This window comes from Rutidosis leptorrhynchoides, chromosome 1 (genome assembly GCF_046630445.1).
Source record: "Rutidosis leptorrhynchoides isolate AG116_Rl617_1_P2 chromosome 1, CSIRO_AGI_Rlap_v1, whole genome shotgun sequence".
NCBI classification, from domain to species: Eukaryota; Viridiplantae; Streptophyta; class Magnoliopsida; order Asterales; family Asteraceae; genus Rutidosis; species Rutidosis leptorrhynchoides.
In genome coordinates, this window is record NC_092333.1 from 68,782,548 (window position 1) to 68,926,726 (window position 144,179).

Sequence of the window (144,179 nt, forward strand, 5' to 3'; positions counted from 1 at the left end):
AAAACATCAAAATATATTAAAAGTGTTGTAAATATATTTTGAACATACTTTAATATATATGTATATATTGTTATAGGTTCGTGAATCAACAGTGGCCAAGTCTTACTTCTCGACGAAGTAAAAATCTGTGAAAGTGAGTTATAGTCCCACTTTTAAAATCTAATATTTTTGGGATGAGAATACATGCAGGTTTTATAAATGATTTACAAAATAGACACAAGTACGTGAAACTACATTCTATGGTTGAATTATCGAAATCGAATATGCCCCTTTTTATTAAGTCTGGTAATCTAAGAATTAGGGAACAGACACCCTAATTGACGTGAATCCTAAAGATAGATCTATTGGGCCTAACAAACCCCATCCAAAGTACCGGATGCTTTAGTACTTCGAAATTTATATCATATCCGAAGGGTGTCCCGGAATGATGGGGATATTCTTATATATGCATCTTGTTAATGTCGATTACCAGGTGTTCACCATATGAATGATTTTTATCTCTATGTATGGGATGTGTATTGAAATATGAAATCTTGTGGTCTATTATTATGATTTGATATATATAGGTTAAACCTATAACTCACCAACATTTTTTGTTGACGTTTTAAGCATGTTTATTCTCAGGTGATTATTAAGAGCTTCCGCTGTCGCATACTTAAATAAGGTCGAGATTTGGAGTCCATGCTTGTATGATATTGTGTAAAAACTGCATTCAAGAAACTTATTTTATTGTAACATATTTGTATTGTAAACCATTATGTAATGGTCGTGTGTAAACAGGATATTTTAGATTATCATTATTTGATAATCTACGTAAAGCTTTTTAAACCTTTATTTATGAAATAAAGGTTATGGTTTGTTTTAAAAATGAATGCAGTCTTTGAAAAACGTCTCATATAGAGGTCAAAACCTCGCAACGAAATCAATTAATATGGAACGTTTTTAATCAATAAGAACGGGACATTTCAATTGGAGTGTATATACCAATAGTACATACATCTAAAAGCTGTGTATTGTATGAGTACAAATACGGGTGCATACGAGTAGAATTGTTGATGAAAATGAACGAGGATGTAATTGTAAGCATTTTTGTTAAGTAGAAGTACTTTGATATGTGTCTTGAAGTCTTTCAAAAGTGTAAGAATACATATCAAAACACAACATGTATATACATTCTAATGGAGTCGTTAAGTCTTCGTTAGTCGTTACATGTAAGTGTTGTTTTGAAACCTTTAAGTTAACGATCTCAATTAATGTTGTTAACCCAATGTTTATTATATCAAATGAGATGTTAAATTATTATATTATCGTGATATTATGATGTATGAATATCTCTTAATATGATACATACATTAAAATATCGTTACAACGATAATCGTTACATATAAGTCTCGTTTCGTAATTCTTGAGTTAGTAGTCTTGTTTTTACATATGTAGTTCATTGTTAACACACTTAATGATATATTTAAATATCATTTTATCATGTTAAATATAGTGTATCAATATCTTAATATGATACATATGTATTTAGTAGACATTATCATAACGATAATCGTTATATTTATCATTTCGAGTTTCTTAACTTAGTAATCTCATTTCTTATGTAAATCACACATTGTTAATATACTTAGTGAGACACTTACTCATCATAATCTCATGTCAACCATATATATATGTCTATATATACCACAACATGTAGTTTTCACAATTTTGTAACGTTCGTGAATCGCCGGTTAACTTGGGTGATCAATTGTCTATATGAAACTTATTTCATTTAATCAAGTCTTAACAAGTTTGATTGCTTAACACGTTGGAAACATTTAGTCATGTAAATATCAATCTCAATTAATATATATAAACATGGAAAAGTTCGGGTCACTACAGTACCTACCCGTTAAATAAATTTCGTCCCGAAATTTTAAGCTGTTGAAGGTGTTGACGAATCTTCTGGAAATAGATGCGGGTATTTCTTCTTCATCTGATCTTCATGCTCCCAGGTGAACTTGGGTCCTCTACGAGCATTCCATCGAACCTTAACAATCGGTATCTTGTTTTGCTTAAGTCTCTTAACCTCACAATCCATTATTTCGACGGGTTCTTCAATGAATTGAAGTTTTTCATTGATTTGGATTTCGTCCAACGGAATAGTGAGATCTTCTTTAGCAAAACATTTCTTCAAATTCAAGACGCGGAAAGTGTTATGTACAGCCGCGAGTTGTTGAGGTAGCTCTAGTTGGTAAGCTACTGGTCCGACACGATCTATAATCTTGAATGGTCCAATGTACCTTGGATTTAGTTTCCCCCGTTTACCAAATCGAACAACGCCTTTCCAAGGTGAAACCTTAAGCATGACCATTTCTCCAATTTCAAACTCTATATCTTTTCTTTTACTGTCCGCGTAGCTCTTTTGTCGACTTTGGGCAGTTTTCAATCGTTGTTGAATTTGGATGATTTTCTCGGTAGTTTCTTGTATTATCTCAAGACCCGTAATCTGTCTATCCTCCACTTCATTCCAACAAATCGGAGACCTGCACTTTCTACCATAAAGTGCCTCAAACGGTGCCATCTCAATACTAAAATGATAACTGTTGTTGTAGGAAAATTCTGCTAACGGTAGGTGTCGATCCCAACTCTTTCCGAAATCAATAACACATGCTCGTATCATGTCTTCAAGCATTTGTATCGTCCTTTTGCTCTGCCCATCAGTTTTTAGATGATAGGTAGTACTCATGTCTAGACGAGTCCCCAATGCTTGTTGCAATTTCTTCCAGAACCTTGAAACAAATCTACCATCCCTATCAGAGATAATAGAGACGGGTATTCCATGTCTGGAGACAACCTCCTTCAAATACAATCGCACCAACTTCTCCATTTTGTCATCTCCTCTCATTGGCAGGAAGTGTGCTGACTTGGTGAGACGATCAACTATTACCCAAATAGTATCATAACCACTTGCAGTCCTTGGCAATTTAGTAATGAAATCCATGGTAATGTTTTCCCATTTCCATTCCGGGATTTCAGGTTATTGTAGTAGACCTGATGGTTTCTGATGTTCAGCTTTGACCTTAGAACACGTCAAACATTCTCCTACATATTTAGCAATATCGGCTTTCATACCTGGCCACCAAAAGTGTTTCTTGATATCTTTATACATCTTTCCCGCTCCGGGATGTATTGAATATCTGGTTTTATGTGCTTCTTTAAGTATCATTTCTCTCACATCTCCAAACCTTGGTACCCAAATTCTATCAGCCCTATATCGGGTTCCGTCTTCCCGAATATTAAGATGTTTCTCTGATCCTTTGGGTATCTCATTCTTCAACTTTCCTTCTTTTACAACCCCCTGTTGCGCCTCCTTTATTTGAGTAGTAAGGTTAGTACGAATAATTATATTCATAGCTTTTACCCGTATAGGTTCTCTGTCCTTTCTACTCAAAGCGTCGGCTACCACATTTGCCTTCCCCGGGTGGTATCGAATCTCAAAATCATAATCATTCAACAGTTCAATCCACATGCGTTGTCTCATATTCAGTTGCTTCTGATTAAATATATGTTGGGGACTTTTGTGGTCGGTATATATAATACTTTTGACCTCATATAAATAATGCCTCCAAGTCTTTAATGCAAAAACAACATCACCCAATTCCAAATCGTGAGTTGTATAATTTTGCTCGTGAATCTTCAATTGTCTAGACGCATAAGCAATCACCTTCGTTCGTTGCATTAATACACAACTGAGCCCTTGCTTTGATGCATCACAATAAATCACAAAATCATCATTCCCTTCAGGCAATGACAATATAGGTGCCGTAGTTAGCTTTTTCTTCAATAACTGAAACTCCTTCTCTTGTTCATCCTTCCATTCAAATTTCTTCCCTTTATGCGTTAATGCAGTCAAGGGTTTTGCTATTTTGGAGAAATCTTGGATGAATCTTCTGTAGTAACCAGCCAATCCTAAAAATTGACGTATATGCTTCGGAGTTTTTGGGTTTTTCACTTTTCAACGGTTTCGATCTTTGCTGGGTCCACCTGGATACCTTCTTTGTTCACTATGTGACCGAGGAATTGAACTTCTTCCAACCAAAATGCAAACTTTGAAAACTTAGCGTACAGTTTTTCTTTACTCAATACTTCTAGCACTTTTCTCAAATGTTCTTCGTGCTCTTGATCATTCTTTGAGTAAATAAGTATGTCATCGATGAAAACAATGACAAACTTGTCAAGATATGGCCCACACACTCGGTTCATAAGGTCCATGAATACAGCTGGTGCATTAGTCAATCCAAACGGCATAACCATAAACTCGTAATGACCATAACGCGTCCTAAAAGCAGTTTTTGGAATATCATCCTCCTTTACTCGCATTTGATGATATCCAGAACGTAAATCGATTTTCGAATAAACCGACGAGCCTTGTAGTTGATCAAATAAGTCATCAATTCTCGGCAGTGGATAACGGTTTTTGATGGTAATTTTATTCAACTCTCTGTAGTCAATACACAAACTAAATGTACCATCCTTCTTCTTGACAAACAAAACAGGAGCTCCCCATAGTGATGTGCTTGGTCGAATGAAACCACGTTCTAATAGTTTTTGCAGTTGGCTTTGCAGTTCTTTCTTCTCGCTGGGTGCGAGTCTGTAAGGAGCACGAGCTATTGGTGCATCGGGAAATTCTTTTGCGACGAGCTATGTGGAGGTAGTCCCGGTAATTCTTTCGGAAATACATCGGGAAATTCTTTTGCGACGAGAACATCATTGATGCTCTTTTCTTCAGTTTGTACTTTCTCGACGTGTGCTAGAACAGCATAGCAACCTTTTCTTATTAGTTTTTGTGCCTTCAAATTACTAATAAGATGTAGCTTCGTGTTGCCCTTTTCTCCGTACACCATTAAGGGTTTTCCTTTTTCTCGTATAATGCGAATTGCATTTTTGTAACAAACGATCTCTGCTTTCACTTCTTTCAACCAGTCCATACCGATTATCACATCAAAACTCCCTAACTCTACTGGTATCAAATCAATCTTAAATGTTTCGCTAACCAGTTTAATTTCTCGATTCCGACATATATTATCTGCTGAAATTAATTTACCATTTGCTAATTCGAGTAAAAATTTACTATCCAAAGGCGTCAATGGACAACTTAATTTAGCACAAAAATCTCTACTCATATAGCTTCTATCCGCACCCGAATCAAATAAAACGTAAGCAAATTTATTGTCAATAAGAAACGTACCCGTAACAAGCTCCGGGTCTTCCTGTGCCTCTGTCGCATTAATATTGAAAACTCTTCCGCGGCCTTGTCCATTCGTGTTCTCCTGGTTCGGGCAATTTCTAATAATGTGGTCCGGCCAATTCCACATTTATAACAAACTACATTGGCATAACTTGCTCCGACACTACTTGCTCCACCATTACTCGTTCCGACACCATTTGTTCCTGTCGTTCTGTTAACCCCCGGTCCATAGACCTCACACGTCGCCGCGCTATGACCATTTCTTTTACACTTGTTGCAAAATTTGTTGCAGAAGCCCGAGTGATACTTTTCACACCTTTGGCATAGCTGCTTCTGATTGTTGTTGTTATTGCGGTTATTATTGTTGTTGGGATGATTGTTGTAGTAGTTGTTGTTGTTGTTGTCGTTGTGCCGTTTATTGTAGTTGCGATTGATGTTGCGATTGTTGGGATAGTTGTTGTTGTTTTCGTGACTCTTATCACCGTTTTCCTCCCACTTACTTTTGACTAGCTTCACGTTGGCCTCTTCGGCCGTCTGTTCTTTAATTCTTTCCTCAATCTGGTTTACTAGTTTGTGAGCCATTCTACATGCCTTTTGTATGGAGGCAGGCTCGTGTGAACTTATATCTTCTTGGATTCTCTCCGGTAACCCTTTCACAAACGCGTCGATCTTCTCTTCCTCATCTTCGAACGCTCTCGGACACAATAGGCACAATTCTGTGAATCCTCTTTCGTACGAAGTAATATCGAATCCCTGTATTTATAACCCTCTAAGTTCTGACTTGAGCTTATTGACCTCGGTTCTGGGACGGTACTTCTCGTTCATCAAGTGCTTGAATGCTGACCACGGTAGCGCGTAAGCAGCATCTTGTCCCACTTGCTCTAGATAGGTATTCCACCATATTAACGCAATACCTGTGAAGGTATGCGTAGCGTACTTCACTTTGTCTCCTTCAGCACACTTACTTATGGCAAACACCGATTCAACTTTCTCGGTCCACCGTTTCAATCCGATTGATCCTTCGGTCCCCTCAAATTCTGAAGGTTTGCAGGCAGTGAATTCCTTGTAGGAGCATCCTACACTATTTCTTACGCCGTTAGCTGTATTGCTAGATTCAGAGTTATTGTTGGTATGTAGCGCGGCCTGTACTGTGGCTATGTTTGAAGCAAGAAAGGCACGAAATTTCTCTTCGCTCATATTCAAGGTGTGTCGAGTAGTCGGTGCCATTTCCTTCAAAATAGTCAAATGAAACAAGTTAATCATACAGAATATTAAGAGTAGTCAATAGTATCTCGTAGCATAATATGAACTCATTTATAAAAGCTTTTTATTCATATTAGCATTTTATAAGTTTAAATTTGGGTACTACCTACCCGTTAAGTTCATACTTAGTAGCTAATATACAATTCAACTACTACAATTTCATATGAAAAACTGATTACAATAATATATCACATACAAATATTCTTCAAACTTACAACTTCGCTATATTACATATAACATGAAATATAGTACACTATGATACAGGACAGTTTTAAAGATAAATCTAGTTAATACGCAAGTTGTTCAGCAAAGGAAATAAAGACACGTAATTCATAAGTCCAGAAACAAGTCATGCATTCTGGTTTTACTAAGACGACTTCCCATCCTTGGTCTTGTGGAAAATAACTGTTATGACCATTGGCTAGGCAGCATGTTGTAATGTCGTCAAAAGGACGAGGATTTTGTAATGTCCAACAGCCCCGTAATAATCTAAAAACCTTGTTTCTCACCCCAACTACTGAATCCGTCACTTGTGGGAAAGTTTTATTTAAAAGCTGCAATCCGATGTTCTTTTTCTCACTTTGGTAAGAAGCGAACATCACCAACCCGTAAGCATAACATGCTTCTTTATGTTGCATGTTAGAAGCTCTTTCTAATTCACGAAATCCTATGTTGGGATATGTTGAGTCAAAATAGGTTCTTAACCCGTAGCGTAAAATTGCATTTAGGTTCCCTGCATTTAACGCTTTAAAGAAAACACGGCGTAACTTAAAGTCTCCCCAATGTGATATACCCCACCTATCAAAGGAAAGCCTTTTATAAACTAAGGCATTTCTGGAAAGTCTTTCAAATGTTTGACAAGTTAATTTCGCCATAACTAAATGTGCTGATGAATTCTGACCGACTCTAGACAAGATTTCCTCAATCATATCCTCTGGTAGGTCTTCTAAAATATTCGGTTGTCTACCCTTAACGTCCATTTTGTTTTTATACTGTAAAATAGACAAGGATTAGATTTGTAATAACAAACAATACAAGCAATTTTTACATAGAACATAAAAGTACAAGCATACTACAATACATTTATTACACAACATGCTCACACCCCTCTAATCTGAATCACTGGTTTCTTCTTCTTCGGACTTGGTTCTTTTTCCTAATCTTCTAGGGATATATGATGTTCCTCTAATACGAGTCGTTGTTTTCCACATTGGTTTAGAAAAACCTGGTGGTTTAGAGGTTCCCGAGTTATTGTCACGATATTGAAAATACGGGTGTTGACGGTACATATAAAGTTCATCGGGGTCGGAATCAGATTTCTCTATTTTGATGCCTTTTCCCTTATTATTTTATTTTGCCTCATTAAATTGGGTCATGGAAATTTCTATAACATCATCGGAATCCTCATCAGGATCCGATTCATCAGAAAATTGGTAATTTTCCCAATATTTTGCTTCCTTAGCGGAAACAACATTGACCATTATTAACTTTGGTCCATTGGTTGAGGATTTTCTTTTATTTGACCGGTTTTCTATGGTTCCTACTATTCCCCCCTCTAGAACCTCTTCTTCTTCCGGTTCCTCTTCTTCTGGTTCCTCTTCTTCCGATTCCTCTTCTTCCGGTTCTTCGGGAACTTGTGAATCTTGCCAATATATATTCGACTCTTCGTTATTATTAGGTGAGTCAATGGGATTTGTGCTAGAGGTAGACATCTATCACACAATATCAAACATGTTAAGAGATTAATATATCACATAACATTTACATGTTAATAATATATAGTTTCCAACAAAAATGTTAAGCAATCATTTTTAAAGAAAATACGGTCGAAGTTCAGACTCACTAATGCATCCTAACAAACTCTATAAGACACACTATTGCAAATTTTCTGGTTCTCTAAGACCAACGCTCGGATACCAACTGAAATGTCCCGTTCATATTGATTATAAACGTTCCATATTAATTGATTTCGTTGCGAGGTTTTGACCTCTATATGAGACGTTTTTCAAAGACTGCATTCATTTTTAAAACAACCATAACCTTTATTTTATCAATAAAGGTTTTAAAGCATTGCGTAGATTATCAAATAATGATAATCTAAAATATACTGTTTACACACGACCATTACATAATGGTTTACAATAGAAATATATTACATCGATATATGTTTCTTGAATGCAGTTTTTACACAATATCATACAAACATGGACTCCAAATCTTGTCCTTATTTTAGTATGCAACAGCGGAAGCTCTTAGTATTCACCTGAGAATAAACATGCTTTAAACGTCAACAAAAATGTTGGTGAGTTATAGGTTTAACCTATATATATCAAATCGTATCAATAGACCACAAGATTTCATATTTCAATACACATCCCATACATAGAGATAAAAATCATTCATATGGTGAACACCTGGTAACCGACATTAACAAGATGCATATATAAGAATATCCCCATCATTCCGGGACACCCTTCGGATATGATATAAATTTTGAAGTACTAAAGCATCCGGTACTTTGGATGGGGTTTGTTAGGCCCAATAGATCTATCTTTAGGATTCACGTCAATTAGGGTGTCTGTTCCCTAATTCTTAGATTACCAGACTTAATAAAAAGGGGCATATTTGATTGCGATAATTCAACCATAGAATGTAGTTTCACGTACTTGTGTCTATTTTGTAAATCATTTATAAAATCTGCATGTATTCTCATCCCAAAAATATTAGATTTTAAAAGTGGGACTATAACTTACTTTCACAGATATTTCCTTCCTCGAAAATAAGACTTGGCCACGGATCGATTCATGAACCTATACAAATAGGTACATATATATCAAAGTATGATCAAAATATAATTACAACCATTTTTATTATGTTTTAAGGATTTGAGTGTATTAAGTCAGCTGTCCTCGTTAGTAACCTACAACTAGTTGTCCACAGTTAGATGTACTGAAATAAATCGATATATATTATCTTGAATCAATCCACGACCCAGTGTATACACAGATCACAACTCAAAGTATATATATTTTTGGAATCAACCTCAACCTTGTATAGCTAACTCCAACATTACTGCATATAGAGTGTCTATGGTTGTTCCAAATAATATATATACATGGGTCGATGTGATATGTCAAAACATTTGCATACGTGTCTATGGTATCCCAAGATTACATAATATATTAGAATACATGTATAATACAATATAAGTTAGCTAGGATATGATTTGTATAGATTTGTTAAACATTTCCCGTAGCTAAAAAGATCAAAAATATCCAATCTTGTTTTACCCATAACTTCTTCATTTTAAATTTGTTTTGAGTGAATCAAATTGCTATGGTTTCATATTGAACTCTAATTTAAGAATCCAAATAGAAAAATTATAGGTTTATAGTTGGAAATTTAAGTTACATGTCAATTACTAAAGAGGTAGTCATTTCCGTCGAAAGAACGACATCTTGATGACCATTTTGAAAAACATACTTTCACTTTGAGTTTAACCAAGATTTTTGGATATAGTTTCATGTTCATATGAAAAATCATTTTCCCAGAAGAACCACTTTTAAATTGAAGTTTATCATAGTTTTTAATTATCCAAACCAAAACAGCCCCCGGTTTCACTACGACGGCGTATATCCGATTTTATGGTGTTCATCGTGTTTCCAGGTTTTAAATCATTAAGTTAGCATATCATATAGATATAGAACATGTGTTTAGTTTATTTTAAAAGTCAAGTTAGAAGGATTAACTTTTGTTTGCGAACAAGTTTAGAATTAACTAAACTATGTTCTAGTGATTACAAGTTTAAACCTTCGAATAAGATAGCTTTATATGTATGAATCGAATGATGTTATGAACATCATTACTACCTCAAGTTTTCTGGATAAAACTATTGGAAATGAGAAAAATGGATCTAGCTTTAAAGGATCCTTGGATGGCTTGAAAGTTCTTGAAGCAGAATCATGACAAGAAAACAGTTCAAGTAAGATTTTCACTCGAAATAAGATTGTTATAGTTGTAGAAATTGAATCAAAGTTTGAATATGAATATTACCCTGAATTAGAAAGATAACCTACTATAAATAACAAAGGTTCCTTGATCTTAGATGATTACTTGAAATGGATTAGAAAGCTTGGAAGTAGACTTGCAAACTTGGAAGTATTCTTGATTTTTATGAAACTATACTTATGGAATTTATGAAGAACACTTAGAACTTGAAGATAGAACTTGAGAGAGATCAATTAGATGAAGAAAATTGAAGAATTAAAGTGTTTGTAGGTGTTTTTGGTCGTTGGTATATGGATTAGATATAAAGGATATGTAATTTTGTTTTCATGTAGATAAGTCATGAATGATTACTAATATTTTTGTAATTTTATGAGATATTTCATGCTAGTTGCCAAATGATGGTTCCAACATGTGTTAGGTGACTCACATGGGCTGCTAAGAGCTGATCATTGGAGTGTATATACCAATATTACATACATCTAAAAGCTGTGTATTGTACGAGTACGAATGCGGGTGGATACGAGTAGAATTGTTGATGAAACTGAACGAGGATGTAATTGTAAGCATTTTTGTTAAGTAGAAGTACTTTGATATGTGTCTTGAAGTCTTTCAAAAGTGTAAGAATACATATCAAAACACAACATGTATATACATTCTAATGGAGTCGTTAAGTCTTCGTTAGTCGTTACATGTAAGTGTTATTTTGAAACCTTTAAGTTAACGATCTCAATTAATGTTGTTAACCCAATGTTTATTATATAAAATGAGATGTTAAATTATTATATTATCATGATATTATGATGTATGAATATCTCTTAATATGTTACATACATTAAAATATCATTACAACGATAATGGTTACATATAAGTCTCGTTTCGTAATTCTTGAGTTAGTAGTCATGTTTTTACATATGTAGTTCATTGTTAACACACTTAATGATATATTTAAATATCATTTTATCATGTTAAATATAGTGTATTAATATCTTAATATGATACATATGTATTTAGTAGACGTTATCATAACGATAATCATTATATATATCATTTCGAGTTTCTTAACTTAGTAATCTCATTTTTTATGTAAATCACACATTGTTAATATACTTAGTGAGATACTTACTCATCATAATCTCATGTCAATCATATATATATGTCTATATATACCACAACATGTAGTTTTCACAATTTTGTAACGTTCGTGAATCGCCAGTCAACTTGGGTGATCAATTGTCTATATGAAACTTATTTCATTTAATCAAGTCTTAACAAGTTTGATTGCTTAACACGTTGGAAACATTTAGTCATGTAAATATCAATCTCAATTAATATATATAAACATGGAAAAGTTCGGGTCACTACAGTTACAATGCTGACTTTCTAATGGAACGTGATGATTCACAGATCATAACGTCATCATGTGCCATGTTACATAACTCTTTCATTCTGCTTAACTTCTGAACATATCAAGAAAGTATATTCTTGATAGTTCTATTCTCAGTGATTCTGGTAATTTGACAAATCAAATCGTGCTATTACGTCCTTTCCTGTTTAGAACATTAAGATCATTCAAAACTCCATACTTACGAATTCTGGACCATTACTCGCTTTACTAGAGGTCGAGAGGAGAATAAAAAGGCAAAGAGCTCTAAAATATAAGAGAAAATATAAATCTCAATAACAACGAGGAGGTTACAAATCATGGATATTAATACAAATAGCAATATAAATACACGGTAGAATTAAGAATAGTATCACCCCAAGGTAATAGTAAAAGTAAACAGATTTTTCTGGTGGAAGATTGAGAAGAAAGATGACAAAAATGATAATTAGAAAAATATCAAGGATTAGAACTGGATTAAGCATTTTCACAATCTTTTGGATGTATGAATTAAGAAAGAAAGTATAGGAATGGGGAGAATAATGGAACGAAAGATTTTAATTTATAATGGAAATATCAGACAGAGTAATCAAGGCAGATCACCGTATTTAATTATAGAGATACTAATTTCCTTACTCACCGAAGAATCAAATCTTTTAGATTTCAAAGATTTTCTTTAAATCCCTTGAATTTTGGAATTCAACCAAGAAAATGTCAAAAGTTAAGATACACCTTATTTTCTAAATTCAATCCTGTCTACGTCAAACGATATGACGAATCTATATTTACTCATTTCCATCTTTTGTGGCAGCTTCACTCATACATTTCGAGTAATCGAATTATCTTATCCATATTACTCAACAGTAATAAAACTCTATTTATCATCTCATATTCGTCAGGAAAACATTCTTATTGTTAACCATGACAACCACACTCAAATTTCGAGACGAAATTTCTTTAACGGGTAGGTACTGTGACGACCCGGAAATTTCTGACTAAATTTAAACTTGATCTTTATAAGTTTCCGACACGATTAGCAAAGTCTGTAATGTTGAGTCTCGAAAATTTTAGAACAGATTACATGAATGCATTTACCCTTTTACTATTCCTTACGATTCACGAACAATTGTGTGTAAATATATGTATATATATATATATATATATATATATATATATATATATATATATATATATATATATATATATATATATATATATATATATATATATATATATATATATAATATAAATGTAAGTATATATGATAAATGGGGAATAATAAAATATAATTTAAACATAAGAATAAAATATATAAAAATAAGATACAAAATAATTGAGTTTTAATTTAATATGAGACTATATAAATATATATGATTCCTATAAATAATTATTACGAGATGTATATTGGAATATATATAAAAGATATAAACATCATATGTATTATATATATATATATATATATATATATATATATATATATATATATATATATATATATATATATATATATATATATATATATATATATATATATATATATATATATATATATGTCATACAATTATTAAACATTACATAATTAGTAATAGCTAATATTAAAGTAATAAATTACAAATTAACCTATAGCTGTTATATTAATGTTATTACTTTCATTGTTATTATTATTATTATTATTAATATCAGTATTATTAATATTATTATACATATAAAAATTTGATACATCTAAATTACTAATATTATTGTTATCATCATTAAGATCAGTATTATTATATATAGTAAAGTAATAAAATTTATGATCATAGTTATTATTAAGATGTTTATTATTTTTATTTTTATAATTACCATTATCATTAAAATCATTACTATTATTATGAATATTATTAAAAAATAATAAAATTTATTATTTGTATCCTTAATATTATTACTATTATTTTAAATTGTATTATTATTATTATCTTTATTATTAGTATTACTAGTTTTGTTATTAAAAATTAATATTAATGATTAATAGTAATATTTGTAATAGTAATAAAAATATGTTTACTTAATAGAAAAAATGCAGACATAAATATATCTATATATAAAATTCTGATATACAGATTATGATCAAATAGAAATATATATACAAAAATACAGATATCTGCATATAGATACAAAAAAGCAGATTCATATATTTTATAAATAAACAAATACAAATAAATACATGTATATATATATATATGATCGCGTATTCAGTTTCCTTTCATTATCCAACTATGATGTAATTTGTCTTCTGCTTTTAAACTGGTGCGAATGAGATTCAATTAAGTCATATTAACAAACAAAATCTGTTAAATCGACTGCCTTTTTTTTATTTTCGTTCTGACAGGATATCTTCTTTGTCGAACTAATTAAGCTTTAATACAATCATAAATTGAGTTAATCCAGCTGTATTTAAATTTGATAAACTTTATATAATACTCCACTAAGGTAATTTGAGAGAAAACAACAAAAATCAAAGTTTAAATTGAAGAACACAGCTCTTTTTCTCTGTTTTGTTCCATTCTTTCAAAAACTTCAAAAACGAATAAATTTTCAAATTGTGTTAATGCAATCTTGTTAGGAATTGTTTACCTAACCTTTCTACAAAATCCTAAACTCCAATTCTTCCTATCGATTGTTAATTTCAAGGTCAAAATTTTGATTTTAAAAGTCAAACGGTTGTTCTTTAATCAAATTCGAGACTGTGTTTATGTTTCTGACTTAATTGAAGGTATAGAAAGATTCTAAGAATGATTTTCTACCAACTTTGTGCTATAATCGTAGGATAAAACGAGTTAGAATTCAAAATCACCATTTGAGTTCATTATCGAGTTCTTGAACTTCTGTGTTTTTTTTATTTTGTCTTAATTAACTCAGTCAATTATAAAACGTTTTTATATAAGATTCAGATCCTAAAACTAATAAAGTAATTTGTTATTTCTTAATTTTGAAACCTGGTCGTTTTCTTTTTATTCGATGAAGAAGAAGATAAGGAAACAGTTAGAACCTGGTTAAATAAAGTTACTATAGGTATTATAACAGAAAAAGGAAAGGAAGACGGATGGTTATGGGTGTTAGTGCGTGAGCGAGAGGTCTCGGGTTCAAGCCCGGTCGTGTGCTTTTTTTTGGAAAACCAATTAAAGGTAGTTTTTATTTATTACATTTATTATTATGATTATTATTATTATAAATTGTTATTGTTATTGTTATTGTTATTAGTATTATTATTATCATTGTTACTATTATTAGTATTATTATTAGTATTATCATAAATATATGTATTATAACCAATATTATTATTATTAGACTTATAAGTATTATTAATATATTTATTATTATTAATTTTACCATTTAAGTATTATTATTATTATTATGATTATTATTATTATTATTGTTATTATTACACTTATCATCATGGTTATTATTATTATTATTATTATCATTAAGTATTATTATTATTATTATTATTATTATTATTATTATTATTATTATTATTATTATTATTATTATTATTATTATTAGTAAGTATTATGAATATTAGTTATTACTGTTATTATTACTAATATAAGTATTAGTTACCAATTATTATTATTATTAACATAACCCTAGTTACAATTATAATCATTATTAATATTATTATTATTATTGTTACTAATAATAATATTACCAATATAAGTATTATTATTAAGTAATATGATTATTAATATTATCGTTATTAATATCCAAAAACTACCTTTAAAACAGATAAATATTTTCCATATAAAATATATTTGTTATATATACTATAATTATATTAAAATTTCACATAGCTATATATATATCAAACCTATTAATATTATTTATATAAATACATATAAATAACAAACAATCAATTTTTAAATATAACATTAAACAATTATGTATATAAATATGGATATATTAATATAACTATAAAAATATTAATCATCATGAATATATAGATAATAATCATTTTCAAATATAAATACAAATTAATTACATAATATATAAAGTTATAATTGTTCGATTACGAGTATATATTTTAATAGATATGCAAATGATATAGGTTCGTGAATCCGATGCCAACCCTGCATTGTTCAATGTCGTCATATGTATTTTTACTACAAAATACAGTATTGTGTGTTTTATTTGCCCCCTTTTTAAATGCTTTTGCAATATATATTTTTGAGACTAAGAATACATGCGTTGCTTTTGTAAATGTTTTACAAAATAGACACAAGTACTTGAAATTACATTCTATGTTGGATTATGAATACCGAATATCACCCTTTTAGCTTGGTAGCCTACGAATTAAGGAACAGGCACCCTAATTGACGCGAATCCTAAAGGTAGATCTACGGGCACTAACTCCCCCCATACTGGAAAATGGTATGCTTTAGTACTTCGAGTTATTAATACAGATGTATTTCTATTTTGGGGATATTCTATATGCATTTTGTTAATGTCAGTTACCAGGTATTCAACATATGAATGGTTTTTATGCAGTTTGTATGTTATTGAAAAATGGAAATGAGTATCTTGTGGTCTATTATATAATTGTAAATGATTGTTTATGATAAACTAATGAACTCACCAACCTTTTGGTTGATACTTTAAAGCATGTTTATTCTCAGGTATTAAAGAAATCTTCTGCTGTGCATTTGCTCATTTTAGAGATATTACTTGAAGTCATTCATGACAAATTTCAAAAGACGTTGCATTCGAGTCGTTGAGTTCATCAAGATTATTATTAAGTTAATTATAGTTAGATATATTATGAAATGGTATGCATATCGTCAACTGTCGATGAAATGAAAGATTGTCTTTTAAAAACGAATGCAATGTTTGTAAAATGTATCATATAGAGGTCAAATACCTCGCGAAGTAACCAAATGTAATGTATTCGTCCAGATGGATTAGGACGGGTCATTATAGGACGTTCCCTAAAAGACAAAAAATATTTAGGAATATCAGTACTATTAAAATTAGATATACCTTCCACAATTCAGAGAAATAACTGACGACTCATTCGATAAAGTCTCTTAAAAAAATTTTCGGGATACATTGGTGTCTCCAAAAAATAATGATTGTATAACCTTAAAGCAGCATCTTCACGATCCCTAGGAATATAAACCCGGCTTCGGAGAAATCGCGAACTGCTTGCTTCTCCCTCGACTTCTTCTTCCGTTATACTATTAATAAAACTAACAATTTTTTTTCATCATCGGAATCATCATCAAGAAACTCGAGCATCTTGTAAGTTTCTTCCATTGTAAAATAAAATAAAATTTTAGTTTGTATGTTATTTGATTTAAAAGAATAGAAGTAGGATAGTTGGAGGTATGTGTATTAAAAAGAAATGTAATGTGTGTATATATATATATATATATATTTATATATATATATATATATATAGAGAGAGAGAGAGAGAAAATACTAATTTTTTTAATTCCAACGGCTATTTTAAATAGCCAAACCACAATCCACCACGTGGCAGCAACGTCCGTTGCTTGTCACGTTTCTTTGCTACAAACGCCAAAGTGATGGAGGTGAGTAACGTTCGAACACGGGCGGCGTTTCTTAGTGCCAAATCAGAAAGTAACGGGGTCACTTGGACCCGTTACAAATGGTCTTAGTCCAAATTAAGAAGTATTAATTAAAAAGCATTATTACATTAGTCCATTTCTAACAAATTTATCATTTAAAGGTCATTTTTCCTAATGAACACTCCATGTAAACCATAAGGCACTCATTGAGGAAGCTTCACTTCTGCAACAATTTCTAGACTCGGTGATCGAGCATCCATCACCAAGAATTTCGACTCACCCGAGGTTTCATTGTTCACGTAAGACACTACATAACCATCATCCTCTTCTGAGTTTGGATCTTCCGGGTCTCTTACAACAAAAAATGGTTCGCCTCCAAAACAGTTTTTCCCGTACATCTGACTAGCCACAATGTGCTTGTGTTTATCTTTATTGTTTTCCGATGCTAAATTATCAAGCTTTACCACCCCTAATTTTTTCATCATCGATGTTTTTATTGGTCTTTTCTCATTTATTGTTGCGTAAAAATATCTGTCAAGAGAAAAAAAAATGATAATTTTTGATTATTACAAAACTACATATTATTATGGATCGAAATGCAAAGAAAGTATGGTTGTTTGGTAACCTCACAAGAAGTCTTAGTTTCAAACGTAACTAGCAATATATCTAGGAGACTAGGAGTGACCACGAAAAGGATCATGACATGGTCACATGATAACTAAGTTGGAGCATATCTTGGGGTGGCATGGGAATTGGTCAAACATGGTCAGAGACAACCTAGTTAGACTATTTACATTCAAGTAAAAATATTAACCCAACGTCCCTACTGCACATAAAAAACATTGTTATAAAAAAGTGTACTAAAACCACCAGAGATTTGACCTAAGTGTATCAATGCTTAAGTCCCTGTAGAGACTCAAGGGCATGCGTGAGTATTTATTTGTTCAAATAAAAGATGCACTTTTTGATGAAAAACCATGTGTACTTTTAAATTTTATAAACGCAGTGGAACATGAAAAATAAACATCTTTTATTAACTTTAAAATAAGCATCATTTATTTTATTATAATAAACTTTCAAGTAAAACATTCACACGATTAACGATCCCAACAAGATCCAATTACTCCCCTAATAATTGTCAAATAATAAATTCACAAAGAGGAGTTTAGATATACCTTTAGCGAGCAATGCAAGAGCGGTAGAAAGAACTCTCCATGTCTTTAGCGAGCGATGCAAGAGCGGTAGAAAGAACTCTCCATGTCTAGGTTGAAACATATATTCAAAGTGTATGAATATCTCTAGGGTTGATCCACACAGCACGTCGAACAACACCAATCGGATGCTAGTCCGTATAACCCAAAAGTAATAATTAATCAAACACTTTGATTAATTAATTAAACAAAGTTGAATGCTCCAATTCGACCCAGTAATTCTAACGAGTTATATTTGACAATCAAAGAAAACCTTTAATCTTCAAATATAATGAAAAAAGAATTAAAGACTACAAATTCATTTTCTCCTGTCTTTCAATCGTACTTCACAAACATCAATTAGTGTCATATATATATTGTAAAGTAAGAAAGTGACATTGGATCCATTTTGTGATGTCTATCCCAAAAATTACGGCGAAACATGTGCATATGTATATTAATATGATATTTTATTCGTTTATTTATTTGGGAATCAAATCTCCATAAAATCTATTTATTTATTTGGGAATAAAATCTCATAACAAATCTTTTGGGAGCAAGTCATCATGGAGTTGTTAAAAGATACCGAGTAATATTTAACTTATCTTTTTAACTTTATTTAAAATAAATTTATCAAATAAATTGTGATCAAATAGTCATTGAGCATTTGATATTTAATTAAATCGTATTTAATTAAATACCTTTTTAAACTATATGTTATAATTATATATCAACAATATATAATAGTGGTGTCTAAATGCTAAAGTGTGTGACCCCATAGGCCTGTATATAATCGGTAGTATAGATTTGTGTTATGACGTGCACACTAAATCAACAAACTCTCACTTATGCATGACATAACATCTAAAAAAATATACAGACATATATTGTCATACCCCGTCCTAATCCTCCTGGACGAAGTCTTCAACATATGGTCCCATTGCGTGGTACTGACATCTATATGCCATGAACGACTCCATGTTATATCTTTAAAATGAGCAAATGCATAGCGGAAGATTTCTTTCATACCTGAGAATAAACATGCTTTAAAGTGTCAACCAAAAGGTTGGTGAGTTCATTAGTTTATCATAATCATTCATCATTTTAATAGACCACAAGATTTTTAGATATTTAATTGTACACGTAACCCGAGTACAAAATAATATACGTAACCCGCGAATTAAAAATCATTCATATGGTGAACACCTGGTAACCGACCTTAACAAGATGCATATAGAATATCCCCATCATTCCAGGACTCTCATCGGACATGATAAATTCGAAGTACTAAAGCATCCGTAACCCAGATGGGGCTCGTTGGGCTCGATAGATCTATCTTTAGGATTCGCGTCAATTAGGGTGTCTGTTCCCTAATTCTTAGATTACCAGACTAAAAAGGGGCATATTCGGTTTAATAATTCAGCTATAGAATGTAGTTTTAAGTACTTGTGTCTATTTCGTCAAACATTTATAAAAACATCGCATGTATTCTCAATCCCAAAAATATATATTGCAAAAGCATTTAAAAAGGAAGCAAATGAAACTCACAATACGATATTTTGTAGTAAGAATATGCATACGACGGAACTGAACAATGCAGGGTTGACCTCAGATTCATGAACCTATATATATATATATATATATATATATATATATATATATATATATATATATATATATATATATATATATATATATATATATATATATATATATATATATATATATATATATATATATATATATATATATATATATATATATATATATATATTAACACATATAATTGTAATCGAACAAATTTATATTTTATTAGTGATATAATGGTTATTTTAATAAATTATATGTTTCATTAATAACTAATTTAAGTATTTTTATATTATATATCTTAAATAAATAATTAATATTTATTATAAAATTTTTAACATTGATATGTTATTTGTATTAACTATAGTGTTATATAAAAATTATTTGATCAAATAATATTAATAATAAATAAATAAAAAGTTGTATTTATTTTATAATAATATTAGTAAATATACTTAATAGTGATAATAATAATAATTATGATACTAAAAATAATAATACTTATAATAATAATAATAATATTGTTGTTAATAATAATAATAATAATAATAATAATAATAATAATAATAATAATAATAATAATAATAATAATAATAATAATAATAATAATAGTAATAACAAAAATAATACTTTTAATAATGATAATTTTAATAATAAAGATAGTTTTAATATTAATATTTATATAATATTCATAATGATAATTCTAACTCTACTACTACTACTACTACTACTACTACTACTACTAATAATAATAATAATAATAATAATAATAATAATAATAATAATAATAATAATAATAGTAATAGTAATAATAATAATAATAATAATAATAATAATAATAATAATAATAATAATAATAATAATAATAATAATAATAATAATAATAATAATAATAGAAATTAATAAAAGAAGACTACCTTTAAAAGCTTTTTCTTAAAAAAAATGCCTCTAAAAGTGGTTAACCCGCTAACACCCCAAACCACTCATCCATTTCTATCTTTCTAATATAATGTGAAACCCATTTATATTTAAGATATTCTTTTCGGTCCAACAGGAAAACATAAGCTGGATCTTGGCCCAACAATGTAACCCAATACACGGGCCAACGGTTTAATAAATTGCAGTCCATTTTAGCAATTACATAACCCCAAGTTACAAACTAAGAAGGTTTAAGTGGCCCGATCTTGTTTGACAAGAATTTAAATCAATCGTGCAGTTGAACCTAGCAAAAAAAAATATCATCGTGGATTTGGCATTCGACTAATAGAAATTAAAGAGCGGCAGTAAGAACCGAAAGTAGAGAGGTGGTGTTGTTCGAACATAACAGATATAGAAGCAGGTGATCCGATCAATTAATGGGGTGTTTTTGAGTGTGTTTACGAATGAAAACAGAAACCTAAAACAACAATTAAGTTGCAGCAGATTCGATAGGGTTCTAGATCTTGACTGAACCGTAGAAGAGACGAGTAGGAGTATCAAACAGTATAACGAATAAGATTTTGTTTTAACTTCAAGGATATTAATCTAACATTAACCCGTTTTTCATCATCTATATAAGTCATCTTCATCCTTAATCATCATGCTTTGTGACCATTGTTATCATCATAACCATCTTTGAATCATCATCATACTCACCATCACTTACTTCGTTGTTTTTAATAGAAACAGAAACAAGAAAACACTGCAGCAATAGTCTGTACAGCGAAGAAGCAAAGACAAATGGCGGTTGGTGATTTAGATGGTGGGCTGTAGATTTCGGTCCAATGTAAAAGGTAAGCCCAATAGACAAAAATTAAATGAGTTTTCATGGGTTTGTGTATGGCTTAATCCAAATGCATAGATTTGAACTAATAAGGAAAAGATGTACGTTTTATATAGAATCCAAGGAAAATTTGTCCCACACTTCTTCCACCAACACCATTCAATCGACACTTTCACTTTTTGTCACCACCTTCGTTACTTTTATATATATATTCTTTTTTTTATCATTACATAATCATCACAGTCACACTTTTTGCAATAACAAATGCTTCGGTTTAATCTTGATCAAACAGGAATAAAAAATGGAATAGCAGTAGCTTGTTTATGTGGGTGAGTTCTTGGGTTATAAAGATGTGAACAGGAAGAAGAAAATAGTTGTAGTAGTTTAACAAGGTGTTCGGTTTGGTTATGATTCAAAACGGAAACGATGTGCAACAACAGATAGTATTACGCAGTAGCAGTTGTATCTCCATTGTAACTGTTTGCGAAAACCCAATAGATAGAAATCATGGTGAAGAGAGATACCTTATACGAAGTATGTAATACAAGTAAAAAAATACGCGAGTTTTGGTGTGAGCAACAATGGCGAAAACCATAGCGTTTGATGATGAAGATAATGATGGGTTTGTGTTGGTGTTTGATCTTCGATGGGTTTGGGTCTTCGAACTAGAAATAGTTGGTCTTGATGATGATGATTGACAAATATGATGATGATGCATGGTGGTGAAGTGGTTGTAGTGGTGGTGGTGCCTTGGTGTTGGAAACGATGGTGATGGGTGGTGATTCGGTTGTGGAAAAAGAGGTAGTGATCACAAGTAAAAACACAATATGAGAAGTGGGTGTTTGATCATGAAGGTGGTAGTTGGAGATGGTGAGGTAATGATCATTTTTTTGATCGAACTATGATTAAAAACGAGAGGGATGATGAGAGAAAGGAAGACATGGGTTGATAGTTGGGTCTTCATTGATCTTAAAACAGGAACACAATAACAAGTAGTTGAAATGGTTAATTGAGTTATAACCCCTCTAATAATATTAGTAATGAAGTGGGTTTGATTGTGTTTCCCGTTTGTAACAATGACAAAACAGAAATAATATCTGTGATGGTATGGGTGTGGTTAATATATCGCCTATACATGTATGTATGTGAATATAATTCAGTGGAATGGATTCCAAAAATCACGAAGCAGAAATATGTTGATTTTATAATAACCCTTTCCATCACACTCTCCTTTATATCGACATTCAATTTCAATCATACAAGAATTTTTTAAAAAGTTGATGGGATGCGTAACAAACAGACTTTTATATATATATATATATATATATATATATATATATATATATATATATATATATATATATATATATATATATATATATATATATATATATATATATATATATATATATATATATATATATATATATATATATATTCTTTGCAGCTGGAATATGTAGAGTAAGAATGCATAATGGATTCAGTAATAACGATATATCAATGATTGTCTGAAGTGGGTTAAGGGACCGACAGAAAATCACAAGAGGAATAGGAATGAAGAAAAAAATAAATCTGATGTTGATTTCTTATTATCAGGTCATACGCGTTTATATATATATATATATATATATATATATATATATATATATATATATATATATATATATATATATATATATATATATATATATATATATATATACATATAATATTAATAATTAATAATAAATATAAATATATTAATAATAATAATACAGTTTATGTATATATGTTCAAATGGTGAGATTGAGATCGATAACAGAATTATTATAATATAATTAAAATATAAAACGTGTGAATTTACAAGTTTAATGGGTGGAATGGTGATATAGTTGTTGTGGTTTTCTGTAAAGTCTTGCAAAGGTAAATATATATGTTACTTTGATAATGGATAGGTGGGGTTTGAATTGATACTCAAATAGAAGACAAGAAACAGATTTCGATGTGTGAAGATGATTGTGCAAGTGGTGTATTAACATCACATACAATTGATAAAATAATTAACAAAATAATATAACTTTATAAATATCTATGATTCAGAAAACGTGTTAATTAATCATAGCAGCCATCATTTTGTTTTTAATCTACCGACAGTTTTATCACGAAGAGTATATCGTGCTCCGTTGTTAACTAGTGGCGGATAAAAGTTCACAGAAAAATCCTAAGTTTTGAAATTAAATGTATTTACTTATTCCTAATATTCAAATCATATATTACCTCCAATTATATTTTTTTATTAGTATATATATTTATATATTTAAATATGTATGTATTTATTTATAAATAGTTGTTCGTGAATTGTCGAGAACAGTCAAAGGGTAATTGCATATATGAAACAGTTCAAAAATTTTGAGACTCAACCTTACAGAGTTGACTTATCGTGTCAAAATAATATAAAGATTAAGTTTAAATTTGGTCGAAAGTTTCCGGGTCGTGACAGTACCTACCCGTTAAAGAAATTTCGTCCCGAAATTTGAGTGGGGTCTTCCTAGCTAACAATAAAAATGTTTTCTTGACGAATATGAGTTGATAAATAGAGTTTTATCATTATTGATTAATATAGATAAAACGATTCGATTATGTGAAGCGTACGAGTGAAGCTGTCACAAAAGAGTGAAATGAAGAAATTAAGATTCGTCTTAACTGTTGACGTAGTCAGGGTTGAATTCAAGGAAATTAAAGAAAATCTTCGTTATCTATATAAGATTTGATTCGTTAGTGATTAAGAAAATTAAGATCTCTTTAATTAAATGCGGTCATCTGCCTCGATTGCTCTGTCGGATGCTTCTATTATAAATTTACCTCTTCCATTTTATTATTCACACCATTCCTATACTTTCTTCCTTAATACATACTTCTAAAGATTGTAAAAATGCTTAATCCAGTATTGATCCTTGTCCTTCTTCTGACAATCGCTTCTATCTTCCTCCTTTTTCATCTACCACCGGAGGAATCTGTTAACTTCTACTATTATCTTGGGGTTATAGTGTTTTTTATTCTCCCGTGTATTTATGTTGCTATCCGCATTGATATACACAGTTTGTAATTTATGTGTTTGTGATCGGCTTTGTATTTTCCTTTATATTTTGTAGCCCCATGCTCTTGTTTTCTCTTCCCGACTTCAAGTCAAGCGAATAATGGTCCAGAATTCATAGGTATGAAGTTTCGATTGATCATAATGTTCTAAGTAGGAAGGAACGTTATAGCACAATTTGATTTGGTAACTTACCAGAAATCACGGAAGATAGAACTATCAAGAATATATTTTCTTGATATGTTCGGAGGTTAATGAAGGTATTTCACATGCCCGAGAGACATATTAAATTAACGTGGCTAATATGTTTTGATCCAAGTCGGGTCATACCCAATAACAAACTTACCGACACCTTATTCGTATTTGATCTTAGTGATTGAATCATTGATTAAATACGCGACACTTGAATTCAAGAAAATGGTTTCTAAAATAATAACACTTGATATGTAAATATAAATTATGGGATAATTTATATGATATGGTTTTAATTATTTATAGGCTAAATAATTAATCATGTTATGTTACATTTTATAAATGCATTTATAAATAATGTACACATACATAATTAAATAAAATGGAAGTTTTATAAAATTTAATTTTATAAAATAAAACCAATTTTATTTAAAAGACATAGTAGTGGCATTGGGAGGGTAATGACACATGTTCAAAGATTCCATCTTTTGGTCAATACTTCCCATTTCCACAAGTATATGTCTAGCACTCTTGGAGACTACAATGCATGCAATTTACATATCAAAAATAAGCAAAAAAAAGCTCCCAAAAACTGCTGCTGTTGCCGTGAGCTTAGGGAGGGAGAAAAGGCTTCTTCAAGTTTTTTTTTAGCTTATTTTCAAGTGTCAATTAAATCCTAACCAAAGTACAAGGTGTTGGTGCAAAGTTTGGGGTATAACAACTTGAGGTTTCATAGTTTTGGAGCTCCATTCAACATCATCATCTTCATCATTTACTAGCAAGCTTGGAGTAGGTATAATTCTTACTAGCTTCTTTTACATTTAAGTGTATTTTCAAGACTAGATCTTTTAATGGAATTCTTGTTTTAAAAGGTTAAAAATTTGCATGCATAAACTTGAAAATTGCTTCCGCTTATACATATATATATACATACAAAATGGATTTTGTGACTTGTTTATTTGAAGAATTCCATCAATGGTATCTAGAGCCAAAGTCTTGTTAATATGCTTCTTGTTTTGGCTAGTAAACTCATTTATTTTGCAATCTACCAACATGCATGAAAGTAGATTAAAAAATTTTGAGCTTTGGTGGGTATTTTGGTCATGGCCGAATTATTTGGGTCCCAAAATGGGTTTGGGATTTCAAGTTTGGCCATGTTTGATGTTATGTTGTTGTTCACAATCGAGCCTAGACCGTGTGGTTGAATGTTTGGATGATTTGGTGATTATTCTTGATTTGTAATATTCATTCATATGGTTGTAATAATTTTGTAATTTTTTGATTTGGAAAGTTGTAATTAATCTTGTAATTTGTTGATGTAATTTGTTCTATTTGGTTTGTAAAATAGAATAGGTTGTTATTTCATTTTCTAGAAAGATTGTATTAGGATATAACTTTGTAAAGAGAAAATGAAGATCCATAAAGAAGGTTACAAGATGAAGCATTTGAAGATTACAAGATTAAGTGGGAGATTTTGGTAAAAATCTCTTACTTTGGTTTAACCCCTTAGGTGACATTTGTTTATTGGCTAAACAAATGTCTACCAAAATGGCTCTTGATTGTGAACACTTTGTTATGCATGTTTGTGTATGTTTGTATGTTTGGTTGCTACAAGATCATCACATGTTAACACTTGCATAATACATTATAAAATGGTTATAATAAAAACATAACAATATGACACTAATAATTGGTTATTAGACTTGAATAAAATGGTTTATTTAAAAGTAATGAAATGGTTAAAACTAGTAATTGGTTTACTAAAGAGGACATGAAAATGGGTTTTTCATAAACATACTACACACCAAATGCATGTTGGTGTATAGCACCTTGTTTTCTAAACTAGAATGTAGAAAACCTAAAATCCCTTTACTAAAACAAGGTAAACAAGTTAAACGCCATCCTTTTGTGGAAACACTTAGACATATTAGGAATCTCTTGATGGGATAAAGGTCACCTAACCGTCATGAGTGAACTAATATGAATAAGGTACACTTCGCATACATGTGGGATAAAGGTCACCTAACCACTTGTATGTTAAGTCTACATGTCTACACAAGTAGGACGACTTGATTTGGGAATCATGAACTTAGGGTCACCGAAGCATGAGGAACAAATAGGCGTTGATGGGATTAATATGCCATGCATAAGGATTGCATGATCCCATAAATTAGAAGTTGCAAAAGGATTGCAATTGTCATTATGACTACCTAGCTAAATCAAATGACGGGATAAAGGTCACCTAACCGAAATTTGATTTACCGTTGGATTCTAATATTTAATAAAACAAATTAAAAGGGTATTGTTTATTAAATTTGAAATCAATACTTAAATGAACTTTGTTGAATTTTGTAGATGGCCGCTAATAACAACAACAACATGAACAACGCACCACTTAACTTTAACAACCTATCGTTACGGTCTCTCCTCGAGAAAGACAAACTCAACCATACAAACTTTATGGATTGGTTCCGCAATCTTCGGATTGTCCTCAAACAAGAGGATAAAATGTATGTGCTTGAGGACCCCATTCCCGATCAACCGGATGAGAGTGATGTGGAGGCAATGGCCTCTTACGACAAGTATTGCCACGACTCCCTTCAAGTCTCATGCTTAATGCTTGGGACTATGATACCCGAACTCCAAAAGGATTTCGAGCATCATAGCGCATACGACATGATAACACAATTGAAGGAGATGTTTCTCCAACAAGCACGTGTTGAGCGTTTCGAAACGGTTCGGGCGCTTCATGCTTGTCGTATGGACGATACCCAATCGGTTTCATCTTATGTACTTAAGATGAAGAGCCTTATCGATCGAGCTAACCGTCTTAACCTTAACATATCTAATGAGTTAGCCACCGATCTTATCCTTAACTCCCTATCAAAGAGGTTTGATCAATTTGTAATTAATTACAACATGAATGGGATGGATAAGAGCATAGGTGAGCTTCATGGTATGCTTAGGACGGCGGAAACAAGCATGGGTAAAAGGACTTTACCCGTGTTAGCAATCGATCAAGGTGGGTCTAAAGGTAACACCTCTAAGCCAAAGATGGCTAAGAGAAAAGGACCCGCCCATCAAGGCAAAGGGAAGGGGAAGATGGTTACCCCAACCATCAACAAGGCCAAGAAGCAAAAGGTCACCGAGAAGGCAAACCCCAAGGAAGACCCATGTTTCGGTTGCGGTGAGATGGGTCATTGGAAACGAAACTGTCCGGTCTACCTTAAGGAGTTGAAGGACAAGAGGGATGCAGGGCAAACCTCAGGTAATATATATATGGTATATATAGAGCTAAGTATTACTTCTTCTAATACATGGGTATTAGACACTGGATGTGGAACTCATATTTGCAATTCTTTGCAGGGGTTCAAAAGAAGTGATCATAAGGCGGGAACATCAAGTCTCTATATGGGCAATGGTGCAAAGGTGCATGTTAAAGCTCAAGGAGATTTTATATTAAAGCTTCCAAGCGGATTGGAACTTATTTTAGAAAATGTTTTGTATGCTCCGGATTTGTGTAGAAACATTATTTCTATTTCTTGCTTAAAACAATGTGGTTACGTTGTTAATTTTATTGATGATGATATTCATGTTTCTAAAGATAATGTATTCTATTTCAAGGCTTCGCCTTCAAATGGAATTTATGAATTGGTTCATGATGACACATCATCTAGTAGCTCAATGTACCATACAAGCACCAAGAAACTCAAAAGGGATTTGAGTGATTCCTACTTATGGCATTGTCGCCTTGGTCACATAAACAAGAACTGAATACATACACTTCAAAAGAATGGACTTTTGAAATCAATTGAAATGGATTCGTTTGAAGTATGTGAATCTTGTTTACAAGGCAAGATGACTAAAGCACCTTTCAAAGGGACCTATGAAAGGGCTAAAGATTTATTGGGATTAATACATTCGGATGTATGTGGACCCTTTAAACCCATGACTAGGAAAGGTGAAAGATACTTTGTTACTTTCATTGATGACTTTAGTCGTTTCGGATATGTCTACTTATTAAGACACAAGGACGAAACGTTTGAAGCATTCAAAGAATATCAAAACGAAGTACAAAATCAACTCAATAGGACAATTAAGGTACTTCGTACCGATAGAGGAGGTGAATACCTAAGCGATGCCTTCCAAGATCATCTTAGGAGTTGTGGGATTATCTCACAACTTACTCCACCCGGAACACCCCAACTTAATGGAGTTTCCGAAAGGAGGAACCGAACCCTAATGGATATGGTTCGATCTATGATGGCAAGAAGCTCGCTGCCTCTATCATTTTGGGGTTATTGTCTAAGCTCCGCGGCTCGTATTTTAAATATGGCCCCAACCAAGAAGGTGGAACGAACTCCTCATGAGACGTGGTTTGGAAAACCTCCTTCTCTTTCATACTTGAAAGTATGGGGATGTGAAGCTTATCCTAAGCGTTATGTAGCAAATAAGCTACATGCTCGATCCACAAAGTGTATCTTCATAGGATATCCCAAAGATGACATGGGATATTACTTCTATGATCCATCCGAGCAAACCGTATTTGTTGCTCGGAAAGCGGAATTCCTTGAAACCAAGTTCCTTATGGAAGGTGATGGTGAAAGGAAGATAGATCTTGTAGAGGTACAAGATCAAGCCGATGATACACAATTGGTTGACACTAGTACTCAACATGAGGATGTTGAAAATGATCAAGTGGATGATCAAGGTACACAAGACGTTCGAAGATCTAGTAGGATTAGTAATCCTCCCGAGAGATATGGGTTTCTCATAGATGGTTGCTATACGGTTGATTTGGATGAACCGACAAACTACGAAGATGCTTTATCAAGGATCGATAAAGATAAATGGCAGGAAGCCATGAACGCTGAGATGCAATCCATGTATGAAAACCAAGTTTGGGAACTTGTTGTGCAACCTCCTAGCTCCAAGCTAGTTGATTGCAAATGGCTTTTCAAGAAGAAAACCGACATACATGGAAACTTGGATACATATAAAGCTAGACTTGTTGCAAAAGGTTTCACTCAAACTCAAGGGGTTGATTATGATGAAACTTTCTCGCCAGTGGCAATGCTAAAGTCTATTAGGATATTATTTGCCATTGCTGCTCACTACGACTATGAAATATGGCAAATGGATGTCAAAACCGCTTTCCTGAATGGATATCTTGAGGAAGATGTCTATATGGTACAGCCCGAAGGTTTTGTTGATCCGAAAAATCCTAAAATGGTATGCAAGTTAAAGAAATCAATCTACGGATTGAAACAAGCATCTAGAATGTGGAATCATCGTTTTAATGAAGAGGCAAAGAAATTTGGCTTTATTAAAAATGGTGATGAAGCTTGTGTATATAAGAAAGCTAGTGGGAGCACTATCATGTTCCTTGTACTATATGTGGATGATATATTATTATTTGGGAATGATATTACCACAATGCAAGGAGTCAAAACTTGGCTAAAGAGTTGCTTCTCCATTAAGGATCTTGGAGACGCACAATACATATTGGGGATAGGGATCTATAGGAATAGATCCAAGAGATTGATAGGTTTAAGTCAAAGTACATACATTGATAAAATCTTGAAAAGGTTCAAGATGGAAAACTCTAAGAAAGGTTTGGTACCTATTCAAAGAGGAACCGTTCTCAGTTCATCTCAGTGTCCTACCACGAAAGATGAACAAGAGAGAATGAAGAAAGTCCCATATGCATCCGCTATTGGGTCTATCATGTATGCAATGATATGTACTAGACCGGATGTGTCATGCGCTCTAAGCTTGACAAGTAGATACCAGAACAACCCAGGAAACAGTCATTGGATTGCTGTTAAAAGTATATTGAAATACCTTAGGAGAACTAAGGATATGTTTCTAATATACGGGTTTGGTGAGGAGGAACTCGCCGTAAAAGGTTACGTGGACGCGAGTTTCCAAACTGATCGAGATGACTCTCGATCACAATCCGGTTATGTCTTCATGTTAAATGGTGGTGCGGTCTCTTGGAAGAGTTCGAAACAGGAAGTTGTTGCGTTATCCACTACAGAGTCGGAGTACATTGCCGCCTCACTGGCAGCTCAGGAAGCTGCATGGATGAAGAAATTCATCGACGACTTAGGAGTGGTCCCTTCCATTCAGGACCCTCTTGAGATCTTTTGTGACAACGAGGGTGCGATTGTTCAAATCAAGGAACCTCGTGCTCATCAAAAGACTCGTCACATTGAGCGGAGATTCAACTACATCAGGGATGAGGTTGAAAAGGGAAAGATATGTATTCACAAAGTTCACACAGATCATAATGTTGCGGATCCACTCACGAAGCTTTTACATGGGCCAAAACATGAGGGACATGTTTGTGCGTTAGGGCTTCGATATTCTAGTGATTGGAAATGATCTATTTTATGTATTGTACCAGAACGAAATTATTCAAACTCATTAATATAACTATGGTGTTAATTTATTTGAGTTATGTTCCTATTTTGCATATTTCATCCATGAATAAGCAATTATTCTAAATTTCCGTAGTCGATCACATTTGTGGGAACAAGTGTGAGGTTTAGACTATTATGAACTCGGATTGGTATACATTCATAGGTTGAATGTGGGGCAAGGTTGCAACCAAGGTTCATAGATATTTGTGGGAAACAAATATTGGAAGACCCGCTCTCAAGAATTACTGTATAGAGCCTTTGTGGTTGATCACATGTAATCTTGAGTAAAGGCGAATATCATTGTATCCTCTGACCTGAGATACATATTGGGTTCGGATATTCACCTAGTACTGTGCCTTGATTCTTTTCTTCGCTATTCTGAAACATGGTAGTACATAAGGAAGAACTCAGGTATATTACAAAGTGTATATCTAGGACGTATGTAGTCAAGATGGGATTTGTCCCTCTTATTTGTTGAGAGTAAGATGTCTAAGGCCTGAAAAGTTAAATCTATAAGAGAGTGATCACTCTGTATCTCTTGGATTTAACATGACATCTAGGACGAAAGGATATAATGAAAGATTCACCTACATATATCAGTTCGAGTAGGGAGCTCGAAAGGGATGATGTTATTGAATGGCACAAAGTCATAACATATTAAGGGTGATGGACGGTGTGTTAGGCTGTATCCATCACTTGCATTAATTTCTTATGTTTCTCGTGCAAGTGGGAGATTGAAGGTATTTCACATGCCCGAGAGACATATTAAATTAACGTGGCTAATATGTTTTGATCCAAGTCGGGTCATACCCAATAACAAACTTACCGACACCTTATTCGTATTTGATCTTAGTGATTGAATCATTGATTAAATACGCGACACTTGAATTCAAGAAAATGGTTTCTAAAATAATAACACTTGATATGTAAATATAAATTATGGGATAATTTATATGATATGGTTTTAATTATTTATAGGCTAAATAATTAATCATGTTATGTTACATTTTATAAATGCATTTATAAATAATGTACACATACATAATTAAATAAAATGGAAGTTTTATAAAATTTAATTTTATAAAATAAAACCAATTTTATTTAAAAGACATAGTAGTGGCATTGGGAGGGTAATGACACATGTTCAAAGATTCCATCTTTTGGTCAATACTTCCCATTTCCACAAGTATATGTCTAGCACTCTTGGAGACTACAATGCATGCAATTTACATATCAAAAATAAGCAAAAAAAAGCTCCCAAAAACTGCTGCTGTTGCCGTGAGCTTAGGGAGGGAGAAAAGGCTTCTTCAAGTTTTTTTTAGCTTATTTTCAAGTGTCAATTAAATCCTAACCAAAGTACAAGGTGTTGGTGCAAAGTTTGGGGTATAACAACTTGAGGTTTCATAGTTTTGGAGCTCCATTCAACATCATCATCTTCATCATTTACTAGCAAGCTTGGAGTAGGTATAATTCTTACTAGCTTCTTTTACATTTAAGTGTATTTTCAAGACTAGATCTTTTAATGGAATTCTTGTTTTAAAAGGTTAAAACTTTGCATGCATAAACTTGAAAATTGCTTCCGCTTATACATATATATATACATACAAAATGGATTTTGTGACTTGTTTATTTGAAGAATTCCATCAGTTAAGTAGAATGAAAGAGTTATGTAACATAGCACATGATGACGGTATGATCTGTGAACCATCATCATGTTCCATTAGAAATTCAGCATGACTTATTGTAATATAATCACGTTGGCCAAGTGTCATTATATTATACTAACTCATGCTTCAACTCCCAACACTTCTCCAGAAATCATTCATAATTTAAACTTAGGTTTTACAGAAGTTTCTAATATAATGTAATACAGATAGCACGAAGAGGTATATAATTTCGGACGAGAATATTTATGAAAATATCTTCAGAAATATCGAAGATATTTATGATGATATTTTGGAATTTCTATTTTCGAAAGTTGATGAAGAAAAATTTTCCGCAAGATTTTAACATGACTTCGGATCAAGATATTCTCTAAAGATTTCATCGGATCTAGAATTACCTGGATTCTTTGAATATAGGGTTTGGTCCTTGTATTTGTCCTTGGTCTCTTTCATGGTTAGCTCAATCCGTTTTTCGAGACCAAATTTTCTATCGAGCGTTCCCAACATTCCATTCTTTATTATCAAACTTTTGGCTATTTAGACCATCTACAATTTTGTTGTTTCCTCTGCATTTAATGCTACCATATCTGAATCATCGGTTATCAACCCGAGGTGTTTTCAAGAATTTCGAAGGGTTTAAACACAGGTTGTAATCATCAAGATACAAAAGATTGTTTAAGATGAGATCAAGTGGCAAACTTGAGGAAATATTTAACTGTAGTAGATGTAATTTATTAACGATATTTTGAGTCAAAATGTGTTGTAATTAATATTTCCTACTCTTTTAATACTTTTTAATTGTCCAATGTTAGTAGTCCAATAGTCATATTGTCCAATATATATAATCTAGTTAATCAAGACGTATTTTGTACATGTGTCCCGATTTACCCGACAATATTTAAAATGCGTAAAATAAATAACAGTATTTAAATTACGGTAAATAAAAATGCGAGTATTAAATTTGCGATAATTAATATGACAAAACTAAAATGTAATAAGGAAATAGTTATAATTGGTATAGGAACAGTTAGCTAGAATTTGGTTAGTATAGATTTAAAATTTTACGTAGTTAATTAATTGGTTACTAATCAATTTTATTTTGTCTATTATTTTCTTCATTATGCCACTTGTCAAATCTTGACTTGGATTCTGACTGATCAAAATCCGAATATGAAATTGAATTTGAATGAAAATAGTTGTTCTTTGGTGAACGGATACGTATGTGTGTGGATTTGGGCAGTATTGTTAATGACTGCTGAATCTGAATTGAAGAATGTACAGTGTAACTTATTAATGTGAAAACTAAATATTCCTCGGGTATTACCTACCTGTTAAAATATTTTCACCATTAACAGTTTGTACAAAAGAACCTTTAATTACAATCTTTATGAAAATATACTTACATATATATTTCCTTCAGATATATTCATGGATTTAATAGGTCAATATGATATTAATCTCATTTGATTTATCGTTAGAACTAGAATACATAATCTCTAAAACATTAGAGATTACATATCGCCATGTAGATCGAAGATACTAATGTAGAATGATATGTAGAACGAAAATAATCGATGTAGAACAAGATGTAGAATGAAGATTATGCTCGAGGTATAGAATGTGATGTTGAGGCGTGTAATACGGATGTTGTTATTGGTGATGTTGCTGAAGCTGGTAAGTTTTGCACCATATTCTCCAAATTGATTATTCAAGCGCGAAGCTCGTTGACTTTTTCCATTATTCCGGGATGATTTTCGGTCAGAATGAGCGGATGAATAAGATTTAGAATAGTAGATATTACGTAATCGTTGCGAGCTATAAGGGTAAATATGGTGTTTCGAACTGGTTCGCCGGTAAGTGCTTCTGGTTCTTCATCAAGAGGGTAATTTGGTTGATGGAAGGGATCGCCTTCTTCTCGTCTCCATTGGTTAAGTCGAATACGAACTCAGCCCCAATTCATCCAGAATTGATGATGGCTGATTGATTGATCCATTCCGGTTACACTGCTTTTGGAGCTCGAGTGGAAATCCATATCGAAAATAGCTGTCGGAATCCGAGAAACTTGAACTGGTTGTAGAATTCATCTTGCACGGTTAGATAAAGGATTTTTGATATGAAATGATTTTCGGATATCAGATGATATATTCTAATTATATAGAATACCTATGTATATTACAAAAGATCCCGTAGATTACGGACGGAATTAAGGAAACGTGTTAGACAAGGTTTAATGTGATGGGATATGAATTTGTCTGTACACCATCTATGAAATAATTGCAATAAGACGTGTCGAGACGAAAAATGATAAGTAGATATTTTTTGACAAGGTATGATATGCAAAACTTTTGACATGCAGACCAGGTTCCAGTCTAGACTCATTAATGTATCCTAACAACTTACTAGGTTGAAATCCAGACTCACTAGTACATCCTAACAACTATCAGTTAGACACACTAATGCAAGACCTGGTTCGCTAAGACCACCGCTCTGATACCACCTGTCATACCCCGTCCTAATCCTCCTGGACGAAGTCTTCAACATATGGTCCCATTGCGTGGTACTGACATCTATATGCCATGAACGACTCCATGTTATATCTTTAAAATGAGCAAATGCACAGCGGAAGATTTCTTTCATACCTGAGAATAAACATGCTTTAAAGTGTCAACCAAAAGTTTGGTGAGTTCATTAGTTTATCATATTCATTCATCATTTTAATAGACTGCAAGATTTTTAGATATTTAATTGTACACATAACCCGAGTACAAAATAATACGCGTAACCCGCGAATAAAAAATCATTCATATGGTGAACACCTGGTAACTGACCTAAACAAGATGCATATAGAATATCCCCATCATTCCGGGACTCTCATCGGACATGATAAATTCGAAGTACTAAAGCATCTGTAACCCAGATGGGGCTCGTTGGGCTCGATAGATCTATCTTTAGGATTCGCCCCAATTAGGGTGTCCATTCCCTAATTCTTAGATTACCAGACTAAAAAGGGGCATATTCGGTTTAATAATCTAACCATAGAATGTAGTTTTAAGTACTTGTGTCTATTTCGTCAAACATTTATAAAAACAGCGCATGTATTCTCGGTCCCAAAAATATATATTACAAAAGCATTTAAAAGGGAGCAAATGAAACTCACAATACGATATTTTGTAGTAAGAATATGCATACGGTGGAACTGAACAACGCAGGGTTGACCTCAGATTCACGAACCTATATCATTTATATATATATTAAAACATATAATTGTAATTGAATAAATTTATATATTATTAGTGATATAATTGTTATTTTAATAAATTATATGTTTCATTAATAACTAATTTAAGTATTTTTATTTTATATACCTTAAATAAATAATTAGTATTTATTATAAAAAATTTAATATAGATATGTTATTTGTATTAACTATAGTGTTATATAAAAATTATTTGATCAAATAATATTAATAATAATAAATAAAAGTTGTATTTATTTTATAATAATATTAGTAAATATACTTAATAGTGATAATAATAATAATTATGATACTAAAAATAATAATACTTATAATAATAATAATAATATTGTTAATAATAATAATAATAATAATAATAATAATAATAATAATAATAATAATAATAATAATAATAATAATAATAATAATAGTAATAACAAATATAATACTTTTAATAATGATAATTTTAATAATAAAGATAGTTTTAATATTAATACTTATATAATATTCATAATGATAATTCTAACTCTACTACTACTACTACTACTACTACTACTACTACTACTACTAATAATAATAATAATAATAATAATAATAATAATAATAATAATAATAATAATAATAATAATAATAATAATAATAATAATAATAATAATAATAGAAATTAATAAAATAAGACTACCTTTAAAAGCTTTTTCTAAAAAAAAAAATGCCTCTGAAAGGGGTCGAACCCAGACCTCTCGCTAACCCGCTAACACCCCAAACAACTCATCCATTTCTGTCTTTCTGATATAATGTGAAACCCATTCATATTTAAGATATTCTTTTCGGTCCAACAGGAAAACATAAGCTGGATCTTGGCCTAACAATGCAACCCAATACACGGCCAAATAGTTTAATAAATTGCAGTCCATTTTAGCAATTAGATAGGCCCAAGATACAAACCAAGAAGGTTTAAGTGGCCCGATCTTGTTTGACAAGAATTTAAATCAATCGTGCAGTTGAACCTAGCAAAAAAAATATCATCATGGGTTTGGCATTCGACTAATAGAAATTAAAGAGCGACAGTAAGAACCGAAAGTAGAGAGGTGGTGTTGTTCGAACAAAACAGATATAGAAGCAGGTGATCCGATCAATTAATGGGGTGTTTTTGAGTGTGTTTACGAATGAAAACAGAAACCTAAAACAACGATTAAATTGCAGCATATTCGATAGGGTTCTAGATCTTGACCGAACTGCAGAAGAGACGAGTAGGAGTATCAAACAGTATAATGAATAAGATTTTGTTTTCAACTTCAAGGATATTAATCTAACATTAACCCGTTTGTCATCATCTATATAAGTCATCTTCATCCTTAATCATCATGCTTTGTGACCATTGTTATCATCATAACCATCTTTGAATCATCATCATACTCACCATCACTTACTTCGTTGTTTTTAATAGAAACAGAAATAAGAAAACACTGTAGCAATAGTCTGTACAGCGAAGAAGGAAAGACAAATGGCGGTTGGTGGTTTCGATGGTAGGCTGTAGATTTCGGTCCAATGTAAAAGGTAAGCCCAATAGACAAAAATTAAATGAGTTTTCATGGGTTTGTCTATGGCCTAATCCAAATGCATAGATTTGACCTAATAAGGAAAAGATGTACGTTTTATATTGAATCCAAGGAAAATTTGTCCCACACTTCTTCCACTAACACCATTCAATCGACATTTTCATTTTCTGTCACCACCTTCGTTACTTTTATATATATATTCTTTTTTTTATCATTACTTAATCATCACAGTCACACTTTTTGCAATAACAAATGCTTCGGTTTAATCTTGATCAAACAGGAATAAAAATGGAATAGCAGTAGCTTGTTTGTGTGGGTGAGTTCTTAGGTTATAAAGATGTGAACAGGAAGAAGAAAATAGTTGTAGTAGTTTAACAAGGTGTTCGGTTTAGTTATGATTCAAAACAAAAACGATGTGCAACAGATAGTATTACGCAGTAGCAGTTGTATCTCCATTGTAACTGTTTGCGAAAACCCAATAGATAGAAATCATGGTGAAGAGTGATACCTTATATGAAGTATGTAATACAAGTAAAAAAATACGCGAGTTTTGGTGTGAGCAACAATGGCGAAAACCATAGCGTTTGATGATGAAGATAATGAGGGGTTTGTGTTGGTGTTTGATCTTCGATGGGTTTGGGTCTTCGAACTAGAAATCGATGGTCTTGATGATGATGATCGACAAATATGATGATGATGCATGGTGGTGAAGTGGTTGTAGTGGTGGTGGTTCCTTGGTGTTGGAAACGATGGTGATGGGTGGTGGTTCGGTTGTGGAAGAAGAGGTAGTGATCACAAGTAAAAACACGATATGGGAAGTGGGTGTTTGATCATGAAGGTGGTAGTTTGAGATGGTGAGGTAATGATCGTTCCTTTGATCGAACTATGATTAAAAACGACAGGGATGATGAGAGAAAGGAAGACATGGGTTGATAGTTGGGTCTTCATCGATCTTAAAACAGGAACACAATAACAAGCAGTTGAAATGGTTAATTGAAATATAACCCCTCGAATAATATTAGTAACGAAGTGGGTTTGATTGTGTTTCCCATTTGTAACAATGACAAAACAGAAATAATATCCGTGATGGTATGGGTGTGGTTAATATATCGCTTATACATGTATGTATGTGAATATAATTTAGTGGAATGGATTCCAAAAATCACGAAGCAGAAATATGTTGATTTTATAATAACCCTTTCCATCACACTCTCATTTTTATCTACATTCAATTTCAATCATACAAGAATTTAAAAAAAAAAATTTCATGTGATGCGTAACAAACAGACTTTTATATTTATTATATATATATATATATATATATATATATATATATATATATATATTATTCTTTGCGGCTGGAATATGTAGAGTAAGAATGCATAATGGATTCAGTAATAATGATATATCAATGATTGTCTGAAGTGGGGTTAAGGGACAGACAGAAAATCACAAGAGGAATAGGAATGAAGAAAAAAATAAATCTGATGTTGATTTCTTATTATCAGATCATACGCGTTTATATATATATATATATATATATATATATATATATATATATATATATATATATATATATATATATATATATATATATATATATATATATATATATATATATATATATATATATATATATATATATATACATATAATATTAATAATTAATAATAAATATAAATATATTAATAATAATAATACAGTTTATGTATATATGTCCAAATGGTGAGATTGAGATCGATAACAGAATTATTATAATATAATTAAAATATAAAACGTGTGAATTTACAAGTTTAATGGGTGGAATGGTGATATGATTGTTGTGGTTTTCTGTAAAGTCTTACAAAGGTAAATATATATGTTACTTTGAGAATGGATAGGTGGGGTTTGAATTGATACTCAAACAGAAGACAAGAAACAGATTTCGATGTGTGAAGATGATTGTGCAAGTGGTGTATTAACATCACATACAATTGATAAAATAATTAATAAAATAATATAACTTTATAAATATCTATGATTCAGAAAACGTGTCAATTAATCATAGCAGCCATCATTTTGTTTTTTTAATCTACGGACAGTTTTATCACGAAGAGTATATCGTGCTCCGTTGTTAACTAGTGGCGGATAAAAGTTCACAGAAAAATCCCATGTTTAGAAATTAAATGTATTTACTTATTCCTAATATTCAAATCATATATTACCTCCAATTATATTTTTTTTATTAGTATATATATTTATATATTTAAATATGTATGTATTTATTTACAAATAGTTATTCGTGAATTGTCCAGAACAGTCAAAGGGTAATTGCATATATGAAACAGTTCAAAATTTTTGAGACTCAACCTTACAGACTTGACTTATCGTGTCAAAATAATATAAAGATTAAGTTTAAATTTGGTCGAAAGTTTTCGGGTCGTCACATATATTGGCGTCTAGCAACACGTCAATGCCCCCGAAAATATACAAGTGTTTGTTTCATCTAAACGAACTATCATTATTATTAAAATGATTTAATGATTAAGTGTCTATTATCCCTTTATTGACGATACCGAGTTAACATGAGACATAGATCCAGTCATTCTCATTTGTCAACCAATTATGTTTCTCTATCTAGAAAATTTGAATGTGATCACCAAGTTAAAATTGATCTACAATCAATATAGCTTATACACGGCCGTGTAAATATCCATTCGCTTTCATCGAGGGGCCCAGTGGTATCATAATCTCACATAGAGTAATAAATCCCATTTTGATTATATGTGTTCATCATGTACTTCACATCATACCCAATGATGATCTTTATAACTACCTTGTTCAGGTTAGCGTTTAAGCATATCAAAGTATAATATATCATACAATCAAAAACCAACATATACATCTCAGGTCTAAGGACATAAAGACATAACCATTATGAGATTCACTATTGACGACGATCCATGTAGTGACATCTCATGATTGGGTCATTCCAATATTCATCATCAATGAATACATATGAATTTTGACCTCAACAAGTTAACTATTTATCATCAATGAATCTTAATCAAACATTCATAATAATCTTAATTCATGTTATTCCCATAACACAACCAATTATGGAGATTTAGAATAATCAACAATTATTCATGGATTAAACATGCTAATATAGAACACAATAATATAAATGAAAATGACCATACCAACTGTATATCAATTCATTAAGATAAAATTGCTTAATGTTCCAAAAATATTCAAATACTAAATTACAAATGAAAAATATCAGTAGCTTAATGAAGTCCATTATTACTAGCATGATCATCATGCTTGTTGTGCATCAAGGGCTTCATGAACAGGTCAGCCACGATATCATCTGTATGAACCTTAAGAATACTAATTTCATTCCCCACAATGACTTCATGAATGTAGTCAAACTTTTGAAGAATGTGTCAGATACTTTTATGTACATGTGATTCTTTCGGAAGTGTTATTACAACCAAACTATCACAATACATCTTTATAGAAGATTTATTGTTGTGTACTACTCTGAGTTCAACAACAAACTTCCTTATCTAGACAACTTTCTGAGCAGCATCTCAGGTAACAATGTATTCTGCTTTTGTTGTAGATTATGCAACAATGCTCTACTTTGAGCTCTTCCAATTAACTGTGTCATCCATCATGACAAAGACATAACCTGACTGGGATCGAGAATCATCTCGATGAGTTTGGAAACTAGCATCAGTATAAAACTTAATACTTAACTCTTTTTCCAAACTACCGCAAACCAAACACATATCTTTAGTACTTTGCAAATACTTAAGAATGTTCTTAACAACAATCCAAGGTTCTTCACTTGGATTTTATTGAGAACAACTCGTCAAACTCAAAAATAACGAGACATCATTTTAGCACATAACATGGTATACATAATGGATCCTATAGCCGAAACATATGGGATACATTTCGTTCATCTTATCTCATCATGTGTGATAAGACTTTGAGACTTGCTCAAAGTTATGCCCTTTTGCACAGGCAATGCTCCAAGGTTGGAGTAATGCATGCTAAATCTCTACAAGATAGGATATGTATATTAATTCAAACCAATAAGCCATTTGAATCTATTTCTATAGATCATGATTCCAAGTATATAAGTTGCTTCTCCAAGATCATTTATGAAAAAACGTTTTCAAGCCAAGACTTGACATCTTGCAAGTTGAAATGTTATTTCCAATAAATAGTATGTCATCAACATACAAGATCAAGAAGAATACTTTGCTCCCACTAGATTTAATGTAAACACATAGCTCATCTTGGTTTTGAGAAAAAACAAACTCTTTGATATTCTCATCAAACTTAAGATTCTAGCTCCTGAATGCTTGCTTTAATCCATAAATGGATTTTAGAAACTTGCATACTTTAATATGATGCTTAGGATATATAGATCCTTTCGGCTGAACCATATATACGTTCTCGCTTAGGTCACCATTTAGAAAAGCGATTATAATATCCATTTACCATACTTCATAATCATGAAAAGTAGCTATGGCATAAGTATCCTAATTTATAAAGCTCGCGATCAGTGGAAAAGTTTCATCATAACCTTTTGCTACAAATCGAGCTTTAGAAGTGTTTACATTACCGTCCATGCTAGTCTCCTCTTTGAAGACTAATTTACACTCCATTATCTTACAATTGGGTGGAAGATTAATCAAGTTACATACTTGATTATCTTTCTTGGACTGCATATTTGCATTCATAGTATCTCGCCATTTTTAAGATTCGTGATCTTATATGGCCTTACGGTAGCTAGAGGGTTCATAATTCTCTATGTGAGGTTCATCTAAATTAATCAGATAATCAAACCTCTTATACCGATGAGGAGTTCTACTAGATCTATGAAGTGCAGGTGCAACATGTTCTGGCTCACCAACAATGCGCTTAGATTCAATGTGTAGATTACTAGTGCTTATAGACGGTATGTTACTTTGTGGTTCTTGAATTTCTTCAAGATCTACTTTACTCCCACTAAATTCTTATAAGAGAAGATCTCTTTTTTAAAGAATTCAGTAGACCGAGCAGAAAACACTTTGTTTTCAGCTTCGTAGTAGAAGTAGTAACCCATTTTTTTCCTTTGGATATTCCATAAAGTGAAATTTAATACTTCAGGGTTTTAATTTTTTTGAAGTATCATGCTTCACATACACTTCATGTGATGACCCGGAAATTTCTGACCAAATTTAAACTTTATCTTTAAATGATTTAATGTTTCTGACACGATAAGCAAAGTCTATGAAGTTGAATCTTAAAATTTTAGAACTGTTTCATGTATTAAATTACATTTGACTGCTCTCGACGATTCATGAACAATTATATGTATGTATATATATATGTACAAGTGAAAACGACTTTCCTACCGTAAAACACTATTTGCTACAGTAAAATGACTTTCCTACCGTAAATGAGCTTAATATAATATTAACTCATCAAATCTGTATTACATCTGAAGAAAATATACATATATTTTCATAAAGACGGTAATAAAAAAAATTCTTTTGTACAAAGTATTAATTGTGAAAACTTTAACGGGTAGGTACTACTCGAGAAATATTTAAGTTCACAATTAATATGTTACACTGTACATTCTTCAATTTTGATTCAAAAATCATTAACTATACTCACTATCTTCACAATGATACACAATCATTTCATACAAATTCAATCACATATTCTGATATCGACGGATCAGAATCCAAGCCATAACTCTGAACCGGTGACATCATTCTTAGATCTCTACATCTTTCAAAGCTATACTTTGACTTCAAAACTATGCAAGATCCTTTAAAATTGTTTTTACCGAAAATAACCTTGCAATTCCTTTTCAAAGTATCCAGTATTATCAACCATTCAACCAGTCAATGACGACCTTTCAGACTTGTAGTTTTGGCATATACGTTTTTGTTACTGGGGAACCTTTCATGTTCCACCACATTAGCAGTAAATTTACCAACAACTTCATTGATCTTTGACCTTCCGAAAAATCCTTATACTCATTGAAACCGTATCATGTACTCATCCACATCTTGTAACGGCAATTGCCATACCAACTATCGGGAATTAGCAATCAGTATTTTGAAATCTTGTAGCACGCCTACGCCAACAGTTATATGTGTACATATAATGTCTACCTCCTGGACTTACATACTTCGAATGTGAAGTTTTCGAAAAACACCCCAAACTACGAAACTAGTTCTCTGAATTTTGGAAAAATGTTGATGAAGCAGTAAAAACTGTAAACGACCTTAACAGTCAAAAGTTTGATGATAAAGAATAGTATGGTGGTAAAGCTGAGAAAAAGAGAAAGTTTGGAACTGGAAAACGGATTGAGCAAAGTATGAAAGAGGCTGTGGATAAATCACAAGGACGAAACCTGTCTTCAAAGAATCCAAATGATTCAGTATCTGCTGAAGCCATTAACGAATACCTTGCTTCCGAATCTAAACCCTTGCGGACAATATTCTTCATCATCCTCTGATATTAGAAATTCTAAGATATCATCGTATCTTTCATTATAAATATCCTCCATATTTCTGGAGATAATTTCATAATCATTCTTATCGAAAATCAATTTTCTCTTTACGATATCTGTGTTACACCATAAAAGAAACTATTTTAGTTTCTAAATTCTGAAACTTTCAAGTTTAAAATATAAATGTTTTGAAGTAATGTTGGGAATTGAAGCATGAGTTAATATAATATAATGACACTTGATCAACGTGATTATATTACAGTAAGTCATGCTGAGTTTCTAATGGAACGTGATAAAGGTTCACATATCATACCTTCATCATGAACCATGTTACATAACTCTTTCATTCTATATAATCTCTAAAAATATCAAGAAAATATTTTCTTAATGATTCGGTCTTTTCCGGATATTCTGGTAATTTGACAAGTCGGATTGTGCCATTACCATTTCTTTCTTAGAACATTAATTATGTTTATTCTGAAATTCATACCTACGAATTCTGGACCATTATTCGCTTGACTTAAGGTCGGGAAGAGAAAACGAAAGCATAAAGCTTCGAAATATAATGGAGAATATAAAGCCCGATAACAACCCCGAAATTACAAACCGTGTATATCAATGCGTATAGCAATATAAAAACACGGGAGAATAAAAAACACTATAACCACAAGGTAATAGTAGAAGAAAATAACTTCCTCTGGTGGCAGATGAAAAAGAAGAATGAAGGATACGATAGCCAGGAAAATATCAAGAATCAGAACTGGATTAAGCATTTTCACAATCTATTGGGATGTATGAAATAAGAAAGAAGATTATAGGAGTGGTGAAAATAAATGAAACGGAAGAGGTCAATTTATAGCAATCGAGACAGATTACGCATTTAATCAAAGAAAATCCTAATTTCCGCAAATTCCGAAGAATCAAATCTTATTTAGATTATGAAGATTTTCTATTCCTTAAATTCCGGAAATCAATCATAACTACGTCAAAAGCTAAGACGAATCTCTATTCTTTCATTTCACTCTTTTACGATAACTTCTCTCATACGCTTCGAGAAATCGGATTGTTTTATCCATATAATTCAACGGTGATAAAATTCTATTTATCAACTCATATTCATCATGAAAACATTTCTATTGTTAGCCATGACGACCTCACTTAAATTTCGGGACGAAATTTCTTTAACGGGTAGGTACTGTGATGACCCGGAAATTTCTGACCAAATTTAAACTTTATCTTTAAATGATTTAATATTTCCGACACGATAAGCAAAGTCTATGAAGTTGAATCTTAAAATTTTAGAACTGTTTCATGTATTAAATTACATTTGACTGCTCTCGACGATTCATGAACAATTATATGTATGTATATATATGTACAAGTAAAAACGACTTTCCTACCGTAAAACACTATTTGCTACAGTAAAATGACTTTCCTACCGTAAAACACTATTTGCTACAGTGAAACCGTATTTTGCTACAGTACTACAGTGAAAACGACTTTGCTACAGTGATTTGCTACAGTAAACACTATTTGCTACAGTAAAACACTATTTGCTACAGTAAACACTATTTGCTACAGTACACTATTTGATGTCGCCGAACTAGCAAACAAAAACAGGATAAGGCGGCCATGCGATCGCATGGCAAAAACACTGAAAACTCATGCGATCGCATGAGGTACTGTAGCAGGCCACACACTATAAAAGCTCGATTCATTCCTCTGTATTATTATTTTTTTATATTATTATTATTATTATTATTATTATTATTATTATTATTATTATTATTATTATTATTATTATTAAGATTAATATTATTATTATTAATCTTATTATAATATTATTATTAGTAGTATATATACCTAAAATACTACGACGAGGTTATGAGCGTGTCACCTTCAAAATGGGTTTTTGAGCGGGATAGAGCTAAGAAAATTATGGGTTATTGTCAAGGAGGTTATGGGTAATGTTCGAGGGTATATTTGTGAATCAAATCTAGTGTTTATCATCTCTGTTGCGTCTACATACTTTCCTACAATATTGAATCTCAATATTGATACGTAAGCACTCATATTTTATCTTTTATACATTAATTGTGTATCCATGTCTAGTGCTCGAGTATATATATTTATGCATGCTTGTATGCTAAATTTTGTCGCTATACAGTTATGATAAATCACGAAGTAAATACATATATTACTGGTAAAAGGTATATGATATACATGTTTTTGGAAAGCTGGCGAAAAATCAATAACTTTTCATTTAGATATCGAATAATTTCGATGAACGGATTAAAAGATATGATCAACTGAATTATGATTAACGTTAATTGAAATTGCTTTTGAATCTACAATTAAGATTTAAACAACTTGTTTACGAGATTGATAAATTGGATTTTTGAATATTACCAACCGAGTAAATGAATCCTTATATAAGGTATGTCTCGTTTTGTTGAACTATTGTCAAAATTGACTTTTTGAAACGACTTTGGATAACTTTTGTATGTCGACCTCAAGCATTAGGATTATTATACACTATGACCTGACCTAGCTTGATAGACATTTATTGACCAACATATGTTCTCTAGGTTGAGATCTACGGTTATTTGATATTACGAGTTTCGGTCACGTTTTGGTGAACAACTTTATGTGCTGCTAAGGTGAGTTTCATATGATCCCTTTTACCCTTTACATTTTTGGGCTGAGAATACATGCAAATGCTTTAATAACTGTTTTACAATAATTATAAAGTGTGAGTTTCATTTGTTCCCTTTTTAATTGCTTTTGCAATATATATTTTTGGGCTGAGAATACATACACTTTATTTTAAACGCAATGGATACAAGTACATACTAAATTCTACACCGAGTTTGAACCGAAAATCTCTTAGCTTTGGTAACTAGTAACTGCCGGTTATAAGAACTGGTGGGCGCGAGTAGTTATATATGGATCCATAGGGCTTGATATCCCCGTCCGAGCTAGAGCACTAGCCTTTTAACGGACGTATGCTATTTGAGAAGCGTACACGTTGGTTTGCGTGTATTATTAAGATGATTATACAAAGGGTATAAATTATATATACGTTAAGTTTAGTTACCAGGGTGCTCAATTTTGTAGAATATTTTGATAAACATTTCTGGATGAAACAACTGAAATCTTGTGCACCTTTATACACAGATTATGCGAAACATTAAAACTATGAACTCACCAACCTTTGTGTTGACACTTGTTAGCATGTTTATTCTCAGGTTTCCTAGAAGTCTTCCGCTGTTGCTTATATGTTAGACAAGCTATGTGCATGGAGTCTTACATGACATACTTTTCAAGGAAACGTTGCATTCACCAAATTATCACCATGTATCTTATTTTGACTGCATTGTCAACGGAAGTACTATTGTAAACTATTATTTACGGTGATTGTCTATATGTAAAAATCATCAGATGTCAAAAACCTTTGATTTAAATATTCATTTATGGTGTGCCTTTTCAAAAGAATGCAATGTTTACAAAATGTATCATATAGAGGTCAAATACCTCGCAATGAAATCAATGAATGACGTATTGTCCATATGGATTTGGAGCGATCGTCACACTTCACAACCCTAGAATTTCAAATAAGACAACTTGGGAATCTTCCCATTCCATACTTCATATGGTGTCTTTTCTACCTTCTTGGTTGGAACCATATTGAGTATGCCTACAGTAGACTCTAATGCATAACCCCAAAAAGACAGTGGTAGAGTAGTCAGACTCATCATAGATCAAACCATATTAAGTAAAGTTCGATTTATCCATTCAGGCTCACCATTGAGTAATGGTGTGTGAGGTGAAGTGAATTGTAAGACAATTTCACAATTCTACAGGTGGTCCAAAAACTCTTGACACATATACTCACTTCATCCATCAGAATGAAGTGATTTAATGATATTTCCAAGCTGACTCTTTATTTTATTTTGAAAGACTTATGAGCATTTCAAAAACTTCATGTTTATGTTTCAGCAATTAAAACATAACTATATCTACTATAACCATCGGTTATTGTAATGAAGTAAGACTTACCATTTATAGACATTATTCTAAAGGGCCACATACATCAATATGTATTAGTCCTAAAAGATATGTAGCTCTTTCACCTAAATGAGCTTTTATCATCCTTTCACATAAACATTACTCACATACATCAAATGACTCAAAACCATTTGATTCCAAAGTCCATAAGAATGGAGTTTTGAAATGCGTTGTTTATATAACCAAGATGATAATGTCATAGATAGGTCTTATTCATGTGTTGCTTGAATTTCTTGGCGGTATAGGTATACATAGAATTCTCATTTGAAATCACACCATGTATATCAATTTCAAAAATACCATCACTTGGATAGGCATTAAGATAAAAAATATTATCCTTAAAAATTGAAATATCAAAGTGCGTAAATGTATGTTTAAAACCAGCATCTTTCAAATCATATTGCTCCTAATACTAGGAGCATAATAACGTTGTTCCAACAAAATAATAAGACCACTTGGAAGAGTAAGCTCATAGTGACCAATGGTTTCAATCGAAGCTTGATTCCCAATGCCCACTCACAAATCAAGTGTGCCTTTCTTCAGTCTATTATTTCTTCTCATTCCCTTTATATTGTTACAGGTGTGAAGGCCACAACCGATTAACAATGGTCTAGGAATCACTAGAAGAAGTATATAACTGTATATGAAATATACTTGAGATTTCTAGTCTTACCAGCATTGCCTTTTCTCAGCTCAGGTTGGTAGATAGGACAGCTTCCTTCTCCAATTGCCAACCTTTCCACAATGGAAACATTCGGCGTCTTTTGTTGGAATTTACTTCTTGGAAGGTGGAATATTTTCCTGGAAAATGATTTACCATATCCCTTCCACAAAAGTATTCGACTTATTCTTTTTCACCCTTTCATCCTTCTTCTCCCACTCATCGAACAACTTTCGATAAGCATTTTGCTTAGCAGCAGGAGCTGCGCAAACAGGAGGATCGGATAAGGGTTCTATTTTTGTTCAACTTCCATTCATGCTTGAGAACAATTCTCAGGTTGCAGTGCCAGTCTAGGAAGTTTGAACATTGAGTTTATCCTTCTCCAATAAAAAAGGAAGTGTGTTTTGGTTTACGTTTTGATTATTTGACATCTACAACAGATATAAGATTCAATTTAGTATTTTTGATATTAAGCTTTAATAAATTAACTACTCAAGTTTTTATTGTATTTAAAAACAATTAATTTACGAAAGCCTAAGATCCATATAGAGGTTCCATAGCCACATCTGTTGATCAGCTAGCAGTTATGGAGTCTATTGGTAGGTAGAGGGTACCAATTGCATTACAAGTGCAACTCTTAGATCTTTATGGGACCTTGAGATATGTGTAGTATAACAAACCACTATTATCTATTGGCATGTTTGTCCCATCCTTGCCTCAAACTCAGGTCTCACCGTGAATACGATTAAGTCGTCCAATTTGGAAACAGTGGAAATTCACGCTAGTCTCACTAGATCGAAACATCCACCTCGTGGCTATAATTCAGCCTAGTCTCACTAGATCAGAAAAATAACGAGCAGTGTTTGCAAGCTCATTGGATGGCATGACTTAAATTTGAGGGGTTGATGCGGTAGCGGAGTGGTATAAAATACTATTAAATTTTACAAGAAAATACTATTAAATACGATACATTTTTACACAAGATATTTATTTATTTATAGAATGGATATACTTAAACCTTGCTACAACACTTATAGGCAGTGTACCTAATCGTACAGTAGTGTAGTTTTTAGTAAGTCCGGTTCGTTCCACGGGAAATCTTTTTAAACAAAGCTTAACGCTATATTAGTTTACTTTTATAAAAATACAAATATATATATATATATAAGTAATATTATTATTATAAAGGGGGGTTTTTACCGTTTAATGACCGGTTTGTCGATTTTAAAACTTTAGTCAGTTAAAACCAAATGTAAAATAAATACAAGACTTAAATTAAAGCATAAAGTAAATAACGATAATGAAATTGCGAATAATAAAAGTGCGATAAAATAAACTTGCGATAATTAAAAAGTACGATAATTAAAAGTGCAATTAAATACAATAACAATAAAAATGCGATAATTAGAAGTGCAATTAAATATAAAATAAAGGAAATTAAATATGAAATAAAAGAATTATGCTTATTTAAACTTCCATAATCATGATGTTTGACGTGTTGATTTTAGTTTTATGCCCATGGGTTAATTGTCCTTTGTCCTGGATTATTTAATATGTTCGTCTGGTTTTTGTCCATAACAGTCCATCAGTCATAAATATAAAGTGCGAGTGTCCTCGTCAAATTATCCTTATACCCGAAGTTAAATATTCCAACTAATTGGGGACTTAAACTGTAACAAGATTTTAATACTTTGTTTAATAATTACACTAGGATGTCGACTGAGTGTAACCCAAGGTTTTAATATTTTGTTATCAATTATACCAAGTGTCCTTGTACATAATTTCACCCCTGTTTTAATTATTCTAGTGGCTATTAATCCATTCCCGTATCCGGTTAAATGAACGATTATTCGTACATATAAATACCCCGCCCATCGTGTCCGATCGAGTGTATATGGTAATTTATAGGGACGCCCAATTGTAAATCTTTATATTAACATTAACAAACTATCATTTAATTAAACAAATATAAAGCCCATTAATAGCCCATAGTCTAATTTCCACAAGTGTCGTTCTTTTGTCCAAACCCCAATTATGGTACAAAGCCCAATTACCCAATTTTAGTAATTAGCCCAACATCATGATTACTTCGGATTAAATAAGCATAATAATAACTTAGCTACGAGACATTAATGTAAAAAGGTTGAACATAACTTACAATGATTAAAAATAGCGTAGCGTTACACGGACAGAATTTTGACTTACACCCTTACAATATTCGCTAACATACCCTTATTATTAGAATTATAATTAAAATTAAATTATAAATATATATTTTACGTATATATGGAGAGAAGAGAAAGATAGATGATGTTTTTGGTGCACCAAAGCTCGATTTTTATAGGCATGTGGGCTGGAACTGGGACTCATGCGATCGCATGGATTTATGCCTTCCAGGCCATGCGATCGCATGGCCAGCTGGGGAGGCTCATATTTGGTTGTTTTCTTCTGCCGACGGTTTTATAAATAATATAATATATTAAATAATTATAAGAATTATTTAAATATTATATTATATTTATGTGCATAGTTGACTTGTAATTTTTAGTCCGTTGCGTCGAGCGTTGAGAGTTGACTCCGGTCCCGGTTCCGGATTTTCGAACGTCCTTGCGTACAATTTTATATTTTGTACTTTGCGTTTTGAATCTTGTACTCTTGTAATTTCGAGACATTTCTTATCAATAATTGGAACCTCTTGGATTGTATTTTGTACTTTTGAGCTTTTTGGTCGTTTGCGTCTTCAATTCGTCAAATCTGTCTTTTGTCTTCACCTTTTATTATTTAAGCGAATATCACTTGTAAATAGGACAATTATAACTAAAAGCTTGTCTTTCTTGAGGAATAATGCTATGAAATATATGTTTGTTTTTAGCACTATCAAATATTCCCACACTTGAGCGTTGCTTGTCCTCAAGCAATATCGTCTTGAAATACTAGAATCACTTCTTTATTCTTCACACTTTGTACATCAGTGATTTCTATACGGCGGTATAAACAATGATAGTAATGATAGAACCATGGTTAAAGGTGGGTGTGTCATCCACAGTTGCCTCGGGTTTAGGTCAACGACACTTGCAATCAAATAGCCGATTTACTTTCGGTTTCCAAAGCAAAGTGCACATTTGAAAGGCGGTTTACAGTCCCACATGACTATGAAAATGTAGATCCTTAAGGAAATTGGATCTTTATGAAAATATTTGATCTTTTGAAAATTCAATCTAGCTTTTACCCTAGATAAGTTTTCCGGAATAACCCTTCACCGGTGTTTGCAAAATGTTTTTGTGGGTTTGGTGCGTTTCAGATTTGAAAAATTTAGCTCAAAACTTATGGTTTTGTGTCACTCACTTGCTAACCTTGTATTAGGAAAGCAACACGTCCAGTATACTTGTCCCGTATATTACCTTTCGATAAACTACCGTCCGGTTGTAAAGGAAAGCGTTGAACAAGCAACTGTTAAGGCAATGTCCCCTGACATGCTTTTAATTATAGTCTATAACGTGTCGGATGCAATTACTATCCTTGGTAGGAGCAATAGTAAAGCTCACCCTTATGATTTTTCGGTCTGGCACAAGGTCCTGTCTTTGACCACTATGCAACCACCGTTCTTACGGTTGACACCCGATTTGGTTCAGGTGACCTAATGAATTCCAGGTGAATTCCTAGGATTTTACGTTCAATGGTAATGAATGCATTGAAAATGGGTTTTCAGAAAACAAATCGGTTTTAATTTGATCAAAATATTTTCTCGTTCAAGCTCGAGTTTAGATATCATCGAATTCCATGAGTTTGTAATTCTCAATCTTTAAAGTCAATCTCAAGGATTGAGTAATATCAGTCTTAAAAGCTGATTTTTAATCTTTAAGGAGATTATCCTTTCTGGGGGTCTGATTCATTAGTCTTATCAAGCTAATTTGCACGGTGCCCCCCCCCATTGTACGAGATAAATCCTTCTCATGGTTAGGATAAATCTGACCACTTGGCGACCCTGTTTAATGCTGAGGTCCATGGATTTCCTGCTGATTTTAGAGATGACTTTTCTAGATTTTTCGTCAACCTACAGCTAGTCTAGACGACAACTTCTTGACCTAAATCAAGAAGCGCGTGTCTTTTTCGGAAGACTTTACTTCCTTTTAATGATGGAATTGATTCATCGTGTAGATCCATCTCTTCTTTTCTTTCATCGGGTAAAATGGTTTAGTTTAGTCCAAAGCAAAAGTATTTTCAGTTATTTGTTACAGATATATGTGACATATGTTTAAGATAACTTGGTAAATTTTCCCACACTTGGCTTTTATTTTCCTTTTTATCGTCCTCTATTCCATTTTAAATGAATTTCAACATTTCGGTTTGTTTCTCAATTTATGTCCTTTCCGAGGTTACAATAATTTCGGTGTTAACACCTAGTTTTATCGTTCATAAATATGTATAAACATGATTTTGAGTTCATTTAATTGAAAATTTTGAAAAATTTTACTAGAATTTGGTAGTCAGTATATAAGACTAGGGCCGTTCTTTATTATCAGAGAGCATTAGATTCTAATACAACTACTACGTTACTAGTATTTTTAATGGTAACCAAGTGTATAAAGATAAAAATTTTAAAAATCCGAAAGAATTTAACCCCTTCCCACACTTAAGTTCTTGCAATGCCCTCATTTGCAAGAAATCAGTACAATTTAAATTATTGAGGGTGATTAGCGTAGAAATGATTAAATTTTACCAAAGTTTCCAAATATATTGGCGTTTGTTTGCTGAATGATAAATGGTGCATAGCATTTGTTCATTTCGTCTGTTGTTACATCACATTTATTTGTCATCTTGTCATCAAAATTAGTAGCTTTTGCTGAACTTAATGCCAGTCTTTGAAAATGCGCTGTTTTACCCTGTTTTGAACAATCGACAATATACATACATACAAGTATAATCATGCATGGCAATTTGAAATGGGACTTAATATCCCACTTTCAAATTCTAAATATGAAATATTAGTACACAATAATAATAAAATAATAAAAATTACACAAATTTATCCAATAACATAAGTTTAAACATGAAAAAGTCAAAAGATAAAAACATAATAATCATAAAAATAACCAAATGGAACTAAATCAGTCTGGATAGGGGTTCCAGTTCATCTCATCAGGTGGGTTCCATTGTTGGTTATAGGTGTTCTGATAGGCTTGGTTATAGTCATACCGGTTAAAGGGTGGTCAGATATCGGGGCTATGTGGCGGAAAATGAGCAGGTCGAGTAGGTACATAGTTATTTGGTACCTGATATGATAGCTGGCTCATGATTTGGTGCTGATGAACTAACCAGCTATCGTGTTGGCGTCGCCTATAATCCTCGTATACTCGCTCGGAGTTCCATTGCTCATACATACTATGTCTTGCCGCGTTCGTCATTGCTTCCTCATCTATACGAACGTGGACGTCAAGAATAGCATCTCGAAAGACATCCCTAATGTCTTCCGCCTCCTCCATTTCCTCGTCTGAGCCTCTCTCTACCTGAGGATGAGATCCCTCATAGGGTACTGCCTGGTTACGTCTACTTTTCAATACTTTAGCACCCACATAAACTTTCAATCCTAAGGGCTCAACCTGTTCTCTACAAATCTGTAATGGACCCCCTTGGTTCCTATCATCACCTAAATACTCTCCAATGAGAGTAACAAAAATACCTCCTCCTATTATACTCCCGTCCTGCATTCCCTCTACCATTTTAGATAAATAAAAAGCAACACAGTAAGGGATATTGACAAAGCTTCTAGGATCCCGAATACACTTTAGGTAGAATAAATCATATAAGGTAATTTTTTCTTTATTATGACCTCTTTGTGTAATCGAGTTAGCCAAAAATCTATGAATAATACGAAGCTCGGCTCTGTCAATATGTGTATAGGAGTGTCCTCCTGCTCGTGTAAAAACATCAAAATGTGACATACGCCTCCAAATGGCGTCAGCGTCAAAGTTACTATATACCCGTTCACCATAATGAATCAAGTTTGTACAATCGGGTAATAGCAACTCACCAGGAGTATATATCTGTAAGGCCCTGGCCATGTCCAGCATGGACATTCTGTACATCCTACCGCCAAGGATAAACCTAAGAAATCTTCTATCATCTATCCTAACTATATTTGTATCAAGTGATATAGTACTCATCAACTCAACACACCATTCCTTATATACAGGTCTACGAATGGTGAAAAGACGTTCCCAATCTGTAAAAGAAGAACTGCCATACCTTTGAACTAAAAGCTGTCTAACACGGTCAGCTAGATGGACCGTTTCTAAAGGGGCCCAATCAATTACCCTTGGCACCTCTACATTTTTTGTTACCAATTTGAATTTGTTCCTTTGATATGTCTCGTAATCTCTCCATCTTCTATCAAATCTCAGATTAGGATGTAGAGTGTGCTCAGGAATCGTTGGGAATTCTACTGGCGGCCTCATTGGGAATACTATGAATTCATCAACAAACTGTACTGGATCATAATAAGGTATGTGCTGATCAGGCTGTTGTTGTTCCTGTTGCGGTTCTTGTTCGTGTTGCATTTCTGGTTCTTGTTCTGGTGCTGGTGCTGGTCGTCTAGATGATGATGCTCCTGAACCTCCAGTATCGGCTCTCTGTAAAACACATTAAACACAAAAATTGTGCATCCAAATATGCATTAGTGTTAGCAAAATAACAACTTAAAACAATCACTATAACATGTTAAATTAAAATTAAACTTATACACATTTTCACAATTTTTCACAATTCTACACTTTTCAAATAAGCACATATGAAAATGTATACAAAATTCATAAGCATTTAACTCAAATAACATGTCAAAATATTCATTATTAATAATTAAACAAGTCTCAAATGGCAATTATATCAAATTAATCAAGTTCATGAATTTTGGACTTAAAAAGTCCACTTTAATCTCCAGAAATCATGTTTAGGATCATTGTTTGGATCATTTAACTATCTAAACATGTTACACTACTCAATTTAGCAATAATTCATGACAAAAATCGGCCATAACCTGTTTATATCAAAAAGCCCCAAATTGCTCAAGAACACAAACCCTAGATTTCTAAAATTTTTGAAGTTTTTGGCTTCAAATCATGTTAAATAGCATCAATCTAGGTTATACATGCATAAAATACTAACAATTTAACACTAATTACACTAGAAATTAATAAAATTGCATTAGGTAAAAAATTGGTAATTATCACAAAAACTAGGAATTTATAGAGTTTAGGAGTGTAATTTTTACCAATTTGCTGAAGAATGAGAATCTAGGCATGATTAGAGCAAGAAAAATGACGAATTACGGTGAATTTTGGTTAAATTTGGTGAATATTTGGGAGTATTTTCGGGTATGTGTGTGTGTTGTGGTGTAGAAGCAGACTCGCTGAGAGTTTTTGATCTGGCCAGTTTTCCAGCCTCATGCGATCGCATGAGGTTGGTGTGTAAACCCCATGCGATCGCATGGGGTGCCGGCTACAGTGTTTTCAGCTTTTTTTTTTTTTTAAAACCTTATGCTTTATAAAACTTATAATTAATTAAATTTTAAAAATTTTGTTTTCCTTTAGGAGCGAGGGCGTTTCGGATCGTTGTCCTAGTCTGTCCCTCGACAAAAATTTAAAATTTGTCAAATCAAAGCGCGGTTTTTTAAAAGTAAAGATTTTTGGGTTTTTTTTAATGTTTTTGGCATACTTTAATTCAATAAGATTAAAAATAATAATAAAAGTTCTCGTCCCTTCCTCGGGTAAAGCAATTTCGGTTCAAATACCTAGTCTTTAACTTACGAAGAATTTTAAAAATCATATTTTTAACTTAATGAGATAAAGTAAATTTTTTTGTTTTTAAATTCACACAACTTAAATATAAAATTCAAAATTAATATTTAAAAATTCACACCAAACTTAAAATTTGAAATGCATAAAATTAAAAATTCATATTTTAAAAATTAAAAATTCACACCAAACTTAATTTTAAAAATTCACATTATAAATTCACACCAAACTTATATTAATTTTTCAAATATTTACATTTTTTAAAAATATTGTTTTTACAAAGTTTACAATATTAATTTAAGATTTAAATATTAATTTTAAAAACATGGTAAAAATAAAATTAAAAATCTTTTTGGCTTTTTATCCCACTTTAATCAATCAAATATTATCAAAAATATGCGCCCCTCTTTTCGGTAAAGTAATTTCGGTTCCAAGACCTAATTTAACTCATGACGAATTTTTGAAATATTTTTGGTTGATTGATTAAAGATATTTATACCTTAAGAATAAACGTTAAATTTCGCAGTGATGTAATAAATTTTTGAATGATATCAATAATTTCGGTCGCCAAACCTAATTTTATTCAATACCAATTTAATACTTTTTAGCGAACAAATTAGCGTTTATTATCAAAAGGTTAAAAATAAAAATAAAAATAAAAACTGTACAGACATACCTGTGAAATAGATTTCTTAGTTATATGATCTATCCCATTCATAAGATAGTCGGTTTAATTGGTTTTCCATGGCTACATAGGCGTAACCTCGAGCATTCAGTGTCTTTTCTTCTAAACATATGAACGGTCCGTCTCTGCATAAAGTAACAAATTCGGTATTTGAATAGGTTTGATTATTTGAGCATTTACCTCCATGTGACCATTTTCCGCATTTGTGACATCTTTCTAGGTGTCGTGCTCTTCTTTTCGCTGCGGATTTTGATTTTCCTTTACCAAATTGTAATTTATTATCTTCGCATCTGGATTCTTTTCTAACTCTGTCCATTCTTTCTCTGATTACTGATACTAATTCACTCGGTAGTATGTCATTATTACGTTTAGTGATCAAAGCGTGTAGCATTAGACCATGGTTTAGTTCACAGGCAGTCTTCATTTTGTAAAAACCTAAAAAAAATAAAAATTCAGAATGGGGGGAGAAGACTAGTTCTTTAGGGTCTGCTAGGGAAAGACCATTCGGGTTCCATTTTCGAGAACTACACGAAAACAGACAATCTAACTCTAACAGAAATACATATTATCCTTTAAAGACTTGATTCTCCCCACACTTAGTTAGCTGTGGTGTCGAAATTGTGATTAACTTCGTTGTCGACTTCCATCGGACCATGTATGTAATGTTTAACTCTGTGACCATTAACTTTAAATTCAATCCCATTTGAATTTATTAATTCTATCGTTCTGTATGGAAAAACTCTTTTGACTATGAATGGTCCAGACCATCTTGATTTCAATTTTCCAGGAAATAGCTTGAATCGTGAATTGAAAAGAAGAACTCTGTCTCCTTCTTTAAATTCTTTTGAACTTCTGATTCTTTTATCATGCCATTTCTTCATTCTTTCTTTATAGATTAACGAATTATCGTATGCTTCATGTCTTAATTCTTCTAATTCGTTTAGTTGACTTAATCGTAGACGTTCGGCTTCATGTAAATCAAGATTACATGTCTTCAAAGCCCAAAATGCTTTGTGTTCAATTTCTACTGGAAGATGACATGCTTTTCCATAAACAAGTCTAAAAGGTGTGGTTCCAATTGGAGTTTTGTAGGCTGTTCTAAAAGCCCAGAGTGCATCCTCCAATTTAATGGACCATTCCTTCGGATTTGATCCTACGGTTTTCTCTAGAATACGTTTTAAAGCTCGGTTGGTATTTTCAACTTGTCCACTTGTTTGTGGATGATATGCGGTGGAGATTTTATGAGTTACTCCATATCTTTTAAGAACTTTCTCAAGTTGATTATTACAGAAATGAGTACCCCGATCACTTATCAAAGCTTTCGGTGTTCCAAACCTTGCAAAAAGACGTTTTAAAAAGTTGACTGCAACTCGTGCATCGTTAGTTGGGAGAGCTTGTGCTTCCGCCCATTTAGATACATAATCAATGGCTACGAGTATATATAGATTATTATGAGATTTTGGAAATGGACCCATAAAGTCAATACCCCAAATGTCAAATACTTCACATACTTGGATGACATTTTGTGGCATTTCATCACGTTGACTTATTTTTCTGGCCCTTTGACAAGCATCACAGGATTTGCAAAGAAGGTGTGCGTCTTTGTAAATTGTAGGTCAATAGAATCCAGCATCATAAACTTTTCTTGCTGTTAGTTGAGGCCCATAATGCCCTCCTGTTGGTCCTGTGTGACAATGGTTTAATATTTTACTAGCTTCATCTCCAAATACACATCGGCGTATTATTCTATCGGGACAACTTTTAAACAGATGTGGATCTTCCCAGAAATAGTGTTTTATATCACTGAAGAATTTCTTTCGTCTTTGGTACGATAATCCTTTTTCAAGGAATCCACATACTAAGTAGTTTGCATAGTCTGCAAACCATGGAATTTCTTTATAATCTATCTTCAATAGATATTCATCAGGAAAGTTGTCTTGTATGGCCGATTCATTTAGAACTTCTAATTCAGGATTTTCAAGACGAGAAAGATGATCAGCGGCGAGATTTTCTGCTCCTCTTTTATCTCGGATTTCAATATCAAACTCTTGTAAGAGTAAGATCCAACGGATTAATCTTGGTTTAGCATCTTGTTTTGAAAATAGGTATCTAAGAGCAGAATGGTCGGTATAGACCACTGTTTTTGCTAGAACGAGATATGATCGAAATTTGTCAAAAGCAAAGACAATAGCAAGGAGTTCTTTTTCAGTAGTTGTATAGTTCGTTTGTGCTCCTTGTAACGTCTTACTAGCATAATATATAGGTTGAAATCGTTTTTCAATCCTTTGTCCTAAAACGGCTCCCATTGCAAAATCACTTGCATCGCACATTAGTTCAAATGGTAGATTCCAATTTGGTGTTATCATGATCGTTGCATTAGTGAGTTTCTCTTTAAGAATATTAAAATATTTGATACACTCATCTGAAAAGATGAATGGAGCATCCTTTTCTAGGAGTTTATTCATAGGAGTGGCAATTTTAGAAAAATCTTTTATGAAACGTCGGTAAAAACCGGCATGCCCTAGAAAACTCCTAACTCCTCTAACATTGGTGGGATGTGGAAGTTTAGCAATTACATCTACTTTAGCTCTATCCACTTCAATTCCTTCTTTTGAAATTTTATGTCCAAGAACGATGCCTTCTTTAACCATGAAATGGCATTTCTCCCAATTAAGTACTAGATTTGATTGTTCGCATCTAAGAAGCATTCGTTCAAGATTAGCTAGACATGATTCAAATGTATCACCGAAGACTGAAAAGTCATCCATGAAAACTTCCATGCATTCTTCTATCATGTCATGAAAAATCGCCATCATACACCTTTGAAAGGTTGCAGGGGCGTTACAAAGTCCAAATGGCATGCGTTTATAAGCAAAAGTACCATAAGGGCACGTGAATGTGGTTTTCTCTTGGTCCTCGGGTGCTATTGGAATTTGAAAATATCCAGAAAATCCATCTAGAAAACAATAGTAACTATTTCCGGCTAATCTTTCCAACATTTGATCTATGAAAGGTAAGGGAAAATGATCTTTTCTGGTGGCGTCATTTAATTTTCTATAATCAATACACACACGCCATCCTGTTACAGTTCTAGTAGGAATAAGCTCATTTTTCTCATTTGTAATGACAGTCATGCCACCCTTCTTAGGCACGCATTGAACTGGGCTTACCCATGGACTATCAGAGATTGGATAAATTAGACCTGCATCTAGCAGTTTAATAATCTCTTTCTTAACTATATCTTGCATATTAGGATTTAGTCTTCGTTGGCGTTGCACATACGTTTTATGACCTTCTTCCATAAGGATTTTATGTGTGCAATACGAAGGACTTATTCCTTTAATATCATGAATCTTCCATGCAATGGCTGGTTTATGAGCTTTCAACACAGAAATGAGTTGTGATTTCTCATTTTCAGTAAGAGAAGACGATATTATTACAGGTAATTCAGATTCACCATGTAAATAAGCGTATTCCAAATGGTTTGGAAGTGCTTTAACTCTAATTTCGGAGGTTCTTCTATCGATGATTTGTATCGATATATGTCTTCTTCTTTTAGCATTTGAATTTCTTCCGTTGTTGGTTCATATCCATTAGCTATAAGTGTAGCTAACATTTCAGCTTCATCAATTGGTTCATTACCTTCTCCTAAAGAACATTCTCCTGTTCCTTGTAATTCTGGAAATTCTTCTAATAATTCTGCATGTGCATCTATAGTTTGAATATAATAACATGTATCATCTGCAGATTGTGGTTGTTGCATTGCTCTATCAACTGAAAAGGTAACACTCTCATCCTCTATACTTAGGGTCAGTTTCTTACCGAACACGTCTATCATTGCTTTAGCCGTGTTTAAGAATGGTCTTCCTAATATGAGAGGAACTTGAGAATCTTCTTCCATGTCCAGAACAACAAAATCTACTGGAAATACTAAAGTACCAACTTTAACTAGCATGTTCTCCATTATCCCTCTAGGATATTTTATTGATCTATCGGCTAGTTGTATGCTTATTCTGGTTGGTTTCAATTCTCCAAGGTCTAGTTTAGCGTATAGTGAATACGGCATTAGATTTATACTAGCACCTAAGTCTGCCAATGCTTCTATTGAATTAAGACTACCCAGAAAACCTGGAATTGTGAAACTTCCTGGATCAGATAGTTTTTCTGGTATCTTATTCAACAGCACTGCTGAACAATTAGCATTCATAGTAACAGCCGATAGTTCTTCCATTTTCTTTCTATTTGAGATTAGATCTTTCAAGAATTTAGCATATCTAGGCATTCCTGAAATCACATCAATGAAAGGAAGATTTACATTTATCTGTTTAAACATATCCAAGAATTTGGATTGCTCGGCTTCAAGTTTCTCTTTCTTCATTTTACTCGGGTAAGGAAGTGGTGGTTGGAATGGTTTAACATAAGGTTTATCCTTAACTGTGTTATCTTCATTAACCTTTTCAACTACCGGTTCTTTTTCCTTATCTTGATCAGGTTGTGGTTCTTGTGGAGTAGGAATAGTTTCATCAGAGGTTACAGGTATTTCCGGTGGTTTAAGTGTTGTACCACTTCTTGTGGTAATGGCTTTAGCTGTTTCATTCCGGGGGTTAGCATTTGTATCACTAGGTAGACTTCCCGGTTTTCTTTCACCTATTAACCTTGCTAGGTTACTTACTTCTTGTTCCAGATTTTGAATAGAAGCTTGTTGATTTCTAAATGCTTGAGCATTTTGTTCGTTGGTTTGTTTCTGAGAGGTGAAAAACTGCGTTTGAGTTTCAACTAGCTTCGTCATCATATCTTCTAAATTCGGCTTTTTATCATCGGTTTATTGTGGTAGTTTGTTTTGAAAATTCGGTCTTTGCTGATTGTAATTATTATTGGATACTTGTTGATTGCTAGGACCTTGTTGGTTGTTGTATGGAATATTTCGGTTATAATTCTGGTTTTGATTGTAAATCGGTCTAGGCGGTTGATAATTATTCTGATAATTATTTCCAGGCCTTTGGTTTATGTATGAATATTCTCTCTTTGTTCCATTGTTAATTCAATACTGAGACAATCTTTTGTCAAATGTGGTCCTCCACACTGCTCACAACTAATTCGTATTGAGTGAATATCTTTAGTCATCTTTTCCATTCGTCTCTCCACAGCATCTATCTTTGCGGAAATGGAATCTAAGTCATGGCTAGAATCGGCTCTAGCTGCTTTAGATGATCTAACGATATCTTTTTCTTGGTGCCACTCATGTGAGTGGGAAGCAGTGTTATCAATAATTTTGTAAGCATCAGTTTCGGTTTTCTTCATAATAGAACCACCAGCTGCTATATCTATGTCTTTTCTTGTAGTGATGTCGCATACTTGGTAGAATATTTGTACTATTTGACAGGTGTCTAAACCATGTTGCGGACATCCTCTTAATAACTTTCCATATCTTGTCCACGCCTCATATAGAGTTTCATTTAGCTTCTGTGTGAACGTGACAATTTCTGCTTGAAGTCTTACGGCTTTAGATGCAGGAAAGAATTGTTTAAGAAATTTGTCAACTAAAACATCCCATGTATCAATCGCCCCTTCAGGTAACGATTCCAACCAATCTTTGGCTTCTCCCTTTAAAGTCCAGGGAAATAACATGAGATATATCTGTTCATCCTCCACTTCTCGGATTTTAAATAGTGTGCAGATTCTATTAAAGGTACGTAAATGTTCATTTGGATCTTCCTTCGGCGCACCACTAAATTGGCATTGATTAGTCACCATGTGTAGAATTTGTCCTTTGATTTCATAATCTGGTGCATTAATGTCTGGATGAGTAATTGCGTGACCTTGGCCAGTGCGTTTAGCTCTCATTCGGTCTTCCATACTTAAAGGTTCCAGATTCTCCATAATTGAATTTGTTGAATCGGAATCACTAGAGGATTCTGATTTAATGGTTCGTTCCTCAACAATCTCTGTTTGAATGATTGGTGGTTCCGGGGGAAAGTTTAGTGGTTCAGGATCTACGAACCGTTCCTGAATATTCTCCGGATTCTCAATTGTGAGGTTGGGTTCAAAAAATGGATTATCGGAAATTTGAACTGAAGTACTTGGTCGACTGGATGACGATTCTAAAGAAAAATCAACGGCGGTTATATTTGCTAAATGTCTTGATCTAGTTACAGGTGGTGAACGTACAAAAGGTGGTGAACGTCTTGCTCGGTGCATTCACTGAATATCCTATTAGTTTTAAAAAGGAAAGAAAAATTATAATAAGTTATCCAATCAATAGACTTTTCTGATTTTGCCCACGTTTCGAATAGCCAAAAGATGCAGCAGAGGGGCAGGATTCGTTTGGTCTCAATATAATTGAGGACTGTTTGGCTCCAATAACCCGGTCCACGTACAAATCCAACTATTACTACGAACCAGAAAATTTTGATGTCTATTAATTTAACCACTCAAAATAAATTTTCGTAATTTTAAGAAATTTAGATAAGAAGTAGAATAAAAATCTATGTCCTAAAACTAGAATAGCGAGAAATAAGAAAGAAAAAGAGTTCGTCGGAAAAAGGTTGAAAAAGAAAAATGGTTGAAAAATAAAAGGTGACGGAAAAATAAAAGAAACTTATAAAAACTTAAAAATACTTGACTAACCTAACCTTATTACTACAACTAACTTAAAATTATAATCGCAAATTGAGATTACTAATTGGAATGATAATTGATACATAGGTAAAAGTCGTCTAAAAATATTAAAGCTTACAAGAAAAACTAAATCCCAAATGGAATTAACCTAAAAAGAAACTAAAACTTAAAAAGGCGTCGCAAAATTCTAAAGCACTTAAATCTTAATCTAAAGAAAAAGCACTTAAGGGATTTTACGGCAAAGCCTAAAAATCTAGGAGTAAAAATGAATATGGCAAAGACTATGAATTAAAACTAAATATGAGCGAAAAATACAAATATTACGCTAAAAGAGTACAAAATATAAAAATATACTAAAAATTGTAAAAAGTATAATTTTTATAAAAATATTATTTTTATATTATTTATTTTATAAAAATATTAATTTTAAAATTTAATTAAACTAAATAAACTAAATATATAAATTAAATAATAAAACTAAACTTAATTAATATTAAATATAAAACTAAATAGGGTTTTATAATTATAATAATAAATAATACCCGTAATTAATGCTGATTCAGGGCTACAGTTGGCGTGTCAGCAGGGCTCATGCGATCGCATGAGTCCTCAGTTGCCCAGCCATGCTGTAACGACCCGTACTTTTTCGATCATTCTATACTTATAATATTAATATTTACATAAATTAAACCTTACCAACATGATAAGTAATCCAAATTGTTGAGACTTATATTTCCGAAAAGAGTTTTACACAACGTTTGACCGTCTAGTTTGACCGATGATATCACGAACTATACAATATATGATAATTATACGTTTGTGTATATATATGTAAATATACATATTTAACATGTTTAATGAATGTTTTAATACCTCATTTTATATTAATAACAACAAGTTATATGTGTATTTTGAAACTACTAACTTAAGTTTTCAAAACGATAACAATACGTAACGTTATTTGACATATATACTTAAGACTTATAATGTTATACATATATTGTATAAGTAATGTATTTAATTACTTTTAAAGAACTTAAATACATAAAACCATATAAGTGTATTCACAAAAGATAGCTATATTTGAATCCTCATTTCATTTTTCACAAAATTTCTATACGTATACCTAGAGTATTTGTACTCGTATCATACCTAGCTCCTATACGTATTTACTAATAGTAAATACACATCAAAATCACCACCTAACCAGCCATTATTCATGCCCTTAGAGCTAGGTAATTACTTTTGTATGATTGCAAGACTAATTAGCAAGATTACAAACTAAAATTTGTCCATGTATGCCCATGAAACACGTTTTTTATGGTGTATATATGTATCATCATTTTAGTTCATTTTTACTTCCATTCTCTAGCTAAAAACACACACACATTCAAGAGTCTTAAACTCCATAACAATCCAGCAACTTACCTTGAAGATCTAGCTTCAAAAACCATACTAAAACACCATAAGAAAACCATACAAAAACACTTCAAGAAAACCCTCCAAGAACACCAACTTACTTCCAATCTTTCATCCACTTCTATCACCCTTTTGATTCTAGCTTCTTACTCCTCTTTTACAGCAAACTTATCCAAGGAACTTGAGGTAGTAACTATGTTCATAACCTTATTCGATTCATATATATATAGCTATCTTATTTTGTGGTACAAAAGTTTAACAACAAGAACATAGTTTGAATGTTTTCAAACTTGTTTGCAAACTAAATAGATCCTTCTAACTTAACTTTTAAAATACTTCAAGACCTGTAATATAACTTATGTATATACTAATTTAACAAGGTAAAACTTGGTTTTTCAAAGTATAAGTATTTTTAGAAAAATGGTCATTAAATGATTTTGTTGTAACAAAAATGTTTAACTTCATATGTTTCACTAATGTTTCACTTATGCCGTATGATTTTGAATACAAACCAAGGTATTTACAGTTCATAGTCTTAAAGAAGAACTCGATCCAAGAAGATGGCAATTTGAATCAACTAAAACGGATTTGTAACGAAGAAACTATGACCGAAACAAAATTGGTTATCCTAGATCATTTCAACTACGGGATCAATTGGAAAAAAATGATATAAATCACATATTTCTAAGATAACATGATATTTTATATATATGTACTTATAATTCAATTTTATATGGTTCAGGATCACCCGTAAACAACACGAGAAGATTAATCATAAGATCCCATGATTGTACGCAACACGTCATTTGACAACACCGGTACTTTATGTACGCAACACGTCATTTGACAACACCGGTACCATGGGTCAAGATTAATCTCGACCAATACATATACGATGGGGTTTTATTTATTTCGTTGGGGGTTTTGTTTATTGCGGGTATATTAAACATCTAAAAATGAACCATTAAAAATTGAATTACTAACATCGGAATGCTAACTACGGACTAAGGAAATATTCAAAATATTAAAAGTATAACAAGTATATACATATAACGTTTGTTTTAAAATGAAAACATATTGATATATTATATATGGATAGGTTCGTGATATCAACCGGAAGACCGAGTCAAAATATATATATCATCAAGACAAGAGTGAGTATATAGTCCCACTTTTAAACTCTAAATATTTCGGGATGAGAATACATGTATTTTATGTTTTACGTTATGGACACAAGTAACTGAAAAATATATTCTACGTTGAGTTGTACCACTGGCATACTTCCCTGTAGCTTGGTAACTGTTATTTACAGCGGTATTGTAAACGCGAATCCTGTTGATAGATCTATCGGGCCTGACAACCCCAACCGGACTGGACGACCAGTATTCAACGGTTGCACAGTACTTCGTTTTGTGACTACACTTGGTACGGTGTAGTAAGATTTCATATTAAAGGGAATATGCGACGTGAAAATGTTAAGTATGGTTACCAAGTGCTCAACCACTTAGAATATTTTTATTGAAATGTTTATATACGAAATCTTGTGGTCTATATATATATATTGCTGCGCACTAAACCTATATCTCACCAACTTTATGTTGACGTTTTTAAACATGTTTATTCTCAGGTGATAATTAAAGCTTCCGCTGCATTATGTTGAATCTAAGCAGGATCATGCGTACTCATATTTGTGTCAAAAATAAAACTGCATATCCGAGGACGTGTGTTGTAAAATATGCTAGAAATCGTGTTGTTATTATCATTTGTAAAGTTTGTAAGTCGAAGATTATCGTTAAACGATAATCATCTTTTTATTGTCTAAAGCTTGTAACAAAAATAATGGTTTGGTTTGTAATGTATAATATATGCAGTTTTCCTTTTTAAAAAATGTCGCATATAGAGGTCAATACCTCGCAATGAAATCATACGTTATCTAACACGTTCTTATGGTTAAGGACGGGTTATGACATGTGGTATCAGAGCGTTGGTCTTAGCGAACCAGGTCTGCATTAGTGTGTCTAACCGAGAAGCCGTTAGGATACATTAGTAAGTCTGGACTTTGACCGGGTCTGATTTAAAAAAAAAACCATTGCTTATCACTGTTGGTTAAAATTTATATGTAAATATTATATAAGTACTAATGGGTTAGTTGTTGTGTGATAGATGTCGAGCTCAAAAATTGTTATCACAATCAACGACTCCGAATCAGAATCTTCAGATGGCGTTCCAGTCATTAACCTGTCCGATGACGAAAATGATATCCTTGGGGAAGACTCACAATTTCCGGATGAACCAACTATAGAAATATTGGAAAGTGAACCCGAGGAGGAAAGTGAACCCGAGGAGGAAAGTGAACCCGAGGAGGAAAGTGAACCCGAGGAGGAAAGTGAACCCGAGGAAGAAATACAGGAAATTACAAAAGACGAGTTCGAACTAGGAAAGAAACGAAAGGCTAATGAATTAGAAAATCCAAATCCCGAGTTTAATGAGAATGATGTGGCACCAATTCCACTCAACACTACCACCCCTATCCCCGCTATTCCTATTCGTTCTGTCCCGGCATCCAGTTCTTCAGTCCCACAGCCAAAATATAGGCAGACAGTTAGGATAAGCGTTAAGCAAATCTTTGTGTCTAAACGTCCAAGAAAATAGATCAAACGATGCGCTGCTGTGTCAAACCATGGAACCGAATAATGTTTTGTATAATATTAATAGTGTGGTTTGCTTAATGTTCGATGTAAGATAAGCATATGTAAAATATTGAAGTATGAAATGCAATAATTTTCCATGGTTAAGTATTATTTAGATTGTAGTAATTGATTCTGTACTAAGCTATTAAGTATGAACATTAACGGGTAGGTACTACCCAAGATATAATTATAAAACGCTAATAAGAAGAAAAGGCTTTTATAATAATACCTAGTTCATATTATTAATAAGCTATAATGTACTATAAATACACACTACATCTATAATAATCCATGTGAATAATTATTTTCTTTCATTAGGAAATGGCGCGATTGAATCGAATGACGGAACAAGAACTCGAGGAACTCATCAACCAGCGAGTGAACGATAGAATGTTATGGGTTGAGGCTGCAAGAGCTGCTGCAGTTAATCCAAATCCTCGTGTAGGATGCTCCTACAAGACGTTCCAAGCTTGCAAGCCATCATCATTCAGTGGAACGGAAGGACCTATCGGTTTAACCCGATGGATAGAAAAGATGGAGACGGTGTTCAAAATCAGCGGTTGTGATGAAAAAGACATGACCAAGTTTGCATCGTGCACTTTACAAGATAGTGCACTCACATGGTGGAAGAATTATGTGAAGGCGGTAGGAGGAGATGTAGCTTATGATACTCCATGGGAAGAATTCAAAGCAATGATAATCACCGAGTATTGTCCAAGGAATGAGGTTATTAAGTTAGAAGATGAGTTACGAAGTTTGAAGGTGGTTGGTACTGAAATCACCAACTACAACCAGCGATTCATGGAATTAGTTTTGCTATGTCCTGAATTGGTTCCAACCGAAGAACGGAAGATTGAAATGTACAAAGCTGGCTTGCCCAAAAAGGTCAAGGCAAATGTTACAGCATCGAAACCTAAGACAATTCATGAAGCTATAACCATGGCAAACGAGCTAATGGATCAGGTCATCATGGATAAGAAAGTATCCAATACTGATGTGAAGGTATCAGGTAACAAAAGAAAGTGGAATGGAAATTATGATCGAGGTAACCAACAACAATCTTTTAAGAAACAAGAAAACACGCAAGGTGCGGGTAGTGGTTTAAGCTTTGGTTATAAAGGACAAAATCCTTTATGCAACCGTTGCCACAAACATCACTTTGGTTACTGTAGTGTGTTATGCACCAAGTGTAATCGACAAGGTCATCTTGCGGAAGATTGTAAGGCTCTCGTTACAAATGGCAACAAGACTCCTGCCACCAACGCAAATAGAACTGCTTTGGCTACCATTACTTGTTTTGGTTGTGGAAAACAAGGTCACTATAAGAGTCAGTGCCCGAATTAGAATGGCCGACCTGCACGTGGAAGAGCGTTTGTTATTAATGCTAGAGAGGCACGAGAAGACCCGGAGCTTGTTACGGGTACGTTTACCATTAATAACTTATCAGCATCTATTTTATTTGATACTGGCGCCGATAGAAGTTACGTGTGTATAAATTTTTACACTAAATTGAATTGTTCATCATTACCTCTAGATGCTAAGTACATGATTGAGTTAGCTAATGGTAAACTAATTAAAGCCGATAAAATTTGTCGTGATTGTAAGATAAATTTAGCCGGAGAAACATTTAAGATTGATTTGATACCCGTAGAATTAGGAAGTTTTGATGTAATAGTCGGCATGGACTGGATGTCCAAAGTAGGAGCGGAAGTTGTTTGTGCCAAGAAGGCAATTCGTATTCCTGGTAAGGATAAAATGCCGGTGATGATTTACGGAGAGAAGGGTGATTCAAAGCTAAAACTCATTAGCTGTTTGAAAGCCAAAAAGTGTTTAGAAAAGGGATGTTACGCTATTTTAGCACATGTTAATAAAGCCGAAAAGAAAGAAAAGTGCATCAACGACGTGCCTGTGGCAAGAGATTTTCCTGAAGTTTTTCCGGAAGAATTGCCGGGATTACCTCCATTTAGATCGGTAGAATTTCAAATAGATTTAGTACCAGGAGCTGCACCAGTGGCTCGTGCTCCATATAGACTTGCACCGTCCGAGTTAAAAGAACTTCAAAGTCAGTTAAAAGAATTACTGGACCGTGGATTCATACGACCGAGTACTTCACCGTGGGGAGCTCCAATTTTGTTTGTTAAGAAGAAAGATGGATCTTTTAGGATGTGTATAGACTATCGTGAATTAAATAAGTTAACTATCAAGAATCGGTATCCACTACCGAGAATTGATGACTTATTTGATCAATTGCAAGGATCATGTGTTTATTCGAAAATCGACTTAAGATCGGGCTATCATCAACTACGCGTCAAAGAAGAGGACATTCCGAAAACTGCTTTTCGGACACGTTATGGTCATTACGAATTTTTGGTTATGCCGTTTGGATTGACGAATGCGCCAGCTGTATTCATGGACCTCATGAATCGAGTTTGTAGTCCGTATTTAGATAAGTTTGTTATCGTTTTCATTGATGATATTCTTATCTATTCCAAGAGTGAGCAAGAGCATGAAGAGCATTTAAGGTTGATACTGGAGTTGTTGAGAAAAGAACAACTTTATGCTAAATTTTCTAAGTGTGCTTTCTGGTTGAAAGAAGTACAATTTCTTGGCCACGTTGTTAGTAGCAAAGGAATTCAGGTTGATCCAGCAAAAATTGAAGCCATTGAAAAATGGGAGACTCCTAAGACACCAATGCAGATACGCCAATTTTTGGGTTTAGCCGGTTATTATAGAAGGTTTATTCAAGATTTTTCTCGAATAGCTAAGCCGTTGACAGCATTAACGCAAAAAGGGAAGAAATACGAATGGACCTCGGAGCAGGAGAACGCATTTCAAATACTGAAGAAGAAGTTAACTACGGCACCTATATTATCGTTACCAGAAGGGAACGATGATTTCGAAATATATTGTGACGCTTCGCGACAAGGTTTTGGTTGTGTTCTTATGCAACGGAAGAAAGTTATTGCATTCGCATCCCGACAATTGAAGATTCACGAGCGAAATTATACGACGCATGATCTAGAATTAGGAGCAGTCGTGTTTGCATTGAAGATGTGGAGACACTACTTGTATGGGGTTAAATTCACTGTGTTTACTGATCATAAAAGCCTTCAACATATTTTCGATCAAAAACAGCTGAACATGAGGCAACGTAGGTGGGTCGAGCTGATAAACGACTATGATTGTGAAATTCGTTATCATCCCGGGAAGGCGAACGTGGTGGCCGATGCTCTAAGCAGAAAGGAACGAGAACCAATTCGAGTACGAGCGATGAACATAAAAATTCGCATGAATCTCAACTCACAAATCAAAGAAGTTCAACGAGAAGCACTTACTAAAGAAAATATAGGAAATGAAATAATGAAGAAGTATGAGAAGCAACTCGTTATGCGGGAAGATGGAATTCGATATTTTGCAAATCGTATTTGGGTACCGAAGTTGGGTGGATTAAGGAAGTTGATATTGAACGAGGCACATAAGACAAGATATTCGATACATCCTGGAGTTGGAAAGATGTACCAAGATCTTAAGACGCATTATTGGTGGCCTAATTTGAAGACAGACGTTGCAACATATGTTGGGGAATGTTTAACTTGTTCCAAAGTCAAAGCAGAACACCAAAAGCCGTCAGGGTTACTTCAACAACCAGAAATCCCAGAATGGAAATGGGATGGTATTACCATGGATTTCATCACGAAGTTACCAAAGACTGCCTGGGGATACGACACCATTTGGGTAATTGTTGATCGTCTTACCAAATCTGCACATTTCTTGCCTATAAAGGAAACAGATAGAATGGAGAAATTATTACGATTATATATAAAGGAAATAGTTTCAAGGCATGGAATACCTATTTCCATTATATCCGATCGTGATAGTAGATTTACTTCAAAATTTTGGCAATCACTACAGGAGGCACTAGGAACTCGGTTGGATATGAGTACCGCATATCATCCACAAACCGATGGACAGAGTGAGAGAACGATTCAGACTCTCGAAGACATGCTCAGGGCATGTGTGATCGATTTTGGAAACGGATGGGATAAATATCTACCGTTAGCAGAATTCTCGTATAATAATAGTTATCATGCGAGCATTGGAGCTGCGCCATTCGAAGCATTGTACGGAAGGAAGTGTAGATCTCCTATCTGTTGGAATGAAGTAGGAGATCGACATTTAACTGGTCCCGAGATCATACATGAAACAACTGAGAAGATAGTGCAAATCAAGGAGAGATTGAAAACAGCCCGTAGTCGCCAAAAGAGCTACGCCGATGTTCGAAGGAAACCATTAGAGTTTCAGGTCGGGGACATGGTTATGCTAAAGGTGTCACCTTGGAAAGGTGTAATACGTTTCGGCAAAAGGGGTAAACTGAACCCAAGATACGTAGGCCCGTTTAAGATCATCGAACGCATTGGACCGGTAGCTTATCGACTCGAGTTACCACAACAACTCGCCGGAGTACATAATACCTTTCACGTCTCAAACCTTAAGAAGTGTCTTGCAAAGGAAGACCTCACCATTCCTCTTGAAGAAATTCATGTCGACGAGAAACTACAATTCGTCGAAGAACCAATCGAAATCATGGACCGTGAAGTTAAACAGCTCAAACAGAGTAATATACCGATTGTTAAGGTTCGTTGGAATGCTAGAAGAGGTCCCGAGTTTACTTGGGAACGAGAGGATCAGATGAAGCAAAAGTATCCACACTTGTTTCTCGATGACGCAGAATAGGTACAATTTTAAAATTTCGGGACGAAATTTATTTAACGGGGAGGTAATGTAACGACCCGCACTTTTTCGATCATTCTATACTTATAATATTAATATTTACATAAATTAAACCTTACCAACATGATAAGTAATCCAAATTGTTGAGACTTATATTTCCGAAAAGAGTTTTACACAACGTTTGACCGTCTAGTTTGACCGATGATATCACGAACTATACAATATATGATAATTATACGTTTGTGTATATATATGTAAATATACATATTTAACATGTTTAATGAATGTTTTAATACCTCATTTTATATTAATAACAACAAGTTATATGTGTATTTTGAAACTACTAACTTAAGTTTTCAAAACGATAACAATACGTAACGTTATTTGACATATATACTTAAGACTTATAATGTTATACATATATTGTATAAGTAATGTATTTAATTACTTTTAAAGAACTTAAATACATAAAACCATATAAGTGTATTCACAAAAGATAGCTATATTTGAATCCTCATTTCATTTTTCACAAAATTTCTATACGTATACCTAGAGTATTTGTACTCGTATCATACCTAGCTCCTATACGTATTTACTAATAGTAAATACACATCAAAATCACCACCTAACCAGCCATTATTCATGCCCTTAGAGCTAGGTAATTACTTTTGTATGATTGCAAGACTAATTAGCAAGATTACAAACTAAAATTTGTCCATGTATGCCCATGAAACACGTTTTTTATGGTGTATATATGTATCATCATTTTAGTTCATTTTTACTTCCATTCTCTAGCTAAAAACACACACACATTCAAGAGTCTTAAACTCCATAACAATCCAGCAACTTACCTTGAAGATCTAGCTTCAAAAACCATACTAAAACACCATAAGAAAACCATACAAAAACACTTCAAGAAAACCCTCCAAGAACACCAACTTACTTCCAATCTTTCATCCACTTCTATCACCCTTTTGATTCTAGCTTCTTACTCCTCTTTTACAGCAAACTTATCCAAGGAACTTGAGGTAGTAACTATGTTCATAACCTTATTCGATTCATATATATATAGCTATCTTATTTTGTGGTACAAAAGTTTAACAACAAGAACATAGTTTGAATGTTTTCAAACTTGTTTGCAAACTAAATAGATCCTTCTAACTTAACTTTTAAAATACTTCAAGACCTGTAATATAACTTATGTATATACTAATTTAACAAGGTAAAACTTGGTTTTTCAAAGTATAAGTATTTTTAGAAAAATGGTCATTAAATGATTTTGTTGTAACAAAAATGTTTAACTTCATATGTTTCACTAATGTTTCACTTATGCCGTATGATTTTGAATACAAACCAAGGTATTTACAGTTCATAGTCTTAAAGAAGAACTCGATCCAAGAAGATGGCAATTTGAATCAACGAAAACGGATTTGTAACGAAGAAACTATGACCGAAACAAAATTGGTTATCCTAGATCATTTCAACTACGGGATCAATTGGAAAAAAATGATATAAATCACATATTTCTAAGATAACATGATATTTTATATATATGTACTTATAATTCAATTTTATATGGTTCAGGATCACCCGTAAACAACACGAGAAGATTAATCATAAGATCCCATGATTGTACGCAACACGTCATTTGACAACACCGGTACTTTATGTACGCAACACGTCATTTGACAACACCGGTACCATGGGTCAAGATTAATCTCGACCAATACATATACGATGGGGTTTTATTTATTTCGTTGGGGGTTTTGTTTATTGCGGGTATATTAAACATCTAAAAATGAACCATTAAAAATTGAATTACTAACATCGGAATGCTAACTACGGACTAAGGAAATATTCAAAATATTAAAAGTATAACAAGTATATACATATAACGTTTGTTTTAAAATGAAAACATATTGATATATTATATATGGATAGGTTCGTGATATCAACCGGAAGACCGAGTCAAAATATATATATCATCAAGACAAGAGTGAGTATATAGTCCCACTTTTAAACTCTAAATATTTCGGGATGAGAATACATGTATTTTATGTTTTACGTTATGGACACAAGTAACTGAAAAATATATTCTACGTTGAGTTGTACCACTGGCATACTTCCCTGTAGCTTGGTAACTGTTATTTACAGCGGTATTGTAAACGCGAATCCTGTTGATAGATCTATCGGGCCTGACAACCCCAACCGGACTGGACGACCAGTATTCAACGGTTGCACAGTACTTCGTTTTGTGACTACACTTGGTACGGTGTAGTAAGATTTCATATTAAAGGGAATATGCGACGTGAAAATGTTAAGTATGGTTACCAAGTGCTCAACCACTTAGAATATTTTTATTGAAATGTTTATATACGAAATCTTGTGGTCTATATATATATATTGCTGCGCACTAAACCTATATCTCACCAACTTTATGTTGACGTTTTTAAACATGTTTATTCTCAGGTGATAATTAAAGCTTCCGCTGCATTATGTTGAATCTAAGCAGGATCATGCGTACTCATATTTGTGTCAAAAATAAAACTGCATATCCGAGGACGTGTGTTGTAAAATATGCTAGAAATCGTGTTGTTATTATCATTTGTAAAGTTTGTAAGTCGAAGATTATCGTTAAACGATAATCATCTTTTTATTGTCTAAAGCTTGTAACAAAAATAATGGTTTGGTTTGTAATGTATAATATATGCAGTTTTCCTTTTTAAAAAATGTCGCATATAGAGGTCAATACCTCGCAATGAAATCATACGTTATCTAACACGTTCTTATGGTTAAGGACGGGTTATGACACATGCGATCGCATGGGCTAGGGTTTCGGGCCATAGAGTGGGCTGCTACAGTACAGGCCGAATTAATTATTTTTTTTTATATATATAGCGTTACGCTTCCGGCTTTTAAGACGATCCCCGGCAGCGGCGCCAAAAATACTTGATGCGGTAGCGGAGTGGTATAAAATACTATTAAATTTTACAATAAAATACTATTAAATACGATACATTTTTACACAAGATATTTATTTATTTATAGAATGGATATACTTAAACCTTGCTACAACACTTATAGGCAGTGTACCTAATCGTACAGTAGTGTAGTTTTTAGTAAGTCCGGTTCGTTCCACGGGGAATCTTTTTAAACAAAGCTTAACGCTATATTAGTTTACTTTTATAAAAATACAAATATATATATATAAGTAATATTATTATTATAAAGGGGGGTTTTTACCGTTTAATGACCGGTTTGTCGATTTTAAAACTTTAGTCTCAGTTAAAACCAAATGTAAAATAAATACAAGACTTAAATTAAAGCATAAAGTAAATAACGATAATGAAATTGCGAATAATAAAAGTGCGATAAAATAAACTTGCGATAATTAAAAAGTACGATAATTAAAAGTGCAATTAAATACAATAACAATAAAAATGCGATAATTAGAAGTGCAATTAAATATAAAATAAAGGAAATTAAATATGAAATAAAAGAATTATGCTTATTTAAACTTCCATAATCATGATGTTTGACGTGTTGATTTTAGTTTTATGCCCATGGGTTAATTGTCCTTTGTCCTGGATTATTTAATATGTCCGTCTGGTTTTTGTCCATAACAGTCCATCAGTCATAAATATAAAGTGCGAGTGTCCTCGTCAAATTATCCTTATACCCGAAGTTAAATATTCCAACTAATTGGGGACTTAAACTGTAACAAGATTTTAATACTTTGTTTAATAATTACACCAGGATGTCGACTGAGTGTAACCCAAGGTTTTAATATTTTGTTATCAATTATACCAAGTGTCCTTGTACATAATTTCACCCCTGTTTTAATTATTCTAGTGGCTATTAATCCATTCCCGTGTCCGGTTAAATGAACGATTATTCGTACATATAAATACCCCGCCCATCGTGTCCGATCGAGTGTATATGGTAATTTATAGGGACGCCCAATTGTAAATCTTTATATTAACATTAACAAACTATCATTTAATTAAACAAATATAAAGCCCATTAATAGCCCATAGTCTAATTTCCACAAGTGTCGTTCTTTTGTCCAAACCCCAATTATGGTACAAAGCCCAATTACCCAATTTTAGTAATTAGCCCAACATCATGATTACTTCGGATTAAATAAGCATAATAATAACTTAGCTACGAGACATTAATGTAAAAAGGTTGAACATAACTTACAATGATTAAAAATAGCGTAGCGTTACACGGACAGAATTTCGACTTACACCCTTACAATATTCGCTAACATACCCTTATTATTAGAATTATAATTAAAATTAAAATTAAAATATAAATTATAAATATATATTTTACGTATATATGGAGAGAAGAGAAAGATAGATGATGTTTTTGGTGCACCAATGCTCGATTTTTATAGGCATGTGGGCTGGAACTGGGACTCATGCGATCGCATGGATTTATGCCTTCCAGGCCATGCGATCGCATGGCTAGCTGGGGAGGCTCATATTTGGTTGTTTTCTTCTGCCGACGGTTTTATAAATAATATAATATATTAAATAATTATAAGAATTATTTAAATATTATATTATATTTATGTGCATAGTTGACTTGTAATTTTTAGTCCGTTGCGTCGAGCGTTGAGAGTTGACTCCGGTCCCGGTTCCGGATTTTCGAACGTCCTTGCGTACAATTTTATATTTTGTACTTTGCGTTTTGAATCTTGTACTCTTGTAATTTCGAGACGTTTCTTATCAATAATTGGAACCTCTTGAATTGTATTTTGTACTTTTGAGCTTTTTGGTCGTTTGCGTCTTCAATTCGTCAAATCTGTCTTTTGTCTTCACCTTTTATTATTTAAGCGAATATCACTTGTAAATAGGACAATTATAACTAAAAGCTTGTCTTTCTTGAGGAATAATGCTATGAAATATATGTTTGTTTTTAGCACTATCAGGGGTATTTTAGAAAACGTTCGTGTCAACGAATAATGCATGCACACAAGATTCGCTACACTATTAGTTAAAAAAACATTTTAACCAATTATATATATGTCAATCGTGTTTATGTGTCTAGTTTGTTATTTTATTTAATATATAAAAATAACAAATACACATTGTGTATCATTTTAAAACAGTTTTAAAAGATGTCGCCCATATATATTATTTGAGTTTCAAAAAACATTTAACTTTAAACTTGTTAGAGTTTAACTTTTTAAAATCATCAATTTTAATCTTGAAACTCGTTACCGGTTTTATTTGATGTTTTCATCAAAAACATTTAGCATATATTATAATCAACAATTAAATATAAATGCATAAAATAAAACACAGCCATGCATCACACACACATAGCCTAGCCTAAAAATCCTATGCTTGATCCCATGAACCGACATGGGATCAAGAGGTCAAACTAAGGGTAATATCTTAGCTCCCACTTGATTCAATAACCAAGTGAAAAACTTGACAAACGTCATCGTTGTTAACTTGACATGTTCGTCATCTTCTAAGTCAAACTTCACGTTGCATCTATATCTTCAATCTTCATCTTATTACATTTATTTAAAATTGAAAAATACAACTAATCTAATACTTTTACAATTTAGAATAAACATAAATAAATACTATGAAATTGAAAAATAAATAAAATACAACTTTGGCTTCAAAATGGCCTTTCTAATAAAATAAATAATCAACATGACATAATATTATCGTAATCAACAATCACAACAATCACAACAATCATACATAGGTCGGGGCATTATGGGCTATGTGTGCAATCATAATTTTAATAACTACATTATTAAAACATACATATGGCTTGTCCATGGTTACAATGCATGTGTACAACCATGGAATACAACAATCAATAATTATAATAAATATTCAAGCCATAATAATTAAATCTACAATTTAAATTAGTATTATTCTTTCAATCATATTTGTAACGACCCGACTTTTTCGACTTATATTTTTTTATGCTCTATACTTTCACGAAACTTCGTATTTGTGTGTACTGTGTTAGATTATATTCTGGGATCATTAATTATGTTAATTACTTTCGTAATGCCTTACTACGTGTTATTAAGTACTTAGTTACTTAACATGATCCTCGAATGCATTTACGACCGTTAGTGTCACTTATTGTTCAAAACGAGCTACGTACTTGGTACACGTTAAACTTTTGTCATAATTGGAATATTATGACTACATAAACATAATTGTTATTTATTAATGACAATTAAGTGGACTAGTTAGCCCATTTACCTAATAACTAGCCCATGTAAGTAATGAGACAAGTAACTAGCATGCTCGTATACTAATGCTTGCATTTTGTCTCAAACCACCCAACATACCAACACTACCTTGTACCACCACCATGGATCACACCATGCCAGCACCACATGAGGCCAAATGGTGCCCCCATACCCTCCTAAAATTCGTCGACCTTTTATGCCCATCACCACCACTTCATTTTTCAAATTTCACTTCATTTTCTCAAAAACACACACACACGTTTCTCTCTAGTTGCTTCTCACTCTAACTTCTCTCTAAAACTTTAAAGAACTTGTAAGTGTTCTTGATTTTCTTTTCTTCTTTTCTTTCTTTATTTTCGTGAATCATCATCATCATAATCAAGGATTGAAGTTTTGTAACTTGAATCTTCATAACTCTTGTTGATTCAAACTTTGTTTTGCAAAGTCTTCAAGAACATGAAGGATTCAAGCTTTTTAGCTTTGAATCTTCATTATCTTGTTAGATCTAAGTTTATTAACTTAAGATCTCTTTAATTGTGTTAAAAGATCAAAACTCATGTTTATGATCTTCATGTAACTTGTAGATCCAACTTTTTACTTTAAGGATATTCAAGAACACTAGGAATACAAGCTTACTAGCTTGAGATTTCTACAAAAATTTAGTTAAGATCAAAGTTTATTAACTTATGATCTTCTTTAAATTTGGTGTACTTTAATTTGTGACTTATGTTTTCATTAAACAAAAGATACAAGCTTACTAGCTTGAGATCTCATAAGTGTGGTTAGGAATCCAAGCTCTCTAGCTTAGGGTTTCATTTTTGTGTTTGATCTAAGTTGTGTAACTTATGGTCTTCTGCTTTGTTTAAACAAAAGCTCATTAGCTTATGTTCATTTTACTTTACAAAATCTAAGTTTCATAACTTATGGTTGTGTTAAAGTTGAAAGTCTAAGTGCTATGACTTAGGGTTTCACCAAGAACATAAGATCTAGACTTTTTAGTCTAAGGTCTTTAATACTTAGATAAGATCTAAGTTTTATAACTTAAGGTCTTGCTTATTTTAGTTTGATACAAAGTTTATAACTTAATAGAAATTGTACTTGTGTCGAAACTAAGAATTTGATGTAACTTTGGTTCATCATCTTGCTCAAACTCTTAAATGAGTTGTACTTTAATTCTTAGTCTTGACTTTGTGTGTTTATGGTTAAACCTTAGTTAGAGTGATGCTAAAACATCAAGAGTTGTACACTTGAGGCTTATATGCATCAAGGATGAGAACCGTGAAGAGCATCAAACACCAAGAAACCCACCGGAGCACTTGTTTACTGTTTTTCAGGGTCTGATCAGACTCCTGGGCTTCTGGAAAAGTTGATTTCCAGATAGTTCGGTTCAATTAGATGACTTTTTGTTTAAGACTCGCCTAAATCTGATATACGGTTTAGGATTTATAGCCTTCCAAAAATCACTACGCCTTTGTAACGACGTGCTGAAAAAAATTCTGACCTACTCGCGCTTGAACCACTGCCACGGTCAAACGACATCGAGTTAGGATCTGAAAATTGGACAGCGGTAAAAGGACTCATATACGGAGCCTTAGCCACTGGTCTCGCGTCATTTCAGTTTGTATAGAGGTTGTATCAGCTGAACGAAGTCAGCCCTTTGTTTCGATCTCTATTCTTGTTGAAAACTTACTTTATCGGTTACGTATGATGATGATGATGATGATGATGATGATGATGATGATACTTGAGACCTAACCTATTTACTTTTAAACCCATTGGGACGATTTACTGACTTAGTAACTTTTAACTTAGGTTGACGACCTTTCGGACTGACTTACTTGCTTACTTATCTCGTATCGACTTTTATCGCACATTCACTGTGAGTTATAGCTCCCTTTTTACTTTAACTATTTTTTGGATTGAGAACACATGCGATTTTTATGTTTTACATACTAGACACAAGTACTTAAACTTTATATATGTGTGGGTGACATAACGGCACAAAGATTCCCCTTAGCTCGGTAATGTTTAGTCATTGGTTTATGAACCGATGAACGCGAATCTTAGATATGGATCCATAGGGTTTGACATCCCCACTCGGGCTAGTCGCGCTAGCATTCAAAGGGTGTTTAATACTTCGTAAACTTACTCACTCGCCAAGTGTACTTTTAGGGGGTGATATTTATATTACTTTATTAAGTTAGTTACCGGGTGCCCACGGATAAGCATATACTTTATCATACTGATTTGAAATACTGATTTGAAATGCTGATTTGAAGCACTGAAATCTCGTGGTCTACATTACATTACTGGTTACAAACAAACTATAGCTCACCAACATTCGTGTTGACATTTTTAAGCATGTATTTCTCAGGTGCTTAGACGATGTTGCTTCCGCTGTTAGACTTGCTGTTATAGTCTTGATGTTATAGACTTGCTGTTACAGACTCTCTGTGTTAGACTTCCGCTGCATTGTTTAGAGATGTCTCAATCATGGATCTTTTATTTTGCATTCACAACTTATGATATTTACGAGCTATGGTTTTGTAATGACCTTTGTGTTACGTACTCATGTTAATGCTTTCTATTCGTAGAAGCACGTTATCTTTGTAAAACATTTGACGTTGGTAAAGACGTCACCTTTTCATGAATGCAAAACTTGTTATTAAACAGCATATAGCGTTGTAACCATGTAATGATCCTGTTGTTGATGATTCGTGCACGTTGATTTTGTACGGGGTGTCACAATATTTGTGCGTCATTAGGTTAAGTCTAAATCAACTGTGTTGACTTTAAAAACCAAAAAGGTTTCGACTTTCACCAATACACCACAAAGCTAAATCTAAAGAATAGTCACACGACAATTAAAACGGTGTAAAAGCGGCTCGGATACCACTGATGGAAAATCGTGTGCACTTTTAAATTTTATAAACGCAGCGGAACATGAAAAATAAACATCTTTTATTAACTTTAAAATAAACATCATTTATTTTATTATAATAAACTTTCAAGTAAAACATTCACACGATTAACGATCCCAACAAGATCCAATTTCACCACTAATAATTGTCAAATAATAAATTCACAAAGAGGAGTTTAGATATACCTTTAGCGAGTGATGCAAGAGCGGTAGAAAGAACTCTCCATATCTTTAGCGAGCGATGCAAGAGCGGTAGAAAGAACTCTCCATGTCTAGGTTGAAACATATATTCAAAGTGTATGAATATCTCTAGGGTTGATCCACACAGCACGTCGAACAACACCAATCGGATGCTAGTCCGTATAACCCAAAAGTAATAATTAATCAAACACTTTGATTAATTAATTAAACAAAGTTGAATGCTCAAATTCGACCCAATAATTCTAACGAGTTATATTTGACAATCAAAGACAACATTTAAATCTTCAAATATAATAAAGAAAGAATTAAAGACTACAAATTCATTTTCTCCTGTCTTTCAATCGTACTTCACACACATCAATTAGTGTCATATATATATTTGATCAAGCATAGAATAATCGGGTCGGGTTCGGTCCATGCTCGATATCATTAAGAGGGGATTTAAGGGTCAATTGAGTTTAACTCTCCGGTCCGAAGTACCGTGAATAACCCCTCGCGAGATGAGGATCTCAACAGGGGTGGTTAAACGTAGACCCACCATCGGCGGATAGTACGGACATCGATGGCTCGCGCTAAGTGATAGGGTTTATGTTCATGGAACGTTACCTGTATATCAAGGATGTCTAGTGTAATGCTATGAGTCTGGTAGAGTGGGTATAATTGCGCTACTGTTCTTAGAGTATATGTGTGTGGGAGTGAATCCCCCCCCCCCCGATCTCTTATTCTGTGGACGAAATCTTGTATTTATAGGATAACCTTTCTTGTCTTTTATCGCCACGTAATAAGGTTGAAGGATCGTGGCCTGCAAATAGTACGTCTTCAAGCGAGCTGATACGACAAAAGTAAAAAGTGTTCTTGTTGGTTCTGACCTTCTGTCTTCCAGGTGTCCTCTACCAGCTACAACATCGCCTGACATGTGGACGCTGCCAATGTGCGCGGATGGGACTGGCGCCATAGTTGTGAGTATAGCGCTCTATGCCTTAGCGCGCACCCTTGTAAATCCTTATGGTGATGTTGTTTGATGCGCTACACGAGCTGATCGGGTATGCGTATCATTAAGTCCCTCCAGTTCAATGGTATGTGCAGGTACGGTGCATGGCATTGAACTCAGCTCATATCTATCATTCAGTGTTGTGCGCAAGTACGGTGCATGGCATTGAACTCAGCTCGTATCTATCATTCAATGTTGTGCACAAGCTTTGCGCTTGGCGCTGAATTCAACTCGTATCTATCGTTCAGCTATTCTTCTCCACGCTCCTCCACTTTCTTCTACCTTTATTTCAAACATATATTGTTGTCCTGCTGCATTAAATGCAAAGAAATCGAAGCGATGTTTGTCAGTTGCTACAGTTGTCATTCCGCCATTTTTGCCGCCCTCGGTTACCTCGTACTCTTTCCTTTCCATCTTGCGACACGTGGCTCCATCTATGCCCTTCATAATTTAACCTCCCTTTTTCAACTTCTCTAGGAACCTCTTTTGTGTTTTTACTCTCCTATAAATACCTCATAATCACCTGTTTCAGTTTTTTACTTCATCTGTGCTCTTTAATCTTGCGCAAATCTCCTCAGCTTACTTCGACCTCGTCTTATTAGGTTTTTCAGGTTATAGCACGTTTAGTCTATATTCTTACGACCTTTTAAATTCCTTGTTTAATAGATGGCATCTTCTTCGTCTACTTCTGAGCCTCTAAACTGCGAGGTAATTAGGTCTATTATGATAAAGCACAAAATCGCGCTGCTGGTGGGTTGGTACCCACCTTTGGCTGATTTGAATCCTTTAGTGCCCCTGGCTAATCAGCGCGCGAGTGATGTAATTGACGGCAAGGTCACCGTTTACCGACAAGTCATGGTAGAAGGGAATGTGCGCTATCCCCCTACTTCCTCCTTTATGGAGGTCCTTAGTCATTTCAATATTGGTATCGGCCAGCTGCATCCTTATAGCGCGTGTCGTGTTACCCTCTTCGAGATGATTTGCCGCCACTATCAATTTCCTCCATCACTGGATTTGTTTAAGAACGTATTTTCATACCGCAAGAACCAACAAAGTTGGTATTCTTTTAACGACAGGATTAACTTTGTGAAACGCCTGAAAGCCGGTGTGTGTAAGAAGTGGAAGAACTCGTTCTTCTTTATCAATGATTCTTTTATCCCTCTTGCATATAGGAATATTTGCGCATGGCATACGGATGCTACGAATGCGCAATTAAATGTCAGGCCTCCCCTTTCCCCAGACGATCAGTAGAGACTTGGGTATTTCTATAACCGCGAGCTCCCAATACGCCAATATAGCTCAGACATTTTACGGATTGCTAATATGTGCCCTTATCCGCCTGCCCTGCCAGTTATCAAAGACGTCGATGATAATGGTAGGTGGCAGATGGGTTTTATTTTTGTACTTATTCTCTTTTCATCACTTTTATCTAACTTAGCTTGTTGAATTTGCAGAGATGCGTCTAGACAAACTTCGTGTTTCACGCGATATCGAGGGCTTTCATACTGAGACGCCCGAAATGGAGAATCAGGGTGATCAGGGTATGGATATTGAGAAGCAGGTTCATGGTGACGCTACTGTTGATGCCTGTGGATCTGGTGGCGCCAGCCAGCACGAGAGTTGTGAAGGTGATGACTCTCATCAAACAGACGTTGAAGGGGGCAAGGCGAGTGAGCCCCCAACCGAGAGTGGGAGGAAGCGTAAGCGCGCTAAAAAGGCGAAAGGTAGGCTTACTTTCCTCAGGTCGCTGAAATTTGCGCTACCTTTTATGTTGCTGACCAGTTATCTTCTGATTTGCAGAGGCTCGCCTGATATTTTACGGCATGAACGACTTGCTGTCTATCCCGGAGGCTACAGCAACCTTTCAGTTCAACTACTTGGAAGATATCAAGCTTCCCAATTACTTTGGGCATCTGTCGCCCGAGGCAATGTGGCGCTTTGACGTTCAACTGGCTATGTTGAACCTGATGCGCTCTAAAAGTTGCCTTAAGGAGGCAAAGGCTCGCTTGGACGGTGCTGGCTCTTCTACACCAGGCGCACTGACTGCTGAACAGTTGCATGACCGTATCGTGCATCTGAAGTCGGACTTTGAGCAGTCCGAAAAGGCGCGCGAAGAGGCAGTCAGTGCCTAGTCTGCTCTAGCTGCGGAGAAGGCATCTTTAGCCTCTCAAGTTGAGGATTTGACTGAAAAAGTCAGGTCCCTCGAGTCTGAAAAGAGCTCTTGGGAGGGAGAGCGCGAAAACTTGATTGATCGCTTATCTTCTTGTTAGGTTGATCGTGACACGACAAAGTGTCAGTTCGAGACCTTAAAAAAGGGTCTCCCTACGCTTGTTGCTCGTGCTTGTGACTCGAAATATGTGAGCAATCTTCTTGTTGACGCCATTCTTGCTTTCAAGGCGGAGGAGAGGCTTGTTTTCTGGAAGAAGATTCAGCCTCACGTCCAATCTTCTGAGGCCTTGGATGCCCTCATTGCCAAGGAAGTGGATCCCCTTGTGGCGCAGAAGAGCAAGGGTGTGGAGCCGACACTGATGAACATCATGGTCCCTTCACTTGTGGCTTTATCCGAAGACCCCGCTGCTGATGCTCATCGTTTGTTAAATGACCCCTTGTAATTTTGTAATTTTCCTTAAGAATGTAATCACTTTCTTGGTAATAATAAAAATTTATTTCGTTGACTTCTATGTATTGTGCATGGTTTGCATGTTGTAATGCGTTTATAGTTTACAAGTGCGCGTTAGCAATTTATACTTAAGAATATTTCATTGTTAACCATAGGTTGTATATGCGCGATGGACCCGATTCTGTCCTTTGCGATGTGTATGTTTCTAAGTGATAATTGTTAAATACCAGTGCGACCAAGTATATGGGTTATGTTCGCGATTCTTGTATGATCATGCGCGTAAGATCGTTTGTTAAAATGTTTGGCTTTCTTTGATTTTTATCGTAATTATACTCGAGGCATGTCAACACTTAACTTATCACATATATTGTTGTGCACACAATATATGCTTAAGTTAAGCATCCGTGCGTGCGCATCGGGAGTCTTCTAAGTGTGCCAACACTTAGGATTGAGGTCAGGCACGACCAACGCCGTTGTTTATAGTCATGACTTGCAGATCTCAAGTTCTGCGTGGGTTGGTTAGGTCAACCCAATGACGCTTAACCGTCCGGTTATAATAGACTAGCTCGTCGCCAAACGAGTTTCTGCCGCACGGGTGCCGGAGAAAGCAACCCTTCAAAGAAAGGAGTGCGCTGCCTAAAAGATTGTGTGCACCATTTTCAAGTTAAAGAGCTACTTTGCATATAATGGTACAAAGATTATGGCAGACGATAACTTGGAGACAATAATTAAACATAGATAGATCATACACGTAAAGCGCTTAGAGATTGTCATCATTACAAATTTAAAATGCGCTAAACAGGGTGCACTTAAGAACTTCCAAACTTCCTAGTACTAATAATAGTTGTATCCTCCTTGATCATAACTGTAGCTGCATGCTCTCTCCCTCAACTTCTCATCCTTGTGTTCTTCGTACTCATAGTCAACGCCAGCAATCTCGTCTCCCTCATCATTTCCAGTTCTTGAAGAGCCGATCCCATCTTTCATCGCCTTTGCCGCGGCTTGAATACTTCGGATCTGTGGATACCAGTCAAATAGTGTTACAAATCAACGAAAGTGCGAGTATGTGTGCAAACGCACTCTAATATGCGTCTTATGTTTCGGATTATGTAAGATTGTGCTCATTTTAATGCGGTAAGCGCGTAGACTGGTTGCGCGTCTAATCCATTTCATCCGGTGAAGTATGCAAGGGCCAATTTTGCGGTTATATGGCTACGTGTGATCTGTGATTTTTCAAACGATTACCTACCTACGTTTTATGCGTACATGTCGAAGTCGATAGTCCTCTGCAGTCACTTTGGACTTGAGCGTGGCTTCTCCTAGCAGGGTGGGTAGCGTTATGATCCCTTGGTAAAGGCAGGTACTGACGGCGAAGTGTGATAACACCGGTTATCCCAGGATAGCATCGTATTCCGAGTCAGCGCGTATCACTTTAAAGTCGACCACTGTCATGTGCGCCCTCTCCTTATGTTGATTGTCCCGTAAGGTTAGCGCTGTCCTAAGTATCCCCTTCTACCAGGCGGGATCCCCACTTATTCCCCTAAACTGCTGCTTTACCTTTCTTAGGTTGCGCTTCACTCTGTAGGCTAGGTTCTCGAAACAATGAAAGAACATGACATTGACACAGCTGCCAGTATCGATGAGAATTTTGTCAATGAGTTGAGTGCACTCAGGCAAGTAACATTCTACCACCAGTGGAGCGCATTTCCTCTCGAAAATGGGCTCGCGCGGGAGGTGTGCCTTCAAGGCCTCATATGGAATCAATGGCTCTTTCTCAACTTCCTTCTTCTTTTCCCATGAAAAGACATAAATGACCTTGTCTTTCTCAACTCCTTCGCTCTCCTTCTTACACCCTCCTGATTCATCCTTCCCCGGTTTCAAGTGTTTCAACTCTCTGCGCTTGAGGCACGCAACCACCTTATAAACCAAAGCTTTGCAGCGATTGGTTTCATGTCCGAAGTCATCGTGAAAGTCGCAGAACTTGGACTTATCACGTCGCACGTACTCAGACATGCACGCGGGCTTCTCAAACGTTTTGGAGATTGGCTCAGTCACATAGATCTCCTTCAAACTCTTGGTGAGGCTCCTAATCAAGGTTTGCTTGTTTTCCCTGGTGTCACTGTCCTTGTTCTGATGATGTTGCTGGTTATTCTGCTCCCTTGGTGATTTCGCTGGTGCTTACTATCATTATGGTGATTGTTGTCGTGGTGGTGGTAGGGGCTAGAGTCGTGTTGGCTTCTCCCGAAACCACCTGACTGGCGCCCACCCCTTGGTAAGTCGTAACCGTCGCACCTACCATTTCCTGGGCTCCTGTAACTCGAGTACCTGGTTGTGTCTTCTTCAGTGCGCATGTGTTCGTGCGGTTCCCTTATCACTTCTGCCAGTGTCTCTGGAGGAGGTTTCCTCAGCCTCTGCCATAACGTTAGGTGGCGCTCCCTACAGATTCCGTGTATGAAACCGGATACCTTCAGTGACTCTGCGCAATTCGGAACTCTGGCTACCTCTTGGCAATACCTGTCGATGAACTGTCCTAAGGACTCCCCTCGCTAATGCTTGATGTCATGACATTCAACATGCGTCCTCCGAGTAGCGCGCATGTTATGAAAGTTGAGCAGGAAACGCGTTCGGAGATCATCGTAGCAGCTTATAACTGGTGCTGATAGGTTATTAAACCATTGCCGAGCTACGCCTTCAAGTAGCGGTGGGAACTCCATGTATTTTGTCTCGTCAGCCCAGCGCTGGTTTCGTGCTATTCCTTCGTACTTTTGTAAGAAGTCATCAGGGTCTGAGAATCCGTCATAGTATCCCAACGTTATTACAGGTAGCGGCGTTGAGATGTGGTTCAGTATTTGCGCTGAAATCTTTTCTCCAGTGGGAGCTGTTTCAAAAGAGGGTTTGACGGGTACTCCTTTCATTCCCGCATACAAGTTTTCAATCATGAGCTCGGCCTTTCCGGGTTGCTCAAACTCATGCACCATATCATCTGGCGCGGCGTTCATCAAAGCGTTAATCAGATTTGCTTGGCTCTGGGCGCGTTGCTCGCGCGTTCGAGCCGGTGACTCTGTGGATGCACCTCTCCCTGCAGACGAAGTTCCATGCGCAAAAATAGTAGCGCCAGATCCTGGGGTGTTTGGGGAGGTATCTCTTCGAGGTGAAAGTGAAGGCCGCGTGCCATGTGAACCAGCAGGACTGCTAGTGTGGCTAGGGCTACTGCGCGCGGATTCAGTTATTGAGTAGATGGGTACGAATCCCGTACTTGTGGTGTTCGAGGCCCACGGTATCGGCCTAGTCGCTTCCGGGGTCTTGAAAGATGACGCGGATGCGCCAGGGGGAGGTATCTGGGCGCCTCTTGGTGGCGCGCTGTCTGAAGTTCCCGCAGACCCCTTGATGGTCGGCTTAGGTCCTGTGGGCGAGGTAGTTTGCGCTTGTGCGTGCTTTGGTATTTCCTGCTTGCTAGTCATTTCGACACCTGTTACTGTTTTAAAAAGAAACAAGCGAGTTGTTAGTGGACATACAGAAAAATGATCAAATCAAAATCTTTTAACTTGTTCGAGTCCCACGGATAGCGCCAAATGATCAAGCATAGAATAATCGGGTCGGGTTCGGTCCATGCTCGACATCATTAAGAGGGGATTTAAGGGTCAATTGAGTTTAACTCTCCGGTCCGGAGTACCGTGAATAACCCCTAGCGATATGAGGATCTCAATAGGGGTGGTTAAACGTATACCCACCATCGGCGGATAGTCCGGACATCGATGGCTCGTGCTAAGTGATAGGGTTTATGTTCATGGAACGTTACCTATATATCAAGGATGTCTAGTGTAATGTTATGAGTCCGGTAGCGCGGGTATAATTGCGCAATGCGCTACTGTTCTTAGAGTATATGTGTATGGGAGTGAATTCCACCCCCCCTCGGGATCTCTTGTTCTGTGGACGAAGTCTTGTATTTATAGGATAACCTTTCTTGTCTTTTATCGCCACGTAATAAGGGTGAAGGATCGTGGCCTGCAAATAGTACATCTTCAAGCGAGCTGATCCGACAAAAGTAAAAAGTGTTCTTGTCGGTTCTGACCTTCTGTCTGCCAGGTGTCCTCTGCCAGCTACAGCATGACCTAACATGTGGACGCTGCCAATGCGCGCGGATGGGACTGGCGCCATGGTTGTGAGTATAGCGCTCTATGCCTTAGCGCGCACCCTTGTAAATCCTTGTGGCGATGTTGTTTGATGCGCTACACGAGCTGATCGGGTATGCGTATCATTAATATTGTAAAGTAAGAAAGTGACATTGGATCCATTTTGTGATGTCTATCCCAAAAATTAGGGCGAAACATGTGCATATGTATATTAATATGATATTTTATTCATTTATTTATTTGGGTATCAAATCTCCATAAAATCTATTTATTTATTTGGGAATCAAATATCATGACAAATCTTTTGGGAGCAAGTCATCATGGAGTTGTTAAAAGATACCGAGTAATATTTAACTTAGCTTTTTAACTTTATTTAAAATAAATTTATCAAATAAATTGTGATCAAATAGTCATTGAGCATTTGATATTTAATTAAATCGTATTTAATTAAATACCTTTTTAAACTATATGTTATAATTATATATCAACAATATATAATAGTGGTGTCTAAATGTTAAAGTGTGTGACCCCATAGACCTGTATATAATCGGTAGTATAGATTTGTGTTATGACGTGTACACTAAACCAACACTTTTAACGAGCTACCCAAGGGCATGTGTGCAGTTCATAAATGTGTTTTTTTGTTACCTGTTCTTTTTGCCAACATATGCTTGATTGATCACAGGGAACTCTAAGTTATCAATCAATATAGATTTACTCGACACCGTCCCTGTCCCAAAGTGAATCGTTATTATTTCCATAGAAGGTTCAGTCATATATAATCGCTCCATAAAATGCTCCATATGCAATATGTTCGACACCACCAACACGATAACTTCACTTCCATCATCATCAATATCATCCCATGCATTAACAGCATGTAATATATTTAATCCAGGAGCATCAAACCACTTCATCTCGGACTCATTTGTTGCATATAGTGGAAGAATACCAATTTTTGGGACTTTTGTTGGGTCAACACTTATTAGTCGTCATCCACGAATAAAGTCCATTGCATCTACTCCAAGTTGAATATCAAAAATGATTGCATACTTTTGAGTAATAGCCAAGTCATGTGTTAGTGATGATTGCTTCATGGAAAAAATCGGAACATCGGGTTGCTTATTTCCATTTGCGTCGAAGCGAAAGTAAGTTAAATAAGGGCGTGTTGCCCAATAACGAAATGCAAAAGACTCATTAGTATCGGGATCAACCTTCGGGTGGGCCGTCATGTTTAAGGTAAGTTTACCATTAAAATCATGACGGCCTAAGGTTATTATGTCACCATCTTCTTTCACTTCGATTTCATAGGGAAGATCGGATTCGCATAATGCATAAACCCGACCACCAAAAAATGCTACATTAATGTTTGCGACACCAAAACCTTTAGACATGTCATATCGTCCCAAAATTGCTCTGGCAACGTATAATGCTGCACGAGCAATAAAGGGACCAAGATCCTGCATACCTCCGATAATATTCGGAATGATGCATGATCCAACTTGGTGCTCAAAAAGGTACTTATTTGTTTTCACAAATCTGCAACAAACCGTAGCTCTACCTTGAGAAATTCATAATGATTGCATCATCCCATCCCCATCGAAGTAATGGTGAGGACCATTAGGGGTAAACTGTGGGTTTGGCCCGATACGAATATAGACGCCATCAAGACATGAAAGGATGGGCAATGAGCCATGTATGATGTCACATTTGTTATGACAATTTGCCCAACGCACCCACACTAGCGGAAGCGAGGATATAATTGTTTGAGAGAAACTTGGGAGAAATAATAGAAAGCAAATAAAGTAACTGATAACACGACGATTTAACGTGGTTCGGCAAAACCCTGCCTACGTCCACCCCAAGAGTTCCCTTTATTCTTATAATATAAAAGAACCCGATACAAGAAAAATTACACTATGAGTTAAACCCAAACCCAAGCCCCTTAGATTTTAGTATAAAATCTAAGTTTCTCGTACACTCTTTTACAATCCTTACAAGAATAAACTCTCGGCCTCACAAATAAACACACTCTGTTGATAAACCTATCAACTATGTTTTTCTTTCTCTTTGTGATACTCTAAAATGAAATCCATGCACTTCCTTTTATAGTTGAACTTATATGTTAGGAAGAAGACTTCAAATTGCCTACTCTTTCCATTTATCATTTGTTTAAAACAAGTTGTAAACGAGTTGTAAACAAGTTGTTAACAAGTTGTAAGTTCTAGTGCATTCTTATTTGACCATGCACAAGACAAATTCAATTTGATGTCTTCATCATGCAAAAGACAATTTATATTTGTCTACTAAATGTTTGTCATGATTTGGACTATTGTCCAACAATCTCCACCTTGACGAACATTTATCTTCTTTATCACTGAAAATAATATCACCTAGTACTTTCACCATTGGCCTCCGTTATCACTGCTGCACACACCTTGAATCATCTTGGTCCTGAACCTGATTCAAATAAAATGGCCAATAAACATGTGCAGCTGACCCTGTCAACTTACATAGTTGGCTCCGGAGAGGAGTCTCAAATCACCTCTCCCACAGTAGGATTTTCCTTCTCACCATCGCCTAACTTGATCAAACATGTCTTCACATGTTCCCGATCAATTTCCCGTGTGCACACTTTCCAAACCTTCGAGATACGAGTACATCTAGTACTCCCCACCAGACGATACAAACCCTCATACTTCTCTCCAATCATCGGGACCTTCACGCCACGTGTGATTTTCATATCTCCACCTACGGCCGATAGCCGTATCCTTGAGAATCTAACTGGTTTAAGGAAATTAGATTTTTACACATCTTTGGTGCGTACGCCACGCCACCAAGTGTGTAAGCAGCTCCGTGAAACAATTTTATTTTCACCATTCCAACACCCTCAATATCACATGTTGAACCCTCACCTAAAGTCAGCACCCCCGCCTTCTTTAATATTAGCTTATCAAAATAAGCTTTCTTGGAACACACATGCATTGTATAACTCGAATCTAAAATCCATTCATCTTGAGCAGAAGTAGAACTTTTGGAGATTGTGGGAACATCTCCCAAATTAACCGATTCATTAACTGCAACTGCAACCGACGAACCCCCATATTTATATTCACCATTCTTCCAAAGTGGACAGTCCTTCTTGAAGTGACCCCACTCCTGACATTTGAAGCACTGGATACCCTTCATTCCGTCTCTTGATCTGGACCTACTTTTATCACCAGATCTTTTTCCGGAAAACCTTCCCTTTCCATGACCAACCATAGCAAATTCATGCTCAAAACGGTCATCCGATATTCGTCTCTTATCCTGAGATAAGAGTGCCGGTACTACCTCCTCCATCTTTACAGTAGCCTTTCTGTAAAGAACAGTAGTAACCAAAGTATCATACGAACTAGGAAGAGAGGTAAGAAGAATAAGGGCCTTATCTTCTTCCTCGATATTAACCTCAACTTTTGCAAGTTGATCCACCAGACCATTAAACACGTTCATGTGTTCAATGATATTCCCGCCTTCCTCCATTTTCAACCGATAAAGATCACGCTTCAAGTTCAGCTTTGTGGTCATATTCTTCCCGAGATATAACTTCTCGAGGTCCACCCACAACCCCGTAGCGGTTGTCTCGCCAGTGACATTATTAATGATCTTATCACTGATGGATAGGCGAATGGTACTGACACATCTTTCCTCGATGTCATTCCAATCGTCATCCGTCATCTTTTCTGGCTTTCCGTCCTTTTTACCCTTCAACGGCTTTGCCAAGCCCTGTTGAACCAGAACATCCTTCACCCTTGCTTGCCACAAGGTGAAATTCCTGGTTCCATCAAATGGCTCCACCTTAAACTGCATACCGCTATTTCCCGCCATCTCAAACCAAAAAATACCCGATAAACCTGGATACGCTCTGATACCACTTGTTATGACAATTTGCCCAACGCACCCACACTAGCGGAAGCGAGAATATAATTGTTTGAGACAAACTTGCGAGAAATAATAGAAAGCAAATAAAGTAACTGAAAACACGACAATTTAACGTGGTTCGGCAAAACCCTGCCTACGTCCACCCAAAGAGTTCCCTTTATTCTTATAATATAAAAGAACCCGATACAAGAAAAAGTACACTATAAGTTAAACCCAAACCCAAGCCCCTTAGATTTTAGTATAAAATCTAAGTTTTCCGTACACTCTTTTACAATCCTTACAAGAATAAACTCTTGATCTCACAAATAAACACACTCCGTTGATAAATCTATCAACTATGTTTTTCTTTCTCTTTGTGATACTCTAAAATGAAATCCATGCACTTCCTTTTATAGTTGAACTTGTATGTTAGGAAGAAGATTTCAAATTGTCTACTCTTTCCATTTATCATTTGTTTAAAACAAGTTGTAAACGAGTTGTAAATAAGTTGTTAACAAGTTGTAAGTTTTAGTGCATTCTTATTTGACCATGCACAAGACAAATTCAATTTGATGTCTTCATCATGCAAAAGACAATTTGTATTTGTCTACTAAATGTTTGTCATGATTTGGACTATTGTCCAACAACATTCAGTGGGGCTTAGCTCATCAACGGGTCCGAAATTGTCACATAGGACGTGGTTTGGGTCTACTGAAAAGTGAATAGGAGGATCGATGAATTTGATGATTGCTCTTTAAAGTGTGTCGAGAAAAATTTCGAGTAAAGATTTTCTTGAATCGACATCAGAGGCGTCTTTGGACATAGGTAACATAGGCAACTGCCTAGGGCCCAAAAATTAGAAGGGCCCAAAATTTTTGTTATATATACAATTGTCGAATAGTTAAGTAAATTAAATAAAATATTGTCGAATGAATATTCGATAATACAAAAATTTGTTACGGATGTCTTGAAAACTTCTTTCGTATTGATAAATTTTAACATAATCTTTTTATCTGTATTAAAAAAATTTAACGTGTATAAGGGCTCATTTTTATTTTCGCCTAGGGCCTCTAAATTGTAGAGACGGCCCTGATCAACATGAGTATGGTTCACTTCTTGTTCTGGCCCTTTTTCAGTTATTCTTGCTTCCTGTACATTTTGTTGGTTTCGCCTGGAAACGGACACGATGAATCTTGAACCAGATTTCATTATACTTGAGAGAGGATATAAATTGGTGCATCGTTGATTAATTAGAGGCTTGCAGATCGAGCTGAACAATGTTGTTCCCATTGCTAAAATCTTTAAAAACGTTTGTAGCGAAAATGTTAATATAAATAAATCTTAAATCTTCGTTAGATGGCAATCGTGTTTTCAAGTACACAGGTGACAAAATTTGTACTCTAGTATGTAATTGGTACTCATTTTTAAACGTGTCTTAATAAACAAGCTGTGAATTGATTGGTTTGTGGCTCACATTTGCAAGACATAGTCTATCAGTTGAATAGAAAGATAAGGATATTATTGCAAATTAATTTTGGACGAATTATTGAAGATTTTTTGACACTTCAAAAATGTGTCAATTGTGAACTTGAGGATAAATAGTGTGACTGTTATTTGTAGGTTTGTTTTCTTTTAGGGGAGGTTAGAGTTCGACTCTCGTTGGCTACATATTAATCACACAATTTTATTTCTGTCATGAAGTACCAGTACCACCAATGAAACTTTTTCCACATCGCCGGGGGGTGGGTGGGGTGGTGGAAGGGGAGGTGTTTTACCGTCCATGCCCCGTATGAGATTGGTGCGGGTTTCTTCCTAGGCACGCAGTTGGGGGCGGGTATAGCAACTGCGGGAGATGATCGCGTCGGTGGTTAAGTCCCCCTGGGTGATTCCCACCTAACTGCTCTCCATAAAAAGTATTCAGGACCCATGTCCGACCGTCTGCCCCTCGGGATGGTATAAGGTTCGGATCCCTGTAATGTGGTTCGGGTTACCTGTTCGAAATCGCGTGCGTGCATGGCAAATGAGAGTATTCGATGCCAACAACTTGCCTTTCATAAAAAAAAGGCAAGTTAAACAAAATGAAATATAGACATGGTTATGGAAACTTTGAAAGGCAAACTCAAAGAGTGTAAAAGAAAATCTGGATTTTAGGAAAGGGTTTGCAATGTTTAGTATCAACTGATTTGAGTTTAACACATAGGATACAGTGTCTTGTATCGACTTTTTTTTAAATTATTAAGCAGCTTTTTTAAGACACCGTTATTAGACACCTACTAGTGCAAATGTTACAATTTACGTGTTTGATTACAGTTTTGAATGTACTTGTCTATTGTTTTTCTTCTATTATCAATACGGGTATTGGACGTGACGTCCATTTATGCTTTGGTGCTTATTAAGCCTTATAAATTTATGACAACTTTGAAAATCTAGGGTGGGTTTCGTCATGGATCAATTGACATCTGGAAATCAAATTTCTCAAGGTTATATTAGGGATGCAGTGAGAGCGGCCCTCATTATGCATGTAAGTTGTCTCAAAACCTAATAACGTATAAATATCGGTAAGAATCGCGTGATATGTGTTAAGCGTAAATTATGTCTTTTTGAAATAACTTGAACCACTCACATTGAATCAATTTAGTTAGAGTTCAACACTTATAAGCAATATTATAAAAAAATCAATTACTCGCCGATTACTCATTTTTATGAGCAATCCTTTTCGATTTTTCAAAATCCGTTTAATTAATCGGTCAACGTTGATTGATAAGTCAAAATCGAATTTTGTAATCTAAGTTGGTCAAAGTTAAAAGTAGTCAACATTTTAAGATGAACTTAAACTATAACTTTAGAGTTTCTAAACAAAATAAATAATTTTAAATAATTACGTTAAAGTTTATGCTTATGTTTATGCTTTTCTTCTATATTTACACATATAATTTGTGAAATTTAATATTTAAATGTATAAAGTACAATTCAATTAATCCCTAATTAATCTTCAAATTTGCTATTAAACCTTACAAAATTTCGACCGAATCTCCCAATAGCAAATTTTCTTCTCTCGAGAACTTAGGGGTTGTTTGGATGATAGAATCCCATGGGATTCCAATAGAATTGAAATTTAATTCTATATCATGTTGTGTTTTCGTAAAATTTCCACAAAATTAAATTCCATTAAAATCTATACATTCTCTCATTTACAGAATTGACATTCGTTTAATACTCTTATGTAATCTAATTTCACGACTGAATGTTCAAAAGATCATGATTCCTCAACCTTAATTACATATTCGCCGTGTATTCCACTCGATTATTCTTTTTCTTTATGCAATTCCTGAAGCAATCTCTCTCGATCCTGCGATCTCTCTCGAACTCTTTCAAAACTTCAGGTAATCCTTAGACCATCTTTATCCCTAAAGCCCATGATGGGCGTATTGCTGGGTGGGGTGGGGTGCTTGATGAGCGTGCTGTCAGACTGATGGGTACTGGGTGGCGTGCTGAGTGTCGTGTTGGGGTATTTTTTAATTTTTTTTTTCATTTTTCTTGCATTTAATTTATTTTGTTTAATTAGTTTATATTATTATTTTGTAATTATAGTAACAAATTAATTTAATAAAACACATTAAAATTAATATTAAAAAAACGATTACAATCCTAAAAATAGAAAATTACAATAAATAAAAAGACGACATAAAGTTACTTTATTTTTTTTAAAAAAGTCCTTAAAATTTAAACTACTACTCGTGGTCTTCATCCGACAACTGAATCAAGTCGCCGTACTCTTGGAGCAAGTTCTTCTTCATCTTCATGCAACGCTTTCTCTCTTTCGGATTCGCAATGTTATTAATGTCCAAGTTCGACAGAAATGTTTAATTTTGTTATGTTTGATATATGTGTTTGAAGTTATATATAGTTGAGAAATAAAAAAAACAAAAAAAAAAAACACAAACATCCGTTGCATTTTGTTGCGGCTGGGAGGAGTCCACGTCGACCAAGTAGCCAACACGCGTACCAGATGTTCGGTTGAAACTTGCTGCACGCCGACCAAAATGGTGCCAACACGCCACCACTACACCGCGTGTTGGCCGGTGTTGGTGGCAACACGCCACCGCTAAAGGTGGTCTTAAGGCTATGCTACGGCCTTTGATGAGGTTGTCGTGGCGGAGTTGAGAGCATTCGGCTTCTTCACGAAATTCTTTCGAACTGAATGCAGACAGCTTGAGATCTCACTTTTAAAGCTTTATATAAGGTAATCCTTGTTGCTTTGTTCAGATCCTCAATTTTGCGGTTGAAATCTTCAATTCTACGCGTCTTTCTTCTCAATCATTTGAAGTTACGTTACCTAATTCGATTTGACCTAATTAATGTTTATAATACTCTACCAAATTCGATCTGCACATTTATTGTATGTATCTTCAGTATATGTGCATGTTTACGTTTAATTTGACTCGTAACTTGTTGATTTTGGCTCAAAACTTGTTGTTTAGACCAATAACTTCTTTCCACCCGTAACTTACTGTTTTGACTTGTAAGTTCTTGTTTATGCCAAAAACTTGATGTTATTGAACTCTAACTTGGTGTTTATGACCCAAAACTTGTTTTTTTTAACCTCTAACATGTTGTTTATGACCCAAACTTGCTGTTGTCGACCTAAAACTTGTTGTTTTTGACTTTCAACATGTTGTTCATGACCAAAGCTTGTTGTTGTCAACCCAGAACTTACTGTTTTTGTCCTTGAACATGCTTTTTATGACCCAAACTTGATGTTGTTGACCCAAGACTTGCTGTTTTTGACCTTGAACATGTTGTTTATGATCCAAAATTGTTGTTGTTGACCTAAAACTTGCTGTTGTTGACCTTGAACATGTTGTTTATGACCAAATCTTGCTGTTTTTGACCTTGAACATGTGGTTCATGACCCAAAATTGTTGTTGTTGACCCGGAATTTGTTCTTTTTGACCTTGAACATGTTGTTTATGACCCAAACTTGCTGTTGTTGACTCAAAACATGATGTTTTTGACCCAAAGTTTGCTGTTTTTGGTCTATAATTTGATGTTTTGATCTGTAACTTATTATTTTTGTTCCATAAGATTCGGCTTTTTAATCTAAGTTGTTGTTTTTACTTAGTTTGCTACTTTTTTGTTCTATAAATAAGCAATGCCTCGACTTAGTTTAACAAGCTACCGACGTAGGCAAATGAGAGATCAAATAGTTGTCGTATTTTGGAACCACTTAATGACCATAGTTGTTTGGGTTTTTAACAAAATTTGCACGTTATTAGTCAAACACAACAGGGTAAATCACGTTTCTAAATCCTTTCAGAACACTTTAACCGATTTATAAATGAGCGTAGGTATGTTTTGCAGAGTGACACACTATGCATATCAAACCTTAAGATGAGTCGCATGTGTTTTTAAAATTGTGTGACATGCTATAAAATATAAGTGGATTAAAATCAAGTACACATATGAGTATTTGTGAACAATTTGCTATTTTTCTTAACATGATAGCCCATAATATTAAGAATCGGGGTGTAGATTGTAAATTTTATCGTTCGGAAGAAACAATTAGTAGACTAATCAGCTGAAAATTGTTTCTCCCGAACTAAAAAAATTATACCCACTGATTCGTAATATTATGGGCCATCATGTTAAGAAAAATAACAACTTGTTCATAAATACTCATATGTCTACTTGATTTTAATCCACTTATATTTTCTAGTATGTCACACAACTTTACAAAACACATGCGGTTCATCCTAAGGTTTAATATCCATAGCGTGTCACTCTGCAAAGCATACCGACGCACATTTGTGGATTGGTTAAAGTGTACTGAAATGATTTGGATGCGTGGTTTATCACTATTGTGTTTGACTAATAAAGTGAAAATTGTGTTAAAAACTAAATAACTATGGTCATTAATTGGTTCCAAAATGCGATAACTATTTGATATTTCATATGACTACATCGGTAGCTTGTTAAACTAAGTCGAGACATTGACTGCTTATAAAAGAAAAAAGTAGCAAACTAAGTAAAAAGAGCAACTTAGGTTACAAAACAGAATCTTATGGGACAAAAACAATAAGTTACAGACTTACAAATAAAAAAAGAAGTTATATAAAAAAACCACAAGCTTTGAATCTAAAACAGCAAGTTTTAGGTCAACAGGTTTGGGTTTGGGTCATAAACAGCATGTTCTAGGTAAACAATAAGTTTTGGGTCAACAAAAACAATTTTGGGTCATAAATAGCATGTTCAAGGTCAAAAACATCAACTTTGGGTCATAAACAACATGTTCAAGGTCAAAAACAACAAGTTTTGTGTAACGACCCGTCAAAATCGCTATTGACGCGGCACGTTAATCATTGATTCTATAGTGAGGTTTTGACCTCTATATGATATGTTTTGATAAAATATTGCATTCATTAAAATAAGTGACTTTCTAAACATAGAAAGTTATAAACATATGGGCGAGTGCTTAGGTATAAGCAAAAACCCCAAAACACATAAGTCTTTAATTTACAGGTTGACATCACAGTCCAATTATTTATTACACAACGCGGTTTTATTTTGAATGCAATAAACTTTGTACAAAGCATGAGAGACTCCATGCAGGCAACAAGCACATCACAGCGGAAGCATTCTAAGGACCTGAGAATAAAACATGCTAAAAAGTCAACACGAATGTTGGTGAGTTATAGGTTTAATTGCTCGAGTCACAAGTATATAAAGATAGTCCACAAGATTTCATCAAAACTTTTTCAATAGATTCTATGTAACAGAGCACCCTGGTAACTAAACTTAACGCTATAATGATAATTACCCCATTCGTTTTAATACACGTAAACCAACGTGCCATAAACTCAAATAACATACGTCCGTTAAAAGGCTAGCGCTCTAGCTTGGACTGGGATGTCAAGCCCTTTGGATCCATATACAATTATTCGCGCCCACCAGTCTATATCCTATGTACTGGCAGCTACTAGTTACCAAAGCTAAGGGATTTTCGGTTTAACTCAGTGTAGAATTTAGTATGTACTTGTGTCTTATTGCGTTTAAAATAAATTGCATGTATTCTCAGTCCAAAAATATCTAAAGTATTTAAAAAGGGAGACTATAAACTCACGGTTCAATATTGAGACTCAATATTGTAGGCAAATTGCGTAGACATAATGATGGTAGACGACTGTATGGTTGACCTTGGATTCAAGAACAATACCCCAAACAATACCCAATATTTCCTTAGCTTAAAGCGGTTTGAAACCCGAATTAAAACACCCTCGAATATACTTTATTAATATTAACTTAAATTAAAATTATAATTATAATTATAAATTTAAATTTAAATTACAGAAGAAAATAAAGTGTGAAGTATATCGTCGAATGTGACGACCCGGAAATTTTCGACCAAATTTAAACTTTAATCTTTATATTATTCCGACACGATAAGCAAAGTTTGTTAAGTTAAATCTCAAGAATTTTAAACTGTGTTCATACATTCATTATAACCTCGACCAAATTCCAACGATTCACGAACCGTTATATATAAATAGATATGTTATGTATATATATATATTATAACTTGAGAATATTAATAAAGTATTAAACGTATAATATTTTACACGAACGTATTTGTTTCAATATGATTTTCCACGTAATTAAAAAATATATATATTAAATGATTGAATTATCAGAAACATTGAATTATGATTACAAGTCTCTGTTGAGAGGTCCACTATGATTTGAGAAAATCTATTCCTCTTAACGATATTCAGAATAATTTGTAAAGCTATTTATAAATAAAAACAAAAAGTGTCATTTACGAAAGTTAGACAAAAGTTAGTGGAGAATTGGTTTCCATAATATTCTATTAATCTATTTTCAGACGTATAAAGACGTTTTCAGTTTAAAAAGAACTTTATTATTAAAACGTATATAACTTTTATAAATATCTAGAATCACTTTTGACAACTCATTACTTAACCAGTATAATAAATATAACGATATTTATATTTTATTTCATTAAATATATATAACGATTTAAATTAATATTATATATATTTATACGCGTATTATACATACATAGTTTTTATACTTTTACTATACTTTAACTATACCTTTACTTTACTTTTACTTTTACTTTACTTTAACTTTATATATATATTTGCTCTGTATTATTTCAAGATATTATTAGTATACATAAAATATTACGACGGAGTGCTGTCCGAGTGATTTCAAAATAGTTTTTTTGAATGAGTCGAAGCTAAGGAAATTATGGGTTATAGCTATGGAGGTGATGGGTATGGTTCATGGGTATGCTCGTGAGGTCAATCTAGTGTTTATCATCTCCGTTGCGTCTACATACTTTCCTGCAATATTGAATCTCAATATTGATACGTTCGTGAATCCGAGGCCAACCTTGCACTTGTTAAATGACGTTATATGTATTTTTACTACGAAATACAGTATTGTGAGTTTCATTTGCTCCCTTTTATATATATTTTTGGGACTGAGAATACATGCGCTGTTTTTATAAATGTTTTACGAAATAGGCACAAGTACTAAAACTAATTCTACGTGGGTTTAAACCAGAAATATACCCTTAGCTTGGTAACATTAAACTACTTGTCTATGTACGGTAGGCGCGAATCCTAAAGATAGATCTATTGGGCCTGACAAACCCCATCCTGACTATGGGATGCTTTAGTACTTCGAGGTTATTTTAAACATACCTGATCTGGTGTACTTCAGAGGGTAAAACATGAACGTTAAGGCTTGTTACCGGGTGCCTACAACTTATAGAATACTTTTATACACTTGCGAGTGTACATATATTTATAAACGGAAATCGTGTGGTCTATTAATATATTGAAATGATTGTTATGATAAACCTATGAACTCACCAACCTTTTGGTTGACACTTTAAAGCATGTTTATTCTCAGGTATTAAAGAAATCTTCCGCTGTGCATTAGCTCATTTTAAGGATATTACTTGGAGTCATTCATGGCATATTTTGAAAGACGTTGCATTCGAGTTATTGAGTTCATCAAGATTATTATTAAGCCAATTATAGTTGGATGTATTATGAAATGGTGTGCATGCCGTCAACTTTCGTTGTAAAGAAAGTTTGTCTTTTAAAAACGAATGCAATGTTTGTAAAATGTATCATATAGAGGTCAAATACCTCGCGATGTAATCAACTATTGTGAATCGTTTATAATGTATATGAACGGGTCCTTTCAGTTGGTATCAGAGCGGTGGTCTTAGCGAACCAGGTCTGCATTAGTGTGTCTAACTGATAGTCGTTAGGATGCATTAGTGAGTCTGGACTTCGACCGTGTCTGCATTTCAAAAGTTTTGCTCATCATTCTTGTCGAAAATTACCTGCTTATCATTCTTAGTATAGACACATCTTATTGCATTGATTGCATGAATAGTGTATAGACAAAATTCATATCTTAGCGTATCTGCTAATTCATATCTTAGCGTATCTGTTACTGTAAACTTTGTCTGACATATTCCGTAAATTCCTCCGTAATCTACGAAACCTTTTGCTCTATATAATTAGAATACCACCCGATAGCCGGAAAATCATTTCATATCGAAAAATTCTTTATTCAATCGTACGAAATGGAATTCGTCATTAGTTCAAGTCCCTCGGATTCCGAAATGGAATCCCACTCAAGTTCCGAAAGCAGTGTGACCGGAATGGATCAACCAATTAGTCATCATCTATTCTGGATGAATTGAGGATGGGTTCGTAGCCTCCTTAATCATTGGAGACAAGAAGAAGGTGATCCCTTCCATCCACCACATTGCCCTCTTGGCGAAGAACCTGAAGCACTTACCGGCGAACCTATCCGAAACACCATTTTCTCTCTTATTTCTAGAGTATCTCATCACGATTACATACTACACCAAATTCTAGATTTTATTTATCCGCTCGTCCGAACCGACAATCACCCCGGTGTAATAGAAGAAGTGAACGAGCTTCGCGCTCGGGTAGTGGCTTTGGAGAATATGGTGCAAAGGTTACAAACACCAGCAGCAGCACCAGCAGCATAAACAGTACCACCATCAGCAACACCAACAGTACCATCACCACCACCAATAACAACATCCACATCCCACACCGCAACATCACAATCTGTATCTCAAACATCAACGTCATACCCCCTGTAAATATCCAGGAATATCAACAACAACAAACGATGAAGTATTAATTCATAAACTTCATTGAAGAGATATCTCTGCGGCAGTTATGTAATCTCCAAAATCTTAGAGATTATTTAATTCTGACCGTAAATCGGATGAGTGAACGGAGATGGTAGAGTAGAAACTTTGATCGAAAATGGTGTACGATTTACAAGCTAGATTTGTTTTACCAACAGCATCAACAGGACCGTAGCATCATCAACACAGTCAGTGCCGTCAGTATCGTCATAATCAACAGCACCTGTAACATCACAAACTCTGTCAGTTCAAGAATCATTGTGGACATCATTACGAATCAACAACAAATATATTGTATCAACGAGTTATGAAGTATTAACTCATTTCCAATCGAAAGATTTATATGTATATTTTATATGTATAAATTTTTAAACCATAATATATCTTCCCGTACTAAGCTATTATGTGTGAATCTTAACTACTCAGTTAATTCATATTACAAATATGCAATGATGTACGTCCTTCGTTTGCAACTTAACCATCGTTAATTACAATCTCTGTCTCAATTCAATAAAAATCCAATTCATAATAAATCAAGTGTATTATTCGAATATATGTTTTATTTTACACTTTCAGCATCGATGTACTCGAAACTTTTCAAATAACATCATTCGTACCTTGCGAAGTTCACAAGAATTTCACGAAAACCAACAAATAACAAAGTAATGATTCATAATTTCAATATTATTGAAGAAATACTTATGCAATTTATAAAGTTTTAGGGATTACTCAATTCTAGTTCCAACCATAAAACAAATGAGTTTAATTTAATATTAACTCATTAAATCTATATTACATCTAAAGAAAATATACACATATATTTTCATAAAGACTGTAATAAACTTCTTTTGTACAAAATATTAATTGTGAAAATTTTTTAACGGGTAGGTAATACCCGAGAGATATATAAATTCACAATTAATATATTACATTTTTTGAAACTGATTCAGCAATCATCAACTATACTCCCTACTTTCACAACAATATCCATTCTTTCATATAAATCAAAACAATCATACTCATTCAAATTCAATTACATATTCTGATTTTGAAATCGCATAATTCAATTCGAAATATAACCAGTATCATCACTCTTAGATTCCTATATCTTTCAAAGCTATACTTTGACTTCAAAACTGTGTTAGAACATCATATGTATTAACGATTACAATATGTGCTCAAACCCTTCGAAATTCCTGAAGACACTTCAACTAAGGAACAATCGAGATGATGATCCAACCACATGTTACCCACAGTTATACACCTGAAAAACTCTCAAAACCCAAGTCATAGTTCGACACGTATCCGTGTTAGACCCTTTGGCATTTACTAGCTAAAATAACTTTTCAATTCCGTTTCAAAATAGACAGTTTTGTCACATCTCCAGCAAGTAAACTTCGACTTCTCAATCAAAACAGTCTTATTATAACCTCAATAGATACGTTGCCCTTTCGCCAACGTTACCGGAGAATCGTTTATATTCACCACATTAGCAATAAACTTACCAACAACTTCACTGATCTTTGACTTTCAAAAAAAAATCATTATAATTATCGAAACCCTATCATATACTCATTCGTACCTTATAACAAGAATTGCCATACCAATTATTGAGAATTAGCAATCAGTATTTTGAAACCACGCAGCATGTCTACATCAATAATTACATATACACACAACGTCTACCTCCAAGACTTACATTCTTTGAATGAGAAATTTCTGAAAAACACCCTAAACTGCGAACCAGTTCTCAAAATTTTGAAAAATGCTGATGAAGCAGCAAAAACTGTAAACGATCTTAACAGTAAAAAGTTGGATAATAAAAGATAGTATATTGGCAAAGCTCAGAAAAAGAGAAGCTTTGGAACTGGAAAACGGATTGAGCAAAGTATGAAGGAGGCTGTGGACAAATCACAAAGGCTGAACCTGCCTTCAAAGAATCCAAATGATTCAGTACTTGCTGAAGTCATTAACGAATACCTTGCTCCTGACTCTAAATCCCTGCGGATAATATCCTTCATCATCCTCTGATATTAGACATTCTAAGATATCATCGTATCTTTCATTATAAATATCATCCATACTTCTGAAGATATTTTTATAATTATTCTTATCTGAAATCATTTACCTCTTCGCGCTATCTGTATTATATCATAAAAGAAACTATTTTAGTTTCTAAATTCTGAAACATTCAAGTTTAAAATAGGAATATTCTTGAAGAAGTGTTGGGAGCTGAAGCATGAGTTAGTATAATATAATGACACTTGATCAACGTGATTATATTACAGTAATTCATGCTGAGTTTCTAAATGGAACATGATGATTCACAGATCATAACGTCATCATGTGCTATGTTACACGACTCTTGTATTCTCTTTGATCTCTAAATATCAAGAAAATATTTCTTGATGATTCGGCCTTTTCCGAGGTATTCTGGTAATTTAACAAGTCAAGATCGTGTCATTACAATTTCCTTCCTAGAACATTAACAATGTTCATTCCGAAATTTATAACTGCGAATTCTGGACCATTACAAGCGGTGCTTAATCGCAAGAAGAAGAAACGAAAGGACAAAGCTCCGAACTAGAAATGGAAGTATAAATCATAGCAAATAGAAGAGAGCATTAACTGCGGATGACAATGATTATAGAAGAAGCAAGGACTTTGAAATATAAGGGAAGATATAAAACCCAACAACAACCCAGAAATCACAAACCGTGTATATCAATGCATATAGCAATATAAAGACACGGGAGAACTAAAAACACTATAAAACCAAGAGTATAGTAGAAGTAAATAGATTCTTCCGGAGGCAGATGAAAAAGAAGAGCGACAGATATGAAAGTGAGGAGTATATCAAGAATCAGCACTGGATGAAGCATATTGACAAATACTTTAAAATATGAGTTGAGAAGGTGTGAGTTGTAAGAAAACAAATGAGGTGGATTTATAGTGAAATATCCGACAGAGAAATCAAAATAGATTATCGCATTAATTCGAAGAGGATCATAATTTCCTTAATCGCCGAATAATCAAATCCAATATAGATTACAAAGATTTTCTTTTCGGAGATCAATCGTGATGACGTTAAAAGATACAACGAATCACTATTATCTTATTTCATTCATTTACGATAACTTCACTCACACGCTTCGAGTAATCGAATTATTTTATCCATTCTTCTTGAACATGATAAAACTCTATAATTGTTATAATAACATTCTCATTGTTAGTCATGACGACCTCTATCAAATTTCGGGGACGAAATTTCTTTAACGGGTAGGTACTATGACGACCCGGAAATTTTCGACCAAATTTAAACTTTAATCTTTATATTATTCCGACACGATAAGCAAAGTTTGTTAAGTTAAATATCAAGAATTTTAAACTGTGTTCATACATTCATTATAACCTCGACCAAATTCAGACGATTCACGAACCGTTAAATATAAATAGATATGTTATGTATATATATATTATAACTTGAGAATATTAATAAAGTATTAAACGTATAATACTTTACACGAACGTATTTGTTTCAATATGATTTTCCACGTAATTAAAAAATATATATATTAAATGATTGAATTATCAGAAACATTGAATTATGATTACAAGTCTCTGTTGAGAGGTCCACTATGATTTGAGAAAATCTATTCCTCTTAACGATATTCAGAATAATTTGTAAAGCTATTTATAAATAAAAACAAAAAGTGTCATTTACGAAAGTTAGACAAAAGTTAGTGGAGAATTGGTTTCCATAATATTCTATTAATCTATTTTCAAACGTACAAAGACGTTTTCAGTTTAAAAAGAACTTTATTATTAAAACGTATATAACTTTTATAAATATCTAGAATAACTTTTGACAACTCATTACTTAACCAGTATAATAAATATAACGATATTTATATTTTATTTCATTAAATATATATAACGATTTAAATTAGTATTATATATATTTATACGCGTATTATACATACATAGTTTTTATACTTTTACTATACTTTAACTATACCTTTACTTTACTTTTACTTTTACTTTACTTTAACTTTAATAATTCATACTTTAATAATTTACTTTAATAATTCACTTTAATAATTCATACTTTAATAATTCACTTTAATAATTCAAAAATCTATTATAAATAGAATTCAATAGGTTTCATTATTTCATAGAAACTTGAAAATATATTTCTCTAAACTCTATCAATCAATTTATGTATATATATATATATATATATATATATATATATATATATATATATATATATATATATATATATTTGCTCTGTATTATTTCAAGATATTATTAGTATACATAAAATATTACGACGGAGTGCTGTCCGAGTGATTTCAAAATAGTTTTTTTGAATGAGTCGAAGCTAAGGAAATTATGGGTTATAGCTATGGAGGTGATGGGTATGGTTCATGGGTATGCTCGTGAGGTCAATCAAGTGTTTATCATCTCCGTTGCATCTACGTACTTTCCTGCAATATTGAATCTCAATATTGATACGTTCGTGAATCCGAGACCAACCTTGCACTTGTTAAATGACGTTATATGTATTTTTACTACGAAATACAGTATTGTGAGTTTCATTTGCTCCCTTTTATATATATTTTTGGGACTGAGAATACATGCGCTATTTTTATAAATGTTTTACGAAATAGGCACAAGTACTAAAACTAATTCTACGTGGGTTTAAACCAGAAATATACCCTTAGCTTGGTAACATTAAACTACTTGTCTATGTACGGTAGGCGCGAATCCTAAAGATAGATCTATTGGGCCTGACAAACCCAATCCTGACTATGGGATGCTTTAGTACTTCGAGGTTATTTTAAACACACCTGATCTGGTGTACTTCAGAGGGTAAAACATGAATGTTAAGGCTTGTTACCGGGTGCCTACAACTTATAGAATACTTTTATACACTTGCGAGTGTACATATATTTATAAACGGAAATCTTGTGGTCTATTAATATATTGAAATGATTGTTATGATAAACCTATGAACTCACCAACTTTTTGGTTGACACTTTAAAGCATGTTTATTCTCAGGTATTAAAGAAATCTTCCGCTGTGCATTAGCTCATTTTAAGGATATTACTTGGAGTCATTCATGGCATATTTTGAAAGACGTTGCATTCGAGTTATTGAGTTCATCAAGATTATTATTAAGCCAATTATAGTTGGATGTATTATGAAATGGTGTGCATGCCGTCAACTTTCGTTGTAAAGAAAGTTTGTCTTTTAAAAACGAATGCAATGTTTGTAAAAACGAATGAAATGGTGGGCATTTACTAGCTAAAATAACTTTTCAATTCTGTTTCAACTGAAAGGACCCGTTCATATACATTATAAACAATTCACAATAGTTGATTACATCGCGAGGTATTTGACCTCTATATGATACATTTTACAAACATTGCATTCGTTTTTAAAAGACAAACTTTCTTTACAACGAAAGTTGACGGCATGCACACCATTTCATAATACATCCAACTATAATTGGCTTAATAATAATCTTGATGAACTCAATAACTCGAATGCAACGTCTTTCAAAATATGCCATGAATGACTCCAAGTAATATCCTTAAAATGAGCTAATGCACATCGGAAGATTTCTTTAATACCTGAGAATAAACATGCTTTAAAGTGTCAACCAAAAGGTTGGTGAGTTCATAGGTTTATCATAATAATCATTTCAATATATTAATAGACCACAATATTTCCGTTTATAAATATATGTACACTCGCAAGTGTATAAAAGTATTCTATAAGTTTTAGGCACCCGGTAACAAGCCTTAACGTTCATGTTTTACCCTCTGAAGTACACCAGATCAGGTGTGTTTAAAATAACCTCGAAGTACTAAAGCATCCCATAGTCAGGATGGGGTTTGTCAGGCCCAATAGATCTATCTTTAGGATTCGCGCCTACCGTACATAGATAAGTAGTTTAATGTTACCAAGCTAAGGGTATATTTCTGGTTTAAACCCACGTAGAATTAGTTTTAGTACTTGTGCCTATTTCGTAAAATATTTATAAAAACAGCGCATGTATTCTCAGTCCCAAAAATATATATAAAAGGGAGCAAATGAAACTCACAATACTGTATTTCGTAGTAAAAATACATATAACGTCATTTAACAAGTGCAAGGTTGGCCTCGAATTCACGAACGTATCAATATTGAGATTCAATATTGCAGGAAAGTACGTAGACGCAACGGAGATGATAAACACTAGATTGACCTCACGAGCATACCCATGAACCATACCCATCACCTCCATAGCTATAACCCATAATTTCCTTAGCTTCGACTCATTCAAAAAAACTATTTTGAAATCACTCGGACAGCACTCCGTCGTAATATTTTATGTATACTAATAATATCTTGAAATAATACAGAGCAAATATATATATATATATATATATATATATATATATATATATACATAAATCAATTGATAGAGTTTAGAGAAATATATTTTCAAGTTTCTATAAAATAATGAAACCTATTGAATTCTATTTATAATAGATTTTTGAATTATTAAAGTGAATTATTAAAGTATGAATTATTAAAGTGAATTATTAAAGTATGAATTATTAAAGTGAATTATTAAAGTATATTATTAAAGTGAATTATTAAAGTATGAATTATTAAAGTGAATTATTGAAGTATGAATTATTAAAGTGAATTATTAAAGTATGAATTATTAAAGTGAATTATTAAAGTAAATTATTAAAGTATGAATTATTAAAGTTAAAGTAAAGTAAAAGTAAAAGTAAAGTAAAGGTATAGTTAAAGTATAGTAAAAGTATAAAAACTATGTATGTATAATACGCGTATAAATATATATAATATTAATTTAAATCGTTACATATATTTAATGAAATAAAATATAAATATCGTTATATTTATTATACTGGTTAAGTAATGAGTTGTCAAAAGTTATTCTAGATATTTATAAAAGTTATATACGTTTTAATAATAAAGTTCTTTTTAAACTGAAAACGTCTTTGTACGTTTGAAAATAGATTAATAGAATATTATGGAAACCAATTCTCCACTAACTTTTGTCTAACTTTCGTAAATGACACTTTTTGTTTTTATTTATAAATAGCTTTACAAATTATTCTGAATATCGTTAAGAGGAATAGATTTTCTCAAATCATAGTGGACCTCTCAACAGAGACTTGTAATCATAATTCAATGTTTCTGATAATTCAATCATTTAATATATATATATATATTTTTTAATTACGTGGAAAATCATATTGAAACAAATACGTTCGTGTAAAGTATTATACGTTTAATACTTTATTAATATTCTCAAGTTATAATATATATATACATAACATATCTATTTATATATAACGGTTCGTGAATCGTCGGAATTTGATCGAGGTTATAATGAATGTATGAACACAGTTTAAAATTCTTGAGATTTAACTTAACAAACTTTGCTTATCGTGTCGGAATAATATAAAGATTAAAGTTTAAATTTGGTCGAAAATTTCCGGGTCGTCACATCGAACAAACTGGCCTTTTTATAGTACTTTTCCATTTACTGTAGCTCATGCGATCGCATGAGTTTTCAGTGTTTTTGCCATGCGATCGCATGGCCGCCTTATCCATTTTTGTTTGCTAGTTCGTCGACATCAAAATAGTGTTTACTGTAGCAAATAGTGTTCTACTGTAGCAAATAGTGTTACTGTAGCAAGTCGTTTTCACTGTAGCACTGTAGCAAAGTACGGTTTCAATGTAACAAATAGTGTTTTACTGTAGCAAATAGTGTTTTACTGTAGCAAAGTCGTTTTTACAGTAGCAATTAGTGTTTTACTTGTACATCTTATAATATATATATATATATATATATATATATATATATATATATATGTGTGTATATTTACATAATATTAAATCATATAGAGAATTGGTTTAAATTAGTCGAAATTTTCCGGGTCATCACATAACCTTCCCGTTAAAGAAAATTTCGTCCCGAAATTTTGAGTAGTACCTGTTTTATGAGCGATATCAGTGAAAAAATGTGGATACTTTTGCTTCATTTGATCCTCATGTTCCCAAGTAAACTCGGGTCCTCGTCTAGCGTTCCAACGAACCCTAACTATCGGTATTTTGCTTTGTTTTAATTGTTTGACCTCACGGTCCATGATTTCAACAGGTTCTTCGATAAAATGGAGTTTATCATTGATTCGTATTTCGTCAAGAGGAATTACGACATCCTCTTTAGCTAAACATTTCTTTAAATTTGACACGTGAAATGTGTCATGAACACTACTAAGTTCATGCGGTAGCTTTAATCGATAAGCAACTGCTCCAATTCTTTCGGTGATTTCAAAGGGTCCTACGTACCTAGGACTTATCTTTCCTCGTTTACCGAATCGTACAATGCCTTTCTAGGGTGACACTTTCAACATGACTTTGTCGCCCACTTGAAATTCTAACGGTTTTTTGTCGCCCACTTGAAATTCTAACGGTTTTCTTCTTACATCAGCATAACTCTTTTGGCGACTCATGGCCGTTTTCAATCGCTGTTGTATTTGAATGATCTTGTCGGTGGTTTCATGAATAATTTCTGGTCCAGTAAGTTGTCTTTCTCCTACTTCACTCCAACAGATAGGAGATCTGCACTTTCTACCGTAAAGTGCTTCAAATGGCGCTGCATTGATACTCGTATGATAGTTGTTATTGTATGAAAATTTTGCCAACGGTAAGTGTCGATCCCAACTGGTTCCAAAGTCAATCACGCATGCCCGTAACATGTCTTCCAATATTTGTATTGTTCTTTCACTTTGACCATCTGTCTGTGGGTGATAAGCGGTGCTCATATCTAATCGAGTTCCCAATGCTTTTTGTAATGACTGCCAGAAACGTGATGTGAATCGGGTGTCGCGATCAGATATGATGGAGATAGGTACACCATGCCTGGAAACTACTTCCTTCAAATATAGGCGTGCTAATTTCTCCATACTGTCTGTCTCCTTTATTGGTAGAAAGTGAGCTGATTTAGTTAGATGATCAACTATCACCCAAATAGTATCATGACTACTTGCAGTCCTTGGCAATTTCGTAATGAAATTCATGGTTATTCTTTCCCATTTACACTGCAGAATTTCTGGTTGTTGCAGTAATCCTGACGGCTTTTGGTGCTCAGCTTTGACCTTTGCACACGTCAAACATTTGCTTACATAAATAGCAATTTCTGTCTTCATATTAGGCCGCCAATAGAACTTCTTGAGATCGTGGTACATTTTCCCATTTCCTGGATGAATTGAGTACCTCGTTTTGTGTGCTTCATCCAGTACTAGTTGCCTTAGGTTACCATGTTTTGGTACCCATATCCTACCAGCAAAATACAGGGTTCCATCGGCTTTTACTTCAAGTTGTTTTTCTAATCCTTTGCTCATTTCACCTTTTTCATTTTCTTCTTTTAAAGCTTCTAACTGTGCTACTTGAATTTGCTTTGTGAGATCGGTACAAATTGTAATATTCAAAGCTCGGACCCTAAGAGGTTTTACTCTTTCTTTCCGACTTAGGGCATCAGCTACAACATTAGCCTTTCCGGGGTGGTAACGGATTTCACAATCGTAATCGTTTAATAACTCTACCCAGCGACGTTGCCTCATATTTAGTTGTTTTTGATCAAAAATATGCTGAAGACTCTTATGGTCAGTGTACACTGTACACTTGGTGCCATATAGATAGTGTCTCCATATTTTGAGTGCAAAAACTACTGCTCCAAGTTCTAAATCGTGCGTCGTATAGTTCTTTTCATGAATTTTTAGTTGTCGTGAGGCATATGCGATAACTTTTGTGCGTTGTGTTAATACACATCCTAAACCTTGGTGCGAAGCGTCACAATAGATCACGAAATCATCATTTCCTTCTGGTAATGACAAAATAGGTGCAGACGTTAACTTCTTCTTTAATAACTGGAATGAGGATTCCTGTTCCGTGGACCAATCATACTTCTTTCCCTTTTGAGTCAATGCAGTTAAGGGTTTGGCCATTCTAGAGAAATCTTGAATGAATCTTCGGTAGTAACCAGCAAGACCTAAGAATTGGCGGATTTGTGTTGGAGTCTTCGGTGTTTCCCATTTACTAATGGCTTCGATCTTGGTGTAGTAACCCGAAATTTTCCATGTTTTTATATATTAAATGAAATTGATATTTACATGATTAAATGTTTCCAACATGTTAAGCAATCAAACTTGTTAAGACTTGATTAATTGAAATAGGTTTCATATAGACAATTGACCACCCAAGTTGACCGGCGATTCACGAACGTTAAAACTTGTAAAAACTATATGATGACATATATATGGATATATATATATATATATATATATATATAGTTAACATAATATTATGATAAGTAAACATATCATTAAATATATTAACAATGAACTACATATGTAAAAACAAGACTACTAACTTAATGATTTTGAAACGAGACATATATGTAATGATTATCGTTGTAACGACATTTAATGTATATATATCATATTAAGATATATTAATACATCATGATATCATGATAATATAATAATTTAACATCTCATTTGATTTAATAAACAATGGGTTAACAACATTTAACAAGATCGTTAACCTAAAGGTTTCAAAACAACACTTACATGTAACGACTAACGATGACTTAACGACTCAGTTAAAATGTATATACATGTAGTGTTTTAATATGTATTCATACACTTTTGAAAGACTTCAAGACACTTATCAAAATACTTCTACTTAACAAAAATGCTTACAATTACATCCTCGTTCAGTTTCATCAACAATTCTACTCGTATGCACCCGTATTCGTACTCATACAATACACAGCTTTTAAATGTATGTACTATTGGTATATACACTCCAATGATCAGCTCTTAGTAGCCTATGTGAGTCACCTAACACATGTGGGAACCATCATTTGGCAACTAGCATGAAATATCTCATAAAATTACAAAAACACGAGTAATCATTCATGACTTATTTACATGTAAACAAAATTACACATCCTTTATATCTAATCCATATACCAACGACCAAAAACACATACAAACACTTTCATTCTTCAATTTTCTTCATCTAATTAATCTCTCTCAAGTTCTATCTTCAAGTTCTAAGTGTTCTTCATAAATTCTACAAGTTCTAGTTTCATAAAATCAAGAATACTTCCAAGTTTGCTAGCTTACTTCCAATCTTGTAGAGTGATCATCCAACCTCAAGAAATCTTTATTATTTACATTAAGATATCTTTCTAATACAAGGTAATACTCATATTCAAATTTTGATTCAATTTCTATAACTATAACAATCTTATTTCGAGTAGAAATCTTACTTGAACTTGTTTTCGTGTCATGATTCTACTTCAAGAACTTTCAAGCCATCCAAGGATCCTTTGAAGCTAGATCCATTTTTCTCATTTCCAGTAGCTTTATCTAGAAAACTTGAGGTAGTAATGATGTTCATAACATCATTCGATTCATACATATAAAGCTATCTTATTCGAAGGTTTAAACTTGTAATCACTAGAACATAGTTTAGTTAATTCTAAACTTGTTCGTAAACAAAAGTTAATCCTTCTAACTTGACTTTTAAAATCAACTAAAAACATGTTCTATATCTATATTATATGCTAACTTAATGATTTAAAACCTGGAAACACGAAGAACACTGTAAAACCGGACATACGCCGTCGTAGTAACACCGCGGGCTGTTTTGGGTTAGTTAATTAAAAACTATGATAAACTTTGATTTAAAAGTTGTTCTTCTGGGAAAATGATTTTTCTTATAAACATGAAACTATATCCAAAAATCATGGTTAAACTCAAAGTGGAAGTATATTTTCTAAAATGGTCATCTAGACGTCGTTCTTTCCACTGAAATGACTACCTTTACAAAAATGACTTGTAACTTATATTTCCGACTATAAACCTATACTTTTTCTGTTTAGATTCATAAAATATAGTTCAATATGAAACCATAGCAATTTGATTCACTCAAAACGGATTTAAAATGAAGAAGTTATGGGTAAAACAAGATTGGATAATTTTTCTTGTTGTAGCAACGTGAAAATAGGTAACAAATCTATATTAATCATATCCTAGCTAACTTATATTGTATTATACATGTATTCTAATATATTATGTAATCTTAGGATACCATAGACACGTATGCAAATGTTTTGACATATCATATCGACCCATGTGTATATATTATTTGGAACAACCATAGACACTCTATATGCAGTAATGTGGGAGTTAGCTATACAGGGTTGAGGTTGATTCCAAAAATATATATACTTTGAGTTGTGATCTAGCCTGAGACGTGTATACACTGGGTCGTGGATTGATTCAAGATAATATATATCAATTTTTTCTGTACATCTAACGTTGGACAACTAATTGTAGGTTACTAACTAGGACAGCTGACTTAATAAACTTAAAACATCAAAATGTATTAAAAGTGTTGTAAATATATTTTGAATATACTTTGATATATATGTACATATTTGTTATAGGTTCGTGAATCGACCAGTGGCCAAGTCTTACTTCCCGACGAAGTAAAAATCTGTGAAAGTGAGTTATAGTCCCACTTTTAAAATCTAATATTTTTGGGATGAGAATACATGCAGGTTTTATAAATGATTTACAAAATAGACACAAGTACGTGAAACTATATTCTATGGTTGAATTATCGAAATCGAATATGCCCCTTTTTATTAAGTCTGGTAATCTAAGAATTAGGGAACAGACACCCTAATTGACGCGAATCGTAAAGATAGATCTATTGGGCCTACCAAACCCCATCCAAAGTACCAGATGCTTTAGTACTTTGAAATTTATATCATATCCGAAGGGTGTCCCGGAATGATGGGGATATTCTTATATATGCATCTTGTTAATGTCGGTTACCAGGTGTTCACCATATGAATGATTTTTATCTCTATGTATGGGATGTATATTGAAATATGAAATCTTGTGGTCTATTGTTACGATTTGATATATATAGGTTAAACCTATAACTCACCAACATTTTTGTTGACGTTTAAAGCATGTTTATTCTCAGGTGAATATTAAGAGCTTCCACTGTTGCATACTAAAATAAGGACAAGATTTGGAGTCCATGTTTGTATGATATTATGTAAAAACTGCATTCAAGAAACATATGTCGATGTAATATATTTCTATTGTAAACCATTATGTAATGGTCGTGTGTAAACAGTATATTTTAGATTATCATTATTTGATAATCTACGTAATGCTTTTGAAACCTTTATTGATAAAATAAAGGTTATGGTTGTTTTAAAAATGAATGCAGTCTTTGAAAAACGTCTCATATAGAGGTCAAAACCTCGCAACGAAATCAATCAATATGGAACATTTATAATCAATATGAACGGGACATTTCACTTGGCAAGGTCAACTTTAATTCCATGTTTACTGACAACATGGCCCAAAAATTGTACTTCTTGTAACCAGAAATCACACTTCGAAAATTTTGCGTACAATTCTTCATCCTTGAGTGTCTCTAGTGCCAGTCTTAAGTGTTGCTCATGTTCTTCCTTGTTCTTCGAGTAAATCAATATGTCGTCGATAAAAACAATGACAAATTTGTCTAAATACGGTCTACAGATGCGATTCATTAGATCCATGAATACTGCTGGAGCATTAGTTAATCCAAAAGGCATGACTAGAAACTCATAGTGACCGTAACAGGTTCTGAACGCGGTTTTAGGAACATCTTCTTCCTTCACTCTCAGCTGATGATATCCAGAGCGTAGATCAATCTTGGAATAAACACTTGATCCTTGCAATTGATCAAACAAATCATCAATCCTCGGTAATGGGTACCGATTCTTGATCGTTAATTTGTTTAATTCTCGGTAATCTATGCACATTCTCATAGATCCATCCTTCTTCTTGACGAACAGAATAGGAGCACCCCAAGGTGAAAAACTGGGACGAATAAATCCACGGTCCGATAATTCTTGCAACTGGTCTTGTAATTCTTGCATTTCTGAAGGTGCAAGTCTATATGGAGATCGGGCTACAGGTGCAGCTCCTGGTATGAGATCAATCTGGAATTCTACACATCTGTGTGGAGGTAGCCCCGGTAATTCTTTTGGAAATACTCCGGGATATTCTCTTACAACCGGCATGTCATCAATGCTTCTTTCTTCAGCATCGATCTTCTTTACATGTGCCAGAATAGATAACAACCTTTTCTTATAAGTTTCTGGGCCTTCATACAGCTGATAAGGTTCAGTTTCGAGTTGCTTTTCTCCCCATAAATCATTAATGACGTTTCATCCTTTCGAGGGATGCGGATCGCTTTCTCAGCGCAAATAATTTCTGCTCTTGTTTTGAACATCCAGTCCATGCCAACGATTACGTCAAAACTTCCTAATTCTACGGGTATCAAATCGATTTTGAAGGTTTCACCAGCGAGATTTATTTCGCAACCATGGCAAATTTTATCGGCTTTTATCAGTTTACCATTAGCTAATTCAATAGTATATTTATCATCTAGAGGTAATGATGCACATTTTAGTTTAGAACTAAAGTCTTTACACATATAACTTCTATCAGCACCCGTATCAAACATAATAAAAGCTAGTTGATTATTAACAGTAAACGTACCCGTGACAAGATTAGGATCCTCACGTGCTTCATTGGTACTAACATTAAATGCCCTCCCACGTGCGGGTTCTTTGTTCTTCTCCTCATCAGGGCATTGATTTATAAAGTGACCAGACTTCCCGCATCCAAAACATTTCTTGACATCGGTCGATTTTGTCTTTACTTCAGAAACGGTGGCATAACAATCTTTCGCCACATGTCCTTTCTTGTTGCACTTATCACAGACCACTTGGCAATAACCTGCATGATGTGTGTAACATCTTTTGCAGAACGGATGGGGTCCCTTATAGTTTGGACTTGCAGTTGCCCCATCTTGTTTACCTTTAAAAGTTTCTTGTTTCTTCATGTGAGTACTTTTGCCCTTATAGTCTTCCCATTTCCTCTTTCCTTAAGTTGTCTTGACTTCGGTAATTGGTGCCTTAATCGAAATCTCTGTGATCTGGTCCATGAGTTGGTGTGCCATTGTCATGGCTTCCTGCATCGTATTCGGTTTGGACGATGCAACATTTCCTTTGATATTGATCGATAAACCGTCAATATACATTTCTATCTTTTGTTTCTCGTTTGGCACCAATTCGGGACACAACAAGGCTAGTTCCATGAAACGCTTTTTATAGTTATTGAGATTCACGCCGATAACCTTCAGATTATGTAACTCAGATTCCATTTTTCTGATCTCGTTTCGAGGACAGTACTCCTCGATTAGCATCTTTTTCAGTTCTTCCCAAGAGATATCATATGCCGTATCTATTCCTTCTGCTTTAGCATAATTGTTCCACCAAGTAAGTGCACCGTCTTGCAACGTGCACGAAGCATACTTTGACTTGTCTCCGCTCGCACAATTACTGATTTTGAAAACGGACTCCATCTTTTCAAACCATCGGGTTAGACCGACTGGTCCCTCGATTCCACTAAACGTCTGTGGTTTGCATCCTTGAAAAGTTTTGTATGAGCATCCGTTTCGTGAGTTTGTGTTTACGGCTGCTGCTTTGGCTGCTGCTTCGGCTGTTGCTTTTACTGCCTCAGCTGCAGCAATTCTTTCATTCACACGTTTCTCGACTAGTTCCTCAAACTCAGCATCCGACATTTGAGACATGTTTCTTCAATAAATACAACAAAGATAATTTAATCATATAGAATATTATAGGTAAAATGAGTTGTCAATAGTTAATCGTAGCATATTAATAATATGAACCAATTATTATAAAAGCTTTTTCTTCTTATTAGTATTTTATAATTATTTCTAGGGTATTACATACCCGTTAAGTTCATACATAATAGCTAGTACAAGGAATTAACTACTAAAATCCTAATAATATTCCACTATGAAAAATTATAGCGAGTTACTACATTATTATGTAATAATAATAATAAGAAGTAGTAATAATACAAATAATCATTCCATGCATTTATTATTAATAAACTAAAATAATACAATACCATACAATACCGATATTTTACATATGCTTATTTTACATAACAAGATAGAGTAGCACACATAAGCAATAGAATAGCGCATGGAAGATTTATGGTTGCGAGGTCGTTTATTCAGAACTATCAGAAACTTCTTCCCATTTGGTTCTCTCTGTCAATTGTTTGTGTGCACATGGTCCGACAGACATTCTAGCAGTGTATTTAATTTTTGGTTGGGGTTTTGAGGTACCCGTTGCCTCAGTGGGTTTAATACAATAAGGGTGGTTACGGATCGAATGGTCCTGTTCCTTTTTAATAATTAAGGATATTTTATTATTGTGGTTGTTTTTATTATCTATAGCAAGTTGGAATTTCTCCTTAGTGACTTCTTTTATTTCATTAGCGAAATCCTCTTCCTCACTGATCTCGTCTGATGACGAACAGTTCGAGTCATGTGTAGGAGAATATGATGACGAATTGTCTGAATCATGTGTACGAGAATATGTACCGGTGGTCATGAACCGAAATCTGCCAGGCGTAATCTGCACAACTCGCCCGTCGGCGGTGTATCTGGCCCAATGTTCATGTTCGTTTAGAAATGGACGATCCTCGTTTACTCCAGGGATCATGGGTCCTGCCAACGATACTGTGGCTCCGGAAAACTAGAGCTGGGTGGAGCTGGAACCTCCTCTGGGTTTACCGGGAGTTGAGATTCCCCGGCTAACACAATTTCTTCTTTAATAGGTATTGGAACGCCCTTTTCAGTTGTGGATATAATAGATTCAGTGTCCGATTCCGAGTCGTACAAAATGATAGGATTAGAAGAAGTCATCTATCACATAATTGAAACAACAATTACGTTAGCATATAAATATATCACATATAATGTTTTTGACCAAATGATAAGCAAAAATCAGTAAAAACGGATATGGTCATAGTCCAGACTCACTAATGCATCCTAACAATTACCAGTTAAACACACTAATGTAATTTCTGGTTCCCTATGACCTCAAGCTCGGATACCAACTGTAACGACCCGTCAAAATCGCTATTGACGCGGCACATTAATCATTGATTCCACAGTGAGGTTTTGACCTCTATATGATACGTTTTGATAAAATATTGCATTCATTAAAATAAGTGACTTTATAAACATAGAAAGTTATAAACATATGGGCGAGTGCTTAGGTATAAGCAAAACCCCAAAATACATAAGTCTTTAATTTACAGGTTGACATCACAGTCCAATTATTTATTACACAACGCGGTTTTATTTTGAATGCAATAAACTTTGTACAAAGCATGAGAGACTCCATGCAGGCAACAAGCACATCACAGCGGAAGCATTCTAAGGACCTGAGAATAAAACATGCTAAAAAGTCAACACGAATGTTGGTGAGTTATAGGTTTAATTGCTCGAGTCATAAGTATATAAAGATAGACCACAAGATTTCATCAAAACTTTTTCAATAGATTCTACGTAACAGAGTACCCTGGTAACTAAACTTAACGCTATAATGATAATTACCCCATTCGTTTTAATACACGCAAAACAACGTGTCATAAAATCAAATAACATACGTCCGTTAAAAGGCTAGCGCTCTAGCTCGGACGGGGATGTCAAGCCCTATGGATCCATATACAATTATTCGCGCCCACCAGTCCATATCCTATGTACTGGCAGCTACTAGTTACCAAAGCTAAGGGATTTTCAGTTTAACTCAGTGTAGAATTTAGTATGTACTTGTGTCTTATTGCGTTTAAAATAAATTGCATGTATTCTCAGCCCAAAAATATTTAAAGTATTTAAAAAGGGAGACTATAAACTCACGGTTCAATATTGAGACTCAATATTGTAGGCAAATTGCGTAGACGTAATGACGGTAGACGACTGTATGGTTGGCCTTGGATTCAAGAACAATACCCCAAACAATACCCAATATTTCCTTAGCTTAAAGAGGTTTGAAACCCGAATTAAAACACCCTCGAATATACTTTATTATTATTAACTTAAATTAAAATTATAATTATAATTATAAATTTAAATTTAAATTACAGAAGAAAATAAAGTGTGAAGTATATCGTCGAACAAACTGGCCTTTTTATAGTACTTTTCCATTTACTGTAGCTCATGCGATCGCATGAGTTTTCAGTGTTTTTGCCATGCGATCGCATGGCCGCCTTATCCGTTTTTGTTTGCTAGTTCGTCGACATCAAATAGTGTACTGTAGCAAATAGTGTACTGTAGCAAATAGTGTTAGTGTAGCAAATAGTGTTTGCTGTAGCAAATAGTGTTTCACTGTAGCAAATAGTGTTTACTGTAGCAAAGTCGTTTTTACAGTAGAAATTAGTGTTTTACTTGTACATCTTATAATATATATATATATATATATATATATATATATATATATATATATATATATATATATATATACATAATATTAAATCATATAGAGAATTGGTTTAAATTAGTCGAAATTTTCTGGGTCATCACATTTTGGGTCATAAACAGCAAGTTACAGTTCAATAACAAGTTTTGGGCCATAAACAACGACTTACAAGTCAAAACAACAAGTTACGGGTCAAAATAGCAAGGTCTGAGTCAAAAACAACAAGTCAAAATAAACATAACACATATACATAAATTAGGTCAAATTGAATTTGGTAAAGTATATCTTCATATGATTGAGAAGAAGAAGCATCGAATTGAAGATTTCAACAACAACATTGAGGATCTAAACAAAGCAACAAGGATTACCTGAAGTTTTGGAAGAGTTCATCAGGTAGAAAAAGAATGCTAATTCTGTAAATGAGGGAATGTATAGATTCCAATGGAATTTAATTTTGTGGAATTCCATGAACCAAACACAACGTGATATTGAAAGTGTGGATCATGCCCTCATCTTTTGTCCTCAAGCTCTCGATGTTTGGACCAAAGTGTACAATTGGTGGGGTATTAATGGTGTTTCAAATTTAAGCATTGGAGAGATTTTTTGCGGTAACTCTCCACAAACCATGTCGGCTTTTGGTGCGAAGTTATGGCAAGCGGTGGAATGGACGTGCGGCTACCTCATTTGGAAAAACCGAAATCAAAAAGTATTCAAAAAAAAAAGTGTTGGAATCCACCGGTTGCATTAAACGAAATTCAAGTGAAGAGTTACGAATGGATCGCGAATAGATGCAAGTCGAGAGTCATTGATTGGCATAATTGGCTAAATAATCCTCAAGTTTTCTTATCCTAGCAAGTAGACTATAGTTACCATCTTAGCAACTTGTTTAGTTGTTAGGTCTTGAGTGATTGTGCGATGTAATACTCGAAACTCTTTGTAATTAGTTCCTAGTATAATACAGTTGCTTTAAAAAAAAAAAAAAAAACGTGATATTGAAATAAATTCCAATTCCATTGAAATCCCATGGGATTTCGCCAACCAAACAACCCCTTAATATAATATTTGAAGTTCAATGTTTATAGCTTAAAATGGTTGTGTACGCAGCTCCTGTTCGTGAAATACAGTCAAATGGCTATTTACTTATTGCTGCCTAGTGGAGGGCTGAACCAGCAGCGTACTGGAATAAACTTCCATGCTTTTGCATCTTATTTAATCTCATTATGTTATTTCGTTTGTGGTTAACTTTTTATTTATTTTTCTTTGTGATCTTTACTCAGATAACCGATGTTGTAGTGGTTGCACATATCTCAAATGCTACTTTGGTTGTTCCTGAGTTGGATCATCATTCATTTTGGAAAGACAATAGGTAAGTTGGATTTCTCAAGAACTTAAATGCTACTCGGTGTTCGCTTTGCTATCTAACTTCTTTTATCTTTACAAACATTTTGGATGTTGATTGGTTTATCTCTTTTTTTGCCAAGGATATACCTGTTGTCCAAAGGGTCCCAAATAAATTTACGCGATCACCTGAAAAACTCCCGTACACCATGCGTGTGCCACGAAAATCGGAACCTCAATATTACCTTGATGTGGTTCTGCCCACACTCTTGTATATTATTTTTACTTGTATATTGAATATTGATATATTGATGTTGAGCAACATGATTCGAGGTGGAAATACGGGCGGGTTTCTTGTGTTAAGTAACATTTCAAAGTAGGTAAGTATTTGTTTTTGTCATAACGGGCAGGTTTCTCTGTTCACTTAAGGACTTAAGGTTCATCTTTTGCTTACATCATCCTGGTATCAATTGTCATGAACTTGAAAATGCCGAAAAAGACACCAATAGATGAACATTGATAATTCGCTAACAATTATGGGTACTTGAAATCTAACAAAATTTAACTAATAAGCATACACCTTGGCTAACATCTTGGTTTATTAGAGGTTGTCGTAGACTCGTAGTAATAAATACATCGTACGGAGTAATAACTTAAACCTTGGCTAAATACACACCTTGGCTAACACCTTGGACCGAACGAGAATCAAAATATACACACATACATGTCCTTAAACCTCTACTACGATAGATTATTTATAAATAAATACATCGGATGTCTTACCCCAATAATGTAGTAATAACTTCCTATAACAGCCAAATAAGAAGTAATATCAATTAGATAACATTACTACTTTAGTCCACATCATACAAGAATCTATTGTATTCAAAGTATTAATCCACCACCAACCGAAACTAACAAATTTCACATTTTCTTAAAGATCATTTTCCCTAATGAATATCCCATGTAAACCATAAGGCACTCGTTGAGGCAGCTTCACTTCTACAACAATTTCTAGACTCGGTGATCGAGCATCCATGGCCACGAATTTCGACTTACCTGAACTTTCGTCGTGCACATAAGACACCACATAACCATCATCCTCTTCCGAGTTTGGATCTTTCGGGTCTCTTGCAACAAAAAATGGTTCGCCTCCAAAACAGTTTTCGCCATACATCCGACTAGCCACAATGTGCTTGTTTCTATCCTTAGTATTGTTTTCTGATGATGCTGTAATGTCAAGCTTTACCACCCCTATCGTTCTCACCATCGATGATTTTAGCGGTCTTTTCTCATTTATCGCTGAGTAAAAATACCTGACATATGATAATTTTTTAGTTCTCGCAAGACTAATACGGATTATTAAGTACGGGTAGAGGTGCAAATAAACCAATAGATCAAACAAAAAATTTAGTTCAAAAGATGTTTTTTTGTCACCTGTTCTTTTTGGCAACATATGCTTGATTGATCACAGGTAACTCAAAGTTGTTAGTAGACATAGATTTTCTTGACACCACCCCTGTCCGAAAGTGAATAGTTACTATCTCCATACAAGGTTCGATCATATGTATCCGCTCCATTAAATGTTCCACATGCAATATATTCGACGCCACCAACACGATAACTTCATTTCCATCATCATCAACATCGTCCCACGCATTAACAGCATGTAATATATTTATTCCAGGCGCATCAAACCACTTGATCTCGGACTCATTTGTTGCATATCGTGGAAGAATACCAATTTTTGGGACTTTCGTTGGATCAACACTTACTAGACATCGTCCACGAATAAAGTTCATAGGATCCACTTCAAGTTGAATGTCAAAAATGATTGCATACTTTTGAGTAATAGCCAAGTCATGTGATAGTGATGATTGTTTCATGGAGAAAATCGGAACATCGGGATGCTTATTTCCATTTGCATCGAAGCGAAAGTAAGTTAAATAAGGCCGTGTTGCCCAATAACGAAATGCAAACGCCTCTTTAGTGTCGGGATCAACCTTGGGGTGGGCCGTCATGTTTAAGGTGAGCTTACCATTAAAATCATGACGACCTAACGTTATTACGTCACCGTCGTCTTTCACTTTGATTTCATATGGAAGATCGGACTCGCATAATGCGTACACCCGACCACCAAAAAACGCTACACTAGTGTTTGCAACACCAAAACCTTTAGACATGTCATAGTGTCCCAATATAGCTCGTGCAACATATAATGTTGCACGAGCAATAAAGGGACCAAGATCCTGCATACCTCCGATAATATTTGGAATGATGCATGATCCAACTTGGTGCTCAAAAAGATACTTATTTGTTTTCACATATCTGCAACAAAACGTAGCTCTACCTTGAGAAATTCGTAACGACTGCATCATCCCATCACCATCGAAGTAATGGTGAGGACCATTAGTGGTAAACTGTGGGTTTGGTCCGATACGAATATACACGCCATTAAGACATGAAAGGATGGACAATGAGCCATGTATGACGTCACATTCAGTGGGGCTTAGCTCATCAACCGGTCCGAAATTGTCACATAGGACGTGGTTTGGGTCTACTGATAAGTGAAGAGGAGGATCGATGAATTTGATGATTGCTCTTTCAAGGGTTTCGAAAAAAATTTCGAGTAAAGATTTTCTTGAATCGAAATGAGTATGGTTCGCTCCTTGTTCCGGCCCTTTTTCAGTTATTCTTGCTACCTGTACATTTTGTTGATTTCGCCTGGAAACGGACACGATGAATCTTGAACCAGATTTCATTATACTTGAGAGAGGATATAAATTGGTAATGGTGCATCGTTGATTAATTAGAGGCGTACAGATCGAACTGAACAATGTTGTTCCCATTGCTAAAATCTTTAAAAACGTTTGTAGAGAATATGTTAATATGAATAAATCTTAAATCTTCGTTAGATGGCAATCGTGTTTTCAAGTATACAGGTGACAAAAATTTGTACTCTAGTATGCAGTCGGTACTCATTTTTAAACGTGTCTTAATAAACAAGCTGTGAATTGATTGGTTTGTGGCTCACATTTACAAGACATAGTCTATCAGTTGAACAGAAGATAGGAGATATTATTGCAAAATAATGTTGGACGAATTATTGAAGATATTTTGGCACTTCAAAAATGTGTCAATTGTGAACTTGAGGATGAATAGTGTGAATGTGCTTTGTAGGTTTGTTTTCTTACCTTGATTTCATAAACTAAACAAAATGAAATATAGACATGGTTATGGAAACTTTGAAAGGCAAACTCAAAGAGTGTAAAAGAAATCTGGATTTTAGGAATGGGTTTGCAATGTTTAGTATCAACTGATTTGATTTAACACATAGGATACAATGTCTTGTATCGATATCTTTTTAATTATTAAGCAGCTTTTTTAAAGAAACCGTTATTGGACAACTACTAGTGCAAATGTTACAATTTACGTGTTTGTTTACAGTTTTGAATGTACTTGTCTACTGTTTTTCTTCTATTATCAATACTGGTATTGGACGTCCATTTATGCTTTGGTGCTTATTAAGCCTTATAAATTTATGACAACTTTGAAAATCTAGGATGGGTTTCGTCATGGATCAATTGACATCTGGAAATCCAATTTGTAATCAATTTCCGCGTCCAATGTAAATAAGATGACAATGTCAGAACTCAGAACAACACTTAGGCGGGTTAGGTTTCGTCTAAACAAGTACTATTCTTTGTATGAGTCCAGTTTATCATACGTAGTTTTGCCTTGATGATCGTGACCGAGAAAAGCAATATTATCAGATGTAATACCATTGTCAATGGAGTGGAACATGATTTAATAACTTCAAATATGTAATATCTGGCTGGTATAAGATACATGTACATAATCTATTTGAAGATACACTAAGCTAATAAATAAGGGAGCTGATATTTCCAGTAGTATTACTGTTGTTTTATAGATAACCTAATTACCTTGTGAAAAAATTGAATCTATTGAGTCCAACTTAGCCAGAACTAGTTGGGCGACCTGACTTTGCGCCGGTTCTTCACCGTTGATTAACATTAATTGCATAGCTAATTATTGAGAAAGTAATTATTTATCATTTTTTTCCATTTTGTCGAGGAACGACCAAAAATAGTTATGTGATTGATTTGTAATAAGCGTGAAAGTAATTATTCATCATTTTTGTTTTACTTTTCGTCCTGTCAAGAGAAAAGACTCAAATGCTCAATCAATAAAGTGAGACGCACATCAACGATTGGTACAAACTATTTAATAAAATAGGAAAAACTATTTATAATATATATATATATATATATAACAATATAATAGTTATTAAAAAATGAGTTACGTAGTTAATTTATAATAAGAAAAAAAGTTAAACAATAATAAAGTGAAAAAATATGTGATTGGTTTAATAATAATAGTAAAATAATAATTATAATAATAATAATAGTAATAATAATAATAATAATAATAATAATAATAACAATAATAATAATAATAATAATAATAATAATAATGAATAGTTATTAGATAGTAAAAAGTATGTGGTCAATTTATAATGGATGAGAAGTGTAATGGTCAAATTGTGAAATGTGAAAAGTTTGTGGTAAATTTATAAAAGCTATAAAGTTAACTATTTTAGAGGTGTGGTTGAATTATAAAAAAAAAAAAAAAGTTTGGTGTGCATTTGTGAAGCTTGAAAATAAAACAGTTATTAAAAAATGAGTTACGTAGTTAATTTATAATAAGAAAAAAAGTTAAACAATAATAAAATAAAAAATTATGTGATTGGTTTAATAATAATAATAGTAAAATAATAATAATAATAATAATAATAATAATAATAATAATAATAATAATAATAATAATAATAATAATAATAATAATAATAATAATAATAATAATAATAATAATAATAACAACCAAAATAATAATAACCAAAATAATGAATAGTTATTAGATAGTAATGTTAATGTATCTAAGATTGTTATTAGACATTAATCTTATGTTATGTAAACTTTGTTACTAAAAAAATTTAGTTATTAAGAAAACTTAGTTACTAAGAAAACTTAACTATTAAGTATTCTTAGCTATTAAGTATTCTTAACTATTAAGAATACTTAGCCATTAAGTATTCTTATCCATTAAGGATACATAGATATTTTAGTATCCTTAGTTGTTAAGTAATTATCGGTATTCGTGATCCTTAGCTCCTAAGATTTCTTAGAGGTTAAGAAAGTTAATTTTTTAGCCTATAAATAGATGTTGTAATCAAGAGTTGTATAAGATAACAAATCTTCAAATAATGCACTTAATCTTCTAAGTATTTCTATTCTACACTTCCATTATTTATTCTAACCTACTTAGCAACAAAGTCTTGCTATTTTAATCTTTAGCAACAAAGTCTTGCTATTTTAATATTTCAAGTGTAGAATTCTATTCTATTCTTGAACATTTACAGTGGTATCAGAGCTTTTTTCTTAAGGGGCTATTTTATTCACGGTAAAAGAAATTTTAAACTAGACATGGCATCTAGTTCAACTGCTCCAGCAATTCCATCATTTAATGGGTTGCACTATCACATTTGGGCAGTAAAGATGTAGACGTATTTGAAGTCTCAAGGTTTATGGAAGGTTGTAGAGACTAATGAAGATCCTCCAGCACTCAGAGCAAACCCAACTGTTGCTCAACTAAGAAATTATGAAGAAGAGTTGCTGAAGAAAGATAATGCACTTACCTGTTTACATTCATGACTTGCTGATCAAATTTTCACCTCAATAATAGACTTGGACACACCAAAAGCTGTGTGGGATAAAATCCAAGATACCTATGAAGGTTCTGATAGAGTAAAAGCTGTCAGATTATTGACTCTCAGAGGAGAGTTTGAATTGTTGAAAATGAACGATGATGAACTCGTGAAAGATTATTCATCGCGAATAATGGATGTTGTTAATCAAATTAGACTTCATGGTGACAAGATTTCAGACCATAAAGTGGTGGAAAAAATAATGACAAGTGTTCCTCAAAAGTATGAAGCCAAAATTTCCGCAATAGAAGAATCTTGTGATATTAGCATGCTTACGGTTTCTGAACTAACCAGTAAGCTTCAAGCACAAGAACAAAGGGTCTCTATGAGATCCGAAGAAAAGGTTGAAGGTGCTTTTCAAGCTTCTTTCAAAAATAACAAGGATGGAAATTCAAGACAAAACACGTACAAAAAAGGAAATTACAAAGGTACTTTTCCTCCATGTAAAATTTGTCAAAATACAAATCATGAAGAAGTTGATTGTTGGTTCAAAGATAAACCAAACTTTAAGTGCAATTTTTGCAAAAGGTTTGGACATGTTGAGAAATATTGTAGAGCAAAGAAAAATCTGGGTCAAACAAAAGAATTTCAGTTAGCAAATATTTCTGAGGAAGATCAGGAAACAACTGAACACTTGTTCATGGCCTCGCATGTCGATTACAAAAGTAGAGATGTGACTGCTGATGAAGGAGCCTATTGGGATTGGAAGATGAAAGAAGTTAAAAGGCATGAAGCTACTATTTCAAGTCTCCAAAATGAATCTCATTATGATGATCCAAAATTTGAGGTCGAAGACACAACTGACACCGAAGTTTTGAGAACCAGAAAAATTGCTGATGTTTACGAGTCTTGTAATCACATTGTTATGGAGCCCAAAAGCTATATTGAAGCTTCCAAACACGATGAATGGAATGAAGCCATGAAAGCAGAACTTGAAATGATTAAGAAAAATGAAACACGGAAGCTTGTTGATTTGCCAAAGGGTAAGAATGCAATAGGTGTCAAATGGGTGTTTAGAACTAAGTTTCAACCTGATGGTTCAGTTCATAAACACAAAGCAAGGTTGGTAGCGAAAGGATATTCTCAAATTGCCGGTGTGGATTTTAGAGAGACTTTCGCTCCAGTTGCTCGTCATGACGTGATCAAGTTATTGTTAGCTGTAGCTGCTCAACGCAATTTGAAAATTCATCATCTTGATGTGAAATCTGCATTTTTGAATGCTGAACTTGATGAGGAGATTTATGTAAAGCAACCTCAAGGCTTTGAAGTAGCTGGCCAAGAATATAAAGTATACAGACTATATAAGGCACTTTATGGTCTAAAGCAAGTACCAAGGGCTTGGTATTCTAAGATTGATGCTCATTTGATAAATCATAATTTCAAGAGAAGTCCAAATGAGTCAACTCTTTATGTGAAACAATTAAATTCTCAAGAGGTACTGATTATCTCTCTTTATGTTGATGATTTACTTGTGATCAGGAGCAACGTTAATCTTGTTGAAGAGTTCAAGAAACAAATGAAATCTGAATTTGAAATGTCAGATTTGGGACTCATGCATTATTTTCTTGGCATGAAAATTAATCAACAAACTAGTGGTGTTTATATTTCTCAGAAAAAGTATGCAAGTGACATGCTCAAGAGATTCAACATGTTTTCATGCAAACCAGTCACATCACCACTTGTTTTAAATTGCAAGTTGTCTAAAGAAGATGGAGATAAGCTAGCTGATCCAACTCTATACAAAAGTATTATCGGGAGTCTATTATATTTGGCAATCTCAAGACCCGATTTAGCTTATGCAGCTAGTTTCTTATCAAGGTTTATGACTTCACCAACTAGTTCTCACTTGGGAGCTGCCAGGAGAGTCTTAAGATACTTAAAAGGTTCTCTCGATCTGGGGATTATGTTCGAGAGAAACAAAGATGTGAAACTTGAAGGATATTCTGATAGTGATTGGGCTGGAAGTGTTGATGATATGAAGAGTACTTCTGGTTATGTTTTCAATCTTGGTTCAGGTGCATTTTGCTGGAACTCAAAAAAACAAAGTGTTGTCGCACAATCTACTGCAGAGGCGGAATATATTGCAATAGCGTCTGCTGTGAATCATGTTGTTTGGATAAGAAAGTTGTTGTCCGACTTTGATCTTACACAAGACAGTCCAACAATCATATATTGTGATAACAAATCTGCTATTGCTATAGCAGAGAATCCGGTGCAACACGGAAGAACAAAACACATCAATGTCAAATATCATGTTATTCGAGAAGCCTAGAAGAATAGAGAAGTCAAGCTGAAATACTGCACCTCCGATGATCAATTGGCAGATATACTTAAAAAGTCTCTCACGGGAATGAAGCTAGATCAATTGAAGACTCGACTTATGATGTCCAACAACAATCTTAAGGAGGAGTGTTAATGTATCTAAGATTGTTATTAGACATTAATCTTATGTTATGTAAACTTAGTTACTAAGAAAATTTAGTTATTAAGAAAACTTAGTTACTAAGAAAACTTAACTATTAAGTATTCTTAGCTATTAAGTATTCTTAACTATTAAGAATACTTAGCCATTAAGTATTCTTATCCATTAAGGATACATAGATATTTTAGTATCCTTAGTTGTTAAGTAATTATCGGTATTCGTGATCCTTAGCTCCTAAGATTTCTTAGAGGTTAAGAAAGTTAGTTTTTTAGCCTATAAATAGATGTTGTAATCAAGAGTTGTATAAGATAACAAATCTTCAAATAATGCACTTAATCTTCTAAGTATTTCTATTCTACACTTTCATTATTTATTCTAACCTACTTAGCAACAAAGTCTTGCTATTTTAATCTTTAGCAACAAAGTCTTGCTATTTTTATCTTTCAAGTGTAGAATTCTATTCTATTCTTGAACATTTACAAGTAAAAAGTATGTGGTCAATTTATAATGGATGAGAAGTGTAATGGTCAAATTATAAAATATTAAAAGTTTGTAGTAAGTTTATAAAAGCTATAAAGTTAACTATTATAGAGGTGTGGTTGAATTATAAAAAAATAAAAAGTTTGGTGTGCATTTGTGAAGCTTGAAAATAAAACAGTTATTAAAAAATGAGTTACGTAGTTAATTTATAATAAGAAAAAAAGTTAAACAATAATAAAGTGAAAAATTATGTGATTGGTTTAATAATAATAATGATAATAATAATAATAATAATAATAATAATAATAATAATAATAATAATAATAATAATAATAATAATAATAATAATAATAACCAAAATAATGAATAGTTATTAGATAGTAAAAAGTATGTGGTCAATTTATAATGGATGAAAAGTGTAATGGTCAAATTATGAAATGTGAAAAGTTTGTGATAAGTTTATAATAGTTATAAAGTTAACTATTATAGAGGTGTGGTTGAATTATAAAAAAGTAAAAAATTTGGTGTGCATTTGTGAAGCTTGAAAAGTTCACTATTCATTTTGACTATATCTTTTAGATATATAGATTAATTTTTGACTATATCTTTTAGATACTCCGTATATAGATTAATTAATGGCACCAATGACTTCACTATATTATATTATTATATTATATTATATTATATTATATTATATTATATTATATATTATATTATATTATATTATACTCTTATACTAAATGTCATGAGTTTTTACTGTTCATGGGGGTAAAAATGTCAATTCATTCTGTTACATTTTTTAGACTATACTAAATGTCATGAGTTTTTACTGTTCATGGGGGTAAAAATGTCAATTCATTCTGTTACATTTTTAACAAAGTATATATGCAAAGTAGGTGTATTACAAAGTGATATCACTAACACGAATGTTGAACACAAACTCCTTGTGTAGGAGAACATGAAAGTATCCATTTTTTTTTTTGGCGAAAAGGAAGCATCATATCATATATCCAAAGAGGGCCTTTCATCAAAAAACTGAAAGAGACCCGATACAAGGAAACTATTACAATTGTCCAAGTTTGAAACTATCAAAAAGCCTAACACACTTGAATTACATTGAATAACATAAAAGTCCAGGATTTGAGTCCCACACGTAAGATTGATGACCGAAGCATAGCTTGAAATTAGTGGCCCAAAGAGAGTTTGATTTGTCGGACAATGGCGGCCCAACAAGAATAATTACCGTTGAAAACAAAATCGTTTTGCGCTAACCAAATGGCCCAAATAGTAGCAGGAATCATGTATGGATCATCAAGACCATAATGACCCATCTTAATACAAACCACTGATGCTGTGATGCCCATCTTGCCACCTCCAACGAACGAATTTCTTTTAATAGTATAAAGAGATAAAGAGATAGAGTAATTACCTTAAAAACTTAATGTTGTCCATTTGTATCGACTTAAACTCCCGTCATTGTCTATATAATCAACAAAAAAACATATCACTTCAAACACTTACATTTATTTATCATCATAATTTTAACCCCGTGTTAGTTGTCAATCAAACATTAAATACCTACCTGGCAACCAGTTTGTTCAGGTAATTGGGAGGAAACTACAAACTTTTTTGATCATAATTTTGATCTTCAGTGCATCTCCTCTGGGCATCCATTTAGTCCTGCTTAAGAAGGAGATATAGTAAATAATATTTATTGATCTTTAACAATAAAGTACCAAAAGCAAGACTAACATAAACAGCAATTAGACCAGATTTAGTAGATCAACTATTAAAAATGAAGAGGTAGTTTAGACATTATTTCGGCAACTAATAAACATATGCCTATAAAAACTAATACACAAACATTGAACAAACCATAAGATATTTTCAAAAGAAATATGTACTTCTCTTTTTCATTGATGTACATGTTGTATATTTCCAAGATTGACTAAAGCGTCAATTGCAATTATCGTGGCTTTACGTCTTCTCAGTATATCAATATCATTCTTATCCAGGAAGTCACCACAAAACTGGAAAGAATAAGCATAACTATAACAAAAGCATATAAGGTAGCAGAGGTTTAAATAATAAATAATAAATAAATTCTATTAAACTAACACATAAAATCATTACCAACAACTGTCATCGCATGCTTAATCACCCCTAGATCACCTGACAGGAAATAGTGTATAATATTAATGTAAACAAAATAACCGGGATGTCAACTGTATAACACTTTCAATCAATATCTTCATCTGCATTCATTTTTGGTGAAAAACATTAATTTTTTAATTAAAATAGATCAAAAAGATCTAGTCCTATTACAATAACAAAATGAACCAATACAACAATGAATAAACCAACACAACAACAAACAATTGATAAAGACTATTGAAACACATGTCACGAGAATCAAACCATCGAGACCCCCTTTTTCATCTAAATGGTAACATCACAGTTAATCCAAGGGTCAAAAGCTGATGTTTTCATCCAATAGTTATGTTGGACGGTTGTCCAAAAGTTGACGAACATTTTACTTGAATAAATGATGATGCATGAATTACATGTGGTTTACTATACATAAATAGTAGTAGCCAACATTATTGAATAAATGTTGGTACTACTCGTACTATAGTCAAAGAAAGAATGGTAAAGCATTTCACATGATTCACAAGTGGCTGAGAAATTTATTAAAGCAAGTGTGAAGTAAGGTGCTCTTATTGCTTTCTTGTTTTCACTAAATGTTTAGTTGAAGGCTTTTGCATGTGAGATTTCATGTATAAATAAGAAGGCCATGCAGGGGAGTAAAGGCATCCATAGAGAGGATCAAATATCACAAAAGGAAAAACATAGTTGATAAGGCTTATCAACGGAGTGTGTTTATTTGTGAGGTATCACAAAGTAGATAGGGAGTTGATCAGTAACATCAACGGGAACCTTTCTTTGTGAGGTTGAGAGTTTTATTCTTGTAAGGAGTGTAAAAGAGTGTACGAGAAACTTAAATTTTATACTAAAATATAAGGGGTTTGGGTTTAACTCATAGTGTACTTTTTCTTGTACCGGGTTCTTTTATATTATAAGAATAAAAGAGACTCTTGGGGTGGACGTAGGCAGGGTTTTGCCGAACCACGTTAAATCGTCGTGTTATCAGTTACTTTATTTGCTTTCTATTATTTCACGCAAGTTTGTCTCAAACAAATTATATCCTCACTTCTGCTAGTGTGGGTGCGCTAGGAAAATTATCATAACAAGTGGTATCAGAGCGTATCCAGGTTTATCGGATTGTTTTTTGTTTGGAGATGACGGGAAACGGCGGTATGCAATTTAAGATGGAGCCATTTCAGATGGCGGATGACGACTGGAATATTTTTGAACACTTAAATGTGTTTAATGGTCTGGTTGATCAACTTGCAAAAGTGGAGGTTTATGTTGAGGAAGAAGATAAGACCCTTATTCTTCTTACCTCTCTTCCCAGTTCGTATGATATTATGGTCACTACTGTTCTTTACGGAAAGGATACTGTAAAGATGGAGGATGTAGTACCGGTAATCTTATCAGAGGATAAGAGACGAAGATCCAGTGACAATTTTGAGCATGAGTTTGCTATGGTTGGGCATGGAAGGGGAAGGTTTGCCGAGAAGAGATCTAGTGATAACAGTAGGTCTAGATCAGGAGACGACGTTAAGGGTATCCAGCGCTTCAAATGTCATGAGTGGGGTCACTAAGGACGGATTATCCACTCTGGAAGAATGGTGAAGATAAATCTGGGGGTTCATCAGCTGCGGTAGCAGTTAATGTATCGGTGGGAGATGTTCTCACAATCTCCAAAAGTTCTACTTCTGCTCAAGATGAATGGATTTTAGATTCTGGTTGTATGATGCATGTGTGTTCCAAGGAAGCTTATTTTGATAAGCTAATGTTAAAGAAAGCGGGGTGTTGACTTTAGGTGATGGTTCAACATGTGATGTTGAGGGTGTTTGCATGGTGAAAAAAAAAAGAAAAAAAAATTGTTTCACGGAGTTGCTTACACTCTTGGTAGTGTGGCGTACACACCAAGGATGTGCAACAATCTAATTTCCTTATGCGTGTTGGATTCTCAAGGATACGGATATTGGGTCGTAGGTGGAGTTATGAAAATCACACGTGGCGTGAAGGTCCTGAAGGGAGAGAAGTATGAGGGTTTATATCGTCTGGTCGAGTACAAAATGTACTCGTGTCTCGAAGGTTTCGAAAGCGTGCACGCAAAAAACAGGTCGGGAACATGTTGGGACATGTTTGACCGAGATAGACGATGGTGAGAAGGAAAATCCTACTGTGGTGGAAGAGGTGATTCGAGACTCCTCTCCGGTGTCGACTAGGTAAGTTGACAGGGTTAGATGCACATGATTATTGGCCGTTTTATTTGAATCGGGGTTTAGGACCGAGGTGATTCATGGTGTGTGTAGCGGGGATAACTGAGGCCAAAAGTGGAAATACTAGGTGTTAGTATTTTTGGTGACGAAGAAGTTAAATGTTCGTCAAGGTGGAGATTGTTGGACGGTTGTCCAAAAGTTGACAAACATTTTACTTGAATAAATGATGATGCATGAATTACATGTGGTTTACTATACATAAATAGTAGTAGCCAAAATTATTGAATAAATGTTGGTACTACTCGTACTATAGTCAAAGAAAGAATGGTAAAGCATTTCACATGATTCACAAGTGGCTGAGAAATTTATTAAAGCAAGTGTGAAGTCATAAAAGGTGCTCTTATTGTTTCTTGTTTCCACCTGTAGGTAAATGTTTAGTTGATGGCTTTTGTATGTGAGATTTCATGTATAAATAAGAAGGCCATGCAGGGAAGTAAAGGCATCCAGAGAGAGGATCAAATATCACAAAAGGAAAAACATAGTTGATAAGGCTTATCAGCGGAGTGTGTTTATTTGTGAGGTATCACAAAGTAGATAGGGAGTTGATCAGTAACATCAACGGGAACCTTTCTTTGTGAGGTTGAGAGTTTTATTCTTGTAAGGAGTGTAAAAGAGTGTACGAGAAACTTAGATTTTATACTAAAATATAAGGGGCTTGGGTTTGGGTTTAACTCATAGTGTACTTTTTCTTGTACCGGGTTCTTTTATATTATAAGAATAAAGGAGACTCTTGGGGTGGACGTAGACAGGGTTTTGCCGAACTACGTTAAATCGTCGTGTTATCAGTTACTTTATTTTCTTTCTATTATTTCACGCAAGTTTGTCTCAAACAAATTATATCCTCGCTTTCGCTAGTGTGGGTGCGCTAGGCAAATTGTCATAACAAGTTAAGTATTTTGACTATCTGTAAGTTTCCATCAAGTATTTTGGTACTAGCCTACCTATCAACTTAAGCAACGTATCCTTCAATGAACCGGGGTGCTATATGATTCACTAACAGTGTTAAGGTTGTAACATCAAGCGAGTAACTTTTTCCTTCCATTTCATGTAAAAGCATCTCGACATCATCATAGTATTGATTTTTTAAATATCCTTGCAGAAGAACGTTGTAAGTAACATCATTCGATGAAGAACCACTCTCGCCCATTTCTAGAAACAACTTCTTTTCATCACTTGGTAGACCTTGAATCATCACACTATATGTTCGAACACTAGGTTTCAAGCCTTTATTTTTTAGGTCCTCAAAGACAACCCCTGTGATATCAAACTTCTCACATTTGCTTGCACCATCAATCAGGATGGTATACACAACAATATTTGAATTGAGCTTGCTATTACCTATTAACTTGAACAAAGAGAATGCATCTTCTACCTGACTATTGTTGCAAAGACCCTTTAAGATTATTCCATAAGTTAATTCATTAGGAAGTTGACCTTGTGCAAGCATCTCGTCAAAGAGTTTGCGAGCAGAAACACAACGCCCTACACCAAACACTCCATGTATCATGGTGTTGTAAGTGATTGTATCACGTTTCAAACCTATTCTTGCCATTTCAGAAAACATATCCATGGCCTTATCTATCATCATATTCTTACAATAACCATTTATTAAGCTATTGTAAGTGACAACATTAGGGACCAGACATCTAAGTTTTATTGAATTTAAAGTTGTTTTTGCTTTGCTCATTTCACCTCGTCAACAGTAACCATCAATAAGTGAATTGTATGTTACTGTTTCAGGAATCTTTCCTCTCTCAAACATAATGTTGATAACAGAATGTGCTTCGTCTACTTTACCGTCTTTGCATAATGCATCCACTAATACACTATAGGTTTTCACATTTAAAGAGATACTTTCTTCCTCCATTACTTTTAGTATGTTACAAACCTCATCCCAACGACCAAAGTTACAAAGACCATGAATCAAATAGGTGTATGTGATGACATTTGGTAGAATCCCTTTGCGAAATACCATCACTTTAAAAAGCTCAAAAGCATCATCAATCATTTTGTCTTTACAAAGACTGTTAATGATGGTGCTATACGCAACGACATTAGCTTTATGACCTCTTTTATCCATTAGCCTAAGCAAAGCAATGGCAGTAACATTGTTTCCGATCTTACAAAGTCCCTTAATCATTGTGTTATACATAACTACATCAGGTTCACATAGATTCTATTTAATAATCTTTTTGAAGAATATCTCAGCTTCAAAAATCCTACCTTCTATGATAAGTCCATCTAAGAGTGTACTATAAATTCACACATTTGGTACAATACCTTACCTGGAGCAAATACCTAGAAGTGCAAAACCTTCATTGGTACGATGCAAGTGGCAACAACATTTGATAGAAATATTAATGGTGTATTTATCAAGAGGAACACCAATTGAACACATGTGTTTGAATAGATCAAGTGAAGAAGAATAATGTTTCATTCTGGTGACAGCAGTCAACAACTGAGTAAATTTAACCACAGATGGCAGAGGTCTTCTTTGAGTCATTTCATCAAACAGGTTGTAAGCATCATTCAAATTGGTAACTTTTTGATATCTAGATAAAGGACGATCATCATAATCATAATCATTATGATTTGGGAAAGAAATGGAGTGGAGGGAAGCTGCTAAAAATGATTTATGATAAGGATCAAATCGAAGACCTAACTTGAAGGGATATGAAAAAGGGGTTTCACAGAAAATGTTGGTAGTAGATAGATTAACATTGAACTTGATGAAAGCATTAACAGCAGAGGCAACATAATTTCTGCGATTTATCGCCATTTCCTGCAGAAACAAAACAATGGATCCTACCTGCTGTTTTTTTGTATCAATTAAGATGAAGATGTCAAAAATTTAAGAGGGAAGGAAATTTAAGAGGGAAGTGAGGTAGGAAGAATAGAACGTGGGGTTTTGGATGAGTTTGATTATTTTATTTATTTATTTATTTATTAATTTTAAGGATTAAGGATAAAACGGCATAATATGATGGTTTGTCATAACGTAGGGTTTAGAGCACAATGTGTCCGTGTCCATTTCAGTGTCTATTTTGGAAGCTGAAATTGACTGACACGGGGTGTAAGGTGGAGGTGTACACAGTGTCCATTTCAGTGTCCATTTTTTTATATTTTATTTTTTAATTGATTTTTAATATTGTATATAAATTAATTTCAAATATTAAAAACAAGTACTAAATTGAAATTCATACGTTAATTAGTTATTTTTTAAAAAACTTTTCATTAATAAATATTTAAACACTTTTTATTAATAATTAATTATGTCAATGATTTATAATAACAACATTAAATTAATAAACTTGAATAAATAGATTAATCCAATTTTTTATAGGCCCAAAACAAAATTGGTAGCCCACATGTAAAACAAAATAGCCCATTTTAAAAAACCTATTCTTTCTTCTTCATCTCACTTGAAGCAGCAGCTAGCAAACCTACAAAAAAAAAAAAAAAAATTAAGATTATGAAATAACAAGAAAACAAGTATGAAAAACATTTTCAACGGCTACAAATTTGAATTTGGACCCCACAATCACACCCTAAAACCACCGTCGGTGTCCCGACATTGAAGATCGACGGTGGCGGCGACGGCGAGCCGGTGTCGATCGACCGTCGATTTCCGGCGTCAATTTTGGGGGACGGCGAAAAAAATGAATGGATACCGTGTGCTCTTAGGATAAGTTTGATTAGGCTTTTATTTATTTATTGATTTTAAGGATTAAGGATAAAACCAAGGTTGCAAAACTCGCTATTCGGGTATTAATCGGTCGGGACTTTTGAATGATTAATCGGCAATTCGGAGATTAATCGAGAATTAATCGGATTGTACCTTATACATTTAAATATTAAATTTCAAAAATTATACGTGTAAATATAGAAGAAAATCATACACATAAACATAAACTTTAACATAATTGTTTAAAATTGTACATTTTTTTCAAAAATTATAAAAATTTAGCTTAAATTCATGTTAAAATGTTGACCAATTTTGACTTTGAGCGACTTTGATTACTAAATTCGATTTTGACCCATGAATTGACGTTGATCTATTAATTAAACGGATTTTAAAAAATCGGAACGGATTACTCTTAAAAATGATTAATCGGAGATTAATCGGTGAGTAATCGGTTTTTTACACCACTGTATAAAACCACGTAATATGATGGTTTGTCATAGATGATGTTTTTAGTTGTGACTTTGAGTTGCACTTTTGTAAAGAGAGAAAAATATGACTGTCACGTGGTCACCGGTCATGTTTATGATTAGCTTAATAATAGTTCTTGCTATGTGTTTTTTGTTTCAATCTTAAAAACAACTAGGTTGGATCATATTTCACGCATTGTAACACATTGTTGGGGCGTCAAAATACTGCCATGTGTATTTGACTCTTCGATTTGCTGTCCGTAGGAAGTGGTCATAATATACTAGTGAGAGTGAATTTATTTATTACTCTTTCGGTCCATATTGAGTGTTCAACTGTTCACACACAAAAAATACAATTTAGAAAATTTCATTACTATTTGTTTACTTTTCAATTTTATCTCTTGCTCTTTACATTTTCTTTTGTCTTATTACTAAGAGTATGAATAAACTTTACCTTATTACTCTATATATCTAAATGATATATGTCAAATGAATAGTAAAATTCATTGCCTTTAAAAATTCACACCAAACTTTTTATTTTTTCACAATTCAACCTCACCCTACATGCTATTTACACTTTTACTTTTTCAAAACTTACCACAAAGCCCACAAATATTTTTTTCAAGGTGTTCTAGACCTTTCATCCTCTCTCAAAACCCAACATTTACTACATTTACTGACAATTGAGGAATCCAGATCCTTCTAACCCATTATCTTCTCCACCATGATTTTCCTCCATCGCTATTTCAAATTATCTACAAACTCTTATCTCTATTTGATCATCCCTAAAAATATTCACGTCCATATATGCTACCAGATTCTTCCATTCCACTACCTAACTTCTAGTTTCACCTCATTTGTGTCTCACAAATTAGGGTTCACTTGATTTTGTCTAATTTATGTTATCTTTCTTTATAGAATCATGAAAATAACGTGAACCGCTGAATCTCCGACGGCCAAATGAAATCTTCGGAGATCGAACGAAAATCACTATCGAAATATATTCATAGTTCGCCGGATCGTCGGATACTGAGCGGAATCGTCATTGTAATAGCAAAATCAACGATGTTTCGGCTCGCATCCACGGAGTTCCAGATCTGTTGTTTTGTAAGGTTTTTAAATAGTTGATTTTGGCTACAAAGAAAAATTCAGTTACCTACTTTATTTAGTACGATCTGATGGCGACATGCTTGCCCAATTTTTAAATTTTTTTTTTTGGAAGGCAAATTTTATTAGAAAGATAAGATATGATAACTTTAGTTTGTTTATAATTATTTAGTTAGTATATATTTGATTGAATCTGTTTGAGGGCTTTTGCAAGTTGCAAGACACAATCACGTGTGCAATTTGATGGTTTGTGTAAATGGTTATGAGTAATGAATATTTGTTTGTAGGCTGTACAACCAAGCGAAGATATATTTTGAATTAACTTCTCACTGTCAGTGAAGATATATTTTAAAAAGTGTTGTCTTACCTTTTTTGGGTGACGTTCCTGTTCTTTCTGGTAAGCTATTTTATCAATTTTGATTTTCATTATGTTTGTCATTCGTCTCCATCTCTTCAGGTAACTCGCGATGTGTTTTTTGTTGACCGATAACTTTCTATGTGTCGTTGGCTTCTTTATTGGTTAGCTAAATTGTTGTATTTTCTATTTGTTTTTGCTATTTAGATTTGTTCGTTTTCCCTCAATCGAATGTGAGTTCTTTTTCAGATTTTTGTCGAATAAAATCTCTTTACTATGAAGATCTTTTGTCTCATTGAGTGTAACTCATTTTTTGTTTAATTGTTACAAATTTTTTGCATATGAAAATTGTTTTCTAATTTATTTTGCGTTGTATGTAGGGTTATTGTTGGAGGTGTGATTTCTTCCCTGCTTCCTGCTGTTAATAGGTGATTGTTGCATCTCTTTTGATTTATCATATTTCATTTATTTCATCTTCGTTTCGCATGTTGTTGCTGATTGTGAGTTGTGTAATAGTTTATGCATTTGTGATTGTTAATTGTGGGTTACTGTGATAATGACTAATTACTTAAATACTTTTGCATTTTTAGTTTTAAGATTATTTTCTTGACTATATATGATGAGGTTTTTCTAGATTGTATTGAACGTAGATAGCATTATCAAAATAGTTTATGATTGAAACGTTTAACTGACCTACAAACGATTACCTGTTTTGTGTTCATAAGCTTAAATTTAACAAGGATTTGATACCAAATGCCCAGCACGTTTGGTTTAAATAGTATCTTGAATCTTGATAGTTGTTATAATCTATTTTGAACGGTTCCAGTAATTGATGTCAAATTAAGTGTTGAGAAATGGTTATCTTTCATCTTTCATTAGTCCTTATTGGATATTGATAAAGGGTTTTGAAAAGTCGAACTCAAAGTCAAACAAAGTTGAAAACCTTTGTTATTAGTCAAATGTTGCACCCTTGATTCTTTCTTTTTAGCAAGGTAGGTAGTTGCAATACAAATATGTCAGTACCAAATCCTATTATTTAAACTACAACACAACGTGATTCAAAAAACAAACTATCAACGATTTAAAACCTGTCGCAACGCAAGGGCCTTCCAC

General features: G+C 33.8%; 1 protein-coding gene and 2 pseudogenes across 1 annotated transcript; all 3 read right to left on the reverse strand.

Moving 5' to 3' along the window:
- Positions 1-17,604: 17,604 nt before the first annotated feature.
- On the reverse strand, positions 17,605-95,599 carry LOC139880710 (probable carotenoid cleavage dioxygenase 4, chloroplastic; annotated as a pseudogene).
- Positions 95,600-125,287: 29,688 nt separating this feature from the next.
- LOC139880869 (probable carotenoid cleavage dioxygenase 4, chloroplastic) lies at positions 125,288-127,115 on the reverse strand. Its single transcript, XM_071865509.1, has 2 exons — positions 125,791-127,115; positions 125,288-125,669 (listed from the first exon to the last, which is right to left on the reverse strand). Exons 1-2 carry the CDS (start codon positions 127,113-127,115, stop codon positions 125,288-125,290), a joined length of 1,707 nt encoding a protein of 568 aa, XP_071721610.1.
- Positions 127,116-138,352: 11,237 nt separating this feature from the next.
- LOC139881093 (uncharacterized) lies at positions 138,353-140,231 on the reverse strand (annotated as a pseudogene).
- Between the last annotated feature and the right edge of the window lie 3,948 nt (positions 140,232-144,179).

Coding starts and splice junctions, on each gene's coding strand:
- LOC139880869 (XM_071865509.1), bottom strand. CDS start 127,115: ATGAAATCTGGTTCAAGATTCATCGTGTCCGTTTCCAGGCGAAATCAA. Junction 125,670..125,790: donor TATGTTGCCAAAAAGAACAG/GTGACAAAAAAA, acceptor ATCATATGTCAG/GTATTTTTACTCAGCGATAA.